The sequence below is a fragment of the Dermochelys coriacea genome, chromosome 15 (assembly GCF_009764565.3).
Source record: "Dermochelys coriacea isolate rDerCor1 chromosome 15, rDerCor1.pri.v4, whole genome shotgun sequence".
NCBI lineage: Eukaryota > Metazoa > Chordata > Testudines > Dermochelyidae > Dermochelys > Dermochelys coriacea.
The window spans coordinates 5,422,179-5,537,329 of record NC_050082.1 but is presented as its reverse complement, the minus strand read 5'-3'; the positions used below and the strand labels follow the sequence as shown (position 1 = coordinate 5,537,329).

At 49.4% G+C, this 115,151-nt stretch overlaps 1 protein-coding gene across 2 annotated transcripts; it reads right to left on the bottom strand.

Annotated features, from left to right (window-relative positions):
* Nucleotides 1-16,304: 16,304 nt before the first annotated feature.
* On the bottom strand, nt 16,305-110,798 carry SCARF2 (scavenger receptor class F member 2). Of its 2 annotated transcripts, XM_038372683.2 has the most exons (11): nt 110,538-110,798; nt 94,024-94,082; nt 90,054-90,155; nt 86,563-87,082; nt 86,116-86,334; nt 83,930-84,058; nt 69,560-69,663; nt 63,175-63,292; nt 37,115-37,236; nt 19,727-19,879; nt 16,305-18,598 (listed from the first exon to the last, which is right to left on the bottom strand). In XM_038372683.2, the coding sequence occupies exons 1-11, from the start codon at nt 110,681-110,683 to the stop codon at nt 17,364-17,366; spliced, it is 2,907 nt and encodes a 968-aa protein (XP_038228611.1). In that variant the 5' UTR covers nt 110,684-110,798; the 3' UTR covers nt 16,305-17,363. The 2 variants fall into 2 exon arrangements, with proteins under 2 accessions (XP_038228611.1, XP_038228612.1); XM_038372684.2 differs by lacking the exon at nt 19,727-19,879.
* Between the last annotated feature and the right edge of the window lie 4,353 nt (nt 110,799-115,151).

Genomic DNA, 115,151 nt, shown 5'->3' with positions numbered 1-115,151 from the left:
GTAATTGATCCCAATAAAGGGGACTTGAAACGTTATAGAAATAACTGTTTGGAGTTAATGAAATACACATATTAAGACATTTAGTAACAGCAAATGATACTGAGTTTGGCCCAAAGAAAATGGAAGTTATTCCTAGAGCCCTGAGACTACAAAAAGTGGGACAATTGCATTCCTTCATGAGAAATTGTGATTTTTTAAAATGAAGTTTATGTCAAACTACGTGACCATTTCAGAACTGATGACGGATCAGAAAAGGTGTTGTATAGGTTCCTAAATTACAAGGCTAGAAGGGACCATTGTGATCAGCTAGTCTGACCTCCTGTACAACATAGGCTAGAGAACTGCCCCAAAATATGAGAGTTGGGGTGAAACAGACAGAGCTCTTTAAAACATGTTTTCATGAAAGATCCATGTCTTGCACAAGTGTTGATCATTAAGTGGTTTAGGTGCAGTGTTGCTCCCAATGCAAAATAATGGGTCCAAGAAATCTGTGGCATAATTCATTTTTTTGCTAACTACTATGGAACAATGTTATTCCCAAACCAAACAGGAAGTTCTTGGCTGTGTGTGAGCCATATAACATTTTAATATGTATGTTTGGGGATGTACATTTGTTTTAGTGGCTGATTATAAATCCCTAATTCACATCTTGAATCCTAGCAAATCTATCAGGTTAGCTTGTGGAATCTAGCATCTGGGGTGACTATTTCATACATGTGGTTATACAATTTAACATATCCCAGGAAAAAGCAACATTGTCAGTGCTTTGTCATGCCTTCTGCTTCTGTCTGGCCCAATAACAGAAGACTATGTGTGAAAGACAGTGTCAGTATGTATAGCAGTTTTGGAAACATTATGGAGTAACTAAAGACTGAGTCTTAGCAAGACGGTCTCTTCAATGAACTTTATCACACTGCCAAATCTAATACAAGATAATCTTATTCTGTTTTATAGAGCTGCAATGAACTATCTACCCTGGATATTATTATGGGTTGAGTTAAACTTTGCTGTAATGGGTTGGATTAAAACTTCATTGAAACTGCCGAGTACAAACTCGCCCTTCATTTAAGATAACTATAGAGACAGTTAATGAGCCCACCTAAAACAAGGCATAATGGAGTCTGCCTAAAAACTAACCCCATAAGGATGGAGGGTCCCAGTGGCTATTTTTAACCAGGTGTGTGTGTGTGTGTGTGAGGGTATAGACAAGCTGAAGTGCAACCAGAAACTGAGAGCACACACGGAGAGACACACAGGTACAGCTAGGCGCAGAAGCTGAGAAAGAAAGCCAAATAGCAGCCTGGAAGCCTGGGAGAAGCCTCAAGACTAGTTCTGAGATGGGGGTACTGGCTGAAAGAAGGAGCAAGAATAGCCACTCAGGTCAAAAGTGGTAACAATACTATATTAAGAGACTGCATCATTGTCCCAAACTCCAAGATTAAGAAAGTACTGCTCATGAGACTCACCCAGCTATAGTTCAAATTTAACACATTTTGTGCGGTGAGTTATTTGCCCAAACATTGTCTTGGCTGTTGAACAACTGAGCAGAAATGTTACCACTGCCCACCTTTGGAAGGACATATGAGGCAGTCTGCATGTTATGGATACCCTGTTGAAGTGGTTTGATCAATTTCATTGAAAAATTCTTTACAAACTATGGATTCAAACACATAAGAGCTTCCCCAAAATATCCCAGAATAATTAAAAGATAGAGTCTTTTCATCATTCTTGAAAAAAGCTTCCAAAGAACTGGAAAAGTTGCCAAAAATCCTAATGGCCCTGATCAACTGTGTCTTGAGCTCCAGGTGAAACTCTTGCAACTCTATTTCTGTCTTGTGAAGTCTCTCTGCTTCCCCGCCAAACTGCAGAAAATTTATCTGTGGGCAGTTGTCTATCCATGGACAATGTGCTTTAACATCATCAAGTGCATATAGAAAAGATTAAACAAGATGCTGATCGTGGACCTAGATGATTAATGAATTTAATATCATGTCCCATATTGCCAGTACTACACACCTGGGAAGGCTGAACTCGACCTACAAAAATGAGCAATGAGTCGTCAGAAATTTGTCAGATAATGAATTCATGCTTTGATTCACAAAGCTGAGCCTCTGAGCTGAACACCATCTGAACCTGCATCTGAGTGAGTCCTTCCTCACAAGAACATAAGAACAGCCATACTGGATCAGACCAAAGGTCCATCTTGCCCAGTATCCTGTCTTCCGACAGTGGCCAATGCCAGGTGCCCCAGAGGGAATGAACAGAACAGGTAATCATCAAGTGATCCGTCCCCTGTCGCTCATTCCCAGCTTTTGGCAACAGAGGCTAGAGACAGCATCCCTGCCCATCCTGGCTAATAGCCATTGATGGACCTATCCTCCATGAACTTACCTAGTTCTTTTTTGAACCCTGTTATAGTCTTGGCCTTCACAACATCCTCGGGCAAAGAGTTCAACAATGATTTCTGACTTTAATCCAGACAATGACTCCATGGGAGAGTACAAGAATGCATGGTCAAGATAAAATTCATTTTAGTTCTGATTCAGGAACTGGGTTGTGAGGTCTGGACATGGGAGATCCTTGTGTTTGGGCCACTGCTACAAGTGGAAGAGTTATGAAAAGGCCTATTTGATTTAATGATGGGTAATTCAGCTCCCCACCCACCTCAAAATAAGGTATGTGGCATACTGCCATCTTGAGGATGTTGCATGTCTCTAACAGAGAGTGCAGAGGTGGGAAGAGATACGCTAGAGCAATACGAAGTTACACAAGGCCTTATTCTCAATTGTCCCAGCTCTGTGCTTGAGGAGGGACAAAGGAGGTGGGGGTGGTGTTAGAGTGAGTTCAAGCCACCTTTAAGTTTCCTGTTTTCTTGGGCTGTGCGGGTGTCTGCCCAGCCCCCAGTGTAAGTTAGAGCAATCTCAGGGCTTTCTCCAACTTACATTCTTCTTTCCATAGTCCTGTGGTCCATGAGAAGTAGAGAATAGCCACTGGCCATACCCCAGTACACCCCCAGCTCACCCCCGCTATGCCAGGGGCTGGGATCAGGAGGAGTGTTGAGCTCTACCCCAGCTCAGCACTACTGGAGGAATTCTCAGGGGGTTGTTTACACCCATTTTAAGGCCTCTTCACAGTTCCAGAGTGGCAGAAAAGGGCCGCAGTGTAACTGGGAATCAGGCTCAGAGAGTGTAGGGATTCTCTGTGTCTTGTTTAATTCATTATGCTGTGGATATAACAGTTAAATGCAAACATTTCCCTGAAACATGAGACTCCCTGTTTCTTTGAGAATACAGCAGTAAGCACAGTGGGCCCAACTCTCTATTGATGTAAATTGGCAGAGCTCCATTGGCTTACTAATCCTGCCCACTCCCCGAAGAGCAGAGCCTCCAGTGCCTCGGTCCCTTTGCACTTCTGCTTCTTTGCCAGGTACAAAACTCGCTCCTGCAGGTCTCGGAGCTAAATCCAACCAGCAGTGAAGCTGGAGTTGGGGAACCACTGCTGATTTTCACTCGAGGACAAGGAGTCCATTCACCGCTGCCTCACAGGCAGGGTTGTGTGTGAGGCTCTGTTGCCTCTGTGTCCTGTGCAGAATATTTGCACTCTGGAGAGCAAGAGGTCCAGGCGTGAGCAGCAGCTCAAGCTGATCATGTGGCTCCTAATGAAATCCAGACGCGAGGGGAGTGATGACATAGTGCTGTGATTTGCACTTCCATGCAGACTAAACAAGCAAAGGAGCTTTATATGTTGTGCTGTAGCCAGGAGAGCACAGACGCGAATATAAATCAGGAGTGGGGACACAGACAGTCATTCTCTGCCTCCGTGTGTGTCTTTTGCAGCAGCCCAGGTTGGAGTATGAGAGGCAAATGCAGATCAGTGCAAATATTAGGCAAAATATCTTTTCTACACTATACAGGACTGCAAAGAATCCTGCCTCTGGTATCTGTTTACACACCCTGATTTGTATTAATCTATTCACTATAAATGTTGGCAGAACGGTGCATGCAAACAACTTTCAGTCCATGAGATGTTTTACTTTGAATGGTCCATAACAGGTAAGGTGTGAATTGTCATCTAAGTCACATGATATTGTTTCCTTCTCCTTATTGATGATTAGCACTTTTAAAACAGAAGAAAAATGAATAGTGACTTCTGCATTGTCTTTATGGAATGTGCCAACGCCCAAAAGCCTTTGTGATTTCTGACCATTTTTGTGAATTAAATGGTGTTGTCCGAATACTTGTGAACAATAGAAAAGGTGACTTCATGAACATCAGCCCCTGGCTCCAGCATCTTCATGTGAAGACTGCTGCTCAAAGCATTGCATCGTCATGTGATTACTGAGAACCACCTGCGTGCCGTGTCTCTGTTCCACAAATGCTTCATCAGTTCATCAAACAAAAGATTCTTACTTCATTTCCTGAGAAACAACTCATGTTTTTAATGTATTAATTCATAGAATATCAGGGTTGGAAGGGACCTCAGGAGGTCATCTAGTCCAACCCCCTGCTCAAAGCAGGACCAATCCCCAACCAACTAAATCATCCCAGCCAGGGCTTTGTCAAGCCTGACCTTAAAAACTGCTAAGGAAGGAGATTCCACCACCTCCTTAGGTAACCCATTCCGGTGCTTCACCACCCTCCTAGTGAAAAAGTTTTTCCTAATATCCAACCTAAACCTCCCCCACTGCAACTTGAGACCATAACTCCTCGTTCTGTCATCCGCTACCACTGAGAATAGTCTAGATCCATCCTCTTTGGAACCCCCTTTTGGGTAGTTGAAAGCAGCTATCAAATCCCCCCTCATTCTTCTCTTCCGCAGACTAAACAATCCCAGTTCCCTCAGCCTCTCCTCATAAGTCATGTGTTCCAGTCCCCTAATCATTTTTGTTGCCCTCCGCTGGACTCTTTCCAATTTTTCCACATCCTTCTTGTAGTGTGGAGCCCAAAACTGGACACAGTACTCCAGATGAGGCCTCACCAATGTCTAATAGAGGGGAACGATCACGTCCCTCAATCTGCTGGCAATGCCCCTACTTATACATCCCAAAATGCAATTGGCCTTCTTGGAAACAAGGGCACACTGTTGACTCATATCCAGCTTCTCATTCACTGTAACCCCTAGGTCCTTTTCTGCAGAACTGCTGCCGAGCCATTCGGTCCCTAGTCTGTAGCGGTGCATGGGATTCTTCCATCCTAAGTGCAGGACTCTGCACTTGTCCTTGTTGAACCTCATCAGATTTCCTTTGGCCCAATCCTCTAATTTGTCTAGGTCCCTTTGTATCCTATCCCTATCCTCCAGCGTATCTACCTCTCCTCTCAGTTTAATGTCATCTGCAAACTTGCTGAGAGTGCAATCCACACCATCCTCCAGATCATTTATGAAGATACTGAACAAAACCGGCCCGAGTACCGACCCTTGGGGCACTCTATTTGATATGGCTACCAACTAGACATGGAGCCATTGATCACTACCCGTTGAGCCTGACAATCTAGCCAACTTTCTATCCACCGTATAGTCCATTCATCCAGCCCATACTTCTTTAACTTGCTGGCAAGAATACTGTGGGAGACCGTGTCAAAAGCTTTGCTAAAGTCAAGGAACAACACGTCCACTGCTTTCCCCTCATCCATAGAGCCAGTTATCTCGTCATAGAAGGCAATTAGATTAGTCAGGCATGACTTGTCCTTGGTGAATCCATGCTGACTGTTCCTGATCACTTTCCTCTCCTCTAAGTGCTTTAGAATTGATTCCTTGAGGACCTGCTCCATGATTTTTCAAGGGACTGAGGTGAGGCTGACTGGCCTAAAGTTCCCAGGATCCTCCTTCTTCTCTTTTTTAAAGATGGGCACTACATTAGCCTTTTTCCAGTTGTCCGGGACTTCCCCTGATCGCTATGAGTTTTCAAAGATAATGGCCAATGGCTCTGCAATCACATCCGCCAACTCCTTTAGCACTCTCGGATGCAGCGCATCCGGCCCCATGGACTTGTGCTCGTCCAGCTTTTCTAAATAGTCCTGAACCTGTTCTTTCTCCACAGAGGGCTGGTCACCTCCTCCCCATGCTGTGCAGCCCAGTGCAGCAGTCTGGGAGCTGGCCTTGTGTGTGAAGACAGAAGCAAAAAAAGCATTGAGTACATTAGCTTTTTCCACATCCTCTGTCACTAGGTTGCCTCCCTCATTCAGTAAGGGGCCCACACTTTCCTTGACTTTCTTCTTGTTGCTAACATACCTGAAGAAACCCTTCTTGTTACTCTTATCTCTTGCTAGCTGCAACTGCAGGTGTGATTTGGCCTTCCTGATTTCACTTCTGCATGCCCGAGCAATATTTTTATACTCTTCCCTGGTCATTTTTCTAATCTTCCACTTCTTGTAAGATTGATTCATTATTTTGAACACCAATCCCAGATTCTAAATACTTTACAAAGCTTAACCCCTACACTATTTATAGTCATAAAATACACCAATTAACAAATAAATGAAACAAAAAAGACAAATGAGCTGCCCATATATAAACCCTAGAGACCACAGTCCTGGTCACCCATAATTACATAGCAACATATTATCCTCTAAGTCTCAAACTTCCCCCTCTCCAAAGCCTCAGAACAAAGGTGGGCCTTGCAATGTACCTGGAAGGTTAAAAAGTCTGGGCTCTGTCAGACTGAGGAAGGAGCATGTTCCAGATCAAGGGCGCTTTTCAGAGAATGCCCTGCCAGCAGCCTCTATCCATGCCAGCTGAGGGGGTTCCAGCTCAAGCATCTGTGCTGATTGCGTCTGGGGTTGAACAGCTCCAGAGAGAACCAGGTCTCTCAGGTAATCAACAGGGACCCTAAAAAATGCAGAGAAGTACGGAATTTGCATTTTTACAAAGAATCTTCAGTGTTTACTCCGGCTGCCAGTTCTGAAGGCAGAGTGGAGAGCAGTGGATGCTGGCTGGGTGCCCTGCTCTGAAAGCAGCTCCACCGCCAGCAGCAGTGCAGAAGTAAGGGTGGCATGGTATGGTATTGCCACCCTTATTTCTCCACTGCAGTTAGTGGCGGTGCTGCCTTCAGAGCTGGGCTGGGTGCTCTCCAGCCACCTTGCTCTGGAAGGCTAGGGAAACTAAAGTTCAGCATTTCATTTTAATTGCAGAAAAATGTGGATTTTTATGTTTTTTTATTTAGAGAATTTTGGGCTTTTTTATCACAGAAAACTAGGATCGCTGGTAATCAGGGCCAAACCACTTAGGACTTTGTAGCTTAAAACCAACTCTGTAAATCCCACGCAGAAGGCACTAGGCAGCCAGTCCAGATTCTGGAGCACAGGGTAATGTGCTCTCTGCATGGATCACAGCTGCGTAATGGTAGCCACCTTCTGCACTTAACTTTGGCTTCTGGGTGGTTTCATGGTGTTTGCATTGAAGGAGTCTAATTATAAGATGACAAAGGCCTGGGTAATTGTAATTGTAGAGATACCTGTACAGTTGAAAGAAGATGAGCTACCCTTCTCACCCCGCAGAAAGGAGACAAGGCATTCCAGGCATTGCAGTCATCTGTGCTCAGCTATAAGCAGCCCTTGGGTCTAACATGAGCCACAGGACGTGAGCCAATGGTGCAAAAGGTGGATGCACTTCATCAGTGGGTGGCTGCTATAACCCTTACCAAATCTCCAGGTAGCACCTAATCCTACTAACATCTTGTCTGAACTGGGCTAAGCCTCAGACAGCAAGTCTGCACCCCCACCCCCACTTTCCAATCTCACACAGACAGGGGCTCAGTGGTATTCAAGGCCCCTGCACTCCACAGCAAGGTGGCAGGTTCTCCTGGTATTTGCAACTCCTTTGTGCAGCAGACTGGAAATCCTGTGGCAGCTTCAAGTGAACTAAACAACAGAGTTTTTGTTGAATTAACTATGAAAAGGAATCAAACAATCAGCACAGTGTAGGAGGCAGTTTGTAATTGGAGGGAAAACATATTAGCTGGATGTTTCTGCTAAGAAACTCAGAAGTGAAATAGTTAATGTTGACGTATAGAACCAGATCTTCTGCTGTGCCCAGCTTCCATTTCGTGCAGCCAAGTGTGTGTGTGTGTGTTGGGGGAGACATTGTCAGGGAGCCAATTACATCTCCCTGATTCCATGTTCCGAGCATGAATTAGAACAGCCTTGGGGTTGCTCTAACTTGTTCCCTCTGCCTATGGAGAATGAGGGAGATCTCTGCATTATTGTTATGAATATCAAAGGCACCTCAGTTTACCTATTTGATATTATCTCTCCCCTTCCTCCCCCCCCCCACTCCTGATGAGACGTAAAGTACAGTAAGGGAACACTGGGGAATCCTTTACCTGGGAAATGCCCATCTGGCTGGCTGGCTGGCTGGAGCCAGGCTAGCAACGTGTATTCTTCTCAGATCCAAGTATAGGATTAGAGGGAATACTAAACCATTAAAGGATCCCAGGCCTTGAGAAGACGTGTGCGCGCGTGTGTGAGTGGGGTGGGGGTGTGAATGGGCAGCAGCTGCAGGTGGGTTTCTAACAGAGCGACACTGGCAGGACGTGGCAGGGGCTGCATCTCTTGTTCAGGCCAGGAAAAGGGGCTGTCTGGGCTGAATGGAACTTAGCTAAAATTTGCAAGGAAAGAATATGAGATGCTGCTTTTGTGTCACTTTTGAGGATGCTGGTCACAGGCATAGGTGCTGTAACTAGGGGTGCTGGGGGTGTGGCAGCACCCCTGGCTTGAAGTGGTTTCCATTATATACTGAGTTTAAAGAATGCAGAACCAGACATACAGTAAGACAGGTACCTTCCAGAGAGTCCCTTTGTAACCTTAAGCAAGCGTACTTTCTTCACCTATTTCCTTACCTGTAAAACAGGGCTAGTAATACTGACATGCATGAGGCTAAACAAATTAGTGCTTGTAAAAATGCATTACACTCTTGTGTGATACTTGGCTCAGTATGTCAATGACTAAATGAAAATTCACCAGTAGCTCTTGTATTGAAACCATTTATAAAAGTGAAGTGGGTAATCGGTGTTAGTTTGACTCATAACATTTTTGTGTGGAGATATTTAAAAACACAAGCACCAATGGCAAAGCCTGTTGAAAAAATTATTTATTATTGGTTTTTATCATTCGTTTCGGCTAAAATATGACAGGAGGATGAACTCTGGAGACTCTGATGAGGTCACAAGTTGCTATGGTGATGAATTTAGGAAGGAATAACTGTAAACCATCTTAGACCGGGCGCTTTGGGTGACTGGCTGATGGAGCCCACACCGCTTTTGAACACAGCAATGGAGGAAACATGTTATTTGAAGGCCCAACATCAAATCAATGGCTTGATGGAAGCCAAGAGCCCCCTTTAGGATTTCAGGAGATTGCTTGTGGACTTTGGGGGCCTTTTCTATACCATTGGCGTGCCCCAAGGCAGCAGCCAGAGCCTCCATACCTCTCAGAGAAAAGCGGCAGGGGCAGGGAGCGGGGGCATTCACTATTTTCTGTCCTCAGGCTGCCAGTGGCTCTTCTTTAGGTGGTCTTCTACCATCGTGAATGGCCAAGGGTCTCTATGTTACCGCTGCCTGTTGAATTGCTCCTGGCATCATGCTCCTATCTTAGTGCTGTCCTGCCCTTCCTGAGCTGCACAAAAGGGCAGGGCGTGGCCACTAACAACCCCAAATGAGTCTTCAAAAATCAAACGTGTATCCTTTCATCATTACAGAACAGCTGTCTGACGTGTGCGTGCACTGTCTCCTCCCCCACATCATATCATGGATCCAGGTTGCAATTCATTGAGTTTGATAGTTGCAAGTGGAGAGGGGAGGGAGCTACTTTTCAGCTGGGTCAGATTCCATATCCAAAGTGTTTTTCTGACACCTTTTGTGTTGGTCTAAATCTTGTAGGTAAAAAATCTGTATGTTTTAAATCCTGTTGTTTGATTTTCACCTAGTGTTTATGGGGTCACCATGCTACCAGGCTGTTGGCAATCTGCCCTGAGCTGCTCAGTAATATGCTAGTAACTTTGATACTGCCATTTCCCCTTCCTGAATGGGTCAGATGAGCGTTTTCTTATTTACTTATGGGGACATATTGTCTCAAACAAATTTAATAATTCTTGTTTGAATTTCCTCTAGAGTTCTTTTTGGTAGGACCTGAAAAAGAAAATGACTTTTTGGCAACCAATTCATTTTTACCACTGCTACACAGCCAAGCCAAGCCAAATGTTGTTTTTTGCAGTCCGACAACTCCTTTTTCACTTTTAAATAACAGGATGAACATTAATTTCATAGCGCCAACTGAGGTTAGGAGAAATATTGACCTCTAAGAACACACAGACTCAAATGTGTTTTGAAGCTGTTTGATCATAGATTCCTCCAACCCTATATTTAATGTTATATTTAGTGTAATTCATTTAATAGCCTGGCATATCATTGAATTCATTAACTTCTTTCCGAATGTAAATCATTGTGCTGGATTGGTAGCTGCCAGTATCATATCTGCATACAGCACAATGTTGTGTTCTGCTTTATTAACTGTAACCTCTGCTGTGCTGTTATACTGATATATATTTTTTTGTGCCAGCTGCCCTTGTCTGGTTCCTCTTTGTAACTGAAATTCTTTGGAGTGTGCCCCTTTAAATTTTTATTCTAGCAGTGGAAGAGTCATATAGCCATTGTCATATTCCTCTCAAAACCCATCTCTGACAGCGGTGTTTTTAGGAAAGGCTAGTCTGCTTTAAGAAAGGCTTTCTCGCTGTCTAAGGACAGCAGTAGACCTCTTTTATTCTGCATATTATGACTTATTCCTATGATTTGTCTAATGTTATTAGTCTATTGTCTATTACATATGTGCTGCCTCTTATGTATATAATTAATTTGCATTAGCTGAGGAAGGACAGCTTCTAGTCTTCTGTCAGCAGTCTTTGAAAATAATTTCATGTCTACATTAAGACATGAGATTGGACTGTACAAGTCACATAGTAGCTTGTCCTTTTGTGGCTTTGGTATTGCTACTCACTCCATCTCTTTCATTGTTTGGGGAATTGCCTCACTCTCTAACAAACTCGTTAAATAAAGTGGCTAGTTTGTTTGCAGTGATATCTAATGTCGTCTTATAAAACTCTCTTGGGATCCCATCCGATCCTGAGGATTTTCCTGTTGGCATTGATTCAATCACTGCCAGAACCTTCTCTTCTTCTACTGGTCTATCAGCTGGTCCTGAGTTAACTTTGGTATGTTGGCCTGATTAATGTATTCCATACTTTTCCCCATAGGCTCTCTATAGATGGAGGCTTAAAGATTTGTGTAAAAACTGCTGCTTTCTTCAACAATCTCCTGGGTTTTACATTTTACTTTGTGTGTGTGTATTTTTAAGCCTATATTTGACTCTTTTCCTTCTCTTTTCTTTATCTATTAGCCTTATTTCCCTTTCATAATACTTCTATTTCACCTAAAGACCTTTTCAGGTTTCTCTATAAGTATGACATGTACTGGTCCTCGGTGGAAGGAGAGGGGTTTAAATGCACTTCCCATTCTTTTATGCAAAGTTTTCAGTTTTTTTCAGTCTCCTTAAAATGTTAATTTTGATTTTTCTGCTCCCCTTCTCCCGCCCCCTCCCCCGGATGCTAGACTAATCAGTTACTTACAAATGACTGCTTATATACATCACAGTCAATGTTTTTTAAATGTTTGAACTTTATCATTAGTAGCTAATGATCAAGGCATGATTTACATACTTAAGAAAAACCCAAACTTGACAGAACTTCTTGTAACATATTTCATTACAAGACTGTTCTAAAATCTTGAGCTCACCTATTCTTAAATTTCCTACCATAAGTGACCCTTCTGCAAAGACAATTACTGCAAATATTCTGTTATTAATAGATCTAAAATCAAGCTACCTGCACTGGAAGAGAGCTGTGTTCCCTGCTAAATTATTATTCACTTTGTTTATTAAAGCCTAGGAACCAAAGCATTAAAATAATGATAACTTTATATCCATCAAGTATGCTGTAACTATATGAAGTGTCTGGGTGTGATACAGACCAACTTCCATTTAATTATATCCCGTTGTTGTTATAACCCTACCAAATAGGGGATCTGCCAGCATCATTCACCACCTTTCTCCTTTTCATGCTTTTCGATGCTGTCTCCACTGGGGGCTACTCATATCTATGGTATTGCCAATCTCAAATGGTCAAAAATCGTGAGTCAGGCTCACCAAAAATCATGAGTTTGGCTTAAAAATCACAAGATTTAAAACAATTAGATTGTGGGGAAAGTACATTTTCTGGCTGGTCTTTGAACCTTTAGGGCAGTGTATCTCAAACTGTCGGTCCCACACAAAAGGGGTCGCAAGCCTATTGTAGGGGAGTTGTAGTATTGCCACCCTTACATCTGTGCTGCCTTCAGAGCTGAGGGGCCGAAGAGCAGTAGCTGCTGGCCAGTTGTCCAGTTCTGAAGGCAGCGCTGCCATCAGCAGCAGCATAAAACTAAGGGTGGCATGGTATGGGGGGGTCATTACAAGTTGAAATATTTTCAAAGGGGGTCCCAGCAAAAAAAGCTTTAGAACCTCTGCTTTAGGGGTTGTGTTTTCCAACTTGTCTCTGCAACCACGAGAGCTGGCTGGTCAGTTTTGTTTGTAGTGGAAGCTGGGGTTTTACAAGCAGAGGACTCCACTCCAAGAGCAGGGCTTTAAGAGAAACACCAAGTATCCCGATCAAATTGCATGAGTGGCAATACTGTAATGTGGCAGGGAGAAGGTAACAGTGGGGAAACAGAAAACCCAAGAGGAGGAAATGGAGCCTGATGGGAAGAAAAATCCCAGACCAGAGGGGGCAGATGTAGAGACCCCTAGATAACAGAGCCTAACTCAGGTGAAAGGGGAGAAAAAGAGAATCAGCCAAGTATTGAGGGGGAGCATAATAATTAAGGAAGCAGGGACAGTGGAGAAAGCCACCCCAGGCTCCTTCGGAGCAGTCGAGGGACACATGGAGGTGCCTCACCCCACTGCAGTCCCAAGGAGAAGCAGCGCAGGCTCTCTTTGAAGAGTCAGGAGAATCCCACGTCTGGAGCAATCAGGGAGGTGAGTGGAGTGTCCTCGATCCACTGCCTGATACAAAGAGGGAGGATAGGGAGAGCTACCCCCCATGGTGTGATGATTTATGGGCCAAACTAGAGCTGGGGCAGCAGCCTATTGTATCCCGTGAGAGTTCAGTGGGTAGGAAATGAGTGGCCAACTTAGCTGATCACCCTAGGGCTGGAGCGAGACCCCCCACAGGGTGGCACATCTGGTAAGCGAGGGAGAGTGTCAGGCAAGAGGAGAGGTGTGTGACAGAGAGTTGGGCAGCAGTCACTGAGCCAGCACACAGATCAGACCCCAGAGCACACCCCACAATGGGAACTGCGCCCCATTGATGGCTTGGCATTGGCTGGAGAGAAGTAAAGGGGTAATTAACTCATTAGCCCAGAGGGTACCAAAGGTGCAAGAAGGACATGAAAGAGGGGAACGGCCACAGCCAGGCGCTCTCTCCCCCATCTTGTCTCTGGCACTCCGTGGCACTGGAGCTATAATGCTGCATAGGCTGTAAGGTGGCAGGAAAGAACGCTGTAAATAAACCGCACAGGGTGTCTCCGAGCTGCTTGGGGGTGAGAACGTAGGCAGGAGCAAGCCCGCCGTGCCCCAGTGCCCTAACAACCACTGTGCTATTTCAGTGGCATTTTCTGGGGCTGGGTTTTGTCTGCTATGGGACAGGCTGACCTGGCTTTGGCACCGAGAAGGATTGAGGCTGAGCAGCCTCAGCAGAGTTCGTTGCTTCCCTCCAGCCTACCAGACGTCTAAGAGTATGTCTACACTGCAATTAGACACCCGCAGCTGACCCGTGCCAGCTGACTCAGTCTCAATGGGCTTGGGCTACTGGGTCATTTACCTGCGGTGTAGCCCCCGGGACTTCCCAGGATCCTGGGCTCCAGCCCAAGCCCAGACATCTACGCTGCAATTCAACAGCCCTGTGAGCCCGAGTCTGCTGACATGGGCCAGTCCCGGGTTTCTAACTGCAGTGTAGACACACCCTAAATATCTCTGTAGATTGGACCCAAGGCTCTGCCCCTCCTTTCCATTTCCCACAGGCTAGTTCAAGTGGCTCCCTGCTCAACTTCCCTGCTTCTGTGAATCCCTCTCTTGGGCACCTCACTAGCCCCCTACAATGCCTAGGTGCCTTAACTTGGTGTTGTGCAGGGTGCCTAGGAGCTGGGCCTTACAATGCCGCAGTCCTCTTTGTGGAGCAAGCTGTAAGGGTGGGATGTTTCAAGGTATTTCGGCTCCTAAAGTTGTTGCTAGGCAGTGAGATGGCCAGCAGTGCCCAGCATAACGCCTGTTGAAATCAATGTGAATTAGGCACTTATGCACTTCTGCAAATCCCATTAGGTGTTCAAAAGCATTCTCAGGCACTTTATACCTTTACCAATCTGGTCCTTAGGTCCTGTGGGCCTCCTGGCTAGCCTCTCTGTCCTCTGGTGCCAGGGGGTGAATTAAACCAGTTTGAAAGGGGCCTGCTGAGGGAGCCAGCCTAGGAGTCTCTTGAAGATGGAGAGCACAGTTTGTGTCCACTGCCTCCCCAGTTATCCGAGGGTCTTGGGGGCTAGTTCAGGCTCTGCTGCCTTGGTGAGATTCTGAAAGGCCCACAGAAGCTAATGCAAGCCCACCAATCTAGCCCAGCTCACACCTTTGTGGCTCATCTGTTCCCTTCGCTGCTGCTCTTACACAAGGGCAACAGCCTTCCCACCGCATCTCAGGAGGGCTTCACAGAGTTGCTAACTCTTGCAATGTTGTGATTCTGGCCCCTGCTGCAGGAACTCTCATGAAATAATATGGGGGAAACACAGCATGAGTGAATGCCTGGTTGCCTAGGGGCAGATGTGGTGAGATACAAGTCAGGAGATCATGAGTGCTAGCCCTAATTCTTCCACGGCCAGTTGATAATATATCTGCTCTGCTTCTTATTAACCAAGACCTCAAACTGCTGTCTGAGGGGAGATAACGACAACTCATCTATTTTTCCAGCTAAGAAAACAAGCACTTGCCCAATGTCACTAATGGCAGCGATGAAAATGGAACACAAGCCTCTAATATAACAGATCCACATCTCATCTACTTTGCCACACTGCCTTTCAGAAGGCATGTGCCAAATTACGTGCTTGTGCAACCCATGCTAACAGTGTGGCTGTGTCGCCCTCTAGTGTCTATGCTTTATATAGAGGTTTCTGACTTTGCAACTCTGTCCACGCTAAGGGCTGGTTCTTCTTCAAGTAGTGTCACTATGGGTGCTCCACTTCAGGTGTGCCTGTGCCTCTTGAGCCCTTGATTGGTGCAGTCTAGCGAGCAGTGCCTGTTTGGCTCACATAGGTGCCCTATGGCTCCTCATGGCAGAAATGGAGGCTATTATAGGGGTGCGCAGGCAAAATGTCCTCAGTTCCTTCACTTCCACCTCACCTAGACAACCCTAGCATGTTCACCTAGACTGCTCAGCCATCTGTTTTTTTCTTGCAGTTAGTCAGTGTATAGTTGTAGGTTCGTGTTCAGTACAGTTAGTTTTCAGGTGAGAGGAAAGTTTTATGATTTTACATCCAGAGGTCCAGGATTCCATCCCTGCTGGGGCCCCAAAGAGGGGCTTTGTCAGATATGGCTATGCTGTCTGTAACCACCAGAGAGATTTGGGCACCTACCTGCTTAGCTCATTTGAAAATTCTGGCTTGCATGAATTTTTCGGGTCCCGCTCATGACTTTGGAAACTTTAGGCTGGCAATAAGGGCCAGCTCCATTTCCCTTCTATTTGCTTCCTCTTTTCAATATGGCGCTTGTTTTGTATATAAAGGACTTATCAGTGGCTAGGCCATGGGCTGAGTGGGCAGAGAAGTAGCTTTGGGTTCAATCCAACCAGCTCAGAGGCCTTGAGGCTGAGGTGACCGAGGAAATGAATGATAATGCTAATAGCTTATGATACCATTCCCATAGCTGTGCCTCGCTGAAAAGCAGCCACCTCAGGGGTGGGAGAGGGCAGCCATTTAATACAGAGTGCCCTGCACAGGGGTGCCAGGCGGGGACTTGGTTTGTGTCATTGAGACGTTTGGATTTTAAGGTCTCTTCTGAAGGTGTGTGCCTCTTCCCTGTAATTTGCATTTCCATGTCCCCTCCAGAGGGAGGAGGGCTGGGTCCCGAGGTAGGGTGCTCACACCACTAAGCATTAAAATAAAATAAAAGGACACCGGTGGGAACCTTAATGCAGCCAGGCAGCAGGCAGTGATCAGCAGAGGGCACGGGAGGAGAGAGCACCAAGGGTAGAGAAGAAATACACTTTTATTAGGAAAGCTTTCTGCAGATGTGCCAAATTCTGTAGTACCAATCACGCCACACAACTCCAGCGGATTGGACCCCCTTAACCGGGACAGCCTTTCTGAATGGCGTCCAGGTGTCAGGCCATAAATAGTACTTTCTTCACAGCCACCACCAGCAGCAACATCCTCAGACACCGGAGGGGGCATCAGTCGAAACCAGCTCGACCCCACGCTGACCAAAGCAGCGTGCCTGCAGAGGAAGGTGACGCCCGGGGGAGTTTACATCTTCAGAAGATAAAAAGCTAAATGGCAAGGAAGAAACACAAACTAAACCCAAGACAGTGAGCACCGCTGGTCCCAGTGCTCCACTGCTCTGGATCACGCAGGCTCCGCAGCCGACTCCTCTCTGCCACAGCCACCTTGAGGATGGACGACACAGGGGCCCTTGGCCTTGGGCACATGGCTAGCAACAAGGGAAGACTGGCACAGGCCTTGTTTACCCTTCTAATACACGGAGCAAGAGCCTTGGCCTCTGGCTGCCATTCGCCAATGTGAATGCGACAGACCGGACTAGGATACAGGAAGCAAGCTAATCCGTTACTGCAGAATACAACATGGGGATTTCTAGTAAACAAGCACTGCTTATGCAACCAATAATACTGATACAAAAGGACAAGGGCCCTTCTCAGAGTCTCATGCAGCCCCCCCGAACTCAGGGCAGGCCAATGCAACCCTGCCAACCCTTCCACATCAGGGGAGCTCCATGCGGTCCTTCTCCCTGCAAAAGAAACATGGGACGCCAGCTGCTCCAGCCCCCATGAGGAGAAGATACATGGCAAAGAGCACAGCGCAGCTTGGAGGAAGGCGTCTGTGATGGGCAAAGAGTCCGAGGCCCCAGTGAAGGACAGAGATGGCTCGGAGGCTTCTCCAGAGCTCACTTCCCAGTTCAGACCTCCATTTCCACTGACCCTTCCTGCAGACTTGCTGAGAGCAGAGAAGCTTCCTCTGCCCACCACTTGTCTGGTGCAGTACCAGGCCAGCACCTGGGGCCCACGGGTCACCTCTACTGCACTGTCTGAGGGGGCATTATGGCTGCTTTGGGCTGCTCCAAGGTGGCTTCTCTGCTCTTCTTCCTAGGGGGCTTTTTAATGGGTGTTTTTTTGCTGGTCTGGTCACCCAGGGGTGCATGCTCCTGGCTGCTGCTGCTGGAATTTTGCTTCTCTGCCCTTTTGGCCTCATTGACCGTGGTCTCCGACACGGGGCTGATCAGTTTCTGCAGGTTGGGGGAGGTTGGCAGCACAGGCTTGCTGGATTTCTGGCTGCTGCTGGTGACCACAGAGCGCTTGGCTTTCTGCGGAGGGGTGGGCTTCTCCTTCTGGGGCTGCAAAGGGCTCACCCCATTTTGCCGGGTGCTGCCATCGCCCTTGTTGAGGCTTTGAGTCTTTTCCTTCAGTTGAGCAGCTAGTAAAGTGGCTGCCTCTGAAGACAAATGTGGGTGGACGGCCTCGGAGCGTGGCTTGCTGTGACTGGGGCTCCGGGGGACTTCCTTGCCTTCTCCTCCTTTCCTGTCTGGGTGGTAGTTTCCCATTTTTTTCAGAGCATTTTGGACGGCCCCATTGATGTTCTCCATCTGCTCCGAACTGGCCTTGGTCTTCTGCTTGGGCTTGGATGGTGACTGGGGCTCTCCAGAGAAGGAGGCTTTGCCCTCTGGGAAGCTGAGCTCTTTCAGATGTTTCTGCGCCTTCTCTTTGCTCCTCGCGCTCCCCTTATCGTCAGCTTTCCCATGGAGGCCAGCCGAGGTCTCACTCGGGCTTCTCTTTCTCTTGGCCTGAGTGTGCTCGGAGCAATCAGGCTGCATGGCTGCTCTCTCGGGGGACCTGCTGGGAGCGGGTAGTGAGTTGGACTGGTTGGAGTTGTACTTCCCATGAATCCAGGACACTTTAGGCTTTGTGGAGGGATCAGGGGGAGGGGGCTTGGTTCTCTCCGGGGAGGGGGATTTACCATTCACTCCAGGGCTTTTGGTGTCCATTGTATTTTCATCTTCGTCCTTGGACTGCTTGGAGAGGCGGGCAATTTTGGCATAGAGGGCTCCACTTGTGGAGCCGGAGCCACAGGACGACCTTTCGCTATCAGAGGATTTGAGCAGGGGAGTTTCGCTGCTGTCTGTTTGGAAGGCCTTGACGGAGCCCGTCTCTTTCAAGAAGGTGTACTCTCCAGCCTCCTCCGCGCTGATTGGGGGTGCCAGCTTCTCCACCAGGCTGCAGGCGGGGCCTCTCTCTTTGCTTTCACCCACACCCTCTGCAAAAGAGAAAGCATAGATACATTACACTGTGCCATGATGCACAGGAGACAGGATGGGGCATGAGGGCCCCACAGCAAAGGGACGGGAGGAAAGAATTGGGACACAAGCTATAATCAGGCAATGCTTTATACTACCCCCATGGGCCTTCTGTCCCTGCTATTCACTGCCCTGTGGATCTTATACCCCTTCCCATAGTCCTGTTATATACCCACACACATCCAGTGTCCCATAGGCCTTAAACCCACCCCCTCACATGGGCCTGCAATACCATCCCCACCAGACACCCCCTCAGAGCAGAGCAGCCTCGTTTGTATGTTGGGGTTGGCTCTCTTGAAAGGGTTGGTCAGACAACCTAGGGCAATGGAGCAGCCAGAACACAGCTCAAAACCCATCAGTACAATAACAAGGCCACATGCTGGAGGCTGACAACCTACAACTAGGGTCCAAGAAAATCATGTTTCTGGGACAAGATCCTGCTGAGAAATGGATTGCCACGAGGTGAAGTGCTTGGCCCTCCTAAAGGTTGGTGCGGCATCCAGGAGTCCTGGGCCCAGTTCCCAGAATGAGGTTCTGCAGGAACAGTGTCCATTCTGAGCAGAGACATTTGTTCTCTTGGTTGCTAAAATAACCATGACTTTTATTTTAGAGCTGCTTTGGTGTTGTCGGGGTGTTGGTTTGGTTGCTTTATTTTTGAAGGAGAAAGAATCATCCCATTGGCTTGGGAGAACCACACAAAGTATTGCACGCACTTTGGACAGCTTCACGAGCAGAGGAACCTGCAGGATGAGCCTTGGCAGCATGCCTCTGAGACGTCAACGAGACGGAGGAGGAAAGAGTGCAACTGGGGGCAGGCGGGGCAGCATCTCTGCTGAGCTCCCATCTGTTGGGCAGGGCTGTCTTTCGACGGATGGGTGGGCTGGTGCCAATCCCAGTGTGCACTGACATTCTGTATCGCTCCCCCCTTGTGAAGGCATGTAACCCCCCTGCATCACAGAGGCTGTCGTGGCAGGGGAACAACCCAGAGCTGGAGAGCCCAGACTGATTAGCAGTGGCAGTGGGGATCATCCTATCCAGCAGCATCATCAGGCTCCTGGCTCTGCCCACCCTGCCCAACGTCCACTCACCCTCATGGGGTACACAGTACACTGGTCCCTCATCGGTGGTGTCAAAGGAGGAGAAGGAGCCCCGGGAAGACCAGGAGGGAGATGGTTGCTCCACTACAGACGGTGGCTCAATGAAACTGCAGTTCATGGTGTTCTCCAGGTCATGGTGAGCCACTGCAACGGGAGAGAGTGGAGAGTTTAGAGCAGCACTCTCACATCACCTCCCATGTGTACTCCAATCTTCCTTGTACAACCTTGGCAGGGAGAGAGACTCCCACTCCCGGACAGCCAGTTCAATTTCCAGAGAGTGCCCATCCAGATCCATCCTAGCACTTTCAATAGGGGCTACATACCAGGAAATTGGTTGAAATAATAATTAAAAATAAAATAGTAAAACATCTCGATGATCTGAACTAAGTAGGGTGGCTTCTAAAATGGAAACTCATACCTCCCCAATCTATTACAATGTTTTGAATGTGTCACTAAAATAGCTGGTAAAGGGAGAACCTGCTGACATAATTATCGGGGCTTTCAAAAAGCCTTTGACAAAGTCTCTCATGTGAAAGTTTTAAGGCAACTAAGTTGTCATGAGTTGCAAGGTGATATATCGTCATGGATCAGAAACTAGTCTAAAGACAGAGAGCAAAGAGTAGGAATAAACAGTTTTCAACCTAAGTGGTTTAGCGCAGGTGTGGCAAGGCTCCATACTAGGCCCTGTGTTATTTAATAGTTTTATTAATGATCTGGGAATGGGGAGGGGAAGAAGGGTGATGGCAAAATTTGCGGATTACACATTATTTATGTTAGTCATGAGAGAACAATTGTGGATATGAATGATGTTAATGAATTTATATATTGAATGCTCTCTGCATTATATATAGTGAAGCCCTGTATATTATGCTATTAAAATGCATACCTTTTCCCCACACTTGGAATAGTGAGGGAAGAACAAGCTGCCGTTTGACACAGGGAAATGAAACTGCTGTAACTATCTGCAGAATGTACTTTTGGTACTGAGCTACACTGGACACCACTGGGTTGGAGCCAGACACAGGCCCGGTGTTAATGATTTACTGGAGTATGGACAATGGCTAGAGCTGATCAAAAAGAAGAGAAACAATTATGTGAAAATTTTCAAAATGTTGCAGTTGTTTCCTTTTTACATAATTCAAACCAGAACAATATTTTATTCATTTGAATATTTTTACCAAATATGTATTGAAATGCACGGTAATATACATCCACAGAAATAATTCAGACCACTCATACACCTCACTGGGTCCTTGATTCACAGATTCCAAGGCCAGAAGGGACTATTGTGGTCACTAGGCTGACCTACTGTATGACACAGGCCAGAGAACTTCCCCAAAGTAATTCCTAGAGCAAATCATTTAGAAAAGCATCCAATCTTGATTTAAACATTGACTGTGATGGAGAATCCACCACAGCCTTGGTAAATTGTTCCAATGGTTAACTGCTCTCACAGCTAAAAAATTATACCTTATTTTCAGTCTGAATTTGTTCAGTTTCACCTTCCAGTAACTGGATAATGTTAGACCTTTCTCTGCTAGACTGAAGAGCCTATTATTAAATATTTGTTCCCCATGGAGGTACTTACAGACTAGGATCATGTAGGCCCTTAACCTTCTCTTCATTAAGCAAAACAGTTTGAGCTCTTTGAGGCTATCATTATACGACATGTTTTCTAATACTTTAATCATTCTCATGGCTCTTCTCTGAACCCTCTCCAATTTATCAACCTCCTTCTTTAATTGTGGGCACCAAAACTGGACACACCATCACCAAATAAAGAAGACCTGGGCATTGTTGTGGAGATCTCTGCTCCACTTGCAAGAGCAACCTAGAAAACAAACAAAATGTTTCGGTGCATAAGGACTGGCATGGAGGATAAAACTGAAAATCTCGGCATGCCAGTATAGATATTCAATGATACGGTCTCCTGTGGAATGCTGTGTTCCATTCCAGACAACGCAGCTCTAAAAGGCTATTGCAGCAGTAGAGGAGGTTCAGAGACAAGAATGATTAGAGGCCTGGAAAAAAATCCAGATAAGGAAAGATTAAAATTATGGGGATTGTTTGAAAGGAGACAAATAAGATGAGATATGATAAAAGTAATCTAGCCCTAACTGATGGGGTCAGGAGGAACTCTCCCCGGGGACCATGTATCCTGTAATTGCCAACTGCAGGGGTTCTTGCCTCTCCCTCTGAAGCAGCTGAACAGTGCATGAGAACAAGGCTCACACCTCCTCTATGAAGAGAGAATGGCTGTAGAAAGCAGCTCACCAGGGTGCAACCTGTGAGTAGCTGGCTCCTTGATTGAAAGCGTACGGCAGAGACACACTGTGCCCCGCCTTGGGAGTGAGCTGGCAGGCTACGCAGTGCCAGCTCCAGAACAGGAGGTTCCTGTGCAGAACAAACCCCCAGGGAACAGCATTTCCTGTAGCTGTTTGGCTCACACATCTGGCTCTGGGTGACTTTCAGATAAATCATAGGCTGACAGTGGCTGGGAGAAAGCTGGCCACTTCCTATGGACTCCTTCCATGCTGCTAGAGGTTCACTCACTAAACACAGACTGAATTCCTGCTTAGAGTACAGCAGCACTGCGGCTTCCCCACTCGCCTGAGACAAGGGGCCAGCAGTGATATATGGTTTTTCCTGCCATAGTTCCCAGGAGGTGCTAGAGGTTTCAGCTGAATATCATCCATGTGGCAAACACGGGGCGACAATACCGCCCGGCAAAGCTTCCAGATTCAGCCTGTAATGGCAGGGTATTCCCCGCCACATACTCAGCCAGAGCGCTTTGCACCATCAGCTCTCAAATGCTAAAGGATCAGCCTAGGTAAGTACATGAATGGGAACAGCTAGGTCCTGGGGATAGGTAGGGGGTGCCCTTGCCTAAGTATGGAACCAGTGCAAGGCTAGGGAGTGCTAAGGTGCTCTCTTTAAAGATCCCACAGCACTTTGGGCAGATTTCAGAACTCCTGGTCCCATTAAAGCATGGGCAAAACTCCCACTGACTTTGATGGGGCTAGGCTTTCACCCTGGCCTCCCTTTTTGTACTCCCAGTTTTTGGGCACAAAAATTGCAGGCATAAGTTTGCAAAATATAGAGAATGAATGGCTGTGACCCCATTCAAACTCCAGTAAGAGCCAGGGTGCTATGCCCAGCGTCCTGGCCAAGTTCCTATTCAGGCAATTCCACCCGGCCTCTGTAAATTTCCCCTATAGTAGCAATTGGGCTGTGGTATTCACCTTCATTTCCTCTCCCAAATGGCTGTGTAGTGTAACATAGCTGCCGAGTCCCGCTCCTGAGGTGGCTGCACTTTAGTGGCAAGTGACGTGATCACTATATATTTCTTACTTTACAGTCCTCACGTGGACGTGGGAGGGGGTGTTGTGAGACTGAATGAATGTTTACAGAGCACTTTAAGATCTTCAGGTGGGACGTGCCAGAGGAGTAAGGACACAAAGCTGAGTTTGGCACATTTCCGCGTGATGAGGAAGGCACAAGGGTTGAGTCTGAAGGTGGGAGGGCAGTGTGTACAGAGAGGTGTGTTCGGGGGGGGGGGGGGAGAGGAGGAAAGTGCATTGGATGTTGAATACTTCCTGTATTTTAATGCCAAGTATTGCTGCTGATTTCCTAGGCAGGGTAGGTTTTGTGGGGCATAGGCAGGGCAGTGAGAGGAAAGATGTGCTGGGATTTCCCTTGCTGCTCATGGTGTTCGGGGCAGGAGGGACCATCCCAACTGAACTCTGACATTGCCTGTGAGGAGGCTGCACAGAGGCCAGGCCAGCCCAGCATCAGGACTGGAAGCGAAGGCAAAGGCAGATCCTTGCCTCAGCTGCTTTTTTGATGCGTGGTTCCATGTGGCTCTGACTTGAGCTTCCTGCTCTTGCACGCAGGAGGCTCCTTTTGAGCAGAGGGCAGCCCAGCGTCTGCCCACTCTTCACATTCTTCGCTGCACATGGAAAAGCCAGCAGTAGTGTGGCCCTGCCCCCCAGGAAATGAAGATGCATCTGTGGCAAAATCTCAGAGAGCCCCATTGGATCAGCCTAGCAGACTGCGTGGCTGTGGGATGACTCCGGGATGCAAAACAACTTTCCCAGTGGCTGGGTGAGCAGAGACTTGCTCACAACTGAAACACCCTCAAAGCTGGAGGATGCTGCCCATGCAGAAGCCAGTCTCCTCCAAGCAGGGCCGGCTCCAGCTTTTTTGCCGCCCCAAGCGGCGAAGGAAAAAAAAACCAAAACCAAGCCTGGTTGAGCTGCCACCAAAGTGCCGCCGAAGAGGAAGGGACTGCAGGGCCCGCCACCGAAGACCCGGACGTGCCGCCCCGATGACGGACGGAGTGCCGCCCCTTTCTATTGCCCACCCCAGGCACCTGCTTCCTTCGCTGGTGCCTGGAGCCAGCCCTGCCTCCAAGCAGAGCCAGGCCCACGGAGGGGAAGGCTGGGACGGACTCCAGAGGGCTAGTGTTGAGCAACAGCTGGCCCACAGAGCTGAGTATTCTTAGCTCCCTGCTGTTTTCAGATCATTCCTTTCCCCCTGCTCAGTCCCAGGAAGTGACAGAATGAAATTCTCCCTTCATCGTTGTTTAAATGTCCGGAGATTTCAAACAGGGAAATGAAGCCCAGCCGGTGAGAGGGAGCGTTTGTGAGCAGCTGCCGGGGACAGAGGAACGCCAAACCAAGCCAGGCTCCAACTAGCCTGAGGTGTGATGCCTATTTTTGAAATAAACACTTGCTGAGTAGTGTGTCTTGGGGCTGGTGCTATTTGGTTATGTAACAAAAGACCCCACCACAGAGCAGATACGCACGGAGGCCCCAGAAACCTTTCTTCTGGCAGCAGCTGCTGGCAGCATGGTCTAGACTAAACTAGGTGAGTTTTCTCAAATCAGCAGCTCCAAGGTTTCTGAGACAGTCCCTGGTGGTACTTATCTTGAAGGTGCAGCACGGGGGGAAAGGCCACTGTGGTTCCCAAGGGTCAGGATCTTATGCAGCTGGGCTCACGGCCTGCACATTTTGCATGCTCCTCCAGAGATTCCAACAGTGAGGAGGTGGAATTTGAACTTGCGCTCTCCAGCTCAGGCCACCTTTCGCTAAGCCAAAGGTGTTTAGATGGTTGGTTCAGCTACACTGTGGTACCCTGTCGAGCTGTGAGGAGACATTTTATACCACAAACCGTGGTTGAGATGAGGAGTTGCAGCTGGGGTTCCCTAGACATTGGAGCTACAGGCCCCTGTGCGGGGGCTGTGAAGCTTTAGGTGAGGCTCCTGTGCTCTGAGGACCTGTGGCTACTTTTGTGAAGCAGCTGTGGCACTTGGCATTCTCCGGGAGTTAAAGAGGGTAGAGACTAACCTGCCAGACTCCCCTCCACACTGTCTCACCTTCCCCTCCACCTCAGACATTCCTCCTATTGCCATAGCTCTTCACCATAGGGGATGAAACGGGCAACCTTGTCCCCCTTCCATGCCTCCCCCCAACCCCCCTACATTCGCCATATCAGAACCCTTGGAAGTCCCATAAACAAACACTTTGTACAGCCAGGATGAAGGTTCAGTAAGTGCAACATACAAGTAGAAGCAAGGTAACGGTAAGCTGTGGGACAGACTCTAATGGCCTCATTTCCACCAGCAGTGACACACCACCTCTTCCCACAGAACTTCACCAGCTAAGGACACCCGCTACACACCACGCATTAGTCCCCTCCACAGCATGGCACGATTCTTAGTGATGACATCACGCTCCCCCCACAAACATGGAGCCCACTGGAACCTGGACTTTGCACATCTCGCAGCACTGAGTATTTGCTGAGGTTGTAGTTAGGGTTGTGTATTATTGAGGAGACCCCAGGATTGAACACAATCACATAACACATTTTTATACATCACTCTCTCTTTGTCTACACTAAGTGCTGAGTGGTGTTTAAAAATACATTTGTACACATCTTGCTAGACAAACCCAGGCTAGACGAACCCAAAGTGCATTTCACTTTGTAAACGGTTCTACTTTGCCTCTCACTTCCTAGTTTCTGTTCAACGTTTTCTGCAGCAAATACTTACCCTTTCTGACCAGCAACTGGCCATCACTGTGCCTTGCTTATCTTAAAATATTTGGAGTTTTTATTTTCCTGGGTTTATAAGGCTTGTTTTGACGATTATCACAATATCCCTGCAATGTATATTACGCTGTCTTACTGACATGGGCTCTCAGCCTTAACTCCTCTAAACAGATTTTTTTTTCTGGGAAGTTCCTTGGGTTATTTTATTGTAAAATTTCATCCATGAAACAAGAAACTCCCAGAGACTGTCCCTAAGATTTATTTTTAATGATGTGATTATCTGAAGTGTCAACCTCAGGTCGTATTTATTGTAACTTCCAGGGCCAGACTCACTAGTGCGCTCTGGCTGCTCACCCCACTCTGGAGTAGCATGATGCAGACATAGCATAAGACCACGTCAGTGGGTGCACACAGTGATGAGTTGCCAAAAATCTTAACAACCAGTTCCCCCCTCACCCCAGGAGGGGATCATTGCCTACCCTTGCCCCCTGGGACTCCTGCCCCATCCACCCCCCTCCCCTGTCCCCTGACTGCCTCCAGAATCAGGCAGGAGGGTCTCGTGGGCACCCCTAAGAGCTAGAGGGACCTGCCGGGGGGTGAGGTGGGGATTCCTGGTGGTGCTTACCTGGGGCAGCTCCCAGGAAGCATCCGGCATGTCCCTCTGGCTCCTAGGGGTGGGGGAACGTAGCTACGGGGGGAGCAGATCACATCAAAAGTGGCACCTTAGGCACCAACTCCCATGGGGAAAACAACCAGTTCTAAAAGGGCTTCTAAATTTAACAACCGGCTACAGCTCACCACTGGGTGCACACTGCTTTGTATCACCTAAAGCAATAAAGAGCAACTGCAGTGTATGCTCCAGTTCCCTCTCTCTCCTGTACATTCCCCTACACACACCCTAAACTCCTCCTCCTTCCTGTACCCCTGCACATATCTCAGATCCTCCTCCCTTCTGTAACCCTTGCATTCCCCTAGACACACACACAGACCCTGTAGAGAGCAGGGGACTTGCATGGAACATTTAAAGATCAATGGGAAGGAAATTGCTTCTTACACGTCCTCCTCAGCTCTGCAAGACAGGAGCCCTGATCCTCCGGACCTACTGAGATTTGCAGGACTGAGACTCCCTTTTTCCAGACAGGAGATCTGCAGCACAAGGACTGCATGCCACAAGGGACTGTGCCAAGCCAGAAGATCCACAGGCATTGCCTACCTTTGGACCTCCATGGGCCGCTGAGTTCCTAGGGCTGCAGGAGAAGGTCTTCTTTTCAGCGGGACTGATGACCATTTAAAAAAAAAAAACCCTGAGGAAATTCTCACACAACAACTTGGCTGTGATTGCTGGCACAGAGCTGTAGGGTGAGCACGTTACCTTCCAAGAACAGGAAAAACACACAAATACTAGAAACCCAAGCAAGGAGAGGTTATGACTGCACTTGTAGCACAAGTCACCAGACAATCCCCCTGGCGCCGAGGGCAGAGTTAGGCTGGGTGCCTCACATTCAGATGTGCGCCTGTCACTGCATTTCCTGGGGTTTGAATAGTGTTTGTGTTTGTTTTAATTCTAAGGCCCCAGCAAGGTCCTGTGCAATCCCAGCACTGACCTGCACCTGAAATGGGAACTCCATGTAAACTGATGCATTCACATAGGACCTTCAAACTACCCTGGACAAGACTCTAGAGAAGGCCAGTAGGGACCCTTCTGACCTGGGTTTAGGAATTCTTTTCCATCTCTAATTTCTATACAGAATATGAAGAGGTCTTTGCTAAATAACACCTATTCAGACTCCCAGCAGGCAGACTGGATGGTCTTGCATAGCTTTTTCATCTGTGATCCTGCACTGACGTGGTAATGTCTGTCATGGGCTGTCATAGGTACACAGGCCCTGCTAGCTCAGGTCACAGCAAGGTTCCACCTCGCCCAATGTCCTATCTTCTAATGTGGCCACACCCAGCTGTCCAGAGGAAGAGGTAAGAACCTTCTGGTAAGAACCAACAATTCTGGAATAGCATGTGCAGAGCGGAAATGCCCTATCAGTGATTGGCGGCTCATGGCCTGAAGCAGGAGGGTTTAGATTTTAGTCTATCCTCTGGAAACACCCAAAAAGAAGGGCAGATACAATGCTGGGGAGAGCAGTTGAGGGGCTTATTCTAGCATACGAAGATAAGCATGTCCCTACTGGATCAGACCAATAGTCCACAGAATCCAGTATCCCATCTTCTAACAGTGGCCCATGCCAGACACTTTGGAGGAATGACCAGAACAGGGCATTTATCGAGTGAAGACCCAGCTTCTGGCAATCAGAGGTTTAGGGACACCCAGAGCATGGGGTTGCCTCCCTGACCATCTTGGTTAATGGCCCTATTCTCCATGAACCTATCTAATTTTTTTTTAACCTTAGTTATAATTTTGGCTTTCACAACATCCCTTTACAAGAAGTTCCACAGGTTGACTGTATGTTCTGTGAAGAAATACTTCCTCATGTTTGTTTTAAACCTGCTGCCTATTAATGTCATTGGGTGACCCCTGGTTCTTGTGTTATGTGAAGGGGTAACTAACACTGCCTTGTTCCCTTTCTCCACACACCAGTCATGGTTTTATAGACCTAAATCATATCCCCCCCTTCGCCATCTCTCTTCTAAGCCAACCAGTCCAAGTCTTTGTAATCTCTCCTCAGATGGAAGCTGTTCCAGCCCCCTCGTCATTTTTTTTTACCTTCTTTGTACTTTTCCAATTCTAATACGTCTTTTTTGAGATGGGGTGACCAGAACTGTATGCAGTATTCAAGATGTGGGCGTACCATTGATTTATATAGTGGCATTATGATATCTTCTGTGTTATTATCACTCCCTTTCCTAATGGCTTCTAACATTCTGTTAGCTTTTTTTATTACTGAGCACATTGAGTGGATGTTTTCAGAGAACTACCCACAGTGACTCCAAAATCTCTTTCTTGAGTGGTAACAGTTAATTTAGACCCCATCACTTTGTATATATAGTTGTGTATAAGTTTCTGCGTGTATTTGCATTTATCAACACTGAATTTCATCTGCCATTTTTTTGCCCAGTCACCCAATTTTGTGAGATCTCTTTGAAACTCTTTATAATCTGCTTTGCACTTAATTATCTTGAGTAATTTTGCATCATCTGCAAATTTTGTCCCTTTTCCAGATCATTTACAAATATGTTGAACAGCATTGGTCCCAGTATAGCTCCTTGAGGGATCCCTTTATTTTCCTCTCTCCTCTGTGAAAACGGACTGTTTATTCCTATCCTTTTCCCCCTATTGCTTATACACTGATCAATGAGAGAACCTTACCTCTTATCCCATGAGAGCTTACTTTGATTAAGAGCCTTTGGTGAGGGACCTTGTCAAAGACTTTCAGAAAGTCTAAGTACACTACATCCACTAGATTGCTGTTGTCTACATGTTTGTTGACAGCCTCAAAGAATTTGAATAGATTGGTGAGGCATGATTTCCTGTACAAAAGCTGTGCTGACTCTTCCCCAACATATTGCGTTCATCTATGTGTCTGATAATTCTGTTCTTTACTATAGTTTCAAGCAATTTGTCTGGTACTTTAGTTAGTACTCATTGGCTTGTGTCATAAACATAAAGGGAAGGGTAACCACCTTTCTGTGTACAGTGCTATAAAATCCCTCCTGGCCAGAGGCAACCTCCTGTTACCTGTAAAGGGTTAAGAAGCGCAGCTAACCTGGCTGGCATCTGACCCAAAAGACCAATAAGGGGACAAGATACTTTCAAATCTTGTTGGGGGAAAGGCTTTTGTTTGTGCTCTTTGTTTACGTGGTTCTTCTCTCTTGGGACTGAGAAATCCATCTTCTCCAACCCATCCTAATCCAAGTCTCCAATATTGCAACCAGTAGAGGTAAACCAGGCAAGGCAGATTAGTTTATCTTTTGTTTTATGTGAATTTTCCCTGTGTTAAGAGGGAGGTTTATTCCTGTTTTCTGTAACTTTAAGGTTTTGCCCAGAGAGGGATCCTCTGTGTTTTGAATCTGAATACCCTGTAAAGTATTTTCCAACATGATTTTACAGAGATGATTTTTACCTTTCTTTTTTTTTTAATAAAATCCTTCTTTTAAGAACCTGACTGATTTTTTCATTGTTCCAAGATCCAGGGGTTTGGGTCTTTGGTGATTTTGTAACCAATTGGTTAGGATACTATTCTCAAGCCTCCCCAGGAAAGGGGGTGTGTGGGGTTTGGGGGAATATTTTGGGGGGAAGACGTCTCCAAGTGGTCTCTTTCCCCGTTCTTTGTTTAAAACGCTTGGCGGTGGCAGCATAGGTTCAAGGACAAGCAAAGCTTGTACCTTGGGGAAGTTTTTAACCTAAGCTAGTAAGAATAAGCTTAGGGGGTCTTTCATGCATGTCCCCCCATCTGTACCTCAGAGTTCAGAGTGGGGAAGGAACCCTGACAGCTTGTACTTGCTAGGATCACTTCTGAAGCCTATTTTAAAGATTGGTATTACATTAGCTATCCTCCAGGCTGATTTTAAGTGATAGGTTACATGCCACAGTTAGTGGTTCTGCAATTTCATATTTGAGTTTCTTTAGAATTCTTGAGTGAATACCACCTGGTCTTGGTGACTTGCTACTGTTTAATTTATCAATTTGTTCCAAAACCTCCTCTAATGACACCTCAATCTGGGACAGTTCCTCAGACTGGTCATCTAAAGGAATGACTCAGATGTTGGAATCTCCCTCACCTCCTCTGCAGTGAGGGTGGATTCAAAGAATTAATTTAGCTTCTCCACAATGGCCTTGTCTTCAGTGCCCCATTAGCACCTCAATCATCTGGTGGCCCCACTGGTTGCTTGGCAAACCTCCTGCTTCTGATGCTATTAGTTTTTGAGTCTTTTGCTAGTTGCTCTTCACATTCTTTTTTGGCCTGTCTAATTATACATTTATACTTGACTTGCCAGAGTTTATGCTTCTTTCTATTTTCCTCAGTGGGATTTGACTTCCAATTTTTAAGATGTCTTTTTGTCTCTAACTGCCTATTTTACTCTGTTTAGCCATGGTGGCATTTTTTTGGTCCTCTTACTGTTTTTTTTATTTGGGGGTATATATTTAGTTTGAGCCTTTATTATGGTATTTTTAAAAAGTTTCCGTGCAACTTGCAGGCATTTCACTCGTGTGACTGTTCCTTTTAATTTCTGTTTAACTAGCCTCCTCATTTTGGTGTACTTCCCCTTTTTGAAGTTAAATCCTACTCTCATGGGTTTATTTGGTATTTCCGCCCCCCCCCCCAAGGATGTTAAATGCAATTACATTATGATTGCTATTACTAAGTGGTTCAGATATATTCACCTCTTGGACCAGATCCTGTGTTTCATTTAGGACTAAATCAAGAATTGCCTCTCTCCTTGTGGGTTCCAGGACTAGCTGTTTCAATAAACAGTCATGAATGGTGTCTAGAAATTTTATCTGTGCATCTTGTCCTGAGGTGACATGTACCCAGTCAATAAGGAGATAGTTGAAATCCCCCATTATTATTGTTTTTTCTAGTTTTGTAGCCTCTCTAATGTCCCTGAACATTTCACAGTCACCATCAGCATCCTGGTCAGGTGGTCAGTAGTATATTCCTACTGCTATACTTTTATTATTCAAGCATGGAATTTCTGTCCACAGCAATTCTAAGCTACTGTTTGATTCATTTAAGATTTTTACTATATTTGACTCTGTGCTTTCTTTCACACACAGTGCCATTCACGCACCAGCAGGATCTACTCTGTCATTCCTGTATATTTTGTACGCTGGTATTACCATGTCTCATTGATTATAATCATTCCACCAAGTTTCTGTGATACCTATATATCAATATCCTCATTTATACCAGGCACTCAAGTTCACCCTTGTTAGTATTTAGACTTCTTGCATTTGCATACAAGCTCTTACAAAATTGGTTAATATTTAGTTGTTTGCCTTCTTGTGATATAATTCAATGGGACTCTTTTTGTTTGACTTGTTTCTTTTCAGTCCCTACCAGTACTTTATCAACTTCCATCCTCTCCTCCTTACTAGGATATAGAGAATCTGTTAATAGATCCTCCCCTAAGGGATGTCTCTCTCTGAACAGTGTGTTCCTCCACACTCTCGGCTTTCACCCAGCCCTTCGTTTAAAACCTTTATGACCTTTTTAATTTGACATGCCAGCAATCTGATTCCACTTGGTTTCAGAGGGGCCCATCCTCCTTTCCCCAAAGGTCCCCAGTTCCTAACGCCCTCCTCCCTACACCACCATGTCATCCACGCATTGAGACCCTGCAGTTCTGCCGAACTAACTTGCCCTGCACATGGAACCAAAAGAATTTCAGAGAATGCTACCATGGGGGTCCTGGACTTTAATCTCTTACCTAGCAATCTACATTTGTCCTCCAGGACCTCTCTCCTACCTTTCCTTATGTCATTGGTACATATATGTACTACAACCATCGGCTCCTCCCCAGTACCTCACATACGTCTGTCTAGATGTCTTGAGAGATCTGCACCCGGTAGGCAATTCAGCAGGCGGTTCTCCTGGTCAACAGAATCCCATCTATCTATATTTCTAATGATCAAATCCCGCATTACTATTACTGTCTCTTCCTAATAATTGGGGTACCCCCCCCCCAGAGAGGTAGTCTCAGTGCTAGAGGATACCATGACATCATCTGGAAGGAGGATCCCAACTATTCTCTTTCCCTGAGACTTTTGTCCTGCTCTGCAGCACAGAGGCTGTCAGACTGGGGGTGCTGTGTCCTGGAAAGTCTCCTCTATGTACCTCTCTGTCTCCCTTAGCAGCTCCAGATTAGCCACTCTGGTCTCCAGAGTCCGTACTGTGTCTCTGAGGGCCAGGTGCTGCTTACACTGAATACACACCTATGCCACCGACCCACAAGGCAGGCAATCCTACATGCTGCATTCAGTGCAATAACCTGCATAGCCCCCACTCTGCTGTTGGACTTCTGTCTGCATTCTCTTTTCTCCTGCAGGGTTTTTGGTTGGTTGTTTGTTACTTCTCTGTGGGTGTTTCTTTATTGGCCTAAGTTTAGAGAATGTTTGTTAGGCAAATCTGGCTCCTACATTCCCTCTCTAAACGCCCCTGCAAAACTCCACTGTTTGCTGCTCCTATTTGCTAGCTCCTCTGCTCGCTTAGGAGCTGGCTTTTTAAATCCTTGTTCTCCCTGAATGAGCCCCACCCTTTTGTCGGGATCTTAAAGGGGATCAAAGGAAGCAGGCTAGAGCTTTGTCAGGAAGCTCTCAGCCGAGCCTAGCAGGGCACTAGGCTCAGCACACAGCCCCCCAGACAGACCACACTATAAACCTCAATCAAGCAGGCCCGTGGCAAGCAAACTCGCAGACAACAAACTCACTCCAAGGGTCCCGTCGTCTTGCCTCCTTCACCTGGAGAACTAACTCATAAACCTCCTGTTCGCTGCTCCTGTTCACTAGCTCCTGCCCTACTACAATCACTATATTTTCTCTGGCTGGCCCCTGTGGACTCATTCACTCCCATGCAGAGTAGATGTAAAATGCTACTGCACCACAATGGGAGTGCCTTGCACTCCTGTGCATAGGTGCAAATGGCTACAGACAGCTCGGATCGGACCCTTGGCCTTTCCCTGACTGACACAGGCTCTGCCCTTCTCCACTCATGTGGATGAAGAACAGCACCAAGCTGGATCTGGCAAGAGGCACAACTGGACCCTGCAGGCCTATGAACCGGCATTGCTTGGGCTGTGTTCAAAATCCCAGTGGGGGTTGGGAGCCAGGGCTGGTTTAGCGCCCAGCCTCTCCCGGAGCTCCCAAACCTCAGACTAAATTTGTGCTTCTGCCCAGTTCCTCGAGGGGCTGAAGCCAGATTCCCAAATGGGAGAGCGGGTTTGCCTGTCCTCCCAACAGGCTGCACTTCTACTCCTGGCACTTCCCCTTCATCCTGCTGAGGAGCTTTGGGGGGGATCGGCCTCCAGCCTACTCCGAAGCCAGGATAAGAAGAAGATCACATGGCAAGGTCTGCAAGCCAAGGCAAACAGAGCAGCCTGTGACCAAAGCATTTCATTCCAATGAACTAACAGCCCCCTGGCAACACAAACAGTCTCTACGGCTGCCTGCCTTCCCCTCGCCTTAGCGGGAGGGCGTGTGAGAGAGCTGATCATGGCTCCTTGGCCTTTTGCTCTGCAGGCCCTGAGGAGCCAGCCATGCTCTAGGGCACAGGAAGCTTCCTGTAACAGCGCATTGCAGCTCAGATAATTAAAGACCACTAGCCGCTGAGATCCATCCAAAGAGATAGTGGGGACTCTGCCCTTGACAGGTCGGGAGGAGCCATTCTAGTCAGCCTGGGGCAATACCTGCAGAATAGGCGAGTGACGCTCAGCCATAAGAAGCAGCCTTTCATACAGCCAGGGCCCAAGGGGAGTTCTCCCTCTGTCTCCCTGTTTACACAAACATCTGATTTGCAGCCTGCTCCAGGAAGCGCACACAGCTCCATTCATCCTTCCCCAGCGGAGCCGCCTCTCTTCCAGAAAGGCCTGCTCTACTCGCTCCCATAAATACAGCATTTGTTATTGTTTCAGGGGTAACGGTCCTGCTTTGGTTCCCTTGGCTCTCAGCCACAGCCCCAGAGCTCGAGCTACACCGTGAGAACGCAATGTCTCAGGGGAACAGCAATAGGCACAACCGCCCACATTGGAGGGGAGCAGCTCTTATTGAGAGCTGGCACCTGAGTGCCCTGGGCTTTGGGGGAACTGAGGATGGGATGGGAATGGGGCAGCTCAGATCTTCTGAAGTGCAGGGCCAGGGGAGGAAGTTATACCCCAATCACAGCACAGGGGCAATCCCTCAGTTATTACAAACCAACCCAAATGCATTGCAGGTAAGACTGCCATGGCATCATCTCCCAGCCAGCCTATTCCCGGCTGCACTCTAGCTCCTTTGTACAGCAGGAGGATGACAAGAAATATGCCCCTTTAAAGGAGGTTCCAGGGTGGAACAGGGATACAAGAAGCAATGCAAAGGTCCAGAACGGCGTTCCCACCACAGGGATGTTTGTTGCACCCAGATGCTATCCTAGCAGCCAAACTGCGGGCAGCTCCATGGGACACTTAGTGCAAATTATTCAGTGAGCTCTTTGGCAGACTTCCAAATAATTTGCATGTGACCATAAACTTCCAGGCAGTGACAGGGACATGGCCTTGAGTTGTACAGATTGTGGCAGCTGTGGTTGGAGCAGGTGAGTGGGTTCTGGAGAGGATCGCAGGGGGATAGATGGGTTAGTGCTGGGGCATCTGGGAGAGGCTGGGGTAGGTGAGTGCATGGGTTTGCAGATGGGGGAATCTTGGAGGTATCTGGTGGGCAGTTGGGTGGGTGCTGGGGTTCCTGCAATGTATGATGGCAGTTCCTGGGGGCACTGGAGTAACTGGAGGTTCTGAGTGCCTTTAGCAATGATACCAGCTATCACAATTTTATTGCAAATCTCATAATAGTCGGTGTTTTTCTAAAAGCCCTAGCTCCTGGAGTCAGGTGATTACAGGAGAATCTCACCTTGCATTAACAAAGATTAATGCCACATGTTCTCCTCAGCCATGACAGCTTTCACATTACACCTTGCTACTGGAACATGGGTACAAGGAGCAGTGCAAAGCTCACTGAATAATTTGCACTGTCACATGAAACTGCCCAAAACTTGGCAGCTAGGATAGTGACTGGGCACATACACTTTGCATCACTCATTATACGCATGTTCCATCAGCAAGGTGTAACGTGAGGGCTGTCAGGGCTGTGGAGAAAAACGTGACCCTTCAAGGCTCAAACACCAGAAGGCAAATAAACATTTATTTAAAAAAATTCTGTGGTTTTTAAGCCCATTTCATGATTCTTGCACACTGGATGATGGCTGTGCAGATCCTTGCCATCGCTCCTGCTCCAGATTTTGGTTGGGTAAGCCCTGCATGGACACCCAGAGCAGAGCTTCTTCCACCCCCACCCTCTGTGTGGCTGAGCAGGATCTTCATCTTCAACATGAACAAGGTGTTTCTCTAACCGTCCAGTCTGTATTTGAAGAATTTGAATTCTAAACTGACCTCACTATTGTCAAAGAACAGCACATTCCAATGTACAATTTGCACTTCTTTGTGTCTCCCACCACATCACACATGACACACAATGGAAACAGCAGGAGATTCATAAATGAACCACCACACTGTGACAGCAGGAAGATTTTAACCCACCAGCATAAACATGAGCCAGGACAGAGAACAGCTAAGGCATCAGCGAGCAACATCCAAGAAGAAACTAAAGATTTGTTGAAAATTCCCCACATTGCTATACATAGCCCTGCAACCCAATGCAAAGCTCACTGCGCCACATGGCCCTGCAATCCCACTGCTCACTGCTACACTCGTCCCTGCAATCCCACAGCAAAACTCACTGCTCTACACCGTCCTGCAACCCCACTGCAATATTCACTGCTCCACACAGCCCTGCAACCTCACTGCAAAACTCACTGCTACACATGGCCCTGCACTACCCACTGCAAAGCCCACTGCCACACATGGTCCTGAAATCCAACTGCAAAACTCACTGCTCTCATTGCTACACACAGCTCTGCAATCCCACTCCTCACAGTCCTGTACACACAGCTCTCCAGCCCCACTGCAAAACTCACTGCCCTCATTGCCACACGTGGCCCTGAAATCCCACTGCTACACACAGCCCTGCAACCCCACTACAAAACTCACTGCTCTCATTGCTACACACAGCCCGGCACTTTTTTCTACAAACTGAAACAGAGGTGCAGAAACTTTGCATGGAGTACAGAAGGGGAATACTCTGTAACACACACAACCATACACAGCACAACACAACCGTACAACATTGCACATGCATACCTTACATCCAGCACCACATTCAACCCAATCAGTTTATCCATTGCAACACAACAAACATACATTACACCTCCTTCAATATATACATACCATGCATTCAGACATCACAATAGCAACTACAGCATAATCTAGTTTTAGAAGGGCACACATTCCACACTTGGGCCCCATGGCAGCTGGCATCAGGGGATAAATAGGTCCTTGCAGCAGGACAGTGAAGTTTCCTGTGCAGCACAGGGTGAGTGTACGATGAGCAGCAGGCAATAGAGTTGAGATTGATACTTGGTTGTTGATTGCCGAGGGCCCCTTGGCTGTTGATTTTCTTGTTCCTAGCCTTGTGGGATAGTGTGTTGTCTAGGTTAGAGCCTTCTGCTCCTTCCACAGCTGGGTTAGGGGCTGGAAAATACACACCAGAGCAGTTAATGAGCCCTACCACCTTACCGACAACTTTAGGCAGTTTCTGGCGATGCAGAGGAATTCGGGGGAGTTTCATGCTAATTCGACTGAACCGGCCACACAAGCGCCCTGGAGATTTCTTGCTTGCTGCTGGGTCCTGGTTCTCACTGCAAGAAAATACCGTGCATCAGTCAGAGAGCTGGCAGAGCATGAGTGGGGGCCACTGCGCCAAGCCTGCAGGGATACTTACAGGGAGCACAACAGATATATGCTGGAGCCTCATTACAAGCGTGTTGCTGGAGACGTTTTAGACAGGCCAAGCCTGGGCATAGAGCCAATGCTGGGAGCCCCAAAGCTAACTGCATGGTGAAGGTGGGTTAATTTGTCCAGAGAAGACCCTAGGTCTCCAGAGAGCTGAGCAGAATGGGAACGCGGGCACAGCACCATCTCAGCCTGGTGCAGGGTCCCCTGGGGGAGCAGTCTGCCAGCAAGGTGCCAAACTAGGCATGGGCTTACGATCTTGGCCATGAGCAGCCTGGGGCTGGACAGTGAGACGTGTGTCGGCATCTGCACTTGCCGCAGCTCAGTCCTGCCCTTGGGCATTAAATCTATTCCCGAGTGCGATTCTGACCTGCCGGGTATCTGAGGCTCAGTAATTTACTGGCCTCTACAATGCTTGTTAATGGTGCGTGGACCTGTATCCTCAGAGACCAGCTTGCTGGGGGTTATAGGAAATCTCTTCCCACTTGTTTCTCTCTGCTACCACGTCCCCTCTCATTATCCACCATTCCTGACCTCACAGGAGGCCTCCAGCCTCTATGCTCCAATCCAGGCTGGACTCACAAATCCCATTCAAAGGGACAATGGCAGGTAATTGAATTTCTTATAACTGCACTGACTCTGCCTCAGCTGCACCATCCTGGACAGCTGCTTCTCGAAAGCACCCCTGTATTCACACCGTATACGCTATTGTAATAATCTTTGTAAAAAAATATGTCTTGTGAAGTATCATTTAAAAACCAATGACCCACTGATCGTCAATATTGTTGTGTAATGTGTGTACAAAATACATATTAAGCACTATAAACATAAACTGAAATTATAACTATAATGCATTTATCAGACAAGTCTGGGGTGGGGGTAAACCAGTTTCTCAAAGATGAAGGACAAGTTGACATCTCTAGACAGGTGTCATCAAAGTTGACTGGCAATCACCGGTTAAGTGGCCATTCTTTGGCAACGAATCAGGGCAAGAACAGATCCATCAGCATTTTAGCAAACAACAACAATATGGAACCTCTTTCACCACTAGACTCCATGTCTCTGTCCTCACAACTGGAATGAACATTATCTAGGAGTAACCCTTAGGAAAATCCATTTCAAGGGGTGACTGGACTATAAAAGTGAGGAGCAAAAACAACACGTTCTCTCTCTCTCTTTCACCTAAGAAGACAAAGGAAGAGATCCCGACCTGAGAACACAGCTGGTGCAAGACATAAGCAAATGAAGCAATTGCTAGGGCCCCAAGCAGCTCAAGTCCCCCCCCCCCATTTTCTTTTTACTTATTAATTATTATTAGGGGGGAATATTCCTGCTTAGGGTCCCCAATGGACTAGCACCACCTATGCTTGAGAATTTGGCCAGCCATGTTGCTGGGATCCTGGGTAAGGATTTTACCTTGAACCAAATCTAGCTTGTTAAACTTTTAGCTACTAGGAAGCATTTTTATCTTTATTTCTCTTGTAACCATTTCTGACTTTTAATACCTTATACCTGTACCTATTTAAAACCAACTTGTTTTATTTTTAATGGAAATAATCCAGTGTTGTGTTTAAACTGAACTGTTTTGTCACTCCAGTTAGAGTAGCAAGCCATTGAATCTTGACCCCTTACAAGGGCAACAGACCTTTAATATCTGAACTGTCCAGGAAAGGGTTGGACAGTGCAGAGCACATGTTTTGGGGAAAATTCAGCCTTGGAGTGTGTTGGGGTCAACCTGCTAGTAGTAACCCAGGCTGGTGGAAGTCAGAGTGACTGGAGTGTGGCTGACAGGCTGCTGGGGCCAGATTTGTTGGCCCAGGGCTCCAGCTATGTTCAGACATTCAGGGTGTGACCTGCATGTTGTTAGCCTGTTTGTGAGCTGCAAAGCATTGTGAGGCACCCAAAGTTGCAGGGCAGGTGGTGACACAGCCCCTTACTGGTCTGGACTGCACCCCATAATGAGACATTTGGCCAAGCCATGGCTCATGCTATAAGCTCCCAGGGGGAAAAGACTGTATTTGTTTTACTTGTGTGTACAGTGCCCATCCTCAAGGGGCCCCAGTCCTTTCTAGGCACTATAGCAGTAATAAATCACCATCATCCTACAGTCTGATTTTGTGTATCCCTTTTATCCTCTATGTCACAGTTCTGGGGTTAGCTGCACTCTGCCCCCATCTATGGTCTACTCATGGGCCCCACTTTATGTCTCAGGCCTCCACCTGTCATCTCTCTATGGGTAAGGACCTTCACATTGGGGTTTTAAGCTGCAGTCCCCATGCAATTCACAGTGACTATCCAAGCAGATGTGTCCTCTCCCTGGGACTATAACAGGGTTACCAATGAGCAACCTGCTTTCACAGACACTTTTATTTAGGACAAAACCATTGCAGAGGATCCCTGTCATAGCACAATACACAGTCTATATGAATGCCAGCTTCCCAGGTGTCACCAATCTTCCACATGGAGACCCTGGCAAGTTCCAGGCCTTTCAACCCTTCCACCAGGGTTGCAATCACCTGTCAATTTGAGGAACCAAATGAGGGCCTCTTCTTTGTCTGCTGGATCTGATCCAGTCTACGCAATTCCTCCTGGGGTGGGACTTCTCTGGAGTTGTTCATCTGTCCGGGCATTTGCACTAATAACCCCTTCCCACACTGATTTTAGTTCCTCCATGAAGCTCTGTAACCTGTCCCCATGGAGGTAGAATACAATTCCTAGTTCCCAAAGACACAGAGAACTCTTAGAGATATACATATTTATGAATAAGCCTGGTGCACATCTCAATATACCAGTCCATGCTTCCAAGATCTCAAATCTGTCACACTAAAGAAAATGTTCTAAAATATGGATTTTAGAGGGAAAAGGGTATTCTGGGCAGGTGGGTGAGCAGGCAAGGGTTCCCCTAAAGCAGGGGTCGGCAACCTATGGCACGCGTGCCAAAGACAGCACGCGAGCCGATTTTTAATGGCACGCTGCTGCCTGCCGGGTCCCAGCCGCAGCCCCACTCAGCCCCCTGGTGAACCCAGGCCGGGACCCCGGAAGGCAGCAGCGTACCATTAAAAATCCTGCCCGCCCTTCTCCGGCCACCCCCCACGCCGTGGGGGCAGGGTGAAGAAGCTTGGTCCTGCCAGCTGCTGCTGCAGGGCAGGCAAGTTCCCCCTCCCCTGCCTCTTCCCCCAGCATGCTGGGTTCCTGCCCCTCCTCCTCTCCCTCCCTGCCTCGGATCAGCTGATGGCCCTTGCAAAGGAGGGGGAGAAGCAAGGGAGGGGGAGAAGCGGTGCCACAGCTCGCTCGCTGCTCCGGGGAGGAGGCGGAGAAGAGGTGGGGATGGGGCCTTGGGGAAGGGGGGTGGAATCAGGGCATATCCCCTCCAGCCCCCTTCCATGAGCCGCTCAGGCAGGGGGCTGGGAGCACCCCAATGACCCCAGCCCACACCCCCAGCCCTCTGCCTTGATCTCTGCACCCCCCACACACCCTCCCAGCCCTCTGCCCTGACCCCTGCACCTCCCCCACACTCCCAGCCCTCTGCCCTGACCCCTGCACCCCCCACACCCACCCAGCCCTGACTCCAGCACCCCCACCCCATGCCCTGACTCCTGCACCCTCCTCACATGCCCCCAGCTCTCTGTCCTGACCCCTGCACCCCTCACACACCCTCCCAGCCCTCTGCCCTGACTCCTGCACCCCCCTCATACACACCCTGCCCTGATTCCAGCACCCCCCACACATACCCAGCCCCCCCACATCCCGACTCCTGCACCCTCCTCACATGCCCCCAGCCCCCTGCCCTGACTCCTGCACCCCCCACATATACTCAGCCCCCCCACCTCATGCCCTGACTTTTGCACCCCCCACATTCCCACCCCCACCCTGAGCACCAAATGGGAGCTCCTGCACCCCCCCCCACATTCCCACCTGCACCCCTTGCACCAAATGGGAGCTGCCCAGGTAAGCACTCCACACCCAACCTCCTGTGCCAACCCTGAGCCCCCTCCCTCATTCTAGCTCCTGGTCAGACCCTGCATCCCAAGCCCCAGCCTGCTCCTTCACCCCCAGCCCTGTGCTCAGTGCACTCCCACCTCAGCTCAGTGCAGAGAGAGAGGAAGAGAATGGGCTAGAACCAGGGAGAAGGTATGTACCTACTCTATGTGGGCAGGGCCAGGATCCCAACCGGCAGCTGGGACCCTGGCTGGCAGGGGCCAGCGGACGGAATCCCAGACCGGCAGTGGGCTGAGTGGCAGCGGCTGAGCCACTCAGCCCACTGCTGGTCTGGGGTCCTGGCCGCTGGCCCCGCTCAGCCCGCTGTTGGCCTAGGTGAACGGAACCCCAGGCTGGCAGCAGGCCGGCGGCATAAGATCAGCATTTTAATTTAATTTTAAATGAAACTTCTTAAACATTTTGAAAACCTTGTTTACTTTACAAACGACAATAGTTTAGTTATATAATATATAGACTTATAGAGAGAGACCTTCTAAGAAACGTTAAAATGTATTACTGGCATGCGAAACCTTAAATTAAAGTGAATAAATGAAGACTCAGCACACCACTTCTGAAAGGTTGCTGACCCCTGCCCTAAGGTGTTTGCAATCCAAACACAACAATATGGGACTCCTGCAGGAGACCCACAAAGTAAAGCCAACCAGTCTAGTTTTGGTGTCCAAGCTGAGTGAACAGCAAATCTAACAAATACAACAGTAAAAACACTGCAGATAATGAACTTGCTTCCAAACTGAGGGAAACTGAGCTTCCGAATGAACTTGCTTCCAAACTGAGTTTGTGTTGCAAACTCACAGTTTTACCATGAATCTTGTGTCGGATGCTGTATGATTGAAAATGACCATGTAAATCATTGTTGCTATCCCTGTTGTACAATTGCACTAAATTATGATACAAGTATATCATGTAAGGTGTCAATGGAAAAGTTACACTCTGTCAAGTATGATTATCCTGGTTAAATCCAGGTATCATAACTATATCTGAAGTTATGAGTATTGGCTATGTATTTGTATCTCAAATGTGTTTACTCTTGGGGTGACACCCACAAGGTAATTTACATCCAGTCTTGCCAGCCCTTTGTGACTGGACTATTTAAGCTTGATGGGCCATTAAGAAGAATCAACTCTCTGATGAACTGGGTTTTAGCCAACGAAAGCTTATGCCCAAATAAATTTGTTAGTCTCTAAGGTTCCACAAGGACTCCTCGTTTTTGCTGATACAGACTACCACGGCTATCAGTCTGAAACCTCTCAACTCTCTAGATAGCTCTTCCTGAAGATGCCTCAGACAGACAAGAGCCAGTGGTCACTCCTGTGATTCATCAAAACATGTAAGGGCGTGGGATGTGGGCATGTGACCTCGGACTCCATCTTTGTCAGTAACTTTCCATATGCAGGGGCTGTGGGCTTCGTTTGGGACAGTAAATTTCCATGAACATAGTAGAGGATAAAAAGGACACCCGAGACATCTCCATTTTTCCTCATTCCTGCTCCAATTCTCTGGATTGTGGATTTATAACTAAATAGAGTATTTTGACTATGGACTGAAGCCCTTCCAATCTTTCTGAAGTCACCAGAGAGACTTTTGCAATAGCTTGCATGTTTATCTTCAATTTCTTTTGTAACCAGTTCTGACATTTATGGTTTTATTATTTATAATCCATCTTTCTCCAGTAAATAAACTCGTTTCAGTGCTTTATCTAAACCAGTGTGTTCTGGATGAAGTGTCTGTGGAATCTCTACTCAGGTTAACAAAGGTTGAGGCATAATAAAAGTCATGCTGACTCCTCCTCTACATAGCATAATTCTGTTCTTTACTATAGTTTCAATCAATTTGCCTGGTACTGAAGTTAGGTTTACTGGCCTATAACTGCCAGGATTGTCTCTGGAGTCTTTTTTAAAAACTGGTGTTACATTATCTATCTTCCAGTCATCTGGTACAGAAGCTGATTTAAGCAATAGGGTACATACCACAGTTGTTAGTTTTGCAATTTCATATCTCAATTCCTGGGTGAATACTATCTGGTCCTGGTGACTTATTCATTTATTGATTTGTTCCAAAACCTCCTCCATTGACCCCTCAATCTGGGACAGTTCCTCAGATTTGCCACCTAAAAAGAATGGCTCAGGTGTGAAAAATCTCCCACACCATGTGTTATGGGGAGGTCAGACTAGGTGATCACAATGGTCCCTGACTCTGTAGTTTATGAATCAGTGCCGGGCAGGGCCAGCATGATGTACAAAGCATGTTAGGAACCATAAGGTACTTGGCAATTCCAGGAGAACAGCTTGCTGCAGCCATCACCATCACTGACCACAAGTGTTCAAAAATTACGAGTCGGGCCCCCCAAATAATGAGATTTTTAAAAATAATAAACGGTGGCTCTGTTTCTTTGTTTCTGGTTTCCGAGTCTTTAGGAATCATGTTTTCAATCTTACTGTGAAGCAGGTGCTAGCTCACACCAAGACTCCTAGGCTTCAATTGAACAATGACAAATACACAGCTGGAACCACTCAGGCTCACCTGTGTATTAGAGTTATACACATGTGCTTGGTGTTTAGGCTTTATGTGTATTTATCTCACTTACAACATCTATAGCCTTTGTTATAACATGACATTACATGTTCTCATTGTCATCCTCTGTAATTGTGTAAGTCATCAAACAGGAAAGAAGCATTAATCAATGTACAATGCTGGTTTCCTACACAAGGTGTTAGGTCCTGCCCATCAAGAAGGCCCAGAAAGCAAATGAGCCATTGTGAAACATCAAAGAACAAAGACTTTGTTAACTGCATTCCTCCTCTCCATTACCCATGAAGAGGAAACGAGAGCACAAACTCGCCCCATCAGCTTCAGCTCTCGGGGGTGGGGGTGGGGGAATCCCTGACAAGAAGAAACTGTCTCTATGACTTTGGAAGAACAAGATTTCTAAGCATAAGCAAGGGATCCCCAGCTGCTTAGTCTGGGTTAGCCCTAAAAGACATATAAAGCTTGCATATTACATCAGCTCCTATCAACTTTTGGAAGCTAAGACTGGAACTCACCTGTGGGTGTGGGTGTATGTTTATCTGCTTTAACGTTGCACATCACTCATTTCTTTTTCTCAGCTGATAACTCTTTAGATAATTTATTATAGGATTGGCTACAATCGTTGTCTTTTGGTGTGAGATCTAAAGTGCAATTGACCTGGGGTAATCAACCAGTCCTTTGGGACTGGGAGTAACCATCAACCTCAGCCTGGACCAGTCCACACAAGAGATCCACTTTCTGGGCACTGCGGTGCTAATAAGCGATGGTCACATAAACACCACCCTATACCGGAAACCTACTGACCGCTATACTTACCTAAATGCCTCCAACTTTCATCCAGACCACACGATCTGTTGTCTACAGCCAAGCTCTATGATACAACCGCATTTGCTCCAACACCACAGACAGAGTCAAACACCTACAAGATCTCTATCAAGCATTCTTACAACTACAATCCACTTCCACCTGCTGAAGTGAAGAAACAGACTGACAGAGCCAGAAGAGTACCCAGAAGTCACCTACTACAGGACAGGCCCAACAAAGAAAATAACAGAACGCCACTAGCCATTACCTTCAGCCCCCAACTAAAACCTCTCCATCGCATCATCAAGGATCTACAACCTATCCTGAAGGACGACCCATAACTCTCACAGATCTTGGGAGATAGGCCAGTCCTTGCTTACAGACAGCCCCCCAACCTGAAGCAAATACTCACCAGCAGCCACACACCACATAACAAAAACACTACCCAGGAAGAAAAGGAGTACTTGTGACACCTTAGAGATCCTTGCAACAAAGCCCCTTGCCAACTCTGTCCACATATCTATTCAGGGGACACCATCATAGGGCCTAATCACATCAGCCACACTATCAGAGACTCGTTCACCTGCGCATCTACCAATGTGATATATGCCATCATGTGCCAGCAATGCCCCTCTGCCATGTACATTGGCCAAACCGGACAGTCTCTACGTAAAAGAATAAATGGACACAAATCAGATGTCAAGAATTATAACATTCAAAAACCAGCCGAGAACACTTCAATCTCTTTGGTCACTCGATTACAGACCTAAAAGTGGCAATTCTTCAACAAAAAAACTCCAAAAACAGACTTTAACAAGAGACTGCTGAATTGGAATTAATTTGCAAACTGGATACAATTAACTTAGGCTTGAATAAAGACTGGGAGTGGATGTGTCATTACACAAAGTAAAACTATTTCCCCTTGTTTATTTCCCCTCCTACTGTTCTTGTAAAGTGCTGGAAATGGCCACCTTGATTATCACTACAAAAGATTCCCCCCCCCGCCGCTCTCCTGCTGGTAATAGCTCACCTTTCCTGAGCACTCTTGTTACAGTCTGTATGGTAACATCCATTATTTCATGTTCTCTGAGTATATAAAATCTCCCCACTATATGCATCCGATGAAGTGAGCTGTAGCTCATGAAAGCTTATGCTCTAATAAATTTGTTAGTCTCTAAGGTGCCACAAGTCCTCCTTTTCTTTTTATGGATACAGACTAACACGGTTGTTACTCTGAAACCTGAATATTGTTGTGATTTTTGGTATAAGGGACCAGCTATCACAAAGGCAAGCTTACCTGGGTAGCCAGATCAGAGTACCCAATGGGACTGTCTGTGACTCCATGTTAAGGCTGTTATAATGCTCGAGGAGTTCACAGTTCATATTAGGTTGGTGAAATCTAAGTACAGAACTCACAGCCAATTTGGGGTCTGTGCTCTGCTTCTTAACAGGTTGGTACTCACTCTCCAGCCACTCCAGAAAGCTTGACACTTACCTCTGCAGCCATGAGGGCTGTTATGTTCTATATAGGTTTTGTACCATGTCCATCACCATAGCATCTGAGTATCTTCCAGTAATACATTAAGCAACGTAACTAATAGATCTGTTCCATAGTTTGTTTTCTCATCCTTTCCACAGAGGGAGAAGCAGTTCCAGTGGAGTGTCTTGCTTTGGTAGGTTGTCTCCTTTTATTAATTGTTATTATTATAAGTATACTGTTGCTCTGTGTAGTTGCTAAAGAAGGCAAAGCCAAAGAAATGCACTTTGCACATGGAGCAGAAAGTGGTGAGGTTTGTGATGGTCCTGAGTGTAATGGGTGAGTGCCCCCTGGCCAAGTGCATGTGCATGTGCTCTCTCTCTGTTTGTGGTGGGTCTTCGGTGACTCAGCCGGAGGTAAAAGCAAAGCAACAAGTCCAACAGGGGCCTCTCTCAGTGCCCTCTGTAACATCTCTCTCAAGCTGTTCCTCTGCAGGCAATGTCTTTGCCCTCTCAGGCCTTTCTGGCTGCAGCTCTCCAACTGGGCCACTACAGTTCAGTTCCCCTTCTGGGGTATCTCAACGTCCAGACCACTTTCCCAGTGGCTGGGGGATGCAGGGCAAGGACCTGAGCCCACACTCTGCTCTGGGACCCAGCCCAGGGACCCTATAGATAGCAGCCATGTCCCTTTAAATAAACTACATTGCTGCTACAATTCCCTGGGCCACTTGCCCATTGCTCCAGCACATTTCTTCACCCTTACCTGAGGGCCTCCATGAAGGTCGTGCATAGGAGCTCGTGGCTACAGTCCTCCGGTATCTCACTTGAGGTCCAGCAAACCCTTCAGGGCCTTACCTGAGGGCCTTGTCCTGGTGGAGTCCCAGCAGCCAGCCCGGAGCTCTTTCACATTCCCCTCAGCCTCTGCCAGCACTGCTATGTCCGAGGTCCTGTAGCTCTTTCAGCCAGCTGGGCACACCCTCCACTCTCCTCCAGGTCTAGAAAGGTACTGAACTCACTCTTGCCTTGCAGCTCTTCTTATACTAGCATGCTGGGCCCTGACTGGCTGCTTCCCACACAGCCACTTTAGGCAGCTTGGATGACCTCTCTACTGCCCTTTCCTGGGGCAAGGTGTGGCAGGGCCACAAGGCCTCCAGCTGGGGGCCTCAGGACCTAATCCACCCCATCACACTCAGGGAGTTCATTCCAGAGCCTTGACTTGATCCCAGAGAAGGTCCTGGCCCCCACACAGACAAGCTTTACTCATATTGTTGAGAGTATATCAGAGGAGTAGAGTTGTCGACCATGGTCTTTGTCCCAGAGCTTTACATGATCTTTTAGAAACCCTGGTCCCTTTGAAAATAAGGACTGGGATCCTGAACTTGATCTGAAATTCTCTGGGGAGCCAGTGTAGGAAGGGAATGACAGGTTTGATGTGCTCCCAGGAGCCGGTGTTGCTAAGGAGTTGCAGTGACCTGAACTACCTGGAGTTTCTCAAGTGCTAAAGGCTTCATGCCCTTGTATAGCCCGTTGCTGTAGTCCAGCCGAGAGGCGACGAAGACATGAATAACTGAGACCAGGTCTTCGTCCGCCAGGATGGGATGGAGTTTCGTAGCCAAGTGGAGATGATAGAAAGCTTTACTTGTGGGTGCAGCTATGTGAGAGCTCAGCATCAGAGAGTATGGACTGAATTGACCAATTGTGGCTGTGTATCTTCAAATAACAGAGACTGCACTGTAGCTGCAAGCTCTTCAAAATGCTTCCCTCAGCCCACCAGCATCACCTGTCTCATTCGGATTCAGCTTCAACCTGCTGTTCTTCTTCCAAAAGGGGATCTCAGCCAAGCATTGGGCCATCTTGGTGATAGTGGTGTAGTTGTGTGTGGTGAAGGAGAGGTAGAGCTGTCTGTCATCTGCATGTTGCTGGCACTTGAGTCCATGTTGTCTGACCAGTTTCACCTTGCGGTTGCATACTGATGTTGAAAAGGAACAGAATGAGAATTGATCCTTGTGGGACTCCATAAGTAACGGGTCCAGCAGTAGAGGTGCAGTTTCCCATCACTACTCATTGGGTGCATCTCCCCAGGAAGACCTCAAACCAGAGGACTAGAAACATATATTTTTAAAATGGAAGCTAAGATTCCCACTTATTGACAGCACTCTAAGAGCTGAGGCATTAGCTGTTGTGGACCCTAGCACAGGAGTGCTATTGAGCGCTCGGCCTAGTGGTCACTGGCCTATGCCAGTGGCCATTTTGGAACTCATGGGGGTTTCCCCTGATGTCAGGGCCCCATTCAAGATGTTCAATGGCCTCCGATAGAAGGGTTCCTCCATCCTATCAGGCAACCCCTGATCCAGACTCTGGTACCGAGGCCAATGCTGAGCTTCAGGATCCAGATCTGTAGGATCCTGTTGGTGCAGAAGGGGAGAAGGAGCGGAGCCCTCTGCCAGTGCAGGCCTTCTCCTCCTCAGATGACACTGTGTCAGGGGCAGGCATGTCATCTCCTCAAGACGACCACAAGGCCCACCGGGAGCTGCTGAAGAGAGTGGCCTCCAACTCAGGCTTACAGGCGGAGGTAGTGAAGGACTCCTCCCATAGCCTAGTTGGCATCGTGACTGCAGCAGCCTGTGAAAAGTAGCCCTACCTCTCACTGAGGCCATTATGGACCCAGTGAAAGCCCTCTGGCAAACCCCTGACTTCCTTACCCCCATCTCAAAAAGGGCCAAGAGGAAGTACTTTGTGCCTGCCCAAGGTTACGAGTTCCTATACATTCTCCCCCCTTGGGTGTCTGGTGGTGTCCGTGGCCAATAAAAGGGAGAGGCAGGGCCTGCAAAGGGTGATTCCTAAAGCAAAAGAGTCCAAGAAACTGGACCTTTTCAGCAAAGAAGTTTACTCTACCATGGGACTGCTGCTGGGGAGATATGACTTCAATATGTGGGACTTCAATATGAAGTTCAAAGATTTTCTTTCCCAAGAGACAAGGCAGGACTTCTCCTCACTGGTGGAGGAGGGGAAGTCAATAGTAGGGCTCCTGCAAGCTGCCCTGGATCCAGCAGATTCAGCAGCCAGGTCTATGGCCTCTGCGACGGCCATGCATAGGAGCTTACAGCTACCGTCCTCCGGTCTCCCACTTGAGGTCCAGCAAACCCTTCAGGACCTCCCCTTCAAAGGGGTTTTGCTCTTGGAGCACACGGATGTGAAGCTCCATGGGCTGAAGGACTCCAGAGTGACCCTCAAGTCCCTGGGATTGTATACCCCAATGACTTTGAGGAAGTATTGCAGGCCTCAGGAGCCCACCTGTTTTTCCACCCCACCGTCCCGTCACAAGCTGCAAAGGAAGGGGAGCAGGGGTTTTAGACACCGACAACCACCCCTGTCTACCTCAGCGGCAACATCTGTCCTGCCCAGACATCCAGGGGGCTCTGAGCAGACCTTTTGATGGGATGCTCGTGGATGTTATACCAGTTCCTGTGTTGCCAGATCCTGTTTACCCTTTATTTTTGGACCACCTGTCCCACTTCATCATGGTGTGATCCCATATCACCACTGACCATTAGATGCTGAGCATAGTGGAAGCAGGTTATACACTCCAATTTATTTTTACCCACCCCCACTCTCCCTCCTCCCCATCTCTCACAAGCAACTTCTAGTCCAGGAGGTGCAAGCTCTCCTCTGGGTGGGAAGCCATGGAAGAGGTTCTACAGAATTTAATAGGGGAGGGGTTTTATTCCTGCTATTTCCTAATTCCAAAAGCCAAGGGTAGTCTCAGACCTATTCTAGACCTGTGCCTGCTCAACGGCTACCTCAAGAAACTGAATTTCTGTGGTCTCCCTGGCTTCCATTATCCCTTCCCTGGATCCTGGGGACTGGTACACCACCCTCAATATAAGAGATACCTACTTTCACATTCAATATTCTAAGGCCCCATAAGGTTCCTCAGGTTCATTGTGAACCCGGTGCATTACTAATTCACGGTACTCCCCTTCAGCCTGTTGGGGCCCCCGGGGGGTTCACAAACTGCATGGTGTAGTGGTGGCCTTCCTGAGATGGAGGGTGCAAGTCTACCCATATCTGGATGACTGGCTAGTCAAAGACAGGTTCAGGGCTCAACTAGAGACCAGCATCCATCTCATTCAGTTGACTTTCCAGGCCCTGGGCCTGCTAATAAGTGCACAGAAGTCTATTCTCACTCTAGTGCACAGAATAGAGATTATCAGTGCAGTGCTTGACTCCACCCAGGCCAGAGCCTTCCTCCCAGAAGGCTGGCTTCAGACAATGACGTCGCTGAGAGTACACCTCAAGGACCACCCCATTACAACAGCCTGTTTTTGTCTGAGACTTTTGGGTCAGGGAGGGGCTCGCTCTTCCCACTATGTCAGGAAGCAATGATCTTTTGGGAGCTCTGCTTAGCCCACTCAATCCACCTCGAGGCTTCTCATGTTCCAGGAGCACAAAATGAGCTGGCAGATTGCCTCAGCAGGTCTTTCAAGTGGTCCCTTCATCCGGAAATCACGAGGGATTTTTCTAGAAGCGGGGGGGCTCTCCGGATAGACCTGTTCGCAATCAGACACAACAGAAAGTATCACCACTGCGTAGCCACAGCCCGGGTACGCTCACGGATGCCTTCTTGCTCCTATGGACAGTGAACCTGCTCTACGCTCTCCCCCCATCCCGCTCATGCACAAGGTTCTGCTGAAAATCAAGCAGGATCAGGCGAGGGTCATTCTCATAGCATCAGCTTGGCCCTATCGCACTGGCTTGCCACACTGCTAGGCTTTTCTATAGTGACTGATTTTGCTACCTCTACTTTAAGACCTGATCTTCCAGGACCACAGCTGACTGCTCCATCCAAATCTCGGCACCCTCCACCCGAGGGCCTGGGAGCTCCATGGCTAAATAATGCAGAGCTGGCCTGCTCAGAGCAGGTTCGCCAAGTCCTATTAGGTAGCAGGAATCCCTCTACCAGGACTACATACCTCCCCAAATGAAATGGATCCCAGTGCAGAGTCTCACCCACGCAGTCATCTCTGCAGGGCGTTCTTGAGTATTTGTTACCCCTGAAACAGCAGGGTTTAGTGATTTCATCAATTAAGGTCGACCCTGCAGCGATTTCAGCATTCCATCCCCCGGTGGATAATCGGTCCATTTTTTCACGAGATGCCCATCTGCTTCCTCAAGGGCCTAGAAAGACTATACCCCCAAATACGAGAACCTGTCCCTCCATGGTCTTATCAAAATGTATGGGTCCCACATTTTAGCTGCTGGCAATGTGCCCATTGTCATACCTTTCATGGAAGGTGGCCTTCTTGGTGGCCATTACTTCGGCCAGAAGGGGTCTCGGAGATCCAAGCCCTCATGTTGGAACCCCCATGCACGGTCTTCTTTAAGGGTAAGGTGCAGCTGCATCCTCATCCTGCCTTCCTTCCAAAGGTGTTTTCTCCATTTCATAGTAATCAGGCAATCTTCCTGCCAGTTTTCTACCCAAAGCCACACACGAATAGGGAGGAGCAACATCTTCACATTCTGGACATTAGATGTGCCCCAGTGTTCTACATAGAGAGGACCAAGCTGTTCCGTAGATCCACCCAACTCTTTGTAGTGGTAGCTGACAGGATGAAAAGCCTTCCCGTCTCTGCTGAGAGAATTTCATCTTGGATCTCATTGTGCATTCACATATGTTACGAGCAGGTGGACGGTCAGCTATCCTGACTGCCCACTCCACAAAGGCACAAGCATCATCATCAGCATTCCTGACCCAGGCCCCTATCCAGGACATTTGCAGAACCGCAATTTGGTCATTGGTTCATAAGTTTTCTATTCATTACGCCATTACTCAACAAGCTAGGGATGATGCCAGTTTTACAAGCTGTTTTACAGTCAGCATGCCCATGAACTTTGATCCCACCTCCTATGCTACTGCTTGGGAGTCACCTACTGTGGAATGGACATGTGCAATCACTCAAAGAAAAAATAGTTACTAACCTTTCCATAACTGTTGTTCTTCAAGATCTGTTGCACATGTCTGTTCCACGACCCACTCTCCTACCCCTCTTTTGGAGTTGGCCGGAAAGAAGGAACTAAGTGGGTGTGGGGTCAGTTGGGCCCTTTATACTGGGGATATAAGTGCACGGCCCCAGAAGGTGCCAGAGCTGACCCCGTGGGTACCACCTAGGAAAAATTTCTGATGGCTGTGCTCAAGGCATGCACAGACCTACAGTGGAATGTGCAACACACCTTGAAGAACAACAGTTATGGGAAGGTTAGTAGCTGTTTTTTCTGCCTGATGCAGCCTTGTTGTGTGGCTCCCGCAACTGAGTTTAAGCCAAACAGGTCTTGACTAGTGTTTTCTAGCATGGCTATAGGTAGTACAGTTAGTTCTGCATTTGTACTGCACCTAGCACAGTGGAGTCCTGTTCCATGGCTGGGACTTCCAGGTGCCTAGGGAGTATAAAGAAATAACCGTAATAATGCTGTGATGTGAATAGGCCGAAGAGTCAAGGAGACATCTAGAAAGGGAAGCACAGAAGACAGGCTGTGTGCTCACTAGAGTTCCCTCTAGCCCTCCCACAGTTGATTGCCCTGTGATATGTTGTCATGCCACCATGCTGTCACTAGAGGGTGCTACACAATGACACTCCATATTCATCTAGGACAGAGGTCCCAAATCTGTGGAGCATGCCCCTCTTGGGGTCAAGGAGGAATTTTGGGGGGGGGCGGGTTGGGACCTGGGCCAGCCCCCACAGAGGGCGGGGAGAGAGTGCCACTCAGCTCCGCTCCTGGCCCCGTCCTGTCCTTGGTCCCAGGGATTGGCTGCTGGTGCTGCACCCCGGCTGCTGACCCCATACTTGAGAATCTGCTCCCGGCTGCCAGCCCCACGTTGGGGCTCTGCTCTTGGCCCTGTACCCAGGGCTCCACTCTTGGCTACATCTGCCGGCCCTGTGCCTGGGGCCCTGGCTACCGGCCTCAGCTGCTCCCGCCCCCAGGCTGGGTCCCCTTACTCCTGTTTGAGTCCCCGGCTCCTGGATGGCAGGGCAGTGGGAGGTGGACAGAGGTAAGGAGGGGCACAAGATAAAAAGTTTGGGGACCACTGATCTAGGATTTTGCACAGAACATGGGGCAAACCTGTCAAAGTTTAGAATTAGCCACAACCTGAACTGGCCCCACTCACTGTGAAGAGATTCTGCCATTCCACTGCTGCTAGCTGGGGTGCTGCCATTCCCTCCTCAAGCTCTGCACTGGGGAAGCAGCAGGCAATGCTTTCCAGAGCTAACCCCATCCTGCAATGCGCCAGCACAGCCACAAAGAGCCAGAGAGTCCAACAAACTATGGACAAAGGAAACTATTTTGAGACTTTTCCCAAGAAATACTTCTGACAATGAGTCTGTGTTTGTGAAGTGGCTTCTTTTATCTGCACAATAATTAAATGCAGACCACACGTTCTCCAAACCAGATGTACAGTTTTGGAATTTAATTGGCATTACTGCCAAATGGAGGCTTCCTGCAGCAGTCGACAGTATGAGATGCAGCCACACTGCAGGGAGATTTTTTCCACAGCTATTTCAGTTGGAAAGGAGCTGCTAGTTCCCTCTTTGCTCCCTCATGGCAGCAGGATAAAGCCTATGGCTGGCCTAGTTGCTTTTATTGATCCGTGCATTAAAGCTAAAAACCACCTAACCCAAATGCCACCAAGAAAGGTAGATGATACTCTGAGCCATGCCAATTTTGATGGCCCTGACCAGTCAATCTCACATGCCCACACTGCAGTCCAAACCCTTGCATGTTGATATGGCCCAGACCCACCTCTCCAAAGGGGAGTAGGCTCAATGCCGGACAGAAGACCTCTGTCTGTTTGTTGGACAACCTGAGCATTTTGCTTCATTCTGTCCATGTAAGGCCTGACCCACACCTCAATCAGGAAATGCCCCAGCTCTGACAGAGGGATCTAAGCTGGGCCAGTTTTCCTCCCCTCATTTGGCCATGCAGAGCCCACACCTGTCCACCAAGGCTTTTGCAGTGTCCAACCAGCAGCCAACACCCCTCCAGCTTCCACTTTGACTATGGCACCCTGCCATGCTGGCCCGTCAAGAAGCACTAGTCAATTCTGGAGCCTCTACTGCGTGGACTATCGAGTCTTGAATAAGGTAACCATTGGAATCAATACCCTTTTACTGCTCTTGAGACAGTTCGCTCTGCTAAGATCTTTATCAAGCTGGACCTCTATGGAGCTTATAACCTTGTCTGTATTCAGGAATAGGATGAGTGGAAGACTGCCTTCCACGCCCAGTACGCACACTTTGAGTACTTGGTAATGCCCTTTGGATTGTGCATTGCCCCAGTGATGTTCCAACATTTAATCAAAGATATTTTTAGAGACATGTTGGACCAGATCGTTGTGATCTAACTTGATGATATCTTCTCTGAGACCCAGGTCCTTCATGACCAATATGTGACCTGGGTCTTGGAAGGGCTCCACCAGAACCACCTTTATGCTTAATTAGAGAAGTTTGAATCTGACAAGAGCACAATCAAGTTCTTAGGGTACACCATTTTGCCTGAAGGGCTGACTATGGATTCATGTAAGGTATCTGCCTTGTCCAAATGGGCAGCTCCGAGGGATGTGCAATGGGTATAATGGTTCCTGAGTTTTGCCAACATTTTATCAAGGGTTTTTCCCACCTGGTAGCCCCTATGAGGGTGCTTTTCCAGAAGGGAGAATGATTTGTCTGGTCTCCTGAGGCTCAATTCACCTTTGACCAACTAAAGAGAGCTTTCACCATGGCTCCCATACTTGTCCATACAGATCCCACCCTGCCATTTACTCTGGAGGCCAATACATCAAATTTCACCATTGGAGCAGTACTGTAGCAAAAAATGGGTCACATAATCAGCTCCACCCACTTGCCTTTTATTCACAAAAGTTAACCCTGGCAGAAAGGAACTACAACATTTGGGACAAGAAGCTACTGGTGATCAAGGCAACCATTGAAGAATGGCGCCACCTCCTGGAAGGAGCCTGGTTCAGGTCCCTACTGACCACAAGCACTTGGAATATTTCTGTATGGCTCAAAATGTAAATCGGCGTCAGATCTGTTGGTCACTATTTTTTGCCCAATTTGAATTTGTCATGACTTACTGCCCAGGTGCTAGAAATGGAAAGGTGGATGCCTTGTCCCTCAAAGATGATTACATCAAATCTCACACAGAACCTCTTCTGAGTCCTTAAACCAACACATTTTGTCAGTGGAACAGTGGAGAGAGCCTAATGATCATCATTTGGTCCCGGCTGCCTCATGACCCATTTGCTACCCAGATCAACCAGGCTTTGGACAATGCAAATACCCAGCCCGGCTTAGATTTCCTCTACCATGGGGAACACATTTATGTCCCTGATGGTCTACCTTGACGCAAAGTTCTGAAACTTTGCCACAATGCACCTCTCAGTGGTCACTTTTGCCAAACTAAAACATGGAGTTTAGTTTTATGGACCTTCTGGTGGCTGGGTAAGCACTCTGTCAAGAAATACATTAGCTTTTGTGACCTTTGCTCCTGAATCAGAAACACACATGTGAAGCCACTCAGCCTTCTCCTGCCACTGCCCAACCTGTCCTAGCCCTGGTCCACCGTGTCTCTGGACTTCACTATGGATCTGCCTTGTTCTCAGTAGTGGTTGATTAAGATGGCACTTTTTGTTCCTTCCTGCACAGTACCAACCACCTCAGAGACAGTCCACCTCTTCTAGAACATGTCTTCTGGCTCCATGGACTTCCACCTGCCATTGTGTCAGATCAAGGCGATTTATTGCACATGAGTTTTTAAGTTCCTAAGCATAGCACTTCTTATCTCATCAGCATACCATCCACACATTATGGACAGACAGAATGGGTAAATCAGATCCTGGAGCAGTACCTCCCAGTTTTGGCATTTGTCCCATAGGTGCCCCCTGAAAAGCTCAATTCTGGGGCCCCTACTTGGGAATGGGAGGAAGATGGGGGTAGTGGTGGAGCTGGGAGATGCCCAGGGAAGCAGGGAGTGACTTCCCCTAGAGCCCAGCCTTTCTCTGTGCCTCCAGCTGGGGGCTCCAATATCCAGGCAGCTCTGCTACTCATCTCTGACTCTACCTCAACCTCCCAGCTCCTCCAGCCCCTGCACTCCCCTGCCCAGTTCTGGACTTCAAGTTTCCTGCACTGACCCACCTCTGAGCATCCCCCACTCCTTCCCAAGTCCAGCACTGGCACCTGCTGGCTCAGAGAATGCCCTGCAGGGGAGGGAAAGGGGCCATCTGGCAGGGGAGCACAGGTACCATAGCCACCGGCAAAGGCCTTTTGTTTGGCCTACCAGGAATCAGCTGTTCCTTCTTGTTCCCACTGGGGTCTCCGCTGTAAAGGTGGCCCTGCTACCTGGCTCCAGCTGGCCCTGGGCTCCTCTTAGCTCTGGCCCCTGTGCTCCCTGGCTGCTAGGCAGTCCTTTCCCTCACCCAGTGGGGAGATTGGGTGGGGCACACAGAGGCGGGTCAGCATGGGAACTGCTGTAGCTGGGACTGAGAAGGGGAGTGCAGGTGCTGGAGCCACCAGGAGCAGAGCTAGAGCCAAGCAGCAGGGCTGTCCTTCAATCAGAGCCCCCATTGGGGAGCAGGATGGAGCAGCTGTCAAGCAGGCCAACGGAAGGTCCTCGTGGACTGGACCGTGCTTTCAGGGGGCTCTCCAGCTGCTTTGGGGCCTTCTGCGATTGCCTGGGTTGCAGGTGCCTAACACAGCTACGAGTACCGCTGTTGCTTCCTAAATTGTCAACAGGATGACTGGGTCTCTCTGCTGCCTTTCGTAGAATTTGCTTATAACAAGTTGGGCCATACCTCTACCCAACACAGCCTGTTCTACACCAACTTTGACTTCCACCCACGTTTCCACCCAGCATTACCCATAGTTTCCTTGGTCCCTGCAGTGGCAGATCTAGTCACTAATCAGCAGGAGCTCAGGGAGCAGCTGGAAGCTGCCAGAGACCTACAAGTGCTATGCCAGTCAGGGCCACCCGGGAAAGGGTCTGGCTGTCAACCAGAATCCTCAGGTCAATATGACTGTCAGCCAAGTTAGACTGCCAATACATAGGTCCATTCAAGATCTTGGAGAAAATCAACCTAGTGACATTCAAACTGCAGCTCCTGGAGTCAATGAAAACCCACCCAGTATTCCACCTCTCCCTCCTAAAACCTTATGTACAAAACCCATTTCCTGGTTGGTCCACACGCCACTGCCACCCATAACAGTACCAGGACAAAAGGAATACCTAGTCCAACAAATTCTGGACTTCCAGAGAGGGCAAGGTAAGCTTCATTACTTAGTGGATTGGGAATGCAATGGTCCCAATGATGGGAGCCAGCAGAGAATATCCACAGACCAGATCTACTGTGGGACCTCCACTGAGTTCATCCAGAGAAGCCTGGGCAGAGGGCCCTTTGAAGGACTCCTTGAGAAGAGGATACCGTCAGGAATGAGATTCTTTAGCTGAGCCTGAGGACTAGCCAGCTGGGCTGTGGTAGGACAGTCTGATTGACCAGCCTGCTTCATTGGCAGGAGGGAACCAGCAGGCCTGCTTCTGAACTCAGCAGCAGCAGGTTGCTGGCTGCTCATCACTTAACCCTGCAGCTGCGATTGCTCCTGTGCCTGCCTTGTTCCTAGCCTTGCTCCAGCCTCATTCCTGTCCTGCTCCACTCTGTTCCAGCCCTGCTTCCTCCTGGCTCCAGCTCTGACCCCGGCTTGACTCTGGTTCCTGACTCCAGCTCTGACCCTTGACTTTAGTTCCTGGCTCTGAACTCCTGCTGCAACCACCAGGCATGATTCCTGTTCTAGCCATTAGGCATGACTGCCCATGTCCTGTCGTCACATATAAGCCATTGCAGTCTCTCGCTACAAGTGGGCCAGTCCTCTACTGAGCTATGCAACATGTCCATTTCCCCCAAACAGCCAGACATTTTGACCCTCTTTTAATTTTTCTCTCAGTGAGCTGTTTGGTCCCAGTCCCAGTGGCGTCTGTTTCCTTTTCACTTTCACGCAGCCTTGCAGTCACCATCTGGGCATAGCAGCCGGCAGGTGTGATTCCCGGCTGGGGGAGAAAAGAGCAGTTTGGCAGTAGACGCATGAGCAGTGCTTGGGCTAGCTGCCCAAGGCGGAGCACATCTGCCCACGTGGGTGGCATTAGGGCAGCTATCAAGTCAGGAGGCCAGTACTTGGTCGGGAAGCCCTGGGGAAGCTGAGAGCGTAATGGGACCGGTTACTCCGCAGGTCGTACACTTTTCTCCACATCAGCGTCACTCTGATGCTATGCCGGCTGGGGAGGTTCAGACCTGATCCCTTGTGGACATCAAAGATTTCATGGCCCTTGTAACAGCATGAGTTTGACCCTGGTGTCTTGTCCAAATTCTATGGCGGTAACTACGTTCTTCCTATCTACATTTCCCTGAGCTTCCGCTTGGCAGTGCTTCCCTGACTCCCAGGCAGTGCATTGTTAGATGGACTTTCTGCCCAGAGGTGGCTGCACCCCCCGCCCCCCCGTCACCTTGCACTAAAGGACGGCTGCACTGGCAGATGGCAAAGCCCTGGGGGTTGGGCCCAAGCCAGGGGATTGAAGGCTGCTAAGAGTGGCCATTACTAAAAACCTGTTTGCAATTACCCAGAGTTTTCAGAAATCTTCACCTTTTTGGTTGAAATTTCCAGGCTCAGTCTGTGTCTGAGGTCAAAAATGTTTGGAAAATGTCTGCAAAAGTAGTTCACTCATTGCAGAGAATGAGGGAAAATGCACTCCCCTGCTGTGAAACATTTTACATTGATTTTAACTAGCATTACTGTAGAAATGGGTGGGAGTGCACCAAGTGGGGGCCCTGGCTGAGCAGCAGAGGGGAGGAGAGAGGTAGGGGTGGCGAGAGACCCGTCTGAGCAGAATGGAATGAGGAGGAGGGGTGAGGGGGCTAGAGTCCTGGCTGAGCAAAAGTGCTCCCATTCAAGTTGGATTTTTGTTATGGATTCACAGATTCCAAAGCCAGAAGTGCCCATCCCGATCTAGTCTGACCTCCTAGGTTTACAAGGCAGAGAAACCACCCAGGGATTCCTGCGTCTAGCCCAATAACCTCTAGTTGAACCAGAGCAGATCTTTAGAAAGAGACCCCCAGTCCTGACTGAAGGGGTTCCAGTTATATACAATCCCCCATGTCCTTGGGTAAATTGTTCCAATGGCTACTTCCCCTCAATGTTAAAAATCGGTGCCGTGTTTCTACTCTGAATTTGCCTAGCGTTAGCTCCCAGCCGTCGGAGCCCGTTCTGCCTTGTCCACCAGATTAACGAGCTCCTATGCCAGCTCTCTTCTCCCTGTGTGAATGGGCCACTTGATTGATCTCCCAGCATTTGGCAATCATGCAGTGCAGTCCCCATCACGTAGATTTCTCATTGATCGGGTTCTGTGCCCTCTACAGATGGCTGCTTTGTGGGAGATCTAAGGCAAGGGCACACTCACCTCCTTGGTTCCTTGGATGATGGGCAAGGTACCATTTCCAAACATGTCGGGGAACACCTTGGTCTGGTTAAAGGGACCTTCCTTCTGTTGGCAATGCTGCATTTTTCTCTTCCTGCCCCCAAATGCCTCTTGGCCTAGGGGCATGAGCCAGAGGCTGAGAGCACTTGTAGAGGGAGGATCTCAAAGCACTTTACAACCACTATTGCATGGGGCTGTATCATGTCCCTGCAGGGACTTCCCCCCAGTCTGCAGATGGCGATGCTGAGACACAGAGCAGCGATGAGACCAGTAGCATAGACCAGGGTAAACAGTTTATCCACTTCTCTTTCTTGGAAAGTGGAGTTTAGTTTAGGTTCATTTACCTACTTTTTTTTTTTTATAACCATTACACCACTGGATGAGACCCGTCTAAGTTAACAGAGTCGGTGCTGAGCCCAGGCTTAGCCCCCGCAACCCCTGATCCCCAGTGCTGCGCTTTGACCATAAGACCGTCCATTTCTGAACATGCTCTTTAACAGTCGGACACATGCTGTTTCTCCCATGTTTCTGCCTGTCTGGTGTACGCTGAGCAGCACACGCCCAGGGTGGGTGCTACATGTGTATCCAGAGTGGCAGTAAGAATTGCTCGATGATCTACTGTGTAAATAAAATGAGAAATTGAGCTAAGAGCTGTGATTAGAGACTGAAGGATAACACAGGCACACGGGGCTGTGGTTGCAGCGTGACCTCTGACAGAGCCTGACCTGAGTGCTGAACCCACCAACCTCAGTGGCTGGAATATCCATTGAGCTCCTGCAGGCATGAGGGGGACAGGCTTCCCCTTGGGGTCAGTGGCAAGAGACTGACTGGCACCACACAGTGCATGGCTGGGCCTGTGCTGGAAAGGTCTATGAGCCATCCAGGGGATGGTGGCAGGAGCAGAGGCTGAGGTCATGTGCACACAGCATTGCTACGGCCATGCTGAGTGCAGCGTTTTCCCCTGGAGATCCCAGGGGCCGGGCAGTAGAGCAGGGGGCTCAGGACCTGCCCCCCACTCAGGGGCACAGGTACCTCAGTATAGCAGTGAGGACATGGTGGCTGGGCAGGCTCCCAGATTGCACTCCAGCAGGACTGGCTCTTTGCCACTTTTCCTTTTCAGGCAGCAAGATAAATGCTGACCCTGCAGGGAGGTGACATTCAGGGTGGGGATTTAAACTTGCCTGTCAGAGCTTGGCACTGTGGGGCCCAGGCCTGCTGCACAAGGAGAGGGATCGGGGTGCTTGCTAATGGGGCCATGAGTACAGCTGGCCCAGAAGCTGCTCCCCAGGGACACAGAGGCAACAAGGGCTGAGGCAGGACCAAATAACGCTAGACCATCCCTGACAGGTGTTTGTCCAACCTAGTCTTAAAAACCTCCAATGACGGAATTCCACACCCTCTCTTGGGAACCTGCTCCAGAGCTGAACTATCCTTTTAGTTAGACAAGATTTCCTAATATCGAACCTAAATCTCCCTCGCTGCAGATGAAGTCCATTACTTCTTGTCCTGCCGTCAGGGGACAGACAACAATCAATCATCATCCTCTTTATAGCAGCCCTTAACGTGTTTGAAGACTGTTGTCAGCCTCCCCACATCAGTCTTCTTAGATTCATAGATATTAAGGTCAGAAGGGACCATTATGATCATCTAGTCTGACCTCCTGCACAACGCAGGCCACAGAATCTCACCCACCCATTCCTGCGATAAACCTCTCACCTATGTCTGAGCTATTGAAGTCCTCAAATCATGGTTTAAAGACTTCAAGGTGCAGAGAATCCTCCAGCAAGTGACCCGTGCCCCATGCTACTGAGGAAGGCGAAAAACCCCCAGGGCCTCTTCCAATTTGCCCTGGAGGAAAATTCCTTCCTGACCCCAAATATGGCGATCAGCTAAACCCTGAGTATATGGGCAAGATTCACCAGTCAGATACCCAGGAAAGAATTCTCTGTAGTAACTCAGATCCCACCCCATCTAACATCCCATCACAGGCCATTGGGCCTATTTACCATGAATATTTAAAGATCAATTAATTGCCAAAATCATATTACCCCATCATACCATCTCCTCCATAAACTTATTGAGTTGAATCTTAAAGCCAGATAGGTCTTTTGCCCCCACTGCTTCCCTTGGAAGGCTATTCCAAAACTTCACTCCTCTGATGGTTAGAAACCTTCGTCTAATTTCAAGTCTAAACTTCCCGATGACCAGTTTATATCCATTTGTTCTTGTGTCCACATTGGTACTGAGCTTAAATAATTCCTCTCCCTCTCCGGTATTTATCCCTCTGATATATTTATAGAGAGCAATCATATCTCCCCTCAACCTTCTTTTGGTTAGGCTAAACAAGCCAAGCTCCTTGAGTCTCCTTTCATAAGACAGGTTTTCCATTCCTTGGATCATCCTAGTAGCCCTTCTCTGTATCTGTTCCAGTTTGAATTCATCCTTTCTAAAGGATGTTCTGGGAGACCAGAACTGCACCCCATATTCCAGGTGAGGTCTCACCAGTGCCTTGTATAACAGTACTAAAACCTCCTTATCTCTACTGGAAATACCTCGCCTAATGCATCCCAAGACCGCATTAGTTTTTTTCACGGTGATATCACATTGGCAGCTCATAGTCATCCTGTGATCAACCAATACTCCAAGGTCCTTCTCCTCCTTCTTCTTTCACTACTAAACATGCTCCTTTTTTAACCTTTCCACCTGCGTAAACATTTGAATGTTTTTGTCACTCTCTTCTGGAATCTCTCCAATTAGGCCACCTCTTTCCTGACCAAGCCAGCCCTAAAAGCAGAGGATAGCTGCACCTGGATGAGCAGCGGGGGGGGTGGGGGGGGCTAGCTGGCCAGGTGCGATCCTGTCTAAGACCCTTGGTATGTACAGGACAGCTTGCCCCTCCCACTGCTAGCTCTGCCACAGCTACACTGCAGGGAATGGCACCTCCAGCTCCAGAGTAGACATACCTCAAGCCATCCCCGAAGCTGGCTGCTGCTCAGTTTGTAAGGAGTGCATGACCTTTGCCAGTCTGAGCTGGAGGGTGCTGGGAGAGGGCAGGGGTGGGGGAGAGGAAATTCTAGGCTCTCTCTCCTGGGGGGAGATTATTCTAGGATAGCCTCCTGGGGGGAAGAGGGGAGATTCTAGGATAGTGTCTCCCAGGAGAGGGGAGTTCTCAGGCTATGGATGGTTTCCAAAACTTGAAGGAAATTTTAAATTTTTCCCCCCAAATTTTTCCATCCAAAAGCTGAAAAATGCCGTGGCAGATTCCATTTGAAAAGAACATGTTGCTCCCTTGGATAGGTTCAGTGGCTGTTTCCCCCAGCCCCAGTGGAGGGCCCCCGCAGCATGTCCCATGGAACCACATGGGACCAGACCCTCCCCCAGCAATCAGAGCTGCGGGACCTAGTGGGGTGGTCAGTGCCTAAGGCCAACGGCAAGGAGCCCGGCAGCTCCGGGATGGACGGCAGCCGCTCCAGGAAGGCCGTGCACTGGGCTCTCGCTGATGAGGCAAAGGCACAGACACTTACCCCTGAGCTTCCTCCTTCTTGCGGCAGACACAGCAGCAGCAGAGCAGAGAGAGGAGCAGGATGAGCAGCAAAGCCAGCAGGGCCCCCGCTGCAATCACCCCCATCCGCTGATTGGCCTCTGAAAAGACACCCAAGGCACTCCATTAACACGCTACCCTGGGGACGGGTGGAGAGCCAGTCGCCCATCCCAGCCTGTCCCAGAGCCTACGGGCTGGCTAGTCGGAGTGGGGAGAGAGGGAGGGAAGGCACCTCCCGTTTCCTGCCCCTCCCCACCAAACGCCTCAACACAGGCGGCTCAGACGCCCTCACTGAGTCCAATCGCTTGTGTCCCCACCAAGCAGAGTCCTGAGCGCGCTGACTGGCCACGTCAGGTTGCTGTTTAGATCATTAGGGGCAGGGAGTGTGTCAGTCCCATGTGTCTCGATGAGGCTGAGCACCTTGGTGCTCAGTGAAGAGAACATGATAAAATCTCTCCCCAAATCTCCCCTTTGGGGGGTGACAGTTCCTGAGCTGCACCTCTGCCCCATGGTAAGCCCCGGGGCTGCCCCTCTGCCCCACAGTGAGCCCTGGGGTTGGTGTCATTGGCGAAGCAGAGTCAGCATCAATAGCATCTGAGAGATGATAGGTAGGTGGGGACAGCCATGAAGGGCCCTAAAAGTGAAGCCCAGCAGTTCGTGTTTGATACAGTGGAACCAACCCGAGGGATGTAAAAAGAGGAGTGACATGGCCAAAGCAATGAGCCAGCACCAGTTTGACTGGATGTGAGTGGGGCAAATTGGCAAAAATGCACAATTAATACATTTTAAACCCAAGGGCACCATTGTGATCATCTAGTCTGACCTCTGCTATAACACAGGCCAGAGAATTTCTGCACCCAGGGATCTGCCAGAGCAGATCTCTTAGAAAGAGGCACCCAATCTTGATTTTGACTGGGATTTTCAAAGGATTCTCAGAAAGTTAGATGCCCAATACCCATTGTAATTCAGGCCTTTATGTCCCTTTGAGAATCCCAGTGTTAAAGATTCCAAGTAACAGAGAATCCACCACACCCTAGGTGAGTTGTTCAGTGGTTAATTATCCTCACTGTTAAAAATGTGTCCCTTATTTCTAGTCTGAAATTCTCTAGCTGTAGCTCCCACCAATTAGATCTTGTTCTGCCTTTGTCACACAGATTGTTCATAGATTCCAAGTCCAGAAGGATCCCATACAATCATCTCGTCTGACCTCCTGTATCACACAGGCCAGAGACCTGCCCCACAATAATTCATAGAACAGAGCTTTTAGAAAAAACATCCAATCTTGATTGAAAAATTGTCAATGATGGAGAATCCACCACAACCCTTGGTAAATGGTTCCAATGGTTAATCACTGTCACTGTTAATAATGAACAACCTATTTCCATTCTGAATTTGTCTAGCTTCAACTTGCAGCCACTGGATTATGTTAGACCTTTCTCTGCTAGATTGAAGAGCCCATTATTAAATATTTGTTCCCCATGTAGATAATGACAGACTGTGATCAAATCACCCCGAGCCATCTCTTTGTTAAGCTAAATAGATAAACTCAAGTTGATCAAAAAGTTCAATCACTTTAAGGCAGGTTTTCTAGTCCTTTAATCATTCTTGGGCCTCTTCTCAGGATCCTCTCCAATTATCAACAGCCTTTTTGGATTGTGGGCACCCAACCTGGCTGTGGTATTCCAGCAGGGGTCCCACAGTACCAAACAGAGAGGTAAAATAACTTCTCTACTCCTAATGGAGATCCCCCTGTTTATACATCCTAGGATCGCGTTAGCTCTTTTGACCACAGCGTCCATTGGGAGCTCATGTTCAGCTGATTAACCACCCGATCCATCCCCCAAATGTTTTTCAGAGTAACTGCTTCCCAGGCTAGAATCCCTCATCCTGTATGTGTGGCCTATGTTCTTTGTTCCTACATGTATACATTTACATTTATCCATATTAAAATGCATATTGTTTGCTTGCACACAGTTTACCAATTGATCCATAGTGCTCTGAATCAGTGACCTATCCTTTTTGTTATTTACCTCTCCCACAGTTTGTATCATCTGCAAACTTTATCCATGAGGATTTTAAGTTTTCTTCCAGAGCAATGATAAAGATGCTAAATAGTGTAGGGGCAAGAACTGATCCTTGTGGCACTCCAATGGAAACACATCCGTTCAACGACAATTCCCCATTTGCAGTAACATTTTGAGACCTAACAAGTAGCCGGTTTTTAATCCATTTAATGCGTGCCATATTAATTTTATATCGCTCTAGCTTTTTAATTAAAATGTCATGTAGCATCGAGTCAAACACCTTACAGAAGCCTAAATATATTACGTCAACACTATTTCAACCAAAGCTGTAATCTCATCCAAAGAAAATCTCAAGTTAGCTTGTGGCACGACCAACATGTGGGTGGTCTGAGCTGGTGGAAGCCACATGAATCAGGGCCAGGCTAAGTATACACCAGGAGATCAGAGTCCAAGACATGCCAGAGGGTAGATAGAGAATCAGATGTCATGAGACAGGCAGGGTCATGTTACCAAGAGACCAGAGTCAGGCAATAGAAGCAGGTAGCTCGGGGTGTGGGGGCATCCTAAATAGGAGAAACCTCATTGTACAGACAACTTCCTGTTCCTCTGCTTGATTTAAATAGAGCAGGGGACTAATTGAGACTGCAGAAGTTCCACCAATCAGATCCCAGAACTGGAGTTCTCCATCAGTGCTGGGCTTGTAGTTCTGGGGGTCATTAAGAGGACACAAAGTGACAGATCAGAACTTATTGGCTCTTAAGAGCCCTGTGTACCAGTGTTCAAGATCCATTATCCCCGACAGCATCTATTTTCCATAAACCCATGCTGATTGGCATTATTTACATTACTCCCCTTTAGTTATTAATCGAGTTCTGTGGCAGCTGCTCCATTATTTTGCCCAGGATTGATGTCAGGCTGACAAGCCTATAATTATATGGGTCATTTACCTTTTTAGAAATTAGCATACCATTCACTTTCTTCCAGTCTTCTGAAACATCTCCACTATTCCAAGACTTTTGAAAATCAACATTAATGGTACAGCACACTCCTCAGCCAGCTCTTATAAAACTCTTGGATGAAAGTTCTCTGGAGCTGTGGATTTAGAGCCATCTACTATCAGAAATCTTTTCCCTATAGGCACTTGTAGACTGTGATAAGTCACCTCTTAACCTGCTCTTTATTAATGTATGTACAGTGATCTCCTTGCATCTCTCACTATAAGGCAGGTTTTCCAGATCTTGAATCATTCTTGTGGCTCATCTCTGAATCCTCTGCATTTTGTCAACATATTTTTGAATTTTGATACCAGAACTGGATGTGGTGTTCAGTCATGGTCTCATCTAAACTATATGTCACCTCCCTGCTCCTACCCAGTCTTCCCTGAGAGTTCATAGGGCTGCCCCTAAGATTTGGGGGTTGTCAGTGGAAGGACAATAGTCAACATGTGTTTTTGAATGAGACTGTGCAGAGAAGGTTAAAGGGAGAAGGGGAGGCGACAATGAAGAGCTCTGGGGGACCCTCTGTAAAAGAAGAGGATCAGGTAAGAAGAGGCTCCTCCATCTGAAACATTGACAGAGTGATGAGAAAGGGAGGAGGGGACCTGGGAGAGCAAAGAGACTCAGAACCCAAAGTGTGCACCATTCCAAGAAGAACAGCAGGGTTGAAGGCACAGAAAGTGGCTGGCAGGTTGAGGGGGATGGAGCACAGGCTCTGGGCTTGGCCAGGGAGAGGACATTCTGGTGAGAGCTGTTTCAGTGGTGTACAGAGGGAGGATGCTGGATTGGAAAGGGTCTAAGGTGGCATTGGAGGAGAGGAACTCCAATCAGCAGTTGCAGACAGCAGGTCCAATGAGCTTCGAGATGAAAGGGAGAAAGGAGACAGGGTGGCATTGAAGAGAAAGCATCTGGCACATTTCATGGGTCCCACAGGAAGATGAATAATTTTAAACCATCTGTGTAACCAGAGACGCAGGAATGAGCAGTGTTCCCACAGTGCAGTGAGGCTGGTGTTGCTGTCTGTACTGTACGAACTGGAATTTCCTGGCCCTGCAGGATTTCAGCTGGAGCGTTCCATGCATTTCACTTCCTAACCCCACTGAATATTCTCCTATCTAGTGGCTGCTACTGGGCTTGGCTGTGATGTGGTGTGCCTGATTCCTGGGGAAGGCCTCACCTCACTTTGTGTGGACCCTGCTGGGGAGGAAGGAGAATGAAAGTGGAGCCAGCCTGGAGCCAGTTCCACTCTTGGCTCCCAAGGGGCCTTTCCAGTTGCAGAGAAGAGCCGGAGAGCAGCAATTCTCCAGTCATGGCCCTTACATTGGGGCTGGGGCTATGCAGAAAGAGAGGAATCTCCCAGCAACTGGTGCAGGGGAGGCAGAATGTATCTCAACCCCTCGGGCTAGCAGATCCCTGACACTCTGTGCGTAATGGTGCACTGCTCCTGCTCCAGCACTTCTCTCTGCCAGTGTTCAGACTGGGTTCTGATCCTGCTCAACCCAGGGCCATCTTGATCTCTTGTCCCAGGGTTGCTTGCAAGGCAGCTCAGCCAGGCTTCTTGGTCACTACCCTTTGCAGCATGGCATCTCTCATCATTCTCTGGGGGTCCCCGTGCCTGAGCAAAAGTGAGATCTAGAGCCTTCCGGCCCAGCAGGGCTCAGTCCAACTGTGGCTTCTTTCAGGCTCCAAAAGGACTCCCATATGGGGCTTGAGGAAGACAGAAAAGCAGATCAGAGCAGGGAGCTGGAGCCAGAGGGCCCAGGTGACCAAAATGAGGATTCTCCAGCTTCCCCTCCCGCCCCTCCCTGTGCAAGGAACTGCTCTGTGCAAATTCCAGATGGGATGGTCTGTGCAACCACTGGGCCGAACGGAGTCCCCAGCGGGAGACAGCAAATAGAGCTGCTATCTCCATGGTGCAGGAGAGGGGTATATGAATTGCCAGGCTGAGCTGCACTTGGTATTCACTTCTGATCACCCCTTCACTAGACAATTAAATAGGGTTTAAAGCTGATTTGTAACAGGCAGGTCAGGTGACACAATTCTGCCAGCCAGCCAGACACAGACATGGCGCAGTCAGCATCATGCCCACTAGTTGTGGATCAAAGCAGGGCTCACCGCATCGGGTCCACACCTGCACTGACCACTCGGCAGCATGTCCCATAGCTCCGCTGTTAAACACATGTCAGTAAAACACCACTTCCTTGCCTTGCGAGGACGAAACCCCATTGGTCTGAGTTCATGTTACAATACCACCAGAGTCTGGCATGATTGGTCATTTCAATCACAGCAGAGCCAGGGCTAGGACTGAGAGGTATTGAAGAGTTGTGTGTGTGGGAGGGAATAGAACTGGCTTAGCAGGAGGGCTGCAGGTCGGGATTGAGGGACATCAGCAGAGCTCTGTGCATGTCTGATAGTGTGCCCAGGATCAGAACAACAGAGAGCTGTGGCTTGAGATCTCTGGACAATGGTGGAACAACTGGGGAGAAGTTGCTGCAAAGCCAGGCTTAATCCATACTGTTCATACACAATGTAATTAGACTGTTCCCTACATGAAAACATCCTATTGCTATGGTCACTGCACGCACCCCAGCAGCCTGGGCTGATAACAACATCTTCACTGCTGCTGGTCCTAACAGAGTCGGACCATCAGTGGGAAAGCAAGTCTAACACACTAAATGCATTCAAGAATTTACCCTGCTGCCTTGTCCGCCTGATTGCAGATCCTGGATCAGGCTCAACAGGTGCCTCTCTGGCTCGACCAGAGCCTCAGCACCCAAGCACCAGCTTGTCCTGGTTTCCTCCCCACATGGTGACAGTGGGGCAGCGTTGCAAACATATAAATCACATGATGGAAGGGTGCCCAACCTGACATCTGGAGAGCGGCCTACAATGTCTAGCCTCCCTTGACACAGTGGCCATCCTCTGGTTATGGAACCCGGACGATGAGCCCTGACGTCTGCACAGGAGAGAGACTGAAGGCCCCGTACAAGAAGGGTGCCGGAGGTCAGGCTGTGGCTCTAAGATGCACATGCAGTGCTCATCTGGTGCTGGGAGAACCTACCTGATCCAAGCCAACCAGTGCGGGGGGAGAGAGGGGGCACTCTCCTGGATAGCAGATGTAGGAAGAATTGGGGAGCATCTCAATTATGTGTGGGGCAAGTGGGCCTGGCTCCTCTTAGCAACAGGATTGGGTGCAGTGGGTAAGGGGGGCTGGAGTGCCAGGGGAGAGAAGACCAGGATAGCTGAAAGCCCCATCCCCACAGCTCCTATTTTCTAGATAATATAGCAGAAAGGGGCCCTGCCCCCCTCCCCATCCAACTCCACACCCAGACGCAACTACTGCACTCACCCATGTGGCAGGCTCCAGTCAGGGGGTCACATGTGTCATCATGGCAGCTGCAGGACTTCGCGCAGTTGACTCCATACTGACCAGCTGGGCATGTCAGGTTACAGCTGGAGAGAAGAGAGAGAGTCCCACATCAGCGGTTCTGAGCCCCCCACTGGGCTCCCCACAGCCCTCTCTGTGGATTCAGATCCCAGGGCCCCTGGAGCTGCAACACCTGCCCTGGATCTCCAACTGGGGGTGGAGCTGTGCTGGGAGGAAACTGTCATATTCTGGTGGCTCAAGCAACACGAGACATGTCCCAGGAGCCCCAGCCATTCCCCCACTCTCCATTCCAGGCTTGAGCTGCTGGCTGAAAGGGACAGAGGGAGGAGCTGTATAGTCACCACCGGCCAGACACACAAGCATCTGCCAGCAGCCTGGGGCAGGGGAGCAAAGGGCCACAGCCATGGAGGTTACAGATGGGAAAGCCCTGGTAACTTCTGTGGCATCCACCCTAGGGGCCAGTGAAGGAATGGCCCAGGGTAAATGAAGAATGGGGATACAGGCCTGGACTGAGATCCCAGCTCCTGCCACAATCGCCGGGATGGGCCAAGGCCATAGTCCACAACCCAACAGGCCTTAACATCTGGCATTTATCTGCCAGAAGCTGGGCTCTGGCCCCACACTTCCTATAGCAGTCCATGATGCCATCAGCACCCAGAGCACCCAAGGCTACCCATGCTGTCCCAGAAGCCAGGACACCATATGCCCTGGGAAGGAGCAGACACTTGAGGGCTGGAGCTGGGGCATTGGAAGGTAGATTCCATTGCCACTCCAGCCTGCAGCGACCATGTGCCTCCCTCTAGCGGGAGATGATGGGGCCCTCCTGGGCTAGGGCTCTCCTAGACCAGTCGCTGGTGCTGGAAGGGCAGAGTGGGCAATGAGCCAGAAATAAGAGAAAATGCATCACTCTGCAGGGCTTGGGGGTGCATGGTCACTCAGGGTGTTTCCCAATGCTTGGTCCTGCCTGTTTGCACTGGGATGCCATCATGTCCCGCAGGAGGCCAGGTTATGATGACCGGGGATCCTAGTTTTCCGTGATAAAAAAACCAAAATTCTCAGATAAAAAAAAAAAACATAAAAATCTGTTTTTCCATGATGAAAATGAAATGCTGAACATTACTTTTCCTAGCCACAATATATACAGTATCAGCTGAACACAATGTTTTATTGATATAGTTACAATTTTTAATCAAGTTTGAAGCCTACCAGTGCCACCAATCATTATAATAAAATAAAATTAATAGAATTGCAGTTTGTGTTTCTTCCGGATTCCAAATACTTCTACGTCTGTATTCTATGTTTTCAGAAATTTATTTTAAATGCACAAAAAATAAAGTGAAAATTGCTTTTATATTAACATAACTCACTTTCTGAGTTTGTCCTGGAGGATGAAGTGAAATTTGATATGCATTAAAACACGAACCCCCTATATGCCATTGAGTAACCTCTATACCCCGGAAACAGTTTATTGGAGTCTGTTTAACCATGTAAATTGAACGGGCATTCAAAAATCAATCACAAGAGGGGGAGGTTGTGCACATTGAATAAGTGACACTGGTACTTTCATTAAAATTTGGTTAATAGTTAATATATGTATTTATTTTTTCACAAAAGGTAGAAACTAAAGATTCTCTGTAAAAATGCAAATTCTTTGTTTTTCTGAGGCAAACAGATTTCTAGGATCCATGCTGATGATACAAAGTGTGCTCTGGGATTTGGCCTAAACTTTCCCTTTCTCACTCTCCTCTCTTACTATTATAGGCTGACCCTCTCAGAGCACCCTGTATGCCCCCACTGTGCCCTCAGCGATGGTACCTGCTGAGTGGTATCCTGCCCCGTAGGAACTCGCTGTTTAATCTCCCCTCACAAATCACCAGTTTTTTGGTTCTTCCTTGCTTTCTTCTGAGCTTCTTCCAGCCTTCAGGATTGTTTGGGTAACCAACTGCCAGAGTCTCACACAGCCAACCCCCACCGCATTGTGCAGCCCCAAATCACACGAGCCCTGTCTGCAACTCCCTGCTTGCTGCTTGCTGCTCCCACCCATGTGTTTCATGGGAGATTGTTCACATGTCTCCAGAACTAATCCCACTTTGTTATTCCTCTCCATTCTCGATGGTCCCACTGGGCTCCTCATCTCTCCTCACTGGGGTCTGAACAGCTCACAGTTTATTCATCCCCTGCAAATGTATGAATGTGCTGGTTACTGCCACTGCTGATTATGACCGAATGTGCTGAGAGAATGGAGCTCACGCAGATCCCTGCCTCACTCTATGCGTCACCAGCCCCCCAGCAGGGGGCATCACAGCTGAGTGATGTGCAGCTAAGGTAGGAGACCAGTAGATGTGGAGAAGGGGGTACAGGGGACTAGGGCCAAGGGGGGCACAGGGGGCTGGGATGTGGGGGACGCAGGGAGGTATGTGCAGGGGGCTGTGGAGGGAGGTGCAGCTGGTGCATGGGGGACAGACTCTAGGTGGGGGGCTGGCTGCCAGAGAGGGCAATCCTGGGGTAGAGGCATTCTGCCCTGGACAAGGCACCCTGTCTCTGCAGGGCAGACATATGAGCCAGTCCAGTGTTGGGGGTTCCTGGATGCTGGGGGAATAGTCCCTGCGGGGCTGGGAGGGACAGTCTAGGGAGGGGTTGGAGGGAAGTCCCCAGCTGGGCTCCCAGGCTCCACAGCTGCGCTTTCCAGACGCTCAGCCCAGCTGCGCCACAGACATTTGCCAGTGTTGAAACAAAAGGTACCGGATCAATCTGAATCGTAGTGCTGTCATAGAACAAACACGAAACATGATTTTTTTTGTAGATATACAGGTAGCATATATGTTGTGTGGATGTGGCCCACATAACACACAGAGACCTGCGTATGCAGCCCACAATGGAATAGGTTGAGAACCGCTGCTTCAGAGGAAAGAAATAGAAGACAACAAACCCAGATTACATTGCGGGGGTGGGGGGAGGCAGAATCCCTTCCTGGACCCTGCTGGTTGCCAGCTGAAACCCTGAAGCATGAGCTTTAGGAACATAATAAGGCATGTACTGGAAGCGAGCCCCAGGGCTGCTGAGCCATGCCCCCCACCATCACAAGCAACCCCATGATACAATCCCACTCATAAATTTGTCCAGGTCTCGCTTAAATCAAGTAAGATTTTTGCCCCACAACTTCTATTGGGGGCTGTTCCAGATCCTCACCTCTCTGATGGTGAGAAACCTTCTTCTAATTTCCAGCTTGAATTTGTCCCTGGCTGGTTTATCGCCGTTTGTTCTTGTGCCAACACTGTCCTTAACTTCAATAGCTCTTCTCTCCTCCTGGTGTTTATCCTCCTGACGTATTTACAGGGAGCAGTCAGGTCCCTTCTCAGCCTTCATTTTGCTAGGCTAAATAAAAACAAAGCTCTTCCAGTCTCCTCTCGTAACCCAGGCCCTCCACTCCCTTCATCATCCTAGTAGCTCTTCTCTGCACCTGTTCCAGTTTGAATTCATCATTCTTGAACACAGGTGACCAGAGATGTAAAGAGTATTTCAGGTGAGGTCTTACCAGTGCTTTGTACAATGGTATTAATACTTCCCTATCTCTGCTGGAAATGCCTCGCCTGATCCTTCATTGTGAATGTTCAGTTTCTGTATGTCCAAGTTCCTGGAGTGCTCACTAAAGCTCTGGGGTATTCAGGGAGCTGGGGCCACAACATGTGGGCTGGACCTAGGGCTCCTTGGCTGATAAAATCTGGTGGGGAGACCCAGTGTTGGCTTTATCATCTGTTGAGATGGCCAATGCCTCCCCTTAGTTCTGCCTCCAGCCATACAATTAAACATATAAGAAATCCCATTGAAGTCAATGGGACAAGTCAACCCATTCTCAGCATACTTCTGCCTTTGAACTTGGTTTGGTGATTGCTCAATTGGGGCCACAGTGAGGCCAAAGTGCCAGCTCCAATTAGCCATTCTGCTAATGGGATCCCAACCTCAACCTCCCTTGCTGCAATTTAAACCCATGGCTTCTTGTCCTAGAATCTCAGGGTTGGCAGGGACCTCAGAAGGCGTCACAATGCCTGAATTCAGTCCCTAGGCTCCTATACCATGAATGGGGAGAAGCAGGCGCCTCAGACTGCGAGTCACAAAAGCCAGCAGGCGAGGCAGAGAGCTGCCAAAACTAGTCAATGGGCGGGGTGTGTGCTAAGCCCTGCCCCGCACAGAGACTGGCGCCTAAGTATGGGCTGCCATGAAGTGCCTCCCACTATAGCAATCACAGCCAGGCCCCCTTTCCTGGAGGCAGGCGCCAAAGGCATTTCTGGGGAGAACGAGTTACTTCACACGGAGGGACCAGAGGAGGAGTGGTACCTAGTGGTTACAGAGGTTACCTGGGACTCCCCCCTCTCTCTGAGGGGAGAAAGGTCTCTCAGCTCTAGCCAGTGGGCCATGGGATAGGCTGATGTAGGTCTGCCCCCATCTTGCCTGTTGAAACTGTTTCACTCTATACTTAAACATTCACCAGACCAGAGAGCAAATGACTGTAGCCTGTTGGTTATGGCACCGTGTGGGAGTTGGGAGACCCCGGGTCTAGTCCCCCTGCTCCAAGGACTCTCTCATTATTTATACACAGTGGAACTGTTTCAACGGGCGAGGCTGAGGGAGCCCTGCAGTAACCTTAACGTCACCCTTTACCTATGTTTCTGCTTTTCAGTTCCAGGGGGATCGTGATAGTGGAACAGTCTCCAGCTGTTCTTCGGCTCGCTTCCCCTCTTGTAATTACTGGTATTTCTTTAATGTTAGTGTCAGCAGTAAATACAGGTTTACTCCTCACTGACATCACCGGGTGCCCTACAGAGAAATTCCCACATGCTGTTTGGGAAAGTTACCACAAAGTTTTCTATCCTGAGCAAAGTGAAGCCAAGTCCGTTTCTGAAGTTAATCTGTAAGCCGGGGCAATGAGTAACTTCTGACCAAAGTTATATTTAACCCATCTGCAGGGGTTTAAACTGCTGACAAAGCCTTCTGGATGGAATGGCTCTTATGGAGTCAGGGTGTTCGTTCAGCTACCAGAGTCCTCTATGTGACACAAGCGCACAGAACATCAGCTCGGCATAACTGGAAACACAGGTCTAAGATGCTTTTATAATTAGAAGGGCCTACACTCCGGGGGGTAATGTCAAAGAAAACCCAGCCCAGGAGGGTCAGATCCCAGGTGAGTCTGCACAGTGGCAAGAAAACTAGCTCTTCCCTCATAAACAGAGCATATGTTGGTGTGGAAGGGTCAGCAGCACTGAACTCCACCCAGCACATGATACCTCCCTGCTTTCCAGCCATCAGCATAGTGAAAGGTGAAAAAGGACCCAGCCGTCTCTGTGCACTAGAGGTGAAGGGGAAAATCTGGCTAAGCTGCTTTCACCCCATCACATGAAAGTGAGTGTAGCCTGGAACTATACAACTAGGAGAGACTTTTGTTCCTTGTGGCTTTATGACACAGACCAAGTCTCTGCAGTGTGTGCACACAAACCCCCTGGCTTGTGAACGCTGTGTCCCATGCCTCCCTGAGCAGCCTGCAGCTGTCTGAGTAAACTAGGGAGATGGGGCCCCCACAATGCGACTACACCAGGAGGAGCATGTCTGACTGAGCCCAACGCGCTTCCCTACAAGACTCTGGCAGCGTCACCAACTCTCATGTTGTTAACAGGATTGTCGTCATAGCTGGTGTTTTGCTAAAGCCCCAGCTTCTGTAGTCAGGTGATTATGGGAGACGCTCAGTTTCCACTTACAGAAAGCACACTTCTAGTATTTGGGGGTCAAGAAGAAAGCTAGGAAATGTGAATCCTCCAGGCTTAAGACCAGAAGATCAGAAGACAAATAAACAAACCAAAAGAATGTTTTAAAATCATCCAATTTTTAAGTCACTCTCATGATTTTGGGGCCTGGACCCTAGGGATGGGTGACACTGCAGGGGGCATTGGCACAAAACCACCACTGCTTTCCCCTTTCCTTCCACTGAAAAAAGAAGCAGCGGCAAAAGGCTGGACAGCACCGCTGAGTCAGCAAACATCTGGCACCTCGCAAAGCCCTCCCTGCCAGGAGCCATGTGTCAGACACGTGACTCTGGCCTTGACCTTCCGCAGCCAGGGTTGGAACCACATGGTGCAATTTGTAAAAGGGATGCTCCAGTGCCCCCTGCTGGACTCAGTCGGCCAATCACAGAGCTGCTTTCCAGCTCCCTAAGGAAGCCATCAAAGCCCTCCTTGGAAGCGTAAGCACAGCTCTCCCCCACTGCTAGCATGGTTTCCACAGGACACAAGGGAATGCAGGCCCCAGCAGGACATCTGGGAAGCCATGAGCATCTTAGCCCCAGCCCCAAGACCGGACCACACACCTCAAACATCAAGAGAATCAGAATTGCGAAGCTGCAGCATAGGTGTGCGTGCATGTGCACCCACTGATCTGTACCAGGCCTTCAGCAACTTCCCACCAGCCCCTATCCCCTACTTCAGGAGGAGACAATGGCCCACAAACCTCCACTGGGGTTGGAGGCAGTACATCAGCTTGCCCCTGATCTCTGGCAGCTGCCGTGATGACAAGGAGAGATTATTTCTATCCTGGCTTCTATTTCTCAGTTTAGTAGTAAATATCCCAATCTGATTGATAAGACCCTTGGAGGGAGACACATACACAACTCTGTTTAAAAAAGGTCTACAAGAGGCACTTAGCACTGGCGACCTGGCTGTCCAGAGTTAATCACAGCTGTGTGGTTTTGAGGAAGCAAAGCAAAGTGGTGAAGCAGACAGTGATTAGTCAGACAGCAAATTTCCCTCAAATTACCAGTTCCATCAATCACTGAAGGGGATTCTGGAAAATGAAGAGTTGAAACAAACAAGTGATTTCACTACAGGTGCTGCTGGAGATGCAGTGAGCTGGGTAAGCAAGACAAATGGTCACAACACTCATCTGTGCAGTACGTAAGGCTTACACATGAGACTGATCATTTGCTGTGAAAAACAAAATCTCTAGGAAAAGCGTTAAATTCTAACCTTGCCCCAGTTTTTTGCTTACTGGGTAGACAGCAGCCTGAGCGATAGAGTTGCACTGCACAACAGAACTCACTCAAGGGGGTGAGCACAAGACACGCAAGTCATTCACGCAGCTAGATTGAATGAAAAGCACTTCCTGGGCCAGTTTTAGCAGGGAAGGAGAGAACCTTTCCAGGATTCTTTTGGTTTCTCAGTTTGTTGTTTCTCCCCTTTGCCCCCTTTTCCAGTGGGAAAATGGAAAAAAGGAAGGCAAAGAAAGGGAAAAGCAGAGGGGGAAAAAGGGAGAGACAGTATGTTCACAATGGTGGCATGGGGTTGGGGGGTAAACAAAACTCTCAAAATAAATATTTCAAAACTGGAAATTTCAGATTACTTTTTTGAGTATCAAATTTCAAATAAGTAAAAACAAACCCACCCTTTTAAAAAAATTTGAAAAAAAAATTACCTCCAAATTTTTGAATTTTAGGTTCCACCCGGGTTGGACTTGCTCCAATCTAAAGCAAAATCAGCACTGGCTCTCCTGGCATAGATTCCAAGGCACCCATTGTGATCATCTAGTCTGACCTCCTGTATAATACAGGCCAGAGAATGTCTCCACAATAAGCCTAGAGCAAGGGTGACCAGATGTCCTGATTTTATAGGGACAGTCCTGATATTTGGGGCTTTTTCCTATTACCCTCCACCTCCATCCTGATTTTTCACACTTGCTATCTGGCGAGCCTATTTAGAGCAGATCTTTTAGAAAAACATCCAGTCTTGATTTAAAAATCATCAATAATGGAGACTCTACCATGACCTTGGTAAATTGTTCCAATGGGTTAAAATATATGCCTTATTTCCAGTCTGAATTTGTCTAGCTTCAGTTTCCAGCCATTGGATTGTGTTAGACTTTTAGCTGCTGGATTGAAGAGCCCATTATTAAATATTTGTTCCCCATGCAGGTAATTATAGACTGTGGTCAAGTCACCCCTTAACCTTCTCTTTGTTAAGCTAAATAGATTTTGCTCCTTGAGTCTATCACTATAAGGCAAGTTTCCTAATTGTTTAATCATTCCCCTGACCAAAAAAGGGGAAGAGCATCTTCACACACAAACTTGCCAAACTACTGAGCTGTTTTGTAAATTACTTTCAAAGGGGACAGGTGACAAAAGAGAGAGCTAAATGTTGGAGCAGCGGGAAGGGGACATGGAAAATTACAAGAGGCTCATAGGAACATCAAGAGGGGAATCAGTGAGGGAATCTTCTCAACATCATATATTTCTGCTATACAAAAATGCAAGTAGTATGGGGGATAACAGAAAGAACTAGACGTATGGGTACATAAGCTAATTATGACATAACTGGTGTCACAAAGACATGGTAGGATAAATCTCATAATTAGGATATTGGTATAGAGGGGTATAACTTCAAGAAGGACAGGCAAGGAAAAAGGGGGGTGGTACTGCATTATATGTCAAGAATATATACATATGTTCTGAGGTCCAGAAGGACGTGAGAGGAAGACCAGTTGACAGTATCTGGGTAAAGATAAAAGCGGGGAAACATTGGGGTGATGTCATGGGAGGGGTTAGCTCTAGACCCCCAAATCTGGAAGAAGAGGTGGATGAGGCATTTCTAGAACAAATAACAATATCCAAAACACAAGAACCTGGTAGTAATGGTGGACTTTAACTACCCAGATATCCATTTGAAAAGTAATATGGCAAAACATAACATTTCCAGTAAGTGCTTGGAATGCATTGGGGACAATATTTTAGAATATCTCAGAAAGTGGAGGACGTAACAAGGGGGACAGCCATTTTACACTTGATTCTGACCAACAGAGAGGAATTGGTTGCAAACATGAAGGTGATTCTAAGGAAAGGAAGGAGTGAGAGCAGCAGAATAAGAACAACGGACTTCAAAAAAGCCAATTAACAAACTCAGAGAACTGGTAGGTAAGGTCCAATGGGAAGAGAATCTATGGGATAAAGAAGTTTGGAAGAGCTGGCAGTTTCTCAAGGAGACAATACTAAAGGCAGAACTGCAAACTATCCCAATACAAAAGAAGGATAGGAAGAATAGTAAGAGGTCAATATGGCTCCATCACGAGCTCTTTAATAACCTGAAAATCTAAAAGGAATCCTACAAAAACTGGAACCATGGATGAATTGCAAAGGAGAAAAGAACAGCACAAGTATGTAGGGACAAAATCAGAAAGACAAAGACACAAAATGAGCGACACCTGCAAAGGACATAAAAGGTAAGAAGAAGGGGTTCTTTCATAGAATCATAGAATATCAGGGTTGGAAGGGACCTCAGGAGGTCATCTAGTCCAACCCCCTGCTCAGAGCTAACCCCCAACTAAATCATCCCAGCCAGGGCTTTGTCAAGCCTGACCTTAAAAACTTCTAAGGAAGGAGATTCCACCACCTCCCTAGGTAACGCATTCCGGTGCTTCACCACCCTCCTAGTGAAAAAGGTTTTCCTAATATCCAACTTAAACCTCCCCCAAAGCAACTTGAGACCAATACTCCTCATTCTGTCATCTGCTACCACTGAGAACAGTCTAGATCCATCCTCTTTGGAACCCCCTTTTGGGTAGTTGAAAGCAGCTATCAAATCCCCCCTCATTCTTCTTTTCCGCAGACTAAACAATCCCAGTTCCCTCAGACTCTCCTCATAAGTCATGTGTTCCAGTCCCCTAATCATTTTTGTTGCCCTCCGCTGGACATTTTCCAATTTTTTCAAATCCTTCTTGTAGTGTGGGGCCCAAAACTGGACACAGTACTCCAGATGAGGCCTCACCAATGTCAAATAGTGGGGAATGATCACGTCCCTCGATCTGCTGGCAATGCCCCTACTTATACAGCCCAAAATGCCATTGGCCTTCTTGGCAACAAGGGCACACTGTTGACTCAGATCCAGCTTCTTGTGCACTGTAACCCCTAGGTCCTTTTCTGCAGAACTGCTGCCTAGCCATTCGGTCCCTAGTCTGTAGCGGTGCATGGGATTCTTCCGTCCTAAGTGCAGGACTCTGCACTTGTCCTTGTTGAACCGCATCAGATTTCTTCTGGACCAATCCTCTAATTTGTCTAGGGCCCTCTGTATCCTATCCCTACCCTCCAGTGTATCTACCTCTCCTCCCAGTTTAGTGTCATCTGCAAACTTGCTGAGGGGGCAATCCACCCTATCCTCCAGATCATTACTGAAGATATTGAGCAAAACTGGCCCCAGGACCAACCCTTGGGGCACTCCACTTGATACCGGCTGCCAACTAGACATGGAGCCATTGATCACTACCCATTGAGCCTGACAATCTAGCCAGCTTTCTATCCACCTTATAGTCCATTCATCCAGCTCATACTTCTTTAACTTGCTGGCAAGAATACTGTGGGAGACCGTGTCAAAAGCTTTGCTAAAGTCAAAGAATAACACGTCCACTGCTTTCCCCTCATCCACAGAGCCAGTTATCTCATCATAGAAGGCAATTAGATTAATCAGGCATGACTTGCCCTTGGTGAATCCATGCTGACTGTTCCTGATCACTTTCCTCCCTTCTAAGTGCTTCAGAATTGATTCCTTGAGGACCTGCTCCATGATTTTTCCAGGGATTGACGTGAGGCTGACTGGCCTGTAGTTCCCAGGATCCTCCTTCTTCCCTTTTTTAAAGATGGGCACTACATTAGCCTTTTTCCAGTCGTCCAGGACTTCCCCCGATCGCCATGAGTTTTCAAAGGTAATGGCCAATGGCTCTGCAATCACATCCGCCAACTCCATTAGCACTCTCGGATGCAGCGCATCCGGCCCCATGGACTTGTGCTCGTCCAGCTTTTCTAAATAGTCCCAAACCATTTCTTTCTCCACAGAGGGCTGGTCACCTCCTCCCCATGCTGTGCTGCCCAGTGCAGTAGTCTGGGAGCTGACCTTGTTCGTGAAGACAGAGGCAAAAAAAGCATTGAGTGCATTAGCTTTTTCCACATCCTCTGTCACCAGGTTGCCTCCCTCATTCAGTAAGGGGCCCACACTTTCCTTGACTTTCTTCTTGTTGCTAACATACTTGAAGAAACCCTTCTTGTTACTCTTAACATCTCTTGCTAGCTGCAACTCCAAGTGTGATTTGGCCTTCCTGATTTCACTCCTGCATGCCTGAGCAATATTTTTATACTCTTCCCTGGTCATTTGTCCAATCTCCCACTTCTTGTAAGCTTCTTTTTTGTGTTTAAGATCAGCAAGGATTTCACTGCGAAGCCAAGCTGGTCGCCTGCCATATTTACTAGTCTTTCTACACATCGGGATGGTTTGTCCCTGTAACCTCAATAAGGATTCTTTAAAATACAGCCAGCTCTCCTGGACTTCTTTCTCCCTTTAAATACATTAGGAGCAGGAGAAAGACAAAAGGAAAGTGTAGGTCCTCTACATAGCAGGGAAGGAGAGCTAATAACTAATGACATGAAGACAGCTGAGGTGTTTAATACCTATTTTGCTTCAGTCTTCACTAAAAAGGTTAAAGGTCAACATATACCCCACATAATTAATATTAACAACAATATGTTGTTGGGCTGGGGCAGGGGGTTGGGGTGTGTGGCGGTGCTTACCGCGGGGGTGGGGGAGCTCCCCGGCTCCCACCGGCATGTTCCTTCAACTCCTAGGTGGAGCAGCCAGGGGGTTCCACATGCTGCCTGTACCCGCAGGCATTGCCCCTGCAGCTCCCATTGGCTGCAGTTCCCATGTGCTGCCTGTCTCCCCCCAACCCGTCCCAGCATCAGCAGGCATCCTGGGCCACAAGCCACCGCCTGGCCCCCCTCCCAGCACCAGCAAGGGTCCTGGGCTACATTCCACAGCACCTGCAGCGTCCCTGGCCCACCACCCCGGAGCACCCACAGTGTCCCAGCCCAAGTTTTAATTAGGGGTATATAGTAAAAGTCATGGACAAGTCACGGGCCGTGAATTGTTGTTTACTCCCTGTGACCTGTCCATGACTTTTACTAAAAATACCTGTGACTAAAATGTAGCCTTAACCATGATCCCCAAATCTTTCAGAGTCACTGTTTCCAGGGATAGAGTCCCCCATCCTATAAGTAACGGCTCTGAAGACTGTTATCGGGTCTGCCCTCAGTCTTCTTTTCTCCAGACTAAACATGCCTAGTTGTTGTAACCTTTCCTCATAGATCAGGTTTTCTAAATCTTTTATCCTATATTTTTTGTTCCTAGATATATATATATATATATATATATTTATTTATATTTAGTTGTTCTAAAACGTGTATTGTTTGCTTGTGTCCACTTTACCAAGTGATCCCAATTATCACTGACTAGTCCTCTTCAATATTTACCACTCACCTAATATTTGTATCATTTGCATAACAACTAAACCCTTCTTCCCATCAGAACGAGGAATATGGCTGCTTTTCTCCCTCCCTGTTATGCACAATTCATACTCCTCCCTCCAAACGCTATTTGCTCTCATACAGGAAGACGGAACGCTCTTAGGGTTCAAGATAAGCCTCTCCAAGACAGAGATCTTACCAATTAATTGAAAGAGAGACCTGAATTTCCAGCTAATCTTCAGGCTTGGATGAAACCTACCCTAGGATCCTTGGCTGGAGCACTTACTGCCAACAGTTAAAACATGCAGAGAATCACTATTAGCAAAGATTGGGACCATGGATTGTTCCCAAGGCTGTTATATCCACTACAAGGGCTGATAATGGAAATATAACAAAGGGGTGGAGAGAATGCTCAGGTTCAATCATCCTGAGCTGGAACCACTCCGTGCACTGAAAAAACAACCAGCACTCTCCTAAAGCACATTGTGGAAGTTCACACCTGCTTCTGCAATCACCGTCAGCCTCCTGGCTGCTTAACTGGACAAGAAAATTTTCCAGTGACTCTTGGTTGAACTCACAGGAAGAGCATGTCTCTATATTATCAGCCAGTTACCACCAGAAGGACTTTGAGCAAAACCACAGTGGACATTTTCCACAACAAAGGGCTCTAAAGAGAGGCTTCCCTAAGCAATTCAAGGTGTTTTGGGTGGGACCTGGCAGACTCATGACACTACTGTCATTGTGTCAGCAGACATTTGGCTTGATCTAATTACACAAGTGGATTCTGGGCTTTTTGTGTTTTCCTCACAGCACGGCAGGTTTTTCGTGTTGAACGAGGTGCGCCTGTTTTATGTTTGAGGGATGAACGCACGTGTGACATGAACAACACAGGTTGTGTTTTCTGTTCCATTTCAAATACCTTCTGAGAGTTCTGCTTGTTTATTTGCTTTGCCGCTGACTTTATCAGTGAATTTGTGTTGTTGGTTTTGTCTTTGGCTGGTTTTTGATTGGTGAAAATCACAAAAAGCCCCACCTTCCCTGGACTGGGTGGAACAAAAGTGGCACTGGTGTACTCCAGGCCTTTTCCGAGTCATCCATTTACAAGCAAATATTCCAAGATGTACAAAAGGTGATAATGAATGTGCAACAATACTGAGTTGTCTCTGGAATGGTGGCAGCTGACAGGGGTTTGGAAAGTAAGATATTATTTTACTTGCAATTACTCTCTTGTATTAAGAATTGTATTCAGTTAGTCCCTCTATTTAGAGATCTCACAGTGAAAACCAGCGTAACAACAAAAAGAAAATATCACATAAAATCCAGGTATATTCTACAGCAATATATGAGTATCTAGATGAACACCAGGCAGCCTGGAAAGGGTGGTTTGTGAAAATGAAAAAGTATAGTGCAACTGAAAATAGGAAACAGGCCCAGGATAATTTCATTGATGGGGTTCAAGCAGATGGACGCCAGGAATGAAGAAATAAGAATAACTTTGCACTGATACTCTGCGGGTTCATTTGATCTGACACATGCAAAGCCCCCCTCACCTCCCACCCCAGCTAGTACAAAACGAACAGTAATCAATTAGCTCCCCCTGGAGGGAGTTGTGCTTCCAATCAAAAGGCACCCTCCTCCTGTATTCTGCAGGCTCCAAACAGAGTATTTAGGGGACACCGTCAAGGCTTAATTTGTGCCAGGGCTTGCTAAGGCTGAGCCCTGGCACCGCTGGACTTGGCAGTTCATAGACCTGGCACCTCTGGGTTTGCCACATCAGTTATGAAAGTAAATTGCTTGAGCCCTGGCACCTCTTTCATTACAAATTAAGCACCGGTCACTGTCATACTCCTCTGGGCTCTTCTCTGCAGCCTCCTCTCCTGGGGATGTCAGAGACAGCCCCACTCATGTGCCCAAATCCATGTGCGTTTATCCAGACAGGTCTGCAGTGGCCGGAGCAGCCCATACACCCAGCACACCAGCCGCACAGAGTGTGAGACGCAAGAGTCACTTACTAGGTGCCGTGAGAGCCTGCCCGGCAGAGGCATCTGCCTGTCTCAAAGTGGCACTCCCCGTTGAAGCAGTCACTGCACACAAAGGCACAATTCTCGCCATATGTCCCATTGCGACACTTGGTTTCACACCTAGGAAAGGGCCAAGAGGAGCAGGTTACAGGGCGGGCACCAGAGGAGAGCATGCCCCGGGAGCCGGCATAGCCACGATGGCAGGGTCAGGCAGCCTGGTGCAGCTGCTGGACTCTCCAGACAAATGCATTTGAGTGCTGCAAGGCCACTGCCCTTGCGTGGTCTCTCCCTGTCCCCAATACAGGGGCTGTGGGGACGGAGTCACCAGGAGCCTTTAGCAGATAGAAGGACTGGGTTTAGCTGCTGGGAGCTGTCAGGCCATTTTCCACCTCAGCCTATTGACCCTTAGCTCCATGAAGGGAGTGCTGGGCTCGGGGTCACGTATTACTCACAATGTTTGTGAGGTATGTAGGAAGCAAAAGAAAAGATTCTGCTGCCACTCTCAGCACATCGGGCTCTTTCAAGGTCTCCTGGGAAAGCAGCAGCCTACGGCAACCCCAGCTCACAGTGTTGCCCGTGTGAGGCCCTAGCTGGGATTCAAACCACAGGGTCACTGCAAACGCTCTGAGAGCTCCAGATCGCGAGTGCAGGTGCCATGATCGCTGGTGGGACCTGTAGCCATTGGGGGAGGCAGCTTTAGTGCTGGCCCGGCACTCTTGCTACTGGATTACAGCCTATCTGGCAGGTGAAGCTGTGATTGCAGCGGAGAGGCACCTCCTGAGACCATGCAGCACAGACAGGAGTCGGCAGAGCCTTCAACACCATCCTGGGACACTCTCCTTCTCTTCACCTCACTAACCACGATCTGCCTGAGATACCTCTCTCCACCATTCCCTGCCCACGCTCTGCTCTGAGACCGGCCCCCAGGGACATCTCCCCAGCCACTGCCTACACTATGCTCCGAGACCAGCACCCCAGGACGTCCCCACTGGCCACTGCTCTGCTCCGAGACTGGCTTCTAGCTGGAGCCCAGACCCAGCCATAAATTCCTCTGGAGAGAACACAGAGCAGGAGTTGCTTGGATGGCACTTTCTGCCTGGATTAGAGGTGGGACAGGATATCCTGCCAACCTGATGAGACAGTGACCCATCCGGTTAGACGACAGCCCAGCGAAACACGGCTCGTCTTCCTGCTAACGCTTCTCCCATTTGCTGGGCTTACAAACCCCCAGGGAATTCCAGAGCTGACAACATGGAGTGGAAAGAAAGGATCTGTCTGAGCATCCCCAGGGAGCTGGCTGCACGGGCCGCCTGCTCCAGCGGAGCAGCAAGCACTGGGCACATTTCAGTGGGCTGGGGCAGGGAGTGACTTGACAGAGCAGCAGTGACTGGGGTGAGCAGTGCCCTGGAGTAGCCAGAGCCACCAGGGCTGGGCAGAGCTCACCACAGCATCTGCAATGCATGGCAAGAGGCCACAGCTCTATCCTCTGCAGGCAGCTTCTGGGCATGGAGGAGGGGGCTGCCATTCTCTCTCTTGGTCCGTCAGAGGCACAATGGCTCTCTTTCCTGCAGGCTGGATTAGGCCAGGCCCCAGTAAATGAGGAACACCCGGTGGGCAAAAGGTTTGGTTTTTGTGATGCGTTTTCATTGTATCGGGCTTAGATGCTGCATCCTGTACTGTGTGCTCCCACAGCGCGACACACTTCTCCCTTGGGTGCTGCGTCCCACCAGCTCACACCCGGGAGCAGGGTGCAGGCTGGTGAGGTTGGTGGCTTTCAGGGACTGAGGGAACCATTTTGCACTTCCTGACCTTAGAGGAAGCAGGCTGGGGCCAGAATGCTCTGACTGACCAGGACAATGTCAGTCTGTGACTGGCCAGAGCTTCCAGCAGGGTGGCTCCGTGGCAAGACTGGGGCATGTTGACCGAGTGCTATGCAAAGCGCCAGCATGTTTGATGCCCCAGAAGGAAGGGAGTGCCAATCCCAGAAGAAGGCTTTAAATGGTGTTCAGAGGAAGACAGCATTGTCTAGTGGGCAAAGGATAGGAGTCAGGGGACTAGAGGTCTAATGCAGGTTGTGCCACAAATGTCCTGCATAGCCTTAGTTGCTTTTGCCAATGGAAGAATACATGAGCTTGCAGCCTGGTTCCTCACAAAGCAGCCTCCCAGCCTCCACTCACCTGTCTCCAATCCAGCCGGGATTGCAGTGCGAGCACTTGCCATTGATGTGGTTGCAGGTGTGGCCATCTTTGCACAGGGGGCAGATTTTCTCGCAGCCGTCCCCGTAGAAGCCTGACGAGCAGGCCTGATCACACTTGGTGCCATTCCAGCCAGCTTCACACGCCAGGCAGCGGCCATCCGCGATGGTGCAGGGCTGCAGCCCTTTGCACTGCCCACACCTACAGATACCAACAGGGAGCACAACCCAGAACGTGAGCAATTATTTGAACACCCCCACACTCACCCCTCCCTCCTGCCCCATCATGGGCAGGACTCAGCTGTTGGATCAAGCGGTGACTGCACAAGACAGATGAAACAGGGACTGTCTTCAACTTGCAAGAACACCAGGCGGGCAGGGCCCAGTGCAGCATGGGGGCCTGAACCTGCCCAAGGCCCTGCACACTTACCGCCTCCTGCAGCCTTGTCCGTAGAAGCCCGCTGGGCAGGGCTCCCGGCAGTACTTGCCCCGATATCCCGGCTCACAGGTGCAGGTACCATCCACCTGGTTACATTTCCCCTTGTAGCACTGACAGTAGCGGTCGCAGCGCGGGCCAAACATTCGCTCCCGGCACTGGCAGCGCCCAGTGAACTGCTCGCATGGCGAGTTGTTGCAGACGCACTGGTTGTTGCAGCCCCGGCCCCACCAGCCAGGCTGGCAGATGCACGTCCCCGTCTGCTGGTCGCACTGGGAGTTTAGACTGCAGTAACAAGAGCTGGAGCACTGGGGACCCCACCAGTTGGGCTCACAGGTGCACTTGCCTGTCTTCTGGTCACATTTGCCATGCTTGCAGAGACAGGCGTTCTCACACTTGGGCCCCCAGCGATTGGGGTTGCACGTGCAGTGGCCCGTGACATCCTCACACTGGCCATTGGGGTGGCAGCTGCACATTTCCTTGCAGTCTGGACCCCAGAACTGGCGGGGACATTCTGCAAAACAAGCAACACACCAGCACTTACTAACCAGCCACCAAGTACCTGGGTCGGTCACTAGGCCCCTCCTACCATCAGCCTGTCAGTTTACGTTCCAGCAGCAGCTCCTTAGAGGACTGCAGCTCCAAACCCAAGTTTAAAGGAGCCCTGCCCAGCACACTCATCTGCTGACTGTGGGTCTGTATAGCCCCGGTTCTGCGCCAAGAGCAGTGCAGGGTACTTGCACGACAGTCAGCAACAGCAGCCAAGCATCATTCACAGGCACATTTCCCCAGCACATCTCGCACAGGCTCTGTGTCTGCACATTGATGGCCGGTGAAGCAACCCAGCAGGTCCCGCAGGAGTCTATAGCACCCGCTGGCAGTGCTGCCGCTCCTGCTGCCACTGAATAATGCGATTCCGAGATGCGGGGGCCAGGGAGACAAGAAGGCAGTAGCCATGCCACCGTCTCTAGTTGTCTCCATTTGGAAACAACGTCAGCTTCCAATCAAAGAGAAAGCCAAGCAATTTTCAGCAGAACCCCCTAAAAGCACCCTGTAGCATGCAGGCCTGGGCAGGTCCTCGGGAAAGGGGCTGGGAGCCAGCCCTGATGCAGCTTCCAGAGGCAACAATTGCAAGAGCTGTCTGGCTGAGCTCAGGACAGGCCTCTCACTCCCCTCCTCTCCTGGCTATCCCACTGCAAAGTGCCTCTTCTCCTTGGTAGAAGTTTGTTACTATTTAGGTGAACGTGTTTGTTCTGTTGCATGACTTCTGTCCTTATCCTTAGCTGCTTCATCCTGCACATGTAGCTTCATAACAAAAGCAATCTCTGGTCAATCAAACACACCTTTCCCTATGACTGGCACAGAGTCTGATCCCCAGCTGCCCAGGGGTGAGGAGGAAGCCTCCTGTCTAGACAAGGAGGCAGCAGAATCCGGGTAGACTCAGGGAGAGAGGTCTGGTGTGTTCACCATTCCTTAGCTACAGCCGGCCAGTGCTTAATTTGTAATGAAAGAGGTGCCGAGACTCAAGCAATTTTTTTACTTTCATAACTGATGTGGCGAGCCCAGAGGTGCCAAGGCTCTTAACTGCCAAGCCCTGACACAGATTAAGCACTGGGGTCATCACCAGGAACGAGTAAGCATAGGCTGGTTATGAGACGTGGACTTTTCAACTGGTTCAGGGTTCTGATTCACACATAACTCCTCCTCTCCCCCAGGAAGCAATAAATGAACCCTGCAGTGACTGGCCCCTCTAGGCTCTTTATAAATGCCGGGCTCTGGGACCCCTCCACCTTGCAAGGTTCCAGCCCAAGCCTGAATGTCTACGCAGCAATATTACAGCCCCACAGCCTGACCCCCGCAAGCCCAAGTCAACTGACCCGGGCCAGCCGCAGATGTTTTAATTGCTGTACCCTTACTGGGAGCACACTTTAGCCCATGCAATCCAAACCCAGTTAACAATGCTACTGATGATGCGTAAGTCAGAACAGACTCCAGCTGCCTCTTCTCTGGCCTGGGCTGGGCTGGCTCCACAGGGATAACCAGAGTAAGGAGAAATCAAAGCCTATTTAAGTTAGTGGCATGAGCAGACTGATGGCTAATCCAGCAGAAGCTGATCTGTGGAGGAAGACGGGACCACTAGTCAGCGTCACTTTCCTGGCTACACGAAATGAACACAAATGTTTTGGCCCCAACCATTCCCCTAGAAGTGCCGGGCATCTCACTGCAGGGCGTGAGGCTTTGCACTTTGCTAAGCCCTGGAAGCAGACAAATGAAACGAGGACTTCAAGAGGCTGTGGGGGGCCAACAGGGTCAGCTAATGCCTCCCTCTCGTGCTCTATTCGGGGTACGGACAAGGAAAGAGAGAAGCTTGTCGTTATTCAGCAGCCAGCAGAACGTCTAGGTTTGCTTTCCCAGAAATCCCCCTTGTGGCTTGAAACTTTCCATTCCTGGTGCCAGCCTGAAGGAGATGGGGGGCAGGGAATTTGGGGAAAGCCTGCACCACTTCTGCTTGTGAGGAATACTTTGCTAGGGCTCTGTTGTTCACTTAGAGAGCGCTGTCAGTTTCAAAGACAGTTGGGGTGATTTGCATTCTGTACTCAGTGCTTCGCTGCCATGAAGCTAGGGTGGCTAGAGGAGGTGAGCCTGCTGTGCGAAGTGTCAAACAAATTGGTTTGGGGAAAAATACAGTTCATAGAATATCAGGGTTGGAAGGGACCTCAGGAGGTCATCTAGTTCTGAAGATTTGCAAAACACTGTGGTGAGCCTGCACCTTGGGAAGCAGCCCTGCTGGAGCGGGAACAAGGATTTTGAAAGGGGGAAGCTTTGTCCAACTGCTACATCGAGCCCTGCCACCCCTTCCGCCCACAGCTCCTGGAATGGGTTTGTAGGGGTGATCACTCCTGGGCACTCAGACCCAGAACTTGCCCTGTCTGATTCCCTGGAGGCTCCAGCCTCGTGTTTGTAACTTGGTGAAGCATGTATAAGTTAGCAGCTGAAGGAGCGTGCTGTCACTCATTCACCAGTATGGCCCTTGTAGGACCCAGCGTGGGCTCCCAGAGTGCACAGAGGCTGCCCTGCTCCATGCTTCTCTTTAGAAGATGCAATCCAGCTAGAAAATGTCAGCTTCCAGCCAAGGAGCAAACAGAACAATTTGCAGCCTGTAATGCCCAAGCCTGGGCAAGTCCCAAGCAAAGGGGTCAGCAGGCATCTATCCCAAGTGCAATTTCTAAACAAAAGAGGACAACATGCAAAGGGGCCAATATCACCTCAAACACTCAGAGGGTATGTGCGGGGGGTGAGTTAACCCTGCGCTCCCTGGTTGCTTTTATCATCAATACTGCAGGAGCAGAGCTTTTGCACTCACTGACTTTACTGCTTATGCACTAACCCAAGCTAGGCGGGGCTGTGTCACTCCACTATGGGATGGTGCCAGGACAGAGGTCAGAGCTGCTGAGGCCCAGCTCCAACAGACGCCCGATACTCACTGGTGTCACAGTTGGCCCCGAAGTATCCATGGCGGCAGCGGCACTCGCTGGGTCTCACACACACCTCATTCTCCTTGCAGGTGAAATTCCCCTCGCACACGGCTGCCAAGAGAAAGGGAGAGAAGTCGTACAGTGACAGGGCAGGGAAAGGCAAAGCCAGGGCTGAGCACTCCCTGCTAGAGAAGGGAAGGGAGGAAGTTCTCCAGCAGCCTGGGAGAGTAGGCACTAGGCAGCACCACCACTCTGCTCCCCAGCAACTCTTGGGAAGCCAGTGGCACCAGTGCATGTCCCCAGGTGGAGGCAGCGGCAGAACAGCAACTGGTGCCTCGGTGCTCCGCGGACGGCTGCCTTCTGGACACCTGATAAGGTGCTTTGGGTGGAAGATCAAGGTCACCAGGGTGGGAGAAGGCAAGAGTCCAATCTGGTGCGGTCAGGGTGACCAGAGGTCCCAATTTTATAGGAACAGTCCCGATATTTGGGGCTTTTTCTTATATAGGCATCTATGACCCACCACCCCATCCCGATTGTTCACACTTGCTATCTGGTCACCCTCGGTGCAGTGCTGGTCTAAGAGAAGGGGGCTGCTCCCCCTTAGCCTCTTCTTGCCCTGGAGTTGGGCAACAGCAGTCTCACAGGATTCTGGGTGCCACACTAAACCCCACAGCAAGGGCTTGGCTGGCAAAAGCAAGTGCTGTGACACTCTGGGATCTGGCAGGAGATCTGCCTGGGGAGTGGAGGGGGAGATGCCTCGCTGACAGGGAGGCCCTGCACTGGCTCTGGGCAAGCGACAGGCCAAGGGTGTTGCAAGAGGGGAAGGACGGAAGTCTCCTGCAAAACCCTGGATGGAACATGGCAGCTAAGGCCAATCCTGTTACAAACCTAAATGAACACAGTAGTCAAAAGCAACATCAGCCGGCCATCTTCAGGGAATGAAGGGATGTCAGTCTCCAGGCCTTGGGAGTGCCAGGCAGCCTCTGGCCCAAACAGCTAAGGCAGCACCTGGCAGCATGGAGCCAGATTTCTCGGCCAGGACCCCCTGGGAGCATCACAGGGTGAGGAGGGGAAGGGTGCCTGGCTCCTCTGTCACAGGCGCTGACCTCCAGGAGGCATCACGTCTCATGGAGCTTCCATCGCCCCAGCCACAGCACACCACATGGATTCGGCTGGGGCCCGGCACAGGGGGCAGGGCATGGGTCAGACACCTCTCCTCAGCCACTTGGGTCCAGCAAAGCCAGCAAGATTCAGCGAAAGGCTCTCCGTATCCTCTGCTGTAGACCGCTCCCTGCCTGAGCTGGCTCTGACCCTTCTGCTCGAGGGGAAGCTCCTCCTCCGTCCTTGCAGCCAGCAGCAGGGTGTTGGCTGCCGCACTACAAGGAGGCAGTGGCACTGCCCAGGGCTAGCCCGAGGCTGAGGAGAGCTCCGGCTGGGGGCAGCACAGCTATCCTGCCCAGTGCTCAATGCTGTTCCTGGCTCCTGTTCTCCCAAGGTGGTATGGCTGGAGCCTCGCCTGCCCCCACCAGCCTCCCTGCAGTGTTCCACCCTCACAGAAAGGGCCAGCATGACTCCGTGGTGCTCTCTGGTACAGGTGTGCCTTCGCAAGGCACCTGCGCGCGCCCTCCCTCCCACATGGATCTATGCGGTGGTCAGCTCCAGGCTGCATTACTGCTGCAAGCTGTGCATTGAGCTGAGCGTGGATGAAATGCAAGAGCTGCAGCTTGAACACAGGGTAGCAGCCCCTCAATGGGCCAGGCTGCTGGGCCTGTGAGCACATTTCCCTTGTATTCAGTTCCTTCCACTGGTTCCCAGTCCACAGCCTCGGTTCTGATCTGTAAAGCCAGCAAAAGGCCAGCTTCCAGCTACCTCAGCAACCACATCTGCACCCACGATCAACAGCTGTGCACAACACAGCTCACAAGCCCCAGCCGAAGCCCACGAGAGCTCTAGGTAAAGTGCTGTCAGTCACCAGAAGAGCCTCCTCACCCAGGGAAGGGAAAAGAGCAGGGGACTCCATACAGTCCATTTTACCTGGGAAGCTCCCAAAGGCTATGGTGATGGATGCTGAAAGCCCTCAAAGAGACAGCTAGATTAGACAAACCAGACTGAGTGGTGAGAAGAGGCCTGGGGCTGAGGAAACCTGGATTGTCTTCCTGATTGACCCCTTGACCACTGTGAGACCTTGAGAGAGGCTTCCAGATGGAGATGCTAAGAGGTTAATTTATCCCCCACCTCATGAAGCATTTTGAGAGTGTCAGATAAAAGTCACTAAACACATGCAAAGTATCATAATTAGTGTTTATAAACAAACCAATACCTCAAGGTTTGCATTTTTGTTACCTTCGTATATGCAGGAGATGCAAAGGGACTCACTTAATTTTCCTACGGGAACTGTAACCTCTGAATTCCCTGAACTTATGTGATACATGCTCAGCCTGAATGTTGCATTCGAGCGAGGCTGTGCACAGAACACACATAGGCAGGAAGCCTTTCCTCCAGCACTAACACGCAGCCGCTGAGCAGCACAGAGCAATACCACACAACAGGAAGTCAGGGATACTGGGGCCAGCTGGAACTGCGGGAAGTTTTACAGGAATCCAAAAATAGCCTCCCAAAGTTTCACAGCCGCGCTCTGGGAATGCAGGGTCCAAGAATTCTCAATCCCCACACACTCACTCTTGCAGAACTGAACTCGACAAAGCCCTCTAGATACAGAGGCACTGAAAGCTGAGCTTCAGCCCCCAGGGGAGCTTTGAACCACTGACAATAACCGATTGATTGTAACAGTACCTTCAGATGACCCTGGAGCAGCCCCAGCCAGATCTCTCCTTGCAGAAATGAAGAGCACGTTGTGAAATATGCACTATTATCCTGCTATATCTAGGACGTGCCTTAAGTTATAACCTTCTCTTCCACTGGGGACTTCAGTGAGGGTCCACAACAGAGCCCCAAATCCCCATCACTTGCTTCGTCCACTCACTGCAGACACGCTCAGGCCGAACATCTGGCACTGGAGCTGTAGCAACGTTCACTGAAGCTCTTCGTGTTCCATACATGCGGCCTCCCTTTTCTTTCCAGCCCCCTGACTCCATACCCCCTCCTTCACTTCTCTTTCTCTTCCCCCTCTCAGAGATGACACCTCTCTGGTAGTTGCATCATCTCTCCACAGGGGCTGGGCAATACACTCTGAAACCCATCAATCTACTCCCATGACTATCCAAATACAGGCCAATACAGAGTCGTGGGAAGCGTTTGAAGGGCAGAAACAGCTGCCCCCAAAGTACCCCTCAACCCCGGCATAGAGAGTAAGTGACCAACCCAGAAGCTGAGTTTCATTCTCTTGCCAAGGCCCAAATGAGGAACCTAGTGTGTGACAAGGACCCAAAATGAGGAAGACTGCAAAATGATTCATGCAGGACAAACTGCATGGGCTTCTTCCCCTGAGTGTACATGGCTCTCTTTGCTCAGCTTCACAAGGCTTTACAGTGGATGTAAACGGCTGTCAGCAGTAACAGCGAGGAGACCCAAAATCTGGGTGGAAGGGCAGAGACTAATACTTGGGACCCCCTCTCACAGGGGAAGCCAGACACTGCTTGTGGAACCGACGTCTGCACTTTGCTGTCTCCTGGAGGCAGCTGGCACCATGCTGGGAACGAGGGGAGCCCAGCTCCAATCCATCGGCTGCAATGCCACTTTACCAAGTGAACAGAAGTTTTGGGATATGCCCACTGTCCTGCAGACATCTTCTGTTTCGCTGCTGGTCCCTGCCTCGCCCCCAGGGCTAGCTTTGACCAAGGAAGGAAAGGCGGGACCCTCCCAAAGGAACCCCCTGGTCACAGAGCTCTGAGCAAGGCAGGCTCTGGGGGAGCCGAACTCAGATACAAGGGGGCTGGGAATACCCTTCAGGGACGGGAGGAGAGGTGGCTCTGAGGAAGGAGGAAGAAGCAGTGTCCAAAGAAGGGATGCTGGTGCTTACCTATCAAACACTCGTCTCCTTGTTGCCTCCATCCCGGGCAGCACACAGACCCAGAGAAGCTGCATAAAGGAAAACACAAAGGTCCGGTTACAATTCTCACGCACCTCGGTCCCTCTGCCAAAGACTTCCCCTTCCTCTGGAGAGAGCTCGCTCTCCTGCGTGCTGGGCCACAGCTCTGAGAGAGCCACCCACCCCAAGGACTTGAAGTGAGTCAGGAAGACCCAGGGCTCCACTTTAAAACCCAGCGGGCAGGCCTGTTTGAGAGGAAAGCAAATATCTGCAGCCAGTGACTGCAAATCCTGGCTGACACCGGGGCTGGGGCACTCACTCGTGGGCTGCTCCGCTCCCCCCACCCCTTGGAGAATACTTTGGGGCAATTCTCCTTTTCCTCAAGGGCTGTCCAGTGCAGGGTGCTGACAGCTACAATGCAAACCAAACAAAAGAATGCAGCTGCAGGGAGTCTCAGAGCCGAGTCAAATGATGCAGGCTCACCTTATGGGGCTAAAAAGAGCAGTGTGGACACATTCCCGCTTGAGCTGGGGCCCACCTCTGAGACCCTTCCCAGATTTCAGACCCCAGGCTCCAGATGCCAGGCTCCAGCCCAAGCGGGAATGGCCACACTGCTAATTTTAGCCCCACAGCACAAGCCCCGTGAGCCTGCGTCATAGAACCTAGGGTTAGAAGGGACCGCAAGGGTCATCTAGTCTAACCTCCTGCCAAGATGCAGGATTTGTTGGGTCTAAACCATCCAAGACAGATGGTTATCCAGCCTCCTTTTGAAACCTCCAGCAAAGGAGCTTCCACACCCTCCCTCGCATCAGTTGACCTGGGCTCTGTGACTTGTTCCACAGAGTTTTTCTTTGCAGTGTAGATGTATTGTATGAAGGTTGACGAGGATAAGCAAGGGATGATGCTTTCAATATGCTACCACCACTCACACCCATGCCTCGGTCTCATCTGCCCCAGCTGGTGCAGCGGAACAAACCATCATGTGTCAGCATGAGACAGGTGCCTGCTGGTGTGTGAGCTGGCAAATGGCCAATCCAGACAAGCCTGAAGTGATATGAGGTTGGGGTAAGAAGCGGGAAGAGCTGGAGAGGATACCAGCAACAAAGGGTCCACATTCTTCACAGGAAATCTTTGTCATCCACGTTTCTGATTTGCAAATGGAGTTACAAAGGCGGTTTCATTTCTTCAAAAATCTCCAACTTCGGAAGAAATGCCACCTGATGCCTGGCCCAACGAAATAGGGGGTGCTTTTCCATTTTTCTGCATGGCCTGTTTTCATTGGCTAACTCAGTCACATGCTTTCTAAACAAAAACATCTTGTTTTCAGCATCTCCCCTTTTAAAAATGAAATACATTTTTTCTATAAAAAATTGCAAAAAAATGAAAAATTGGAGCTTTGTGGAACACACGGAGCCAAAATATCTTCACCTGACCCAGATCCATATAATCCTTCTATTTCTTGACCAGCTCCAGTCAGCCAAACATCCCTCCCTGCTGTCTGTCACACAGGTCTGAAGTTAGAGCCATGGTAGAGACCAGCTGCAGTGGAGAGAGCACTCTGGGTATGTCTACACTACAACAACACACTTGCAGCTGGCTCATGCCCGCTGACTTGTGCTCACGGGGCTTGGGCTGTGGAGCTATAAATTTGCAGCATAGAGGTCGGGGCTTGGGCTGGAGCCCAGGCTCTGAGACCCTCCTCACCTTGTGCGGTCTCAGAGTCTGGGATCCAGCCTGAGCCCAAATGTGTTCACTGCAATTTGATAGCCCCACAGGCCGAGCCCTGCAAGCCCAAGTCAGCTGACCTGTGCCAGCCGTGGGTGTTTTACTGCAATGTAGATATACCCTCTGAGTCCATACATAGTGAGAGGGATCAGTCATTTTCTGTTAGACCATGAGACAGTGACCCAGGCCTTTGTTACCAAAATGAGACTGGGCTAAACTCATCTCCTGCTGTGGCCCAAATGTCATTTGCAGCTTCCACTTCTTGTTACAGAAACTGCCCCGGGAGCATTAACCTCTCACTGCTTCTAGCCTCTGTACAAGTCTTCAAGGGCACGTGGGAGCTGCAAGCAGCTACAAGGGAGCAGCCTCCCTAACCAAACTTGGCATCTAGAAGCTGAACAAGCAGCTTCTGCAATGATCCTAGCTCAGCTTCCTGAAGCCCGGCCATTTCAAAGCAGCCCAGCTGCTCTTCTAAGCACTAGACTGGAGTAGCCGGAGGTTCCCCTTCTGAGACTCACAGGGCAGTTATTCATCTGTTGCTCTCTCAGGCAAAGTTCTGTTCTGCAGACCATGTCCGAGGCATCTCCTGTGACACACGTTTGGCAGCCTTGTCACAACTCTCATACACTGTGCGTGTGTGTGAAAGAGACACAGTTGGAAATCGTCAGTGATGGAGAATCCACCACGACCTTGGTGAATTTTTCCAGTGGTTAATTACTCTCACTGTTAAAAATGTACACTTTCTTTCCAGTCTGAATTTGTTTAGCTTTAGCTTCCTAATATTGGCTCGTGTTATACCTTGCTCTGCTAGGCTGAAGAACCCATTATTACATATTTGTTCCCCATGTAGGTGCTTATAGACAGTGATCACCAGAAATGGATGATAAATATGATCAGAGGCTGGAAGAGACTTCTGTATGAAAGGTGAGTGAAAAGCAACTACACTGCTGCAAGCAGAAACAGTTTGATCCTGAAAAGGAAGAAGAGCCAGAAACTCCATGAAGTCCACTCAATTCTTCACTATTGCTGTTCATTTTTAGATTCTGCAGTGATGGGTGGCAGGGTAGAAGCCTACGGGAGTAACATAAATTATTGTGATTGCTTAGTTAGAGAGGAGATGAATAAGAGGGCACATATTAGGGGTATATGAAATAATGAAAGACCTTGAGATAGTAAATCCAGACAAAGGGCTGTCCAATGAAATTGAAAGGCAACAAATTTAACACTGACAAGGGAATACTCTCTTACACCAAGTATTATTGACCAGTGGAACTCACCACCACAAGATGCTGCTAAGGCCAGGAGCTAAGCAGGAATCAAAAGCAGATTAACATTAATATTGGAAGTGCAAACATCCACTGAGTTCCCCTATGGCCAGTATTGCTCACTAGGGGTTTATTGCCCTTTCCTCTAAAGCAGCTGTACTGGCGTCTGTCAGAGACAGGCCACTGGCCTAGACGGGACACTGTCTGATCCAGTCTGGCAATGTATTCCTGTGTGTCTACCTCTACCACTGTCCTGCCCATCCCACAATTAACTCCTCCAGAAGCAATGGAGGCTTGAATATGTGCCTCGAATTCTGCTGCACATGGTGCTTTGACAATTGGAGCAGGACAGACGCTGGCACAGGTCACATCAGATTCCTGCTGCTACTCTGGAGATGCTGGCACCAAGGAGTCGAATGTGATAAGTAAAGTCCATGCAACGTTAATGATGATGCTAGGCCGGAGCTGGTTTATTCTTCACTGCCTGTGCCTTGTATGAGGTAGAAACTGCTACAGATCTAGCCCAGAAGGGGCCTTTGAGCTGCATTAAAACAAGCTGTCCAGGTCCTGACATTTTGGTGTGAGCTGCAGAAATTCCTCTGTTGGCCATGAGGGATTCAGTGTTTCCTGGTGCTCACTCCAGGCCCTGCACTGGTGTGCTGTGTGTGTGGGGAGGGCACGGGGTCCAGTGGTTTAGTTGCTGCATTTGAAAGAGAGAGACTTAGAACTGACTTGACATTTTCCTCTGAAAATATTTTTAACTGAAAAAAATGAAAACAGTTTTTTGTTTGTTTGTTCGGTTTGGTAAAAATGTTCAGTTTCTGGTAAAATTTTGGGGGTTTGGAAACTGAAAATATTTTCTGTTGAAATAATGAAAAATGATTCATGGAGAATTTAGAAAAAAAATGCATTTAATAAGTATTTCCTTTGAGAAAAAAATTTCAGACCAGCTCTAGAGAGGCTCCTGGTGCCACTAGAGACTGTGCTTCTTCCCACCTCCAAACTAGGGCAAAGGGGGAAGAGGGGAGACAGACACTTCCCAGTTGGCTCTAAATCATCACAGCAATATATTTCTGTTCTGTATTTGGGGGCTTCTCTCTGACACTTAAGGTCTGACCTTCCCCTCCACTGTACGCAGCTGTGCATGAAAAAAGTGTTGTATCCAACATGGGGAAACTCCATATTAGACCTTGTCTTGATGGATAAAGAGGAATTGATCACAGAATTAAAAATTAATGGCAGCTTAGATATAAGTGATAATGACTTCAGCACATTCTTAATGTGCAAACAGAATAAAGTCCAGATCAATGATGGACTTTAAAAAGGCCTATTTCACAAAGCTGAAAACAATTATAAGCCAGATCATCAGAGAGGAAGAATTTAATCAGAAAAACGTGAATGATATTTGGGAATTGTTTACGATCACTTGATTAGATGCCCAAGAGCCACAATTGAGAAAGAAGGGCATATTGGTTAAACATGGCCTGGTTAGGAGAGGGAGTGAAAGCAGGTGTGTGAGTGTAAACAAATGGAAGTATGGAGAAGTTGAGAGTAATGAATATAGATCAGAAGATAGGAATTGTAAAAAATTGATAAGGGAGGCAAAGGGACACACAGAGAAATTATGGCCAACAGAGTTAAGGATGATAAGAAGGAATTTTTAAAGTATATTAGGAACAAAAAGAATCCTGAAAATGATATTGGTCCATTACTAGATGGAAATGGCAGAATCATCAATAAAAAGCAGAAAAGGCAGAAGTGTCCGTTAAATATTTCTGTTCTGTATTTGGGGAAAACACAGATGATGTAATCCTATTATATGGTAACACTCTTTCTGTTCCACAAATGTCTCAGGAGTATGGGGTTGGTCCTGCTTTGAGCAGGGGGTTGGACTAGATGACCTCCTGAGGTCCCTTCCAATCCTGATATTCTATGATTCTATGAACTACTAAAATTAAACTTTTCAGATCAGTAGGTCCAGTTAAGTTGCATCCAAGAGTTTTAAAACAGCTGGCTAAGGAGCTCGCTCAACCACTAATGTTGATTTTCACTATGTCTGGAAGCACCAGGGAAGTTCCAGAAGACTGGAAGAAAGCTCAGTTGTGTCATTGTTTTAAAAGGTCACGGGATGACCCAAGTTTTATAGGCCTGTTGGTCTGATGTTGATCCCATGATAAGATAAGGGAAGGACTTCAATAGCTCAGACATAGGTGAGGTTTTTTGTAGGACTGGGTGGGTGAGATTCTGTGGCCTGCACTGTGCAGGAGGTCGGACTAGATGATCAGAATGGTCCCTTCTGACCTTAGTATCTATGAATCTATACAGGTCACTCCACTTGGCTAGTGCAAGACTGCTCCCTGTTGGACATACTAGCATTGTGATCAGTCCAGTTTTCAATACTCCAAATGACAGGATCCCCATCACGACCCCAGGCAGGCGCTGATCCAGTCTGAGAAGAGGATTATCCTGATAGTCAGACTATCTCCTCATTATGCCCCCTTCTATTTGGAAAACAATACCCCCTGGATGGTGTTGAACTTGCTGCATGCAGTCACTCCAGCTATCTCCCTCCCATGGAGGATTTGAGGTTTGGGATTAATTGCCACTACCTTTCCGGCTCCCAATTATTAGTTGCATTTCCCTCAAATTAATCTTGTTTTGTTATAATGAAAATTGGACTCTAATGCTAGTACAAAACTAGAGCTAATTCCTACCACAGTAGAATCACCCACTTCAAAGACAACGCTCCAGAAAACCCCAGTTATGGGAGAAGTTCTAACCCTAAGGAGTAGATGAAGAAACATTTTACATTTATGTCGTGCCTGCTACCTCAAAAGGTTTCATTAACTTAAAGCAATATACAAACTATATACTTTATCCAGGGATCGCTCACCCACCACTGAAACACAGCCACCTCTGTGGGGGAAATGTGGCCTTGCACGTTCTGCACTGCAACACTACACAAGAGAGGAGGCAGGGAATTCAGAAGGCTGTGGAAGACTCTAGTTAAAACTGCAGAGGGAATTTAGGGATGCAGAATGTAATTACTCCAGTCCAGGTGGAATTCGGATAGGCCAGGTTTAAAAGCCCAACTCTGAGGAAAAGGCACAGGGGGTTTACAAACAACATTATTTTCTTTTTCACAAAACGAAAACAACAAGGCATCATAGGATCCAAGATATCAATAAGCAACTTCCGGACATATGGAAGGAGCACTTGGTTAACACAGCGTACACTCACGCAGCCACTGCCTTGATACAGCCGATAAAGATGCTATGGCTCTCTAAAGAGCAGAAGTGGACAGGACCTCTGCTAAACACCAAAGAGTAACAAGTGAAGGGAATGTAGAGGCCTAGGGCAGGTCTACACTGCAGCCCTATGTTAGGGAATGTCCATACTACCCTCCTTCTGTCGGTGGTGCACGTCCTCATCAGGAGCACTTCCACCGACTGAAGAGGGGCAGTGGGGGTTAGGGGTGGGGGTGAGAGCCAGGGCTCTCAGCTCTGTGATGTTCCCCACCGGGAGCCCAGCTGCCCCTCTGGGCTCTCGGCTTCTCGCCTCCCAGCCAGGAGCGCGGGGTGGGGGGTACCTGGGCTTCTCGGCTCCCTGAACAGGGAGCCTTTGGGTAGCAGCCAGCATGGAGCTGAAAGACAGCCAACAGCCCATGTAAGGAATGCAGAGTCAACATGGACACTGCGTGGCCCTAACTAGACCAACATAAGAGCTATGCCTCTGGCAGAGGTGGAGTTATGATGTCAGTGTCGTAGGTCACTGATCTCAGCGGGTCAAGGCTGTAGTGTGCACACTGACATAATTCGGTCGACATGAGGCAGCTTATGTCGACCTAATTGTGTAGTGTAGAGCAAGCCTGTGCACTGTACAGGATGACAGCATGGCATCTCCTGACCAGGTGAGACCCGCTTTTATCATGCCATGTGCATAGCCTCAGAGTCACAAAGTTAAAGGCCAGAAGGGCCCACCACATCTTCCAGTCTGACCTCCTGTATAGCACAGGTCACCAGCCCCACCCAGCACCCGCACACTAAACCAACAACTGAAATGAGACCAAAGTATCACAGCCCACAGGAGAGCAGACTGGCATGTGCCACAGGCAGAGAACGGGGGGACTGAGGTGCACCAGTGCTGAGGTCCCTACAATGGCAGGGAAATGATTGAGAGAATCCTGGCAAGTGGCACCCCCCCCCCCCGAACCCCCAAGGTCACTGCCAATCAGACCTGGGGGAAAATTCCTGCCTGGTCCCACACATGGTGATCACTTAGACCCTGAGCAAGAACCAGCCAGCCAAGACCTGAGAGAGAATGCTCGGTACCACCTCAGAGCCCCGGCCCTTCCCATCCTATGTCCCTTCTCCAGCCATGGCCATTCCTGATGCTTCAGAGGAAAGAAATTTTAAAAAACCCACAGAATACATGGGGAGGGGGGCAGAACCCCTTCCTGACCTCTGCTGGTCGCTGGCTGAAACCCTGACGCATGAGCTTTAGGAACATAAGACATATACTGGAAGCAAACCCCAGGGCTGCTGAGCCCTGCCCCCCCACCCCTCCCAACCAAAAGCCACCTTGTTTTTTTCCTCCTCAAGTGCTTGCTCATGTCCATTCTACATTAGGAGACTCCCAAGCAGTGAAATAGGAGCTGGGATTGGAGTTCATGGACATGCAGATTGCAACATGGCTCGACCAAACTTGGTGTCATCTCTAGCTTGCTAGGTGATGGCGTAGTGGGAAGAAAACATATGTACCAACAGCCAAGTCACCCCTCTGCAGATGTCCTGGATCAGGATCTGGACCAGGAACACTGCTGAGGAAGCTTGCGCTGTCATAGACTGGGCCATCAGTATAGTCAGTGGAGGGATACACGCCTGCTTGTAGCATGTGCGGATGCACGATGTGATACAGGATGAATCATCTTGAGCTGAAATAGGCTTCTCATCCTGTCCGCTTCCACCACAAAGAGTTGCGTGGATCTATAGAATGGTCTTGTTCTCTCAATATAGAAAGCCAGGACGCGCCTAACGTCTGGTGCGTGGAGACATTGCTTCTCCCTGCTTGTGTGCGGTTTTGGGAAGAAAACCAGCAGGAAAATAGCCTGATTATTATGAAACTGCAAAACCACCTTGGGAGGAACATGGGGTGAGGGCAGAGCTGTACCTTGCTCTTAAAGGAGACCGTGTACAGGGGTTCTGATGTAAGGACCTAGATCTCTGAGACCCACCTGGCCGAAGTGACAGCCACTAGAAAGGACATCTTCCAAGAAAGGTAAAACAAGGGGCATGTTGCCAGTGGCTCAAAGAGGGCCCTGTGAGTTTTGACAAGTCCAGGTTTAGGTCCCGTGGGGGAATGGGCTTCCGAATCCGAGGGTATAGTCTTTCTAGGCCCTTGATAAAACGAACGGACATCTAATGCGAAAAAAACGATCAGCCATCCACCATGGTTCACGGCCAGGTGTATTTTAACTGATGAAATTGCCAGCCCTTGCTATTTCAGATGTAGCAAATACTCAAGAACAGTCTGCAGTGACAGCCGGGCAGGTGAGAGACCTTGCTGGGAAGGCCAAATGGAAAACTCTTCCGCTTGGAGAGGTATTTAGCTCTGGTACACGGGTTCCTGCTAGGTAGCAGCACCTGGCGGACTTGCTTGAAACAGGCCAGATTCTCGGGATTTAATCCTGGAGCTTCCAAGCTGTCAGGTAGAGGGTGGTGGAGTATTTGACTATGGTCCGTGAGATCAGGTCCAGAAGGAGAGGGAGCGGCATAAGAGTCGCTAGTGAGACCTAGCGGTGTGGCGAACCAGTGCTGGTGCGGCCAGGCTGGGGCTATGAGAATGACCTGCGCTCTGTCCCGCTTGATCTTCAGCAGGACCTTGTGCATGAGAGGAATGGCATAGAACAGGTGCCACATCCAAAGGACCAGGAAAACGTTTGTGAGTGAGCCTGGGCTGTGGCCTCGCAGGAGCAAAATTAGTAATGTTTCCTGTTCTGTTTGGTCACAAACAAGTCTACGTGGGGAGTTCCCAATCACTGGAAAAAACCCTTACTACGTTGGGGTGGAGGGACCACTCGTGGTGACTGGAGAAAGACCTGCTGAGGTGATCTGCCAGCTCGTTCGGGGCTCCCGGAAGCTGAAAAGGTGGATCAAGTGCTTTATGCAAAACCTCCACAAGTGGATAGCTTCCTGACACAGGAAGAGCAAGCCCCTCCTTGCCTGTTGAGGTAGAACATGGCTGCTGTGTTATCCGTGAGCACTAGCACATTCTTGTTCACAATGTGGGGTAAGAACACCTGACAGACCCCAGGTGAGCCCCCCCATCCTAGTTCTGACACATCCGAGATTAGGGATAACGAGGCCTGGGGCCTGGAGAAGGGGATGCCTGAGAGGACTGACAGAGGTTCCCTCCACCAGTTGAGGTAGGCAAGGACTGGGGCAGGTGCTGTGAGCACCGAGTCCAGCTGGTGGCAGCTTGGCGAATACACTGAGGCCAGGCAATCTTGAAGGGGTCTGAGGTGTACTGCACTACGTATGTGCACGCAGCCATGTGACCTAACAATCTGAGGCAAAAACGGGCCATCATGACCGGGTGGGCCTTGACCTGCGCTGTTGATGATGCCGTTGTCTGGAAGCGGGCTTCTGGGAAGAAGACCCTGGCCTGGGAGTAATTGAACACTGCTCCAATAAACTCTATCCTCTGCACATGGGCCAGGGCAGGGTTCTGTTCGTTTATAAGCAGGCCCAGTGCTCGAAAAGTTGGCTGTATGAGGCGGATATTAGCCTCCACCTGGGCCTCAGACCGGCTTTGACCAGCCAGTCGTCAAGGTCTGGGTAGACTTGGACCCCTCATCTTCTCAGGAAGGCCGCCGCTACCTCCATGCATTTCGCAAAACCCTGTGGGGCTGCCGACAGGCCAAATGGGAGAACCGCAAATTGGTAGCGAGTCTGGTCTACAGCAAACCTGAGAACCCTTCTGCAGCCCTGGAAAAGTGAGATGTGGACATAAGCGTCTCTCTAATCGAGGGAAGCTTAGCAGTCCCCTGGATGCAGGGAGGGAAAGGTGGAGGCCAGGGAGACCATGTGGAACTTCAGCTTTTTGAGGTATCTGTTGAGGCATCGCAGGTCTGCAATAAGTTGGAGTGCACCCTTGGAATTAGGAAATAGCAGTAGTAAAACCCCTTCCCTCTTAAGTCCTGAGGAACCTTCTCCATGGCTCCCCTTCAGAGGAGGGCTGGCACCTCCTGGGCTAGCAGTTGCTCATGAGACGAGTCCCTAAAGAGGGACAGGGAGAGAGGATGGAGGGGAAGAGTGGAAATATACTGGAGTGTATAACCCCTTTCCGCAGTGCTCAGCACTCAGTGGTCTGTAGTGATATGAGACTGTGCCGAGCTGAAGTGGGACAGGAGGTCCGAAAACAACGAGACAGGATCCAGTGACACAGCAACTGGTATAATGCCCTTGGGTGTCCCATCAAAAGTTCTGCTTAACTGCCCCCCAGTATCTGGGCGAGCTGGATAGCGATGCTGAGGTAGACGGGGGCAGTTGCCTGGGGGGCGGTAGAGCCAAGAAATGGGTGGAGTGCTGGGGCCTGAAGTGCTTCCTCAAAGCGCCAGGGCACAGAGACCCAGGGACTTGAGGCTGGCTCTGGAGTCCTCTGGGCCATGGAGCTTTGCATACATTTGCTCTGAGAAGAGCAAAGCACCTTCAAACAGAAAATCATGAAGGGATGGCTGCACCTCTGTCAGCAAGCCTGAGCACTGAAGCCAAGAGCACCTGCGCGTGGCCACTGCACAGACCCTAGGTCTAGCTGCCAAGTCTGTTGCATCCAGCATGGCTTGCAAGGAAGCCCTGGCTACAGACTTCCCCTGCTCCACCAGAGTGGAGAACTCCTGTCTGGACTCTTGGGGAAGCAAGTCCTTGAATTTTGACAAAGTCCCAGACCATGAAATCGTACCTCCCTGGCAATGCCAGCTGGTTGGTAAAGCCTGTGTAGAATAAACCTTTCTTCCAAAGAGGCCTAGTGTCTTTGAGTCCTTTGCCTTAGGGGGTTGCTCCTTGCAGCCATGGTCTGGAGAGGAATACAAGTACTCATACCCCTGGGCAGGAACAAAGTAATTCTTTTTGGCCCTCTTTGAAGTGGGAGGCAGGGAGGATGGGGTTTGCCACAGGGCTTTAACTGGTCCCATGATGGCCTCATTGACAGGTAGAATCACCTTAGACGGGGCCTCCGCGGTCAATATATCGACCAAGCTGTGGGAGGATGCTTTGACTACCTCCACTTCCAGCCCAAGGTTTGAGGCCACGGGGCACTTTCGCCTTTCTCCCCACCAGCACCGCCAGCTCTTGTACTGCTGGCAACAACGGTACCAAAAGCACCAGCAAGTCTCTGGCTGCACTAAATGCCTCCAGGGAGCACAGTACCACGATTACACTGGTGCTGCACTGTCCCTCCGGTGCTGATGTTGGGGACCGGACTCAACGGAGCCTACATACAGCGTGGAATCAATGGTGCTGCCCGTGGAGCAGGTCGGAGAAATGGCCAATTTAGGTCCCACTCCCCATGTCTGGCCTTCCTTAGAGTCGGGGAATGCCACCTCTTGGCCAGCTGCTTCTTCTCAGCACCAGTGATGGGGAACAGTGCTGAGCGTCTCTCACAGCGGGAGGAGCACTCCACACTGCCATCAAGGGACTCGGTGCCGAGTCTGACCGGCTTGGCTCCGAAGAGGGTTGGAGCACCACCTCCATCAGCAGGAACTTCAGCCTGGCCTCCGGGCCCTTTTTTATACACAGCGTGAACGGACAGCAGATCTGACAGTGATCCCCGATATGGGTCTCACCCAAGCACTTTAACTGGAGAGCGGGTCACCCACAGGCATGGCCTTGACACAGAAGGCTCAGGGCTTGAAGCCCAAAGACCTAGGCATGGCCCGGTATTGGGAACAGATGAAACTTTACTAACACAATAAGAAGCACAAACTAACTATGTATAACCAACTAACAATAGTCCACGTAAGAAATAAAGAACTGGGATAGAATGAAAACAGAGAGAATAGAGTAAAACAAAGACCACTCAGTACAGCCAAAACAAGAACAGTTCCAGTGACTGTCACGGGCGGTAAGAAGGAACTGAGAGGATGTGGAGTCAGCCAGACCCCTTATACTGGCGGATGAGCGCGCGGCACCGGAGGGCGCTAGAGCCAACCTGCCGGGTACCACTGAGGGGAAAATTTCCAGTGACTGTGCTTGCAGTGCACACACCTAATGTGGACTAGAACACGGATGACCAGAAGTGTACACAGTGTTCCTGGTGAGGTCTTACCAGCTCCTTGTACAATGGCATTAATACTTCAATATCTCTGCTTGAAATGCCTTGTCTGATACAACCTAGGATTGCATTTGCTTTTTTTCACAGCTGCATCACATTGGTAGCTCAGAGTCATCCTGTGATCGACTCACACACTCAGGTATCTCTCCTCCTCTGTCACTTCCAAATGATGAGCCCCCAGCTGGTAGCAGAAATTCATATTAGACCCGAAGTGGTTGACCTTGCGCTTTGTACTATTGAATTTCATTCCATTTCTGTCACTCCAATCTTCAAGATCATCCAGATGTTCCTGTATAACGTGCCCATCCTCCTCTGTATTGACAATGCCGAACTTTGTATCATTAGCAAATTTCATTGTCACACTCCTACTTTTTGTACCAATATCATTACTAACAATATTGAATAAGATGGGTACCCAGACCAGTCCTGGAGGAACTCCTCTAGTAACCACCAAAGTGCATGGGGTGGGAACCTCCCATGAAGTGTATGCCTCCTTCACTGGGTTTTCTAAGTGCCGCTGACATCAGGATGAGTAGATTTTAAAAGTGTACAAATCAGGTCCCTCTTGGGTAGACTAGGTGGGGGGACAGCAGCCTAGAGGGGGATGGCTGGGGGTGGGGGCAAGGCACTGGAATTGGGTATGTAGGGCAGGGGGTTAGTGGGTGATTGGGGCAGAACATGGGGGAGGGGTTTTAGAAGGTTGAATAGAATGACTATTTACTAGCTGTCCCTTTCCAAGGGTGCCACCCCCACACTCCCACCCAACCTGCCTACTGTATTTATTGTTTCTATTAGGTAGCTCCTAGAAACTCCAGCTGAGATTGTAGCCCCCTACACCAGGCACTTCACAGGCTCTGCAACAAACAGGTCTTGCCCAGAAAAGCTTCCAGTGCTTATCCACACTGTAGAGACCAGAAAATGAGACATCTACCCATCCACCTTCCCTCCTGCCTCCACTGCCCACCAGGAGGCAGAACCAGACTAAGGCACTAAGGAGGGGAAGGGTCAAGTTCAAGGCATCCTGTGGAATATAGTTGACTTCGGTGGTGAGGGCACCAGGTGAGACATGGCCTCCCTACAGAGAGTGGGGAGGTGCCAGGCAGGGCTCCCTCAGTTCTGGCCTGACCCAGAGCAGAGATTTTGTTTCCACTTCTCAAGCACTGGTTCTTTGTAACAATATGGCTATTGCTGCACCTGGAACCAGGCTCCAGGCAAGTCCCTCCCTTTGAGTGCCTCTGAAAAACACAAGCGGGGGGGGGGGGGTCATCCAGCCTGGCCATGGTCTCTCTGCTGGCTCTTGTTGCATTTTTGAAATGAACGTGGCTGAAGGGAGGTTGTGGGGCGGGGGGGGGGAATACTCAGTAGGTTTTTCAGAAAATTGGAGGGGTTCCCCCCTAAATAGCAAACATGATGCTCTCTATTCCCCCTGCAGCAAGAAGGCCAACTCCTAAGTGAGCACATGGCTGGGATTCTGATGCCTGTTCTGGTTCATAAACTGTCTCACTAGAAAATGCAGCCTGTAATTTGAGGAGAGGGCACTGGAGCTGGGAAGTTTTGCTCAATGAGCCCATTATCCAAGCCCCTTGAGATCCCATGAAAGGTGCGTGCTGTTCCTGTAGTAGCTTGTGGACTCATTTGACCTCACAAGCCATGATACAAAAGGTGAATATATGCTCTATCCCAAGGTAGCAGCCCACCCCCAGCATGGGCCAGGGGCTAGAAAAGAGAGAGGCTCTTCCCTCCCACAAAGAGCAGGTCTCGGCTCCTGCCCCACAAACCAACCTGCTGCTTGAAAGTCTGGTTTGTTGGCAGTTCTTCCGACCCCCTTCCCTCCTCCCACTCCAGCCGCACGCTGAAAATGAGACCTTGATTCAAATCCAGTGCTGTGGAGCAGTTGGGCTTGTGAAAACAATCTGCAGCGTCAGGGATACGATCAAATGGGAGGAAGTGGTGGCCTCTAAGCAGCTGTTTGGAGAGTGAGGCAGGGACTCTAGCAACTCCCTGGACTTCCTGGGCCTTGCTAGAGGAGTCAGATGCTCTGGTGTGGCAGCTGAAGGGGAACCAGCACCAATCCCCGGCTTGCCAGCCCCCGTGGGCTCCAGCGCAGCTCGTCTAGTGACTAGGAGAGTCAGGATGTTTGGAGCCAACATTAATGTCTCCTTGATTCTATACTGCTCCAGCCCATGGGCAAGCTAACTCCCAATGCCCCCCATCCAGCCCCTGCCCAAGAGTGGGCCAGTGACCCCAGAGAGGAGACTGTCTTCTCCGCACCAGGAGTCACCAATCACCACGTACACGCACGGTAAGCAGGGGCAGGGCAGGATGGGCTCCTCACCAGCTCTGGTGCCTTCTTTTTTTTTTCCCCCCCACAGGCACAATTGCTCTCCTTCCCACAGACAGCCTACTGGGTCACATGGGCCCAAGCTCATCGTGCTACACCCCAGCCCTTGACTAGCCCCCCACCCGAGCACGGTAGTGTCAAACCCACCGCCCCACAGTACCACACAAAAGGGACTTTGTCTTGCAAAAAAAAAAAAAAAAAAGACCAGACGCTTCCATGGGGGGGGGGGGGGTGCAGAAATTCCACAGAATTGGAAAGTCCTCTTGTCTAGGAGGGTTTGTTTGCAAGAGTTTAAATCTAAAGCAGATGGAGCCTCCTTTCCACTGGGTTTTAGGTTACACTTGGGCTGCGTGTTTTCCCTCGGAACCTCGAGGCGGGGGGACACCTGCTGTATGGGATCTCCCCAGAAATGCCAGCCCTGGGGCCGGCCCTGCGCTCCAGGGGCTGGGGCGAGCGGCCCAAGGGTGCTGGTGGGCTTCGGGCTTGGCAGCGGGAAGAGGGAGCTGCAGCATGCCGAGAGCCGTAGCCCACGACGGGGTTAACTCTCCAGAAAGCGACGCTCGCTGGAAGGAGGGAGGGGAAGCCAAAGGCATGCGGAGCTCTGAGCTGGCACTTCAGACAGGGATGCCGAGAAACGTGCGACTAAAGTTACAGGCTCTACCAGCCCGATCGTGGCAGTGGGGCCGATTCAGGTGACACCCCCGGTCCCCCGGCCCCAAGTGGTTCCGGCGGCAGCTGTGCACAGATGTAGGAGCGCACAGACCCTGCCCTACCAGGTGCCTGCGGATCGGAACCACGCCGGCCGGGGGCCGTTAGCTAGAACTGCCCCGTCTCCGCATCCACAGGCTGGACCCCAGCCACTCAAAACCTCCTTCGGAGGGGCCACTGATCCCCAGCGGCCAGTGCCCCCAGCCAGAACGGGCACTCCAGCAGCTTTTGCCGCTTCGCCCAGCATTGGGGATCGCCCCCAGCAGCCCAAATCTGGGGGGCTAGGGCAGGGCCAGCGGGACCCTCGCCCCCAGCAGCCCCTCTCAGGTGCGGGGAGGACGGGACTGCAGGGCCAGCGGGACCCTCGCCCCCAGCAGCCCCTCTCAGGGGGGGAGGGATCGCAGGGCCAGCGGGACCCTCGCCCCCAGCAGCCCCTCTCGGGGGGGGGAGGGGATCGCAGGGCCAGCGGGACCCTCGCCCCCAGCAGCCCCTCTCGGGGGGGGGACGGGACCGCAGGGCCAGCGGGACCCTCGCCCCCAGCAGCCCCTCTCGGGGGGGGGGACGGGACCGCAGGGCCAGCGGGACCCTCGCCCCCAGCAGCCCCTCTCGAGGGGGGGGGACGGGACCGCAGGGCCAGCGGGACCCTCGCCCCCAGCAGCCCCTGTCGGGGGGGGGGACGGGACCGCAGGGCCAGCGGGACCCTCGCCCCCAGCAGCCCCTCTCGAGGGGGGGGGGGACGGGACCGCAGGGCCAGCGGGACCCTCGCCCCCAGCAGCCCCTCTCGCGGGGGGGGGGGGACGGGACCGCAGAGCCAGCGGGACCCTCGCCCCCAGCAGCCCCTCTCGAGGGGGGGGGGACGGGACCGCAGGGCCAGCGGGACCCTCGCCCCCAGCAGCCCCTCTCGGGGGGGGGGACGGGACCGCAGGGCCAGCGGGACCCTCGCCCCCAGCAGCCCCTCTCGGGGGGGGGGGACCGCAGGGCCAGCGGGACCCTCGCCCCCAGCAGCCCCTCTCGGGGGGGGGGTCCGGGGGTTCGCAGGGCCCCTCTCCGGCGGGAGGCGCAGGCAGAGGCAGCTCGTCCCGGGCGGCGGGTTCCCGCGGCCGGGCAGGGGGCGGTGGGGCCGCGGCCGCTCCTACCCGCTTGCTCCGCACACGTTCCTCCCGCCGGGACGCAGCTCCTGGGCAGCTCCCCAGCTCAGCAGCAGCAGCAGCAGCAGCGCCCCAGCGCGCCCGGGCAGAGGCAGCCCCCGGAGCCCGGCGGCCGGGCCCCCGGGCGCCTCCATCGGCGTCTCCTTCGCTCGGGCGCCGGGCGGCGGCGGCGGCTCCTGGGCGGGGCAGCGCGGTCCGCTCTCCGGCCCGAGCCCGGCCGCCCTGGCTCCCCGGCGGCGGCTGCCTGCGGGGTCCCGGCCGGAAGCTGCAGTGCGAGAGCCGCGCTGCCCCGCCGCCGCCTCCTCCGCGCCCCTCTCGGCAGCAGCAGGAGGGCGCCCGGCCAGCCAGGAAATTCCACATTGGTTCCCCTGATCCCGGGCCAGGCTCTGGGGGACGCGGAGCCGCCGCCTCCTGCCCGCCCCGGGGCCTCCCCGCCCCGTGCCCGGCCGGGCGGCAGCTCCTCGCCCCCGCCGCGGCCCTGGCCCCTTCCGAGCCCTTCTCCCTGGGGGGGCGCCGGTTATTGTAGGGTCTCTTGGGAGGAGCGGGGCTGCCCCCGCGGGCCGCGATTCCTAGCGAGCGGGCGAAGGGGGTGCGGAGGGCACGGTCGGACCTCGCTGATGTGCGGGATTTGCCCGGTGCCTTCCAGAACGACCCGGCCTCTCCCAGCCTCACCGCAGCCCGAGCGAGCCCGGCTGGGGCGAGGCGGGTCGCAGCCCGTGTCCGAAGCGCGTTGGGGGAGAGACAGGGCTGCGGCCGGTCGTGGCTGCGGAGGAGACGGCTCCTGCCGCGGCTGTGTGGGGACGAGAGAGGGAGAGCAGCGGCGATGGCCGGTCAGGTTAGCTGTAGCCCGTCCTGCAGGGGTGGGAAAGCAAGGGCAGCTGGGACCCGATAGCAATGGGGAGCCCACGGAGAGGTTCAAGTTCGGGGGGGGGGGAAGGCGCTTTGACAAGGAGATTAGGCTGGAGAACAGACTTGGGGGGTCACTGCCAGCCGAGATCAGGGGGAGGGGGCACGACAACATGCAAATGAGCTGTCCACATTAGCTGCATCTTTATGAGAGACGGTGAATCGCACGGGAGCCAGCCAGCCAGCTCTTTCCAGGCATGCCGGCAGACCAAACAGCAAAGCGAAGCTCTACAAAGCAGGACTGTACCCTGGAAAGCAAACTCTGAACATGACAAAGGGCAAACACACTCCTTGGATGTCTCAGCGGGGAAGCCTCATTCAGTGCTGGGGTCCACACTTCAGAAAAGGATGTTGAAAAATTGGAAAGGGTTCAGAAAACGGCCTCGAGGGCTGGCAAACCTGCCTTCTAGTGAGAGATGAAAGATGCTCACGGAAGGGATGGTTCTGATCATCTAGTCTGACTTCCTCTAAAACGCAGGCCATAGAACTTCCTCGCAATAATTCCCAGAGCAGAGCTTTTAAAAAAAACAGCCCGTCTTGATTTAAAATAGTCAGCAAGGGAGAATCCACCAAAGCTTGATAAATTGTTCCAGTAGTCAATTATTCTCACCTTTAAAAAGGTATGCCTTATTTCCAGCTTGTGTCTAACTGACCAATTGATTTAGTTGGGGTTGGTCCTGCTTTGAGCAGGGGGTTGGACTAGATGACCTCCTGAGGTCCCTTCCAACCCTGAGATTCTATGATTCAACTTCCCACTATTGGATCATGTTATAACTATTCCAGCTCCACTGAAGAGCCCACCATTAAATGTTTGTTCCCCACCTATGTACTTACAGACTGTGATCCAGTCATCGCCTAGCGTTCTCTTTGTCAAGCTAAATAGATGGAGCTGTATGAGCCTCTCACTATAGGTCATGCTTTCTAATAATTTAATCATTCTTGTGGCTCTTCTCTGAATCCCTCCAATGTATTAATATCCTTCTTAAAATGTGGGCACCAGAACTGGGCACAGGATTCCAGCAGTGGTCACACCAGTGCCAAATACAGAGGTAAAGTAACCTCTTTACTCTTGCTGGATCTGCTTAGTTTAGCCAAGAGAAGGTGACTTGGTCACAGTCTATCCATACCTATGTGGAGAATAGATTTCTGAGAGCAGATTGTTATTTAATCTACCAGAAAAAGGCACAGTGCGATCGAATGGATGGAAGCTGAAGCTAGAGAAATTCAGATTAGAAATAAGGGGCACGTTTTTCAGAGTGAGGGTCATTAACCATTGGCAATCCATAAGGAAGTTGTTCCATTACCTGAACTGTTTAAATCAAGGCTGGAAGTCTTTCTAAAAGATCTGTCATAGCTCTGACAGAGGTTATTGGCTTGATGCGAACATTACAGGGTGAAATTTTCTGGCCTGTGCTATACCTAGACAAGTCAGACTGGACAATCATAATGATTCCTTCTGGCCTTCAGAGCAATGAATTTTGTCTTCCCTGGGGGGGGGCGGGGGAAGGGTAAGTTTTCAAGCACCTGTTCAAATTTTAGGTTTAACAGAGAGGTTCCCTTGACCAGCTAAAGTGCTAACAGTATAGTTTGCCTTGTCTGCATTAGAATTTTAATACATGTTAACTAACACATGTTAAAACACACCTTTTCTGACATGGCCAACCAGTCTTTACTCACTGTGGTGCAGTAGTAGTTTTTCGGGCAAGCAAGGGAGAAAAAAGAACATCCCCCAGTAGCTGCAGTCACAGGCATTTGAATGCTTCAAAAGAATATTGGGTCATGCTGAGCTTGGTAGTCAGCGGAGACTTGGGTGGAAATCCTGGCTGAACTGAACTCATATTGATGTCAGTGGGGCCAGATTTTACTCCTGATGTTTGTCACCAGGTTAAAATAGTATATAGGAGCTAAGTCATTTTCCAAGGTCACTGTAGTTGTATTTGTTGAAATAAATAGGCAGCAAAGCAAAGTTTTACTACAAGCTCCAAATTTGTTATTTAGCTGTGTAGAGCACAAGTGGAAGAAACAGGGACCTTCTGTAATGTGGCAGCCCAGACTTCAGAGGAGCAAACTCGGCTGGTGGTCCTGTCACTTGACAACATGGACATGGAAAGCTCTTGGCCAGCATCCCTTCCTATTAGTTTGGCTTTTGCAGAGTTTGTTGAATTCATCACCCTTTGGCTGCCAATCTTGGAAGCATCACTTCACCTTTTCAGTCTGATCGTTGGTTGTGGCTGGCAAAAATGTCCATCTTGGTGCTCTGTAGTACAGTGCTGACTCTACCTCATGCAAAGGTGCCTCCAGAATGCCAAATGAGATGGTAAATTCTATGTTGTAAAACATGAAGGAGAATATTTGCATCTCCTGGAGCGTTTTGACCTTTGGCCTCCTCTGCAGTATACAAACTATGGGGATAACGGTGCTGGAAAATAATGCTGGCATGCTGATCAATCCATCGACTCCCAGTGAATGTGTGGGCCTTCGACATGATGTCCCAGACAGATTCAGTTTTGGCTGAATGTTGTTCTTTTAGCAATTTTACTCCAACAGTTATGTATTGCAGGAGCCTCACTAGATTTACTAATAACTAATTTTAGACACTGACTTGGGCATAGACCAAAATTGGGGCCTTACAGAAAATGAGTGCCTGAGCTCCAGGAAAATCATCTGCTCTTTGCACTAGTTCCATCAAAGCCCAAATCCAAAAATACATTGAGATCATCAGTTCCTAAAGTTTGCAGCTCAGGCAATATCTTCTCTGCTGTGACTCTGCAAGGCATACTATTGCTTTCTGTTAACTGGAACAAGTTCTTTCTGAGTATATTGTGGTGCAAGTATCTAAATCAAAATGATTATGCATTCCTTTCCCCCCCCCCCCCACTGTCTTTTGTTTCATCTACAGTCACACTCAGAAACTTTGAATTGTTGATTTGTTTCATATGGGTATATGTTATTTCTTGATTAATGTATTCAATTGGCTGATTTTAACTCAGGGAGATGTTAAAGAGCAACTACTAAAGTTAGATACTCTTAAATCAGCAGGTCCAAATAACTTGCATCTAAGAGTTTTAAAAGAGCTGGCTGAGGAACTCACTGGACTGTTAATGTTGATTTTCAATAACTCCTGGAGCACTGGTTTCAGAGTAGTAGCCGTGTTAGTCTGTATTCGCAAAAAAAAAAGGAGTACTTGTGGCACCTTCATAAATTTGTTAGTCTCAAAGGTGCCACAAGCTTTTCTTCCTGGAGCACTGGGGAAGTTCCAGAAGACTGGAAGAAAACTAACACTGTGCCAATATTTAAAAAGTGTAAATGGGTTGACCTGGGTAATTCTAGACCTATCAGCCTGATACCTATCCTGGGCAAAATAATGGAGCAAATGATAAATTTGGTTGATAAAAGTAATAATGTTTATGTAATATACTTAGATTTCTGTTAGACATTTCACTAGGTACTGCACAACATTTTGATTAAAAAACTAGAGTAACACAAAAATAACATGGCACACATGGATTAAAAACTAATGGACAGGTCTCAGGGTGTAATTGTAAATGGAGAATCATCATCAAGAGGGTGTATTTCTAGTGGGGTCCTGCAGGGTTCAGTTCTTGGCCCTACACTTCTTAACATTTTTATCAATGAACTGGAAGAAAACATAAAATCATAATTGATAATGTTTGCAGATGACAGAACAAAGAATGT

Coding starts and splice junctions, on each gene's coding strand:
- SCARF2 (XM_038372683.2), bottom strand. CDS start 110,683: ATGGAGGCGCCCGGGGGCCCGGCCGCCGGGCTCCGGGGGCTGCCTCTG. Junction 84,059..86,115: donor CCCGGCTGGATTGGAGACAG/GTGAGTGGAGGC, acceptor GCCCTTTCCTAG/GTGTGAAACCAAGTGTCGCA. Junction 69,664..83,929: donor GCAGGCTCTCACGGCACCTA/GTAAGTGACTCT, acceptor TCTTCTCTCCAG/CTGTAACCTGACATGCCCAG.